The sequence below is a fragment of the Episyrphus balteatus genome, chromosome 1 (assembly GCF_945859705.1).
Source record: "Episyrphus balteatus chromosome 1, idEpiBalt1.1, whole genome shotgun sequence".
In the NCBI taxonomy this organism is placed as follows: domain Eukaryota; kingdom Metazoa; phylum Arthropoda; class Insecta; order Diptera; family Syrphidae; genus Episyrphus; species Episyrphus balteatus.
Genome location: NC_079134.1, coordinates 27,955,323 through 28,099,501, shown reverse-complemented (window position 1 = coordinate 28,099,501; position 144,179 = coordinate 27,955,323). Strand labels below are relative to the sequence as shown.

At 30.1% G+C, this 144,179-nt stretch overlaps 10 protein-coding genes and 1 long non-coding RNA gene across 15 annotated transcripts; 8 read left to right on the top strand and 3 right to left on the bottom strand.

Moving 5' to 3' along the window:
• The first annotated feature begins 17,049 nt into the window (after positions 1 to 17,049).
• Positions 17,050 to 17,955, top strand: LOC129910234 (uncharacterized). Its single transcript, XM_055987564.1, has one exon. It carries the CDS (start codon positions 17,050 to 17,052, stop codon positions 17,953 to 17,955), a length of 906 nt encoding a protein of 301 aa, XP_055843539.1.
• An 11,235-nt stretch (positions 17,956 to 29,190) lies between these two features.
• LOC129905375 (pyroglutamyl-peptidase 1) lies at positions 29,191 to 34,054 on the top strand. 2 transcript variants are annotated; one of them, XM_055980851.1, is made up of 3 exons: positions 29,191 to 29,304; positions 29,400 to 29,622; positions 33,221 to 34,054. In XM_055980851.1, exons 2-3 carry the CDS (start codon positions 29,419 to 29,421, stop codon positions 33,713 to 33,715), a joined length of 699 nt encoding a protein of 232 aa, XP_055836826.1. In that variant the 5' UTR covers positions 29,191 to 29,304; positions 29,400 to 29,418; the 3' UTR covers positions 33,716 to 34,054. The 2 variants fall into 2 exon arrangements, with proteins under 2 accessions (XP_055836826.1, XP_055836825.1); XM_055980850.1 differs by having other exon boundaries at positions 29,193 to 29,308.
• Positions 34,038 to 40,608, bottom strand: LOC129905372 (arp2/3 complex-activating protein rickA-like). The gene is made up of 4 exons (XM_055980845.1): positions 39,795 to 40,608; positions 39,451 to 39,733; positions 34,564 to 34,613; positions 34,038 to 34,497 (listed from the first exon to the last, which is right to left on the bottom strand). Exons 1-4 carry the CDS (start codon positions 40,453 to 40,455, stop codon positions 34,070 to 34,072), a joined length of 1,422 nt encoding a protein of 473 aa, XP_055836820.1. The 5' UTR covers positions 40,456 to 40,608; the 3' UTR covers positions 34,038 to 34,069.
• Positions 40,609 to 42,315: 1,707 nt separating this feature from the next.
• LOC129905379 (uncharacterized) lies at positions 42,316 to 42,670 on the top strand. Its single transcript, XR_008770608.1, has 2 exons — positions 42,316 to 42,376; positions 42,449 to 42,670. It is a non-coding gene; the product is annotated as an uncharacterized LOC129905379 (long non-coding RNA).
• A 722-nt stretch (positions 42,671 to 43,392) lies between these two features.
• On the top strand, positions 43,393 to 44,313 carry LOC129905378 (28S ribosomal protein S7, mitochondrial). The gene is made up of 2 exons (XM_055980853.1): positions 43,393 to 43,551; positions 43,607 to 44,313. Exons 1-2 carry the CDS (start codon positions 43,517 to 43,519, stop codon positions 44,244 to 44,246), a joined length of 675 nt encoding a protein of 224 aa, XP_055836828.1. The 5' UTR covers positions 43,393 to 43,516; the 3' UTR covers positions 44,247 to 44,313.
• LOC129905377 (transmembrane protein 186) lies at positions 44,304 to 45,049 on the bottom strand. Its single transcript, XM_055980852.1, has 2 exons — positions 44,669 to 45,049; positions 44,304 to 44,614 (listed from the first exon to the last, which is right to left on the bottom strand). The coding sequence occupies exons 1-2, from the start codon at positions 44,949 to 44,951 to the stop codon at positions 44,304 to 44,306; spliced, it is 594 nt and encodes a 197-aa protein (XP_055836827.1). The 5' UTR covers positions 44,952 to 45,049.
• Positions 45,050 to 46,364: 1,315 nt separating this feature from the next.
• LOC129905369 (transducin beta-like protein 3) lies at positions 46,365 to 48,981 on the top strand. The gene is made up of 2 exons (XM_055980840.1): positions 46,365 to 46,486; positions 46,544 to 48,981. The coding sequence occupies exons 1-2, from the start codon at positions 46,458 to 46,460 to the stop codon at positions 48,942 to 48,944; spliced, it is 2,430 nt and encodes an 809-aa protein (XP_055836815.1). The 5' UTR covers positions 46,365 to 46,457; the 3' UTR covers positions 48,945 to 48,981.
• Positions 48,982 to 52,808: 3,827 nt separating this feature from the next.
• LOC129905374 (cyclin-dependent kinase 1) lies at positions 52,809 to 54,162 on the bottom strand. Its single transcript, XM_055980849.1, has one exon. The coding sequence runs from the start codon at positions 54,015 to 54,017 to the stop codon at positions 53,121 to 53,123; it is 897 nt and encodes a 298-aa protein (XP_055836824.1). The 5' UTR covers positions 54,018 to 54,162; the 3' UTR covers positions 52,809 to 53,120.
• A 16,797-nt stretch (positions 54,163 to 70,959) lies between these two features.
• LOC129905370 (pH-sensitive chloride channel 2) lies at positions 70,960 to 97,272 on the top strand. Of its 2 annotated transcripts, none has more exons than XM_055980841.1 (7): positions 70,960 to 71,753; positions 91,127 to 91,236; positions 91,721 to 92,125; positions 92,181 to 92,339; positions 95,483 to 95,638; positions 95,767 to 96,113; positions 96,182 to 97,272. In XM_055980841.1, exons 1-7 carry the CDS (start codon positions 71,227 to 71,229, stop codon positions 96,470 to 96,472), a joined length of 1,995 nt encoding a protein of 664 aa, XP_055836816.1. In that variant the 5' UTR covers positions 70,960 to 71,226; the 3' UTR covers positions 96,473 to 97,272. The 2 variants fall into 2 exon arrangements, with proteins under 2 accessions (XP_055836816.1, XP_055836817.1); XM_055980842.1 differs by lacking the exon at positions 70,960 to 71,753 and adding an exon at positions 84,421 to 84,712.
• A 1,102-nt stretch (positions 97,273 to 98,374) lies between these two features.
• On the top strand, positions 98,375 to 104,565 carry LOC129905371 (fatty-acid amide hydrolase 2). The gene is made up of 6 exons (XM_055980844.1): positions 98,375 to 98,933; positions 99,024 to 99,720; positions 99,775 to 99,956; positions 100,025 to 100,167; positions 103,737 to 104,169; positions 104,237 to 104,565. The coding sequence occupies exons 1-6, from the start codon at positions 98,748 to 98,750 to the stop codon at positions 104,381 to 104,383; spliced, it is 1,788 nt and encodes a 595-aa protein (XP_055836819.1). The 5' UTR covers positions 98,375 to 98,747; the 3' UTR covers positions 104,384 to 104,565.
• Positions 104,566 to 106,899: 2,334 nt separating this feature from the next.
• On the top strand, positions 106,900 to 143,310 carry LOC129905373 (S-adenosylmethionine decarboxylase proenzyme). Of its 3 annotated transcripts, XM_055980847.1 has the most exons (9): positions 106,932 to 106,951; positions 107,289 to 107,744; positions 138,109 to 138,195; positions 138,870 to 139,038; positions 139,102 to 139,404; positions 141,001 to 141,093; positions 141,186 to 141,206; positions 141,350 to 141,505; positions 141,577 to 143,310. In XM_055980847.1, exons 2-9 carry the CDS (start codon positions 107,620 to 107,622, stop codon positions 141,712 to 141,714), a joined length of 1,092 nt encoding a protein of 363 aa, XP_055836822.1. In that variant the 5' UTR covers positions 106,932 to 106,951; positions 107,289 to 107,619; the 3' UTR covers positions 141,715 to 143,310. The 3 variants fall into 3 exon arrangements, with proteins under 3 accessions (XP_055836821.1, XP_055836823.1, XP_055836822.1); XM_055980846.1 differs by having other exon boundaries at positions 106,900 to 107,744; XM_055980848.1 differs by lacking the exon at positions 141,186 to 141,206 and having other exon boundaries at positions 106,900 to 107,744.
• Positions 143,311 to 144,179: the final 869 nt, after the last annotated feature.

The following is a 144,179-nucleotide window of genomic DNA, read 5'->3' as shown; positions in this document are numbered from 1 at the left end:
AAAATGCAACTTTTTTGAAATTTTTGACTGTTACATATGAGGTTGAGTCTTATTTTTGCGGAATCTCGAATAATAAGAAAAAGTGAATTGAGGTTTTCGCTTTTCATCTAAATCGGTTGCTTTAAATTTTTTTTTGATTTTGAAAGCTTAATTTTGAGCTAGCTTTAAAAAAAAAATTTGAATATATCTGGAAGTGTTGGAGATAAAAAAATTGGAGTTTCCATAAAAAAAAATTGTAATTTTAAAGCTTCAATTACTGACAAAAGACAAAAATTGAAAAAGTTATTTTTTATAAATGTCTCCGCTGGCATGGCGATGGCTGGCCTGATCAAACCGGAAGTGCACTTCTGCAACTTTAAGTTGAAATAAAAAATGACTGGGTTGAGCTTAAACATGTTGGGCGAATTAGAATTTAACTAGCCAATTAGCCAATTTTTAATAAAATGGAATAATTTTCCTATTTTTGTCCGCTAATTTCAATCATTTTTAGCGAAATTTTGAATAGAAAAAAAAATGTCGAGGCTATAAAAATCAAGTTGAATGAATTTGAATAGCATTTAAAAAGCTATAAATTGGAGGATACCCAAACCTATTACTTTTTCAGATTTTTTCCGCTAAACTTAGACTATTTTTCAATAGCTCAAAAATTTTGCGAGCTAAAAATTTTTGTTTTGTGCAACAAGTTTGTATTTAATTAGCTTCAATTAATGAGATTAACCCCCACAGTATACGCCAGAGTAAGGGAAGTCTTTAAAAAATCAAAGTAATTTTTTTTTACTGTAGGCATGTATATAATTTTTCTTTCACTATAGCACATATGGATCCATTTGTAAAGTGAAAGGAATAGAGCCAACACGAGGCCATTTAAGCAACACATAATTTCAATTGCAACCCTGAAGGGATTGTTGGTAAGGTTTTAGGCGCCAAAAGAATTCAGTAAACGATTTCAGTGGCACTTAGTGCTAGAAATATTGCTCATATTCTGAAAATTCCTGGGGTCGAATTACCGCACACGATTACGATCATTCGTTAACGTTTTGTTTATTGCTCTCTCTATTTATTTAGTAGAAGAAGATAGGGACACATAGCAACCATACGTTAACGAACTTATGCCGTAGTTCGACCCCTGACTTTCAGGCGTATTTCTAATACAAAAATGCACCTGGGAAACGATTTGGGTCAGGACTTTTTGTGAGGCCGAACGTCTCTTTGTTTCAGACCATATGAAGCAGTTCGTTTCGAATGCATGCTATCACTTGGAAATGGTCTTTTGACACCATGAAGTCCTCATTCGACATGAAGATCTTTATGTTTCATAAAATCGCATTTTTAATGCAACCTTTTTCCATTATTAGTCAGTCTTTTGAAACCATGAAGTAACATTTTTAATGAAGCCTTTCAACATCCTAAAGTCAGTCTTTTGACATTATGAATTCCTTATTTAACATGAAGACTTTTTGACTTCATAAAGTCGCATTTTTAACGAAACCTTTTAACATCATAAAATCAGTCTTTTGACACCATGCAGTCCTCATACGACATGAAGACTTTTTTGCTTCATAAAATTGCATTTTCAATAAAGCCTTTTAAATTCATAAAATCACTGCTAGAGCCATCTGTTGAGAAGATATGAATCTTATGTCGGCACCCAATGTTATAAACCTAGTCATAATTCGGTTGGATTTAAAAAAAAAAATTGCAGAAATTGAAAACGGCGTCAAAATTTTGACTTTAAAATTCTGATTTTCAAAATTATGCTTCTTGAATATTAATTTCACATTATTGTTTTTTTTTTTTAATTTAGAGTAGCAATTTGAAAAACATTTTCTGATTTTCAAAATTATGCTTCTTTCAACCTTCACTTAATACTTTTAAGAGCTCAACCTTTAAAAGATAGCAAATGAAGATTTTTCGACTATTTTGACCGTTCTTATTGTTTCTTAATTGCTAGTTTCTATTGTTCTCAATTTTTCTAAAAGAACTCCACTGTTCAATTCAACAAAAGTCCTAAAAATTTCTCCTGCTGAAAATTCAATTCCCTTCTATAGTCAAATACCTACAGTTGAAAATTTCAGACATGCGCTTAAAAATTTCGCTAAGTTCTCTCCATGAGAAAAACACTAAAATTTCCTTTTTTGTTGAACTAAAAAGCTTCTTCTCATTTTACTTTGCCGATTGTTGCGCGTCTTTTCTTAAACTTTTATACCCTAGGGTTCTGGTCCATAACTATACATTTATAATCCAGAGATTTTATTTTGATTCATTTTCAAATTTTATATTTTCTTAAATTTAATAAAAGTAAAAAAATAAATTCGAAATAGGATTTAGAAGAAATGTCCTTTTGTTAATTTTATTGATTTTTTGTATCCTTTCTAAATATCCTTCTTTTTTGTATTGTATTGAAAAAGTACTGAATCATCCAAGCATCACGTTTTCTTTTTCACTAAATATCTGTACCTAAACTCTTTTAACCAAAGAGGTGTGGTGGTGGTTTGCGAGCTTAAAAAATGGTAAAACGGACGAGCTTTATTACATGCGACAGGATATCAACAAGTCTTCCCCATTCATTTTGTTACTCTTTTCCTTTTCCTGGGTTCGTTTTCTTTTTTTTTTTTTGCTGCCTTTTATTGTTGCTGTTGCTGTAGGTATGTGTGTTACGTATATTCGTTATTTTTCGAGGTCCTTTTACCATTCTGTTGATCCTTAAGTAGCTTCTTTAGAAATTAGGGAAAAATGACGATACACTCGTTTCCTTTAAAAGGACCAACGAACTTATTCTCTCTCTCTCACTCTCACGCTCTCATTCTTTTTCTCTTCCTGTAAGGGTTGTTTATTTAAAATAAAAAAATTAAATGAAAAAAAAGGAGAGAATTCCTGCAGCCTAGTCGTCGAATTGCCTATGATTTTGGATGAGATGATGTTCCAAAGCAAGCCAGGGTTGAGTAAATAAAATCCAAATCCCTTTTTTTTTTTGTTATTCCTGTTGCAAATCAAAGAAGACACACACAAAAGTTGGGAAGAGCAAAAGGGTGTGAGCATTGTGCCGGTCTCTAAATATAGACGGGCAGAAATGTTTGACCTTTTTTTTTTGGTGATGTCTTGTTGTTGCGGGAGTAACATCATGGGACTCATACTAATATTCGCTCGGGTGTGTAAATTCAGGGCGCGCTTGCTTTTAAATGGTTTCCCGCGCCACAGTTAGCAGAGTACACCTACCCGCTACAACACACAAAGAGGAATTCAAAAGAAAAAAAAAATTATATTCCTCTTTTGAAAGAAAAAATTGGATGTCTACCTGGTTACTTTTAGTGTTCTTCTGGGAAACATTAACAAAACAGCACACAAAGAAAAAAAAGTATAGGGAAGCAACACAAAAAGAAAATCCAAAATCTGCGGGCGTTGTTGGATGTGGAGGCAACTTGGAGCCAAGTTGGAGATAGAGCGTTGGAAATTGATTTTTCAAAGGGATCCATCGCTCAGTTGTGTGTGTTTAGTTTGGTTTTGGTTTGGTTTTGGATTAAAGAGAGCAACGGCAAAGTTTTTTTTTTGTTGAGGCCAAGGATAAAAGCGGGAAATGGAAATGAAAATTACTCATAGATTTTTTAAGTTTCAGTATTTGTTATAGAGGGTAAATGAGTGGACTTTTTTCTTGCACATTATTTTTGTTGAGAATTGTAGCAGCACACAGGTGCAGGATTTATTATATGAAGAGTCTCGAAAAAGATCTGATAATATGACGGCGATGGCGGCAGGCTTATTACAAGGACTTTAATTGGTTCGAGAACAAATTGGATGCTTCGAAGTTTGAAGAAGATTGATGGACTGGTGAAAATGAGAAAACGAAACGTCGTCGTTGTATTTAATGAATTGCGTTCACTATGGCGTATACGTACTTTTTTCTTCATTTTTTTTTATTAATATAAATGCTTTTTACGGTTTCTTTTTTCTTTGTTTATTTTTCTTTCTCGAAAAGTGACAACTTGCGTTAATCATGATTCATCTAAAAAGAATTTTTAAAACCAAAAAAAAAAAAAAAAAACTGTTTAGTCACAAATGGGTTGTATTGAGACAGAGTTTTTGTGTGTACTTTTCCATTACTATTGGGTTGTATTCGGAATTGTTTGGAAATATATGTGTGAAGCAGAGTTGGATTTGTATGATAAATTTTCTTATAAACTTACATTTAAATGCTTGCCCTTTTTTTTAAGTGAAACTATTCAAAGGGTTGAAATTATTTTGTCGCAAATAGTCTTAAGCACTCTGTTGCACGATAAAAAATATTTTTAGTTTTTTAAACAATCTTTACCCCATTAAAAACAACCATCAATTTTGTAGTTGTCATGATACAGATGGTTATTTTTTACTAGCTTAACATTGTTTAAAAAATGCACACAAATTCCTAACAGAAAGGATTAAATAAAATGTGTTAAAAATAACGCAGTGAAAAACTACGCGATGCTAAGACCAACGAAATCACCTCGGTTAAATTAAATTGTTTAAAATTAACTTCATAGAGTATTATATTTTTCGATACAACTTTTTATTTTACCAGGAAAAAATAAAAAGTGACAAGGTTACAGAGACGACAGGACTACAACGCGACAATCCTTATATAGATTAGTGTTTGATATTTTTTTTTTTTTAAATATACATTATACATACATAGTTATTAAGTAATAGATTTATGTAAGTTTTCGTTAATTACACTGTAAGAAATAATAATTCAATTAGTAGAAATTCAACATGAATAGAGCTAAAATAGATCTTTCTTTCGTTGTCTCACTTGATGAATTTGAAGACAATTTTTCAAAAAGGATCTTTTTGGCAAGGAGTTAACCTTGATTTTTTCTCGAAATTCAAAAAAAAAAAATTATAATTTTGTTTACCTAAATTGATAGGCCTGGGAAGAGTTGATGGTTGAAAAATTTTTACTAAACTCATACACAGTTAAAAATTTTGGTGTACATTCTACGATCATTTGGGTTACATTTGAGGTAACACCAAAATTTTATTTATATGTTTAATTATTTGATTGTATTAAATTTTAAAGTCTTATACAAAATTTATTAGAATTTAAATTTTTTTGTATTAAAAATCCAAGTACGTTTTCCTGAATTTAAAGTTTCAGTTTATTATAATGATATTTCTTTCTTTTTTTACCGACTTCCAAAAAGGAGGAGGTATTCAACTCGTCTGTATTTTTTTTGTTTGTTTTTTTTTTTTATGTTTGTTACCTCATAACTTTGGACTAAGTTAACCATTTTTGATAATTCTTTTTTTATTGGAAAGCTAGTGCCTGCAGTGTGGTTAAATTTGTATTTCGTCCAGTTATTGCTATAGAAACTATTAAAAAACCATAAAACCCAGTTTTGATCCATGGAAGTCGGTGTTGTTTTTTGATAAAAATTATTATATTATTTTAAGTATTTTCTTTCTTACTTCTTTAAAATGAAACAAAACATTTCAGAAAGTGATTACTCATCATAAATATAATAATGGTGATATTAATATCTCTTTTTTTCACAAACAATGTGAAGTAAAATATTATTGCCGATCAAATTTTGTCAGTATTCATACATTTTACTTCGAACAAACACATAGCGCTTTCAAAATAGTGCAAATTCAGATTTATCAGAAAAAAGGTTACCAAATGCATTTTTCTGGACCAAAATGTTTTACATAAGTACTTTTTCAGGTAGCTATTACCCTAAATCCAGACACAAAAAATTTCTTTCTTTTTTAAAATGACTTCCATTTTCGTTTACGTTTTTAATACAGTTTGAATAAAATTTGATTTTCTTGTATTAAAATAAAAGAAGACGATTATTTAATTTCAACTCTTAACCAGATAAAGTTATAATTTAGGTAGAATATTACATTTTAATATTTTGAATTTGAAACTAAAACATTTTAATTTTTTTTTTTTTTTGAAATTAAAAAATAAAAACACTAAAAAACTGTGAAATGATTTTGTTTCACAGTTTTTTAGTGTTTTCTCATACCATGTATAAAATATTTATGCAGTTAAAAAAATGCAAAAAATTATCCATGTGCTGCAATGGTACCATTTAAAAAGTGTTCTTTCTCGCTAAAAAAACACCCTTTGACCTGAAATTTTTTGTGGACATATTTTATTATTTTTTTCTATGGTATATGAAACGTCCACACAAAATTTTGTGAACCTACCACTTTTTTATCATACTAATAAATATGTTTTATTACTTATACTATGATATGAAATAAAGCAAGTGCAACAGAGAAAAAGTCTTGTACACTGAGGGAAAAGCCACCATAAAACAACGTAAAATCAATGAAAACCACATTGATTTAATTATTATTCAGAATGATTTTGCGTTGAAGATGAACATTTTAAAATCAACGTGGAAAAAATGTTAAATTTTGATGGTTTCGTATCTTAAAGTCACATAAATCAAAGTAGTTCATCTTTGAAACAACGACGTTTCAACTTCAATTTATTTTTTCCCTCAGTGTATCTACCCTTCCGGATGGAATACAAGGTGGCCCAATATCTCAAAATAACTCTTATATTGAGTACTACCAACGATGTTAATTTCATGCTTTTATCACAAAGTACACGATTTTGTTGCTAAGCCGCCTCACTATTAAAACATTTTGTATTTATCGTTCCTGATACACAAACATCAAATATTTTACTTGAAGCAATAATTTACCCAAAGGAAGCAAATGGACTTAGTTTGTCAGTAATGTAAGTTTGCTTTTATCAATTAATTCTGAGCTCTTTTTTACCGACTTCCAAAAAGGAATATGTATTCAATTCGTCTGTATTTTGTATGTTTGTTACTTCATAACTTTGCACTGAGTGTACCAATTTTGATAATTATTTTTTATTGGAAAGCTGTTGCCTGCAGGTCCCATTTCAGAAAAATCATAAAACCCAGTTTCCAATCATGCAAGTCGGTTTTGTTTTTTTTGATAAAAATGATAATTCTTTCTATTCTTATTACTTGTTTCATTCAATAAATTTCATTTTTTATGAAATAATCAGCAAAAATCACTCAACACAATTTACTTTTCCACATGCCACATGATAAGCTTAATGAACTGCAACCTGCTTGTTCCAATGTGAGAATCTTACATTGATTTCTTGATGCTTCTTATAAAAAAATGAAAAATCGTTTCTCATGACCTTGGGTAATAATTCAAAATAAAGTAAAAGTCCACCAATACAACAACACAGACTTACAAGCTGAAATAGACGTATCGAAAATATAAATTGCACAACTCCCAAGCGTATAATGGTAAGTTCATTGAGACAAAGCTGATAGAACGTGTTCACTTACAAAAATTATATATTTCTTTCAAAGCATTTCCTACCCCAATACCTACTTGTTCCTCTGGATCCTTTTTCTCAGCTCAGCACAACATCAACAGAACATCCTTTTCTCTCTCTTCTATTAAGCCCACCCACTGTAAAGTCCTTGCATTCTGAATAAATCACAAAATATACATATACCTAACCTATACAAATGTAGTTATGTATATTTTCAACAACAGCTCACAGGAACGAAGAGAATACACAAACACACCTTGGCTAAATATTAAAGGTGTCCCTTTTGGTACTTTAGTATCGCGATAAAACGTCAAGAATCGAGTTCGACTCTAAAGAATCTCAAATTTATGTGACACAACCGTGTTCCCACCCAAAAACCCAAGTCTGCAGAGAGAGATGTGAATCACGGAAAGAGTAGGAGGGCCATTGTATGCTGCCCTGTTTGTCCTCACAAAAGCTAAAAGGATTCAATTTCAAAAACCCTTGGAACACGAAATGGTTAGAAAGATATTCGTATACTTATTTCGAGTCAAAAACAGCACCACTGGGAATTATAGTGGTGGTGTGCTACATTGTTAGTGATGGTTATTTTTTTTTTTTTACAATTTTTTTTTTTATTTTTCTTTTTAATACTTTTTCTCCTAAGAATTTAAAGGGTGCGAAAGAAAATATCAAGCGCCATTTTTCAGATTCAAGTATCTTTCTAAGGTATAGATAGATCCTATACTTTTTTTCACACAATCTGACATTGGTAAGGTGTATAGGGAAGATTTTCTAGCTTCGCTTAGCTACTGATTAATGAATTTGCTGCTCTTAGCACTTTTCGTAATTTAATTTCAAAATCTTAAGAACTAAAGGAATCTACCAAACACCATCTCTCTTTTTTAAAGATATTTATTGCAAAAGTTACCTTATGTTGCCAGGAGCGGTTTTTTGAAAAGAGAGGATTCTTTTCATCGGTTTTTTTTTTTTTTTGTAGGTATTAGTTCTAATTTCATTTGGAAAAGGAAGGACTTTAATTAAAGAATATTGATTGAAATCTGTGAAAAAAAATAAAAATAAAAAAATATATATATAAAAACAAAGAAAATGCACTTGATTGTGCAATAAGAATTTATCTCTTAAGGATTTTAAGGTTAATTGAGTTTCGATTGGGATATTTGTTTCAGTGACAAAATGCGGAATACTTGCAAAGGAGAGATAAAAAAAATTACAAAGAATATCTTTGATCTTATAACTTTAAAAGTAATGGAAGTAATCAACATGTTTTTTTTGAGATATTCAGTATGTAAACATGTTTTGATATGCGACATAAAGTGATAAAGTTTTTACATACTAATTTATATGATAACTTTTATGAAAAAGAGGTAGAAACTTTAAAGCTGGAAGTTTTTGACTTGCTTCTTGTTAGTAAGGTATAAGTACACATGTTTTTAAAGGGTAAGTTATATGAAGTTGTAGCTTACGAGTAAATTGCTAAAGTTAACTAGTGTCTAAAGAACCATGACACCGTTACTGGCACAATTGTTGTAAGTTAAGTGGGAGTTTTGTATTTTGCTTCTATTTAAGAATGTATCGAATGGTAGTGCAGGTGAATATTTACTTTACTGTACTTTGTATTCTTTCCTGTTTCATATTTTTAAATAATATACCTAAGAGCTGTTTGTTTCGTAAATTTTTGTCTTGAAAAACAAGGCAACAAGAAAATACTTTTGTTAGTTTTGAAAAAAAAATAAAAACTAAAAAAAAAGTGGAATAAAAATTTCCAAGTGTATATTTTTAAATTTTTATTCCACTTTTTTTTTAGTTTTTATTTTTTTTTTTTTTTTTCAAAACTAACAAAAGTATTTTCTTGCCAAAAAAATGTAGGGAAAAATTAGTTTTTTAGTGATTTTCGATAGACTATATCTCAGTGAAAAATTATTGTATGTTGTATAGTGACAAAACAAATGGCAAGCAATTTTCCAAATATTGTTTGTTTTTATTTTACTCTTAAGAAAGTGGGAAAAAAAAATTTTTTGGACACCAAGAGTGCCGTTATACTTTACATATAGATTCCAGAAAACTCGAAAATCTTATCTAATAAAATATTTATGGATAGGTTTTTGAGACATGATTTTTCAAAGTTTTTTGTCATTTTTTTCCAGCATACATACTTAGTATTCGGTCTATATCTTGAGTAATAAACGATTATTCTTAACAAAAAAAAAAAACCGGCACCTGAAAAATTATAAAAAGCAACAAACACTGGAATAACTTTTTTGGGTAGATAACTTCAGATGTTTATGTATTAAAACAATTTTTAAAAAATCGATTTTAAAGGAAATTTTTGCAAACAAAAAATGCAATGTATTAAAACATTTTAAAAAAAATCGATTTTTTAAGGAAATTTTTGCAAACAAAAAATTAATTACTGACAGAAAAAATGTAAATCTTTCGAATCCTCATGATTTTGTATTATTTTATATGTTTAGTACACTTTTTGGCAAAAATAAGAAGATAACTAGATAATTTTATTCGAAATCTATGGATAAATTATAAAGATATGATAATTTTTGTAACGATCAATATTTTCGACTCTTTTTGTTACTTTTTGTGTTTTTGTCTATAACTTCAAAAGGAAGCCGAATTTGAAAATTTTTATTCAATAATTTTTTGTAGATAATTGAATTTCCGATCTATATACATAAACATTTTTAAAATTCAAATATTGTAAAAAAAATTAAAAAAAAAAACTATTCAAAAAAGAGAAAAAAAATACATTTTTGATGTTTTTACTAAATAGTCTATTATTATCTTTTGAGCATTTATAAATATTGAACATGTAACGGAGAAAACTTTATCTTTCAACATATTGGTCACAAAAATTGAATGTGGCTAAAATTGGATAAAATATGGGCTATCAAAATCTACTGTTTTTGATCCTTTTAAGCCATTTTTCTGTTCAGAATGTTCGTTTATTACTCAAGATATAGATCGAACACTAAGTTTGGTGGGAAAAATAAACGACATAAAACTTTAAAAAACTATATCTCGAAAACGCATCCATCGTAATTTTTTTTAAAGTGATTTCCGAGTTCCTGAGGTCAAAGTCTCAAGTAGCACAAAAGTCTAAAATACACCAAAATATTTGGAGTATTTTTTGAACTTTCGTGATATACATTTTGAATATAAAAAATACACCATTTTCTCGTATATAAAAAACACCACTGGTTAAAAAATTACACCAATTTTGGTATATAAATAGCGCTAGTGGTATAAAAAATGATCTGGTTTTTGGTGATAATAATTCCTTTGAAATTGAAAAAATACACAATAAATCTATGGATAAAATACACCATTTAAATTATTCTGATTTATAATTTGAACCAAAGTTTATTTTTTACCCCAAACAGTTTGAAATGAAAATGAATTTTTATTCACCATCATAATAATAAGAAACTAATGATTAAATATGAATTTGAGTGCCTAATTTAAGAACGAAACACATTTTGTCTACTGATTTTAGATACTACCCCGTCTAAAAATCGAGCTCCTCAAAAATTTCAATGAATTAATGATTTTTTTTTTTCGATTTTAAAAATATGTTTTTCAAAAATTATAAATTTTTTGTCGTTTTTACATTTTTTTGAAGAGTTCTTTTATAATATAATATAAACGAATGAAAAAACTAAGAATGCGGGGTTATTAGGTCGATATTATATACTATTATAGTAAAATAATTAATCGCTGTCTTCATTTTTTAAATGGCGGCCATTGAAAAATATGGCGTGTCCCACTTATGCAGTCTGGTGATTTTTATGTCCACAGGGTGTACTTCCTACACCAAAGAGAGTGTAAAAAATATACCGTTTTCGTTGATTTTAGAATCGATTAATTTTATGCACCATTAATGGTATATTATAAAAACAACCGTGTATCAGTGTATTTTTTGCACTGAATCTTAAAAAAATGTTGAAATTTTGTGCAAAAAAACACAGTGGTATAATTTTTATACCACTTAATTTAACAAATACACCATATTTTTTCAATTTTCTCAATTTACACCAAAATTAATGAATTTACACCAATTTATACACCAGTGTGCTACTTGAGAGTACGTAAGAAAAAAAAATGGGATTGAGTGTCCATTTTGTCTGTAAACCAATGTTATTTATTAAACTTCATGTTTCTTTTTGTTTCATTCTTCTACGATTTTTGTTTAGACTTCAATATCACTCATCAAACCATATTTGACTTTGACTATCAATATCTAATTTTCTAAAAAGAAATTAGATTTTTAATGTAAAAAACAGTTTTTTACATTTAAGATCAATTTAGAAAAGTTATCAAAATAGGCCTTTTTACGGTTTTTTTTTAATTTACCGGTATTTTATAATTTATTGGCGATAAAATTAAAATGAGGCTTAACTATTATTGGAACTTAATATACTCGAAATAAATTAGCAAATTTACAGATTTATGCATCAAACAGTTTTTCTATTCTGAGAATTTGAACTTTTGTGATGAAATAAAACACCAAATTTTTGCAGCTGTAAGTGACTTACTTCTAATCATTTTTTTTTATGAACAAAATCGAATCCTTTTGAGTTTATTTGAGCATTTAATCAATAAATATTTAGATAAACGAAGGAAAATTCTTAAAAATTCAAGAATTAATTTTCAAATATCTTATTTTTTCTTGAACTATAAGAAAATTTATCAGATTTGTAAATGGCACGTTTCAGCCAAAAACAAATTTAAGTCAAATTTGTTCTATAGACTATTGGTTGATTGGCTGGGATGAGAATAACGACCAAATATTGGCTTTTGGTTAGTTAATTTTAATACAACTTTACTTATTTTAAAAGAATAACGAAGAACAAAATAACAAAAATATTAAAAAATTTATTAAAATTATTTTTTATTTTAAGTGGAGCGATTGAATATAATTCAAAGTTATAGCAGACAAATAAATTTGTCTGCTACAACTTTGTTTATTTTCCTTTTTTAACTTTTTTAATGATTGATAACACAGTCAAAAAAAAAAACAAAGTTCTGACCTGGTGGTGCGACTATAATGTTAATCACATGTTTTTTGAGTTGCTGAAACTTAATCCGAAGTCCATTTTGCCCTAACACGTCAGGTTTTCGAGATAACCTCAAAAAAGGTGTTTGAGTCAGTTTGTCTATTACCTCTTTTTGAGTTTATCTGGAAAACCTGACGTGATCGAGTAAATCGGTTTCAGATTCAGTTTCAGTGACCAATAAAAACATATTATAAACATAGTCGCATCCCCAGGTCAGCATTTTTTTATTTTTTTGGCTAGTCAGAAAAAAAAGTACTGCTTTAAATGCGAAATCTAAGCTATAGCTACCTGTTATGCCGACGCGTCCGTCCGTCCGTGCATCGGTGTGTCTATTCTTCCATCTGTACGATACCTTCAATTCAGCAAATCAAAAACATAGGTTTTATTTAAATATTTAATAAAGCAACACCAAAAACAAATAAAAATATAATAATAATAATAATTAAGATAATTAGATAATGCTATTAGTTTAATAAATTTTCACAAGACTTAGAACGTTTGTCATTTTTATGTAGTAAAAAATGATGGTCTCTTTTATGACATATCCGACAGCTAAATGGCTTCCAACATTTCGAAATAATATGATCTTGAGCAAGACAACGGACACAAATTGTTTTATCACTCACTAAACTAATTCTTGCATTAATGTTCAATAATTCAAATTCGTTACATTTCCACAAAGGATGATTTCGCTGGCAACAAATACAACGTAATTTGTGTTTGTCCTTATCAATACTGCTCATTTCATTTGAGAATCTTTTTCCAGTTCGCAGTTTCGAACTCAAAAAATTGACAAAATCAAAGATATTTTTTGATGTCGTAGAAGGCGACGAATTTATTTCGTTGTTCCATTCGTTCTTAGTTTCTTTGTCTAATTGTCCTATTAGCAAATGAATTAATAACATATCCCAATTTTTTGTATCAACATTCCAATACATTAGACCATTTAAACACTTTTTGATTGTTTCCAAAAGTTCAACAATACTTTCAGATGAGCCATTTGAAGAGGGTTGTTGAATAAGAGTTTGAAGTAATTCTTCGACATTGTTTCGTTTGCTAAATTTTTCCTCCAACAATTCCCAAGCATCTTCGTAGCCAATGTCGTCTCTGTAAATAAAAATATTTTTAATTGGTTCAAAAACTTCTTCTGGCACAAGAGATTTAAGAATTGAAAATTTCTGAGAATTGGTAATATTCAAATTGGAATGAACTAATGCACGGTATTCATTTCGAAAAACTGGCCAATCGGTTAGTTGACCGGAAAATTTTCGAACATCAATCTGGGGCAAATCTTTTGATGAATTTTTTGTAGTTTCTTCTTTGATTTCTTCATTCACAATTGGTTCTGGTGACTTTGTTGGATATGATTCGCTATATTCTTTAGTTGATTCTTTTGAAAGTTTCAGCTCAAAAAATAGATCAATTGAAGAGTCCATTGTGGAACTATCTCGTGACTCTATCTTTGTTGATTCGTCAATTGACTTAACTGTCCAAAGATCGTTCTTCATTTCCAAATAAAGCAGTTTACATTTCGCATCTAGATCTTCTCCAAAATACTCAATTTTGGATACTGATAGAATTTCATCAAATTTTCGACTCGTATCGCAGTAAAATTTGTAATAACTTTCAAGTTGTTCGATGCGTAAGGGTACATCAGCTTTTGGAACTGATAAATTATCTTTGAAACGTTTTTGAAGGTTCTTTAAATGATTGAAAATCTTATGTTTTTCTTCGTTTAAATGTTTTAGCAAAGCTTTATAATCCATGTTTTGTGAAAATGTATTTAATTTCAAATTCTTTGTTAAACATGTCTACATGACTATAACTGCCAATTACTACTAAAATGGAAATTGAATTTCTTCAACCACTTCAAATTCAGAAAATAAGTAATATTGATAAGAAAATAAGAAAAAGTAATGGGGCTCGATTTATTTATAGAAATGCATTTTATTATCTTATAAAAACTTGACATTGAAAATTAATGAAACTTGATAAATATTCCAACAAAGAAGAAATTACAAGTTAGCAAGTAATTGAAAATTAAAAAAAAAAGTTCTGTTCAACCCTTATCCGCTATAAACATTCATAATTAAAATAAAGAATAAAATACAAATCCACTTTATTTATTCCTTTCTTCATAGCAATATTTTATCTTAAAAGCTCACTAAAGGCTAACAATTTTCAAAAAAAATTAATGTATGTTTATATACAGTAATTTTTTTTTGTAAAATATTTACTTTATGAGATAATTTAAAAAATTATTTTGGTCATACTAATTCATGAGAATCAACAAGAACGAACATTTACTTTTAAAATTTAGATTCGATTAATAATCAAAAATGTGATAGTAAAAATATTCTTTTAATATTTTAATTATCATAAAACACATTTTATAGAGCATTTTTTGCTGATATTTAAAAAATGTTAATTTGATATTTACAAAATGTTAAATTGTTATTGGTTTTTTTTTTTCGATGTATATACAAAATAAAAATATTTTGTAAAACAAAAGAATCTGAATTTCAGTCCCTTTTTCGATAAAAAAAATTAAAAGTAGGTATGATATTTGACTAACTTTTTGTACTAATTAAGTAACAAGGCATTATTATCTTTCAATTAAGCCATCGAAACCTAAAATAATATTTAATGGAATATTTCTTACGAATTTTTAAATATATGTTACATGAGAGTAACGCTGGGTCCGAAAGGGTTAGCAAATTTTTATAAAATTGTTAAAAAAAAAATTAATTTTTCGAAGAGAAGAAAAATTATAGATTTTCAAAAAAAAATTGGTAGATTTTCAAAAGAGGCCAAAAAAGAAGATTTTGATAAAAAAAAGGTGCCCAAATAGAAAAATGTGAAATTAGAAGAAATTAAGTACACACAATACCTACCTTATTTGCGCCTCTCCCGAGCCGCAATACAAACCTTTTAACACAATTTCTTAATTAAAATTGTATGAACATAATAAGTTCATTGCAATATTTTATTGATCAGATAATTTGTTGTAATTTGTTGTTTATAAGAATAATATACAGGGTGTCCCAAAAGTAATGGATCAAACGAAATATGGGGATAGGCCTCCTTAAGGGCTCTCAGAATTTGGTAACTTGTTCATCCCAAATCCTTACGGTTTTCGATTTAATGCAATTCTTGTGAAATTTCGAAATATCCCTACTTGGCAACAGTATTTTGCTTCCTGCGCCCATTATTGATTTTTGTTTTCTAAAATTCTTTCACAAAAACATTGCCAAATAGTAAGGAACAATTAATTAATCAAAATATTTCTTATTCCATACGCCATTTCGCTGCAAATTAACTAACAGTTTCAAGTTTGATAAAAAATCAATTTTTAACTTTTATTTGAGAGCAACACGGCGACAAAAATTTCTACGGTGTGAGAATGGTTTATTATTTTAAAAAGTTGCCCTGCTATTGTAGTTTTCAAAAATGTATAAAAGTTTCTAAAGTTGCAGTTAGATCAGAAAATATTACAATTTGAATTCAACAAAACAGGGTTTTTCAGAACAAAAAACAACCAAAAATAAACACATTTCTCGAACTGTTATTTGTTTATTTTTCTTTGAACAAAAGCGTCTATTTTTGTTTGTCTTTTTGCTGTGAAAAACCCTGTTTTGTTGAATTCAAATTGTAATATTTTCTGATCTAACTGCAACTTTAGAAACTTTTATACATTTTTGAAAACTACAATAGCAGTGCAACTTTTTAAAATAATAAACCATTCTCACACCGTAGAAATTTTTGTCGCCGTGTTGCTCTCAAATAAAAGTTAAAAATTGATTTTTTATCAAACTTGAAACTGTTAGTTAATTTGCAGCGAAATGGCGTATGGAATAAAAAATATTTTGATTAATTAATTGTTCCTTATTATTTGGCAATGTTTTTGTAAAAGAATTTTAGAAAACAAAAATCAATAATGGGCGCAGGAAGCAAAATACTGTTGCCAAGTAGGGATTTTTCGAAATTTCACAAGAATTGCATTAAATCGAAAACCGTAAGGATTTGGGATGAACAAGTTACCAAATTCTGAGAGCCCTTAAGATCCCCTATCAGCATACTTCGTTTGATCCATTACTTACGGGACACCCTGTATATTATATTAACAAACTTCAATTTGCTGTTAAATTAGTCATATATAAAGCTTTCAATTACAAAGTTGTTTTTTCTTGGTTTATCGTTATCAATATGTTTTTTGTATTTATTAACAATGAATGCACTTAAAGATATAAGTTTATTTTTTTTTTTGCTGTTGATAAAATTTCAGAGTCTCAATCGACATTTCTATATTTTCAATTTCTGCAACGCCACAGTTGTGAATTGCAAGTGATCAATTACGTTACTACACAGGATTTGTGATTTTTTTTTCTATATTTTATGGAGTATAAATTAATAATGGAACGTTTATTGTTAGAACAATTTAAAACTTATGAACGATTGAAGAAACTCCAAAAGAACTTTAAAGAAAATCAATGCTCACTTAAAGGTGAAATATTAGCCCGAATGGAATTGATTTCAAAATATTATAAAGAATTTTGTTTAAAAGATAAAAGTATTGAGGAAATTTTTAAAAAACATAAAATTGACACACAAAATGAGGATTACTTTAAACAAGATTTGGCTTTTAAATGTGAATTGCTGTATCTTTCAATGAAAGGAGAACTTTTGGAATTGAAATCGACAGATATGTCAGTCCCAAAGGAAGACACTGCTGAAGAAGAGAAAGAAGTGGAAGAAAAGCCTTTAGCAGAAAATTTGCCAAAATTAAATGTACAAAAATTTTCTGGTGAACCAATTGATTGGCTTCAATTTCAAAGTCTATATTCTACAGAGGTCCATACCAAAGCTGATCTTACCAATTCCCAAAAGTTCAATGCATTAAAATCACTTTTGTCAGATGAGCTTTTCAAGCTAATCGAACATTTTTATTCTTCGAGCAGTGAAACTGCCTACGAAGAGGCATGGAAATTGTTGGAAAATAAATTCTGCAAAAAAACTCTTATTGATGCATATCTTGAAAAATTAATCCAACAACCTAATGTTAATGGTTTATCGTTAAGTATTTTTAAACTATTGGATGAAACTATTAAATATTTACATGGACTTCAAACATTGAATGTTGACACAAAAAACTGGGATATTTTGTTGGTTCATATATTGGTGCAGAAATTAACAGAAAAATTAAAAACCGAATGGAAGAAAACCCACACGTCTAATGAACTACCAACACTTTATGATTTCTTAAAATTTTTAAACTCAAAACATCAGAAAATTGATCTTAGTGATGAAATTGAAAAATTCAATTATACAGCTAATTTAAATGATTTTGGATGTTTGTATTGTAAAGGTAAGCATCCTTTATGGCGATGTGATAAATTTGAATCGATGAGCATTGATGAGAGGTTAATTTTTGTGAAGAATAAAAAAGCTTGTGTGCGTTGTCTTTCGTCGAAACATACTTTTTCGGAATGCGATAGGAAATACACCTGTCGAATTTGTCAAAGCAAACAACATCACTATATATTACACAAGAACAGTAAACGCAATCAGTCATAGAAAGTTTTTAAATTTTTAGTGGAAATTTATGTTTTTCATTTTCAAATTTATGTTAAAAAATATTTTTGAATATGTACCTAAATAAATAAATGTTTTTATTTTAAAAGGGGAAAAACAGTGTTTTTATTTTGATAAACTTTAAGATTTTTTCAGAATCCACCTTCTCTTCGATTTCTTCAGCTATAGATTCTTATTTTGAGTTAATATTTCCATAGTGGAAAAAAAACTAATTAGCTAATTTAAAAATCTGCACTTTTTCAAATGTTTTTGTTAGTTCTTGTTGATTTTCTCGAATACTAAGCTGTATGTAGAAATGCAGATGAGAATCCATTACATATTCAATGTCATGAAAAAGTGTAGCAAATGCAAATTAAATAGAAAATCCTATTTTAGGAAATTTTGTTAATACAACTTGTGTGCCAACAATCTATAGTTATAGCTACCCATAGATAAGCTTAGTTTTAATTTAATTTTATATAAAACTCAAACAAAAAATAAAAAAAAAACATTATACCTAGTAGAAGATCCCGCCTAGGGCGACTACCCAAGTAACAATTTTACTTGCATAAGGTCCATTTTCTTCGATTCGGCAAGCTATAGTTTGTATAGGTAAGTTTAGTTTAAGGCTTACTTACGCAAATCATCCCTTTTGGAGGTACGTGGGATCGATTTCTGGGGGGCCATTTGTGTAACAAAAAAAATGTGTTCTTTTTTAACTAAAATAAAATTCTTCCCATTTCAGAACGACAGGAAAAGCATTGACATGGCCAAAAAAGAAGAAAAAACAAAATAGAAAAAAATTAAAAGAAACAAAATCAATAAAATCTTTTTTTTTTATTCATAAATTCAACATCTTATAACAACCTCCATAAGGCCTTATTATAACATAAAATGCAAATGATAGTTTCCTTAGCGAAGCTATAGTTTCCCTTAAATGTTTCATTGTTTTGTAAAAAGGCCTGCATAAGGTCGTTTGCATAAGACTTGTCCTTCTTCTTAAACAAGTCAAAAAATAGCTTGCATTGACCCTTATGAAAGCTAAATTGTTAGTTGGGTAACCCTCAATTATTTATTATTTCTCAAACATCAAATTTCACGGTTTTGACTTTTAAACGTCCAAATCTCGAGTTGCAGATTTTTTTACAGTTTTTATTTGTATGTGTGACTTTTATATATTTAGAATATCTATCGATTCCAGTATCAATCTTTTTGCTACCACTTTTTGTTAAGGAAATAGCTTTTTGACCTTTTTCTAAAAACACCTCAGTCTACCCTACTATAAAATGTGAAATTTCTAAAAATCCTGAATATTTAAATTTTTAAATTTAATTTTCTCTGATATAATATTTTTTTAACACCTCTAAGACTTACGCTGTCGAAAAAACTCAAAAAATGATCTTTAAAGTGTGGCAACCCTATGCCATGACATAATTTTGCCAGGCAGTCCATGTGCAAACTGTTTCTTTGGATACTACCTTAAAAAAAATATAACTCACAACTGGTATAACGATGAGGGTAGGCCGTCCTAGGCGGGATCTTAGACTATTATCACTGGTCGGCAACAAAAATAGAGCATGAACCAAACGCTACTTTTCTAATGGATTTTTTTGTGCTGATTCCGAATCCGAAGTGACAATTTCACTGGCACTTCACATTTTTGATGTACTAGAATATTAAGAGGTCAAAAACGCTTTTTTTTGGGTACATTTGACGTCAAATTACATCATCGATAAGTAATTTTCTTGCAAAACTACTTATGAAATCTCAAAACACCATATTAAAACGTCCTTAAGGTAAAAATTATTTTTTTTTTCTCAACGATATTGGAAAAAGAAATTTATGATAAGTATCTCAAAATCTTGCTTGTTTTTTTTTCAAAGCTATGAATGGTTTTTTGAAATAAATTCCAGTTTGCGTATACTCACAACTGGTATAACGATGAGGGTAGGCCGTCTTAGGCGGGATCTTAGACTATTATCACTGGTCGGCAACAAAAATAGAGCATGAACCAAACGCTACTTTTCTAATGGATTTTTTTGTGCTGATTCCGAATCCGAAGTGATAATTTCACTGGCACTTCACATTTTTGATGTACTAGAATATTAAGACGTCAAAAACGCTTTTTTTTGGGTACATTTGACGTCAAATTACATCATCGATAAGTAATTTTCTTGCAAAACTACTTATGAAATCTCAAAACACCATATTAAAACGTCCTTAAGGTCGAAATTATTTTTTTTCTCAAAGATATTGGAAAAAGAAATTTATGATAAGTATCTCAAAATCTTGCTTGTTTTTTTTTCAAAGCTATTGTTAAAGTGTTCTAACTGTAAAGAATGCGAAACGACCGACTTCATTGAATGTTTGACAAAGACCAATCTTGTAGTGTCATTTTGGTGACCGCAAGCCCAAACATTCGCAGTGGATAATCGTCGGCACGTTAAAAGAGTCAGCACAATTCAACTATTGTATGATTGCACTTTGATTGACCCAAAACAATATCCGTAATATGATATCGAATTGGCAATCAAAGAGTACAACACAATTGAAGTGTGCTGAGTTCAACGCACGACGATTTCCTCTGGTAGGTATAGGAGGAGATACAACATCCCTCCCCACCCGGAGAAAGAACTCACGATCAACCGGATGACAATCGACAAGATTAAATTATTTTTATTGAACAATTTCTTAAAAATACTTAACAAATATAGTTTTATATTCTAGGAATTTTATTACATTACAATTTTTTTCATTATTTTTTTTTTTTATTTAGGAATGTTATTATCTTTTTATTTAAGAACATTATTATTAACAGCATTATATTTACAAATAGGTTCAATTTTGTTTTTGTTTTTAATTCATTCTAATATATTGTATTATAATTTTTCTTTTATATATATAAATAACCTTTTTTTTTTTTTTTTATGTAAGCAATTATTTACAAATAAGTTATTTACAAATAAGTTTTTTAAACTCGGGCAAACGTTACTCCTCGTATCGATTTCCTCGTTGCAGCTGTACGATCTGGCAGGGCATCCATCTCGACGGCATCTATCTTGACGGCATGGGATATTTCTGGGACAACGTTTGTTACATTTGTTGTTATATGACTCGGTATGTTGGCGGTGTTTTCAGACGAACTTCTTGAGAGGTACCATTTAAACAATACGAGTGCTAATATGAGAACACCGATGGACAAAAGAGAATATCCGCGATGGACGTCGACTTCCAATCGCTGACTGTTTACACGCTTTCCGTTTTCGACCTGATTTGCTTCCTCTTTTAGGTCTTCTAACGACTTCTTCCCCTCCTTCAAACTCGCAATCATATCGCTATGACTACCTAAGGATAGTGGTGGTGGTTTCGAAAAGGTCCTCACTGTAAGATTGGCATATCTTTCCCTTAGTAGTTCAATAAGATCCGAATGGTTCACTCTCGGTTGATGGATCTTAAGCTTTGAACTCCAAACCTGCTCGTATGGTATACGCAATTCCTTCGTATTTATTTCGCAAGGATATAGAATGTGCAGAATTCCGAATCCTTTGAGCTCTGGAGCGTACAGTTCCCCATCGCAATTAAAATTGAGAGCAATCGATTCTCTTACATTGAAAAGCCATTGGTTCTTCGTTGACATCTTCGTGATTACCCCCTTTGTAGTTGGTGAAACGACGTAGTTGCAGTTCGTTTTTGAGGTAGCAGAATGTTGCAACAGCTCTACTAGGCATTCGGAGCTTCCACTGGTATGTATAGGTTTTTGGTGTTGACATACCTTTATCGTTATTGACGAATTGAACGGGACCTCGGAACATTGCATCAACTCTGTACGCGACATGGTGACAAATAAGGTATGATCGTCTGCTTCTGCGATGTATTCAGTCTTAACGTCCAAAACCAAGTCCCAATGGTTATCGAGTTTTGTTCGCACTGGGTATACCTTGAACAAGGAAAACATGGTGGCTTCAGGTAGCGGAACAGTAATCTTTAAAACGATTGATTCTCCTTGTGGATAGGCCAACAGCCGAACAACTTGGAACAACGCGGCTGGATTAAGAACCATTCTTTCATACTTAGAATTCTTCAGCACTGATGATATATTGTTTGCATCCAAAATAAAAGGATGGAGCTTATTTTGGTACAAATCGTTAAAAATTGATAGCTCAGTTGTTTGGCGACTTTGGACTTCAAGTAGTTTAGAAGTAACTAATGAGATCATTTCGTTAATCTCCACTTTCAATTTCGTCGCAGCTAACTCTTTGATTGTAGCCGTCGCGAAATTTTCCATATCCGTGGTGAAGTTTTCGAAACTATTTCCAATTTTTTCCACCTCTTCTGCTAGTGTTTTAATAGGTTTACTGAGCCTATCAAAATTGGAATTTGCCACCGTTATCTGTTTCTTAATCAAATTTAGCGTTTCATTTTCGTTGGTATCCAAGTTGCTTAGATGGTCATAAATCTTATCGGAATCCTCCTTGTCCATAGTTCCAAAAGCCCAATGGAAGAAATGTCCAATTGTTTCTATAGCTCTCTTATTTCTTCGGTGAGAGACCATATGTTTTAGTCGCATGTTGTTTTGCCGAAGGTTGTAAATGATAGCTTCCAACTCGTTCGTTCTCATGTTGCAATTTATTTGAAATTTTGATTGTAGAGGAACGCACAGCTGTTTGATCTTAGCGTCACACTTGTTTACAAAATCGAGAACCTCAGAAAAATCCATGGGTTTTATTTTCGTGAATATGGTCCATTTGTTGTTAAAAAAGACAGCATTCCCAATGCCTTCAAATAGTGCCATAGTTAAAGTAATGTTTTCTATTTGATAAGGAGCTGATGTTGTTGTTGTGTGGGATGTTGAGACGTTCGGTATGTTTGCCACGAGAGAGATTAGTTTATACATTAAAGCAACATTTAAAAGTGTTTGTTTAATATTAAGTATTGAATACATTTTTCTTCTATCACTTTTTTTTTTTTTGTTTAACAGGAATAGTCTAACTTTTTGTTCTATTTGTTTTTTTTTCTTTGAATTTAGTGAACAAATTGAAATTTATAAATTTTATGTAAGAAAAAGATAATTTATATTTGATTAATAAAATAGAAATAAAAATTATTATTTTTACCAGTCAGTCCACAATCTAGAAAGAAAAAAAAAATAAAAGAAATCAAATTTAATCATTACAATAAGCCTTAAGTTGGTTGTTGTGTACCCTTTTGATTTTCCTACCTACTTGAATATTGGTATTTACAATATCATTTACAGACACCACCTCGTAGGGACCCAACCAAATAGGGGAGAACTTATTTTTCCTAGTTGGATTTTTAAGCATGACTTTTGCTCCAACTGCAAATGAAACAGGGTTGGTTTGACGGTCGTATTGCTGTTTCGATTTTTGCTTGGCCAGTTCGAGATTCTTTCTTGCAAGTTCATGAGTTTTCTGCAGTTGATGTTGATGTTGATGTTGATGTTTTTTTTTTATTATCTATACTTAATTTAGATTCGCGAGTTTACAAAAATAAACGAGATTCGCGGACCGGCTGCGCCAATGTTAAAGTGTTCTAACTGTAAAGAATGCGAAACGACCGACTTCATTGAATGTTTGACAAAGACCAATCTTGTCGTGTCATTTTGGTGACCGCAAGCCCAAACATTCGCAGTGGATAATCGTCGGCACGTTAAAAGAGTCAGCACAATTCAACTATTGTATGATTGCACTTTGATTGACCCAAAACAATATCCGTAATATGATATCGAATTGGCAATCAAAGAGTACAACACAATTGAAGTGTGCTGAGTTCAACGCACGACGATTTCCTCTGGTAGGTATAGGAGGAGATACAACACTATGAATGGTTTTTTGAAATAAATTCCAGTTTGCGTATATATTTTTGACTAAACATCAAAAAGAACTTAACTTGAAATTAGTTTTTGGGAGTTTACAGCGAAAATATTGATGCAGTGATGAAAATAGTAGTGCAGCTCAAAAACTAGACGTGATAGAACAAATCTGTAAACAGTTTTAAATTCAGCACAATAAAGTCAATGAAAATCACTTAACAAAGTTCTTGCTCCTGACTATTTTTTGGTTTTTGCCGACCAGTATTACCTACATATTTTTAAAACGTTTCTCGTTTGCAAGATTCACGACATAATATTGTTACTTTTATACATAACCAGATTGCTCAGTGATTAAAGGATGCGTTCACTGTAAACATTTAAATTTATCAAATTTCAATTGGAGAAGCCTTTTTTTTATTCAAAATTTGTTATAATATGTTTTCAACATTATAACATGTTAAATATTTTAAAAGTAAGTTTTGTCAATTTTTCTAAGAATGATACCGCTCTCATGATCCTATTTAAAGCCAGAAACTTTCAAGTTAACAAATATAGATGTTGCGTTATGCAATTTCCAGTAGCTACTTTTTAGTATTCTTATTTAGATTTTGTTTATACTCACCATAAATAGTGTCAAAATCTTTGTGTTTCTATGGTTTAAGGTCAGTGTTTATAAATTTATGAAAGAAAAGATTAAAACTTTTACGGGTTATTTATCTTTGAAGGGAAGTATTATGTACGTGTAAACTTATAAAACCTTTGTTGTTAGGAATGCATACTAAATTCAAAAACATACATAAAATGATTAAATATAGCCCATTATGATAAGCCTTTATTGCCTTATCTAATCTTTTTGGTACTTTCTTTTTATGATACTCGTATGTATGTTCCACAAAATGATTCACAGTTTACTCTCAAAGTGTTTCATCTTCCTAAACTATGTCAAGAATTTCCACCTCGAACTTAAGCATATCGTTCCATTTAGTAAAAAAAAAAATTACCAATTACCTCCCCAGAGTTTATTTTTTTTTCTTCCATCCTTGATACTAACTCCTTATTTGCCATTCATCCTTCCTCTGATTGTTCAATATTCTCCTACCTACCTTTGTTTACAGGTCTCCTCTTCTAAATTCCCCCCTTTTTCACATTCCGCAAGCTACAAAATGTAACTCGTTACATAAATCTATTTTGCAAACACACTAACCAACTAAAAGCACTTAACAAACACTTGCATACAAACGAACTAGAGGCCTAAAGGAGAGAACACCTTAACAAAGCTAAAGCACCTAATGAGCTGACATCCTGGCCCGTTCAAACTTGTGGGCCATTGAATAGGTTAGGTTAGGTTAGGTTGTCTGTTGTTGTTAGTGTTTTATCTTCTCTATATAGTCAACTATCTTTAGAATTTTATCGCAAAATTCAGGTTAACTCAGGCATTGTTAAAGGGTGTGTAGGTTTAAAGTAGTTATATGCTCAGTGTTTAACTACTGTATGTGTTGTTTTTTTTTGTATTGAGTTGAGTTGATGTAGTCCTGGGTTATGTGCAGAGGAAGATGATCCAATAAGGATTGTGTCTTGTGTGTCTTTATCTAGTCTATCAGCACGCGTTATGTGCCGGTACGCCAAAGTCGTTCTATCGAACATGTCAATCTTGACTCGTAGAGCATGACCAATCCAAACTTACAGGTGTGGATTTATGCCATTAAAAATTAAGGCCGAATCCGAGTTGAATTTTTAAAGAAAAAAAATTTAAAAAATCTTGACCGCCGCACCACAGCTGCACCACCGCCGTTTGGCGGAAAATGTCGGTGCACCACCGCCGCACCACGTCCGCACCATTTCATTTTGTATGAAAAATTCGCTGCACCATGGTAAATAATTTTGGATTATTGAAAAATAAAAAAGAACTACCGATTTTTCATTCAAAATGAAATGATGCGGACGTGGTGCAGTCGTGGTGCGGCGGTGGTGCACCGAATTTTTCATTCAAAATGAAATGGTGCAGACGTGGTGGTGCAGCGATTTTTTTTATATTTTTCATTTTTTCAAAATGAAATGGAGAGGACGTGGTGCAGCGGTGGTGCGGCGGAGTTCCATTTTTACTCGGGGAAGCTTAAAACTACTAACCGAGTCTAAATTTGAAACAGTTTGAAACTTGTCACATGTCTTACATGTAATCAATGCCGACGAGACGCCTTTGGTGCCTTGCTACACCTCTAAGCTTAATTGAGACATGAAGTAAATTGGGGCGCCTAATAGATTGAATATGGGCCTTGCCCATTTGGACAGTAAAGTCCAAAACCATAAGGATTTGACTTAGGTTACTTAAGTTTATAAAACAGTTTTCAAAGAATTCCTTTTGAGAAAATGATAGTTCCAACCAAATGCAGCCGTTAACTTTTCCTTAAACAGTGTATTTATAGGGGTCTAGTCACACCGACCGGTATAAAACCCGGTGGAAGGTTATTCAATCCTTATTTTTACGCGCCAAAAAACGAGACCAAGCCACAAAAGAAGGTCTTCAAAGGTGTGTCGAGTCGATGTCGATGGTGAAACAAAAATAAAAAAAAATAAAACCAAAATAAAAGTAGTCCAAGATAAAGCAAACTGGAAAGAAGGGTATAATCCGACACGGGTTTGCCTTTAATCGTGTCTATGTTCCAAAGGAGTAGCAGAGTGATTTGAATTTATTGCTGATGTTATCTTCAGGGAAAAGGTGAATTCACTCTATTTTGAGAGGGTAGTTTTTTATTTGTTGTTGTTGTTTTATTTGGGTGGGAGGTAATACTCGATAAACTTTTGGTCTTTGATAGAAAGAAAAGACGGGAGAAGGGTTTTTTTGTTTTTTTTTTTTTTGTTGGTAGGAGTGTGAAAAATAATAACTGTGAGTGATTTGTTTGATTGCTCGCGATTTTCCTTTTACCAGGTCAAGGAAAATGTTATTCGTTCTGATTAAGTGGTTAGAATTTGATACCTACTCAAGTAATGGAATAGATTTGTTTAAGTATTGAAATTTTCGTAAAATAGCTTGTTTGTATATATTTTTTGGCAGATTTTATTTATTCATCAAAAAATTACTGATTCTCAGTCATTAGAAAGGTGATTGAGGGAATTGGGAGTCAATTGCATATCTACTCTTAGCTATGGCAAACAAAATTCAATAGTATCAGGTGAATTGAACTTTAAAGGTTTTTTAAAATCTTTGAAAAGTTTTAGGTACATACTGCTGCGCTAGAAGTCATTCTTTGAATTGTAGAGTTATTTTTTGTTGGCTTAGTACTCTATTTCAAATATGCGCCGAGCTCGAATGCGAAGTCAGAAATTCAACCATATCAAGTTTTTAGAAAATCGAAAATGAAGTTTATTTAAAAGTCTTTGAGGTTTTATCCTTGCACTTGGTGATTTGTTTAAATTAAATTTATGACGGTTTCTAAAAGAACTAAATTTCAACTTTTGAAATCTGTTTAAATTTTTCAATAATTCTTTTCTTCTTCGAGAAATCTTAATTTGAAATCAACATGTTTGGTATATCATCTCATAACAGAAAAAAAAATTGTATGTGCATTTTACAAAAATCTTGTTCACCAATGTAATTTTAAGAATTTATAATTTCTTTGTTCTTGCTTCAAATAAAAACCCCTTGACGAATTTGATCTCAGAGAATCTGCGTATTATGTTTTAAGATCAGACATGATCATCTTTAAAAGGTTAGAATATTATCTTAAGATAGACTTTTTGGTAAGCAATAGAAATTTTATGTTACCTGTTAAGTTTTTCTATAGTGCAAAATGTTACACATACGTCACAGTGACCAGCAAATCAATCCCACATTGACAATTTGATTAACCACTTAAGGTGAATTTCTCAAAACATAGTTAAATATGAAATATATTTGAGAATCATTATGATTTAAAATACAATATACCACTTAATTCAATCAAGATTAAATACAAAAACGCTAAAAACAAATTTTTGGTCTATTGCAATTAAAAAATTTAAAATTTGTTTAAAACAAAAAAACCAAATACCTAATTTCAAGGAGGTAAGATTTTTCTATCTTAAAATTATGCTGGCACACAAAAAGGACTGAGATGTTAAAGTGCACTAAGTTCTAAAGTTTGGTTTTAAATTTTTATCAAGTAAATTTTTAAAGTTAGGTATTTGAAAAATTGCCAAGTACCTAAATCAAAATTTCATTTATACAAATTTAAAATTTGTGATTTAAGGCATAAGATTCTACCAAGGTACATATGTTAAAGATTCTATCAAAAGTGTTCTTTAATATTTGATGAAAATTAAGCGAAAATGGGCGGTTTCCACGCCCTGGCTAAAATTATCAATTCTAAAAAATTTTCCTTTGAATAACCTATCAGCTCTTCCATTGTACCAAATTTCAAATTTCTACAATAGCCAGAAGTGCTCAAAAATAATTGATGAAAACTCAGCGAAAATATGTCGTTACCACGCCCTCTGAACTGAAAATCCCAAATTTTCGATGTTTTCCTTTGTATGCATCACAAGACCATTCGCTGTGCGAAATTTCAAGTTCCTATGATAACTCCATAGTTCTGATGATCTGGCAGTGAGTGAGTCAATTAGTTACGGTTTTTGCGATTTTTGAGGGCATATATCTCTGAAACTCTTCATTGTCAGTAACTGAAATTTTGTGAGCAGTTTTGTATTTGATCTGCTCAACAAATAAAACGAGTTTCAAATTTCTGGCATATATCGTAAAGAAGTTAGAGGGAGTCCAAAATCCTGAGTTGTTTCCTGTAAGTAAGGGTTTAGTGCCAAAGTTGCTACAGAACTTGGCTGAGCACTTCCATGCCCCTTTTTTGTTTCACGGTCGGGTCGGGTCGCACGAACAAAAAACGATTTTTTAAAGATTTTCTCGATTTTTGGACCTCAAATTCTACTAAACGGTTAGATAATTAAAAAAAGTGTATTTAACCTTTTTTATAGAGCGTTCAATTTTCTACAAGAATATGTAAAAAAATTGGCTAAAAAGTCAATTAATAAAAAAATTATGGTAGAAGCTCGATGTAAAAATGGAAAATTGAAAAGCGGAGGACCTTCCCTTAAAGATAAAGAGCTCATATTTGGTGAGTATATTCTAGAGGTGTCTAGCAATCGAGTTTTCGAGGTACCAAATCAAAAAAACGAATTTCGATTTTTTTGGCCCACCCTTATGCATATAGTTATGTACATAAACAAATTTGTTTTCATCTCAAAACTAATTACCGACCAACTCTCTGAACACTACACATGAACATTCGAATCGGGAAAATTGCCCACTCCCTCTCTCACTCAACTCGAATTTGAGTGAAAAACAAAAAACCATCTGTCATTCGTTTCCGATTTCTTTCTGTCAGAAATTATTTATCGAGCGAACAAAAAAAAAATAACAAATTTGTTTTTATTTGTAGAGGTAGTGTAGCAACATCAACAACACTGTAGTTTATTTATATCATCTCTAATCACAATTTTTGTATTAAAATAAAATTTATCTCCATTCAGATAAAGTAAGTAAGTACCTATAAAATATTCTTCTGTGTGTACTTTAATTATAAATGTACGGAATAGAATAAAATTCTCTTTGTTTCCATTAAAATTTAAGGCGTTTCCAACCAACCATAATGAATCCATTGATTGTTGTCACAGGATTTGGACCATTTATTGGTCATGAAGAAGTCAATGCCAGTTGGGAAGCTGTTCGCTTATTGCCAGATTCTTTAGAATCTGATCAAAAAGTCGAATATAAAATTGAAAAGAAACTTGTGTCTGTCGAGTATGATGATGTCAACAAATCTATTGATGGAATTTGGGCAAAAAAACCAGCGGTATGTATTGCTTACCCAAAAAATAAAGTGAAAGTAAAACTTTTTTTATTTCGTTGTTACTTGCGATTGCGATATAAGGTACTTTAGGGCAAGTTTAGGATTAGTAAAAAAAAATCGAACTCCAAATAACAATCAGAAATGACATTACGATGAAAGAGAATACTAAATAAAATGCACGACTGGGTCGCGAGAACTTGCTCTTAGGGTTCAAGTTGCTAGAATGCAATTTCGTTTGTTTTATTAAGATACATTTTTAGAAAAAAAAAATTCAAAATCGTTAAAGCCTTTTTTTAAAAACTATTTTTTAATAAATATGTAATTTTTTGCAAAAAAAAAGTTTTGAAATAAAATTGGTTTGTCATTTTTAAGAAATCACTTAACAACTAAAACCAAAATTTCAAAAAAAATTCAATGTCCGGTTTTCGAAAATTTGATTTTTCAAAAAAAAATTCTCAATTTTTTTTTTTTTTAATCCAAAAATTATTTTTTTTTTAATTTTATTTCGGATTAATATTAAAATTACATATATAATTGCTTTTGTATAAAAAATGTCGTTGAAATACAATTGAATCGGTGATTGTTAAAACAACATACATAAGTAACATTTTTATTTTTTTTTTTCAGGAGAGACAAAAAACTTTGTATTTTTGACGACGCGGCCGCATTGACAATTTTACCTTTAAATTCGGTTTAGAGGCCTTCTTAGGAGTTGAAACTAACTAAAAGTTTTAAAAAAATATCTTTATCAAAGAAGATTTAACAAAAAATATTTTGTATATGTTGTTTTAACACCCAACGTTTTGTTGGTAGTCAAAACCACTTAATTACTTGGAAATAATGTTGTATTGACACTCATTTTACATCCAAAGTATTAGCAAATTTAATGGAAATGAATAAAAGACCATCATAATTCAGCAATTTTATTAATACATACATTAAAAAAACAAGAACATTAAACAAATAGGCGAAAGTGGACGTTTCACGGCCAGCAATGAATTTGTTATTTTTTGAGGTAGTTAAGTCTTACTAATATTGTGCAAAAGTTTTATCCTTGTGACGCAGGTACTTCAAAATAGTATAAAATGCATTTTTGCATTTAACACTTTTTATTGATTGTCTCATTGAATTTTAATGTTTATTTGAAGTGAAAAATATGATGGTTTGTAATTTTCCCTGAGTTTAAAGACCTTGATTTTGAATATCAAACCAATAGAACCCAAACTAGAAGCGAATTTTTTTTTTAGTTTGCATTTTCAATTCTTTGCTGGTATTAATAGCTTGAAAACTCTAGAACAAAATGTCGAAGTTAATGGCTCAGGGAAAATAAATTCAAAATAAAAATTAAATTCAACATGTCCTTCACACATTGCAAGATGCATTACTAATACTAATATTGCAATATCTTACATTCTTAATCCAAATGAAGAGAAAAATTCATAGTAAAACTTTTTCCTAAGATATAGTTTTTTTCATTTGGTACCAATTTAATTTATTAACAAGAACATTTTGAAAGATGCAATTGCATTCCAATGACCGCGAACAACTGACTGACACTAAATCATCGAAAACCTGTAAGAAACAACAGTTTACTTACTTCGTTTTTCCAGCGTTGAATGTAAAAAAACAAATTAATATGAAGTACTTAAGGTGTTTTAATACCCAATTTCAAAATTGGCAGAAAAGATATGTTGTTTTAGCACTAAATGCGTATTTTAAGCTCGAAATTTTTTATGCTCCAAACATCAAATCATGTTGGTTTTGCTCTCAACGCTAGTTCTACCCATAAGCAATGCAAAACAGTTATAAAAGTGGTTTCAAAAAATTTGTCACTTGTGTTGTTTTAACAATCACCGATTCAATTAGGAATTTGGTAGAAAATCAGATTTAAAAGAAACGGTTCTATGGCATGATAATGATTTTCAATAAAAAAAATGTATCAAAAGATACCTAGATTTTGTTTAAAAACTAACATTTGAATTTTTTAACAAAATCGTTTGAGTCGTTTTCGAGAAAATTAAACATTTTCGAAATTAGTATATGAAAGGTACCGTTATTTTTGGTCCAAAAAAATTAACTCCCAAAAACCCCTCTGTAGAGTCTCCAAAAAATGATACATACCAAGTTTGAAGTCAATCGGTCCATCCGTTTAGGATGTAGCTCCTTATACAGACAGACAGACTTCCACCATCTTCGCATTCTCTATTATCGTAAGTAATATCATCGAAAATTGTTATCAAAACTTTTTTTGTACGAATGCATAACTTGTTATATAGTACCTATATTGCAAGTAAAAAGTGTGTCCCGTAATTCTGTCTATCTGTTCGTCTGTCTCTATCTCGAGCTGCAGCCAGCGATGCCAAATTGAGGGATTTTCTCCGTTTTTTTGGGATTTTTTGACACAGGAAAAAGGGGAAAACGGAACAAAAACATTCAGCTTAAAACATTCAAGTCTTAATACCAAAACTTCTTTTTACAACATTTAAAATTCAAATTCATCATATTATAAAGTATTCAATAAAAAAGCACTTATTTGAGAAAACCCTTTAAAACAATTTCGAATGCCAAATGAAGTGATTACCTCTACGATTTGGCATTCGAAAATAATTTACCAAATTATCAACTTTTTACTGTATTGTTTAAATTTTAATTGTAGCAATTTACGAACAAAAGTACATGTGTTTTAAAAGGGAAGAAAGCGGGAAAAAAATAAAATCAAAAAAAGGAAAAAAAAATTGTTTTGCATGGAACAAAAGGGAATCGACATGGCAAAAGTCTGGAAACCAGCAGCCAGCAGACCAAACTTCTAATCCGATTTGCTTCAAACTTAGTAGTTAAAAGTTTTAACTAATTCCATAGAGGGAAAATTGAATTTTTTTTTACCACAATTTATGGTTCCTAATTGCCTTATGTCTAAAGTGGCAGAGGTTATTTTTCTCAAAAACGGCTAACGATTTTGAGTAAAGAAAATACATATACTGTGGTAACTAAAATCCTACTTTTGAAACAAAAACAAAATTTTTTTGAACAATTATTAACAGTACCTGCCATAGAACCGTTTTTTAGATTTTTGACTTTCTCATAAACGACTTGGACGATTCAGCGTATAGAAGCGCCTAAGTAGTCGAAATATTAAAATATTAAATATTAAATTTTCAGTTTTGGATTTTTTAATAAATTTAATTTTTTTTTTTTTTTGAAAAAACAACTTTTTGAAAACGGGTTGATTGTTTTTATGTGTTAAATAATATTTTCTTAAGATAAACATACCAAATTTTGTTTTGAAAATGTTGTTTGAAGTTTTTCATTGAGAAAAAACGGTTCCTTCAATTTTCGAAAAAAAAAACTTTCCAAATATTCTTTGTTATACAAGTAACTAAACTGGATACTCATTTTGAAAACTTTTCGTAGTTTTAAAATCAATTTTTAGTCCTTTTTTTCAGTTCTTATAAAATAAAAGATAAAATTGAATAGCCTAAATTTTTTGTTTTAAGCATAAGAGCAAGTTCGTCCGACCCAGTCGTACATTTAATTTTTGTTTTGTAAATTTGAATACAAAAAACACAATTTGGTTTGATTGAGTAATTTATTTTAATTTAAGCTTGTAATCCATTGTGGTGTTCATGGAGGTGCCAACTGTATTCGCGTTGAAGAACTTGCCTACAATCACAAATTCAATCGCAAAGATTACTCTGGCAAGAAACTGTCCGGTGGGAGTGCGTGTTTAGCGAACAATGGCACTGCTTGTAATCTAATCCGGACTAAACTCAATGTTAAGAAAATCGTCGAAAAGACTAGTCCACTTTGTGGTTGTGATGAACCAATGGTTTGCTCTGACGATGTTGGCAACTATTTGTGTGGTTACATTTACTTAAAGTCCTTGGACAAGAATAGTTCAAGGAGTTTGTTTGTTCATGTGCCTCCGATTGATAAGCCTTTTAGCAGCCAGGAAACAAGTGACATGGTTTATAAAATCATTGCAGAATGTATTCGTCAGATTGAGGCTATTGAAGAGAATGGAGAGGCTGAGGAGTATTGTGATGCTGAAGATGATGAATTCTGCGATATAGAACCATGCCATTGCGGGGACGAATAAAATAAGGTTTCATCCAAGTTACAAGAGGTTTCTATTTACAAAAAGTTAAAAATGCCTTAATAACAAAGGATCTGCCTGCCTAACTTCTATTGCAGTTATTTTAACATTCAGTAATAATTTTGTAGAAATAAAAAAAAATATATATACAAAGATCCTTCCAAAAAAATGCATTAACACAAAAACATTCACCAATCAGCGTCAACTATTTTAATTTTTATTTATTTATAAACTATTAATCTACTTATATTTTTTTCATATATGTATATGAATTCTTATTATAACACTTCGGTGCATTAAAAATAAATATTTAAACTATTTACAGTTACTGTTACAATTAAAGCCACTTATTTTATTTTATGTGTTTTCAAGAATTGCTTGCATTATTTTAACTTCAATCAAATTAACTCGATCTCTAGGAGCATTGCGAAGTTTATTGGCAATTAATTTGCCAAATAAATCAAATTCATCCATTTGTTCAGTGTTATTTGAAACAGGAGGTGTTTCAGGTTGTTGAGGAGGTGGTGGGGCTGTTTGAGGTGGAGCTGTTGCTGGAGTTGGTGGTGGCTTTGCTATAATGACGTCAGAGTTGTTGGGGTTCATTTCCATTGGGTAAATTGTAGTTGTGATTGTGGGTGGATTACTACTACTCACGATACAATTACTACTGGTTTCACTAACCACATCTTCAGTTGTGTAATTTTGATCATTTTGAACAAGATCATCAACACTGGTCAGTATGCTATCGGTTTGTTCAATTAGGAATGAAAAGTCTTCTGGGCGAGCTGAAATGATGAGAAATATTTAAATATTAAGATAAATTTAAGGAGTTTGAAAAAAAAAATAATTACGTTTCTTTTCTTCTGGTTGTTCTTCAAATTCCACATCTGAGAGCTGGCACCTGAAGGAAAAAGGATTTTAATAAAAGTTAACACATATTTTTTTGATAAAGACATGGTTGTGCCAGCACGTAATTTGGTACAATCTAGTTGACTCGATACAATCGATCAATGGCACTTTCTAATTTGGTTTAATCAAGCGTTTTTGATGGAGAACCTTCGATGGAACCACATAAATATTATTTTACCAATACTCAATTGTATCAAAGTACGTTTTGGGGATCAAACATAAAGTAGTGTCTTCGTCAGAGGATAATTACTTGTCGTTTGTCATTGTGTCATTAATAAAAGGAGATAGTAATAAGCCAAATATCGATAGGTATAACAGATTTTTCGAAATAACCGTGGGATGAGAGTCTACAGCCATATGAGAGTACAACAGTTAATTGCTGCTCTAAAAAATACAAGACCGCAAAGATCCAAAGGAAAATCATTTTTGTATGAATGGGAAAATTTTAGAGAGGCACAATATCATCGGAAAGATATACGGCCATTGAATAATTATATATAGAAGTGACACCGATAGTTTCTAGCGCCACACAATTTTATTTTTTTCGGCAATTAGATGTACTAAAAAATCCCCAGAGAGAATGGAGCTTGTCCTAGAATATTATGTTTCCAAAAATTTGTTTTTAAAAAAGGAAATTTCTCTAATACAAACCTAAGGAAACTAATATCAAATAAAAATAAATTGTATCGACACGTCGACATCCTATAATAGAAAAAAAAATAAGGAAATTTAATTACTCACACATAAAACATAAAACAAATATCAAACAAAAATAAATCGTATCGACACATCAACATCCTATAAATGAAAAAAAGAAAATAAGGAAATTTTACTCATACATACAAAATTACACAAATATCAAACAAAAATATTGAAAAGTTAGTTGACATTATAAAAATGTATCCATAGTAACTCAAAACTAAAAACAAGAATTTTTGTATTAACGACGAGAATTTCAACAAAATTAAATATTATTGTTGTATATCCTAGTATATTTCAATAGTCCTAATAGCGTAGGTGACAAGGTGATTGCTTTTTACTTTTGCTCTCTGAGTTCATTTCCCCACAGAGATTGCTATTTTTTTATATTATATTTTTTTGGCAATATTATGAAATGCGTAACAATCAGCGCCGATTTTTGCTGAATCGAAACTTAAACATTTAATTACAACATAAATCCTTATGTCACAGTTTACGCCGAAGAAAAAGTAGAGCATAAAAGTTTATGTTCAAAATAAATTATTTAAGGTTCGTTTCAGCAAATGGCCCTTAAAGAAAAAAAGAAAAGCGTTAAGAAAAACTCAACGTAATATTGAGAGGTAAGAGTTCAAACCAATAAGTCGATTTCGTTCAAACTTTTTGTTTAGGTATTGTTGATTTCAAGTAGGGGAAATTGAAATTTTTTGACAAAGATGGAAGTTTGCGCCAAAGAATTCTGAATAAGAAGTTTTATTCACCAAAACTTATCATTAGTAAATTTTATTTTCTACAAATTTAAGGCTGACTTAAATATTTATCTGAATTATACATATTTAACCCTACAAATAAACAATTTAATACTCAGGTACAAGGCTAACGCTCATAGTTGAGTTTCATAACCATAAAATTTAACCGAGCTTTTAACCTGAGTTGTTTTATACACTAGCCCAAAAAGTTAAAGGAACAAAGCAAAATTCGTGATAGCTCCAAAACAAGTACCTATTCGATTTGATTTCTTCTACTTAGATAGATTTTTAGAAAAAAAAAATTTCAAAATTCAAAAATAAAATTGGTATGCAATTTCGTAGAAATTACTAATCAACATTCAACTAAAATGTAAAAAAAAAAATTTAATGTCCCGTTTTCGAAAATCTGATTTTTCAAAAAAGTGTTCAATTTAATTTTTCTTTACCTAATCCAAAAACTATTATTTTTCCAAAGTTGAAATTGAATTGGTAGTTTGGCAGAAAATCAGATTTGAAAAAAAAGGTTCTACGGTAGGTTAATAATAATTTTTAAAAATTTCCATGATTGCCCAAATACTATTATATAATTTTTTTTTAAAACAAAATCACTGGTACCGTTTTCGAGAAAATTAAACATTTCCGAAATTGGTAAAGGTATGACATGTATCGTTATTTTTGTTAAAAAAAAATTAGTTCTAAAAACCCCTCTGGAGAGTCTCCAAAAAATGTATTCATATCAAGTTTGATGTTAATCGGTAGATCCGTTTAGCTGTAGATAGACAGACTGACAGATTAACCAAAAAATCTAATACTAGTAGACTACCACCTCCGATGGAACAGGGCTATAGTTATGCCATGTCTGATTGTTATCTCAACTTTTTGTTTTGTACAAATGCATAACTTGACTATATAGTATCATGACAAAATAAAAAGCATGTAAGAGCTACACTCTTTTAGTTTTAGGATATTAGAACCAAATATTTTATTTCAAATGGTAAAATAGGAAAATCATTGGAACTATCCAAAAACCACATTTTCTTACATTTGCGATCAAAATAGTTTTTTTTTTTCAAATAAACTCAAATTTTTGTGAGTTTATTTGAACATTTTATTAATAAATAACGTTTAAATTTTAGATAAAAAATTAAAAATAAAGAAAAGTATCCAAAAAAGGTACGAAAAGATTTTTTTCAAAATATAACATTTTATAAAAACTTTAAATTTTCATTTACAACTGCAAATTTGAACAAAGCCGTATATCCAAAGTTCTTGTTCGCACACATAAATCATTTCAAGCAAATAATCGAGGTAGTTTCGTATTGCATTAAAATACTTTGAAATATGTATTAAAATACTTTAAAATAATGTGTAATATGGCCATATTGTATGAACTTGATCCTTACCTAATCTTGCATTATACGGTTTAAGAAAATAGTAAGTATATGCCACAATGCATGTGATAGGTAGGTAGCATATGAACTACAACTTTGGCCTAGATGTTTTAACAAACAGCACCCTAATCAAAATTAAATAAACTCTCTATAATAAAAGAAAATCTTCTTGTCGTTAATAAAAACAGAAAAACAAAATCCTTTCAAATATACAAAAGAATCAAACATTCAAAAATAAATGTTTGATTCAAAATATTACAAAAATTAAAAATAAATTCAATTTGAATATTACAGAAACAAAAATAAACAAACACACTACTAACACAAAACAAAACTAATACAAATACAACAAATATAAATAATATTGTAGTTGTGGTTACTTAGTAACCAAAAGTCCTTTTCAGGAATTTTTCGGCCATCGAATACACAATCCTAAAACGATTGTGGCGCCACTCCTGTAACGATTGTGGCTCCACCCCTCAAACAAAGCGGATTTTTTTTCCGGTGTCACTTCTATATATAATTATTCAATGATACGGCCATATTGAAGTATAAGTATCTGTCGGAGCGTAAAAACTCTCCGATTCGAATGATTTTTTTAGTTGCATTTAATCAGAATCGGTTTCCCCCAAAAGAACCAGAGAACCAAATAGGACCTTAACAAAAACTTGCAAGAGCAGATAAAACCTTCGGGGTTGATTTTTAAGATTCTTCAGTTATTGTTCCGTTGTTCCATTCAGTGTGAATCGGTGAAATGTGCCCGAGAGAATTCAAAGACAAGCTCAACAGCTTGTCAAGAAGTTTAAAAAAATAAAATTAAACCAGTAAGCTAGAGACACATCTCGCCCTAGAGTCTTGTTTGTTGAGGCTGAGACCCAACCTGGACTGTGAGCGACACCTTAAGTAAGCTGTTCACTATTAAACGGTAACGATTCCATTTTGTTTTTGAATTTTTAAATTAAGAAAATATTGTTCAATTGATCCAATTCAACTCCAAAACAGGGTTCGAATCACGGCCGCCGTCAGATTATCTGAGGAACACTGTTTAATGAATTAATAGACACTTTAGGGTGTCCCAAAAGTAATGGATCAAACAAAATATGCTGATAGGCCAACTTAAGGGCTCTCAGAATTTGGTAACTTTTTTATCCCAAATACTAACGGTTTTCGATTAAATTCAGTTTTTGTGAAATTTCGAAAAATCGCTACTTTGCAAAAGTATTTTGCTTCCTCCGCCCTTAATTGATTTTTGTTTTTTATTATTTTTTCACTAAAAAATTGTCCAATAATAAGAAACAATTAATTGATCAAAATATTTTTAATTTCGTACGCCATTTTGCTGCAGATTAGTTAACAGTTCCAAGTTTTATAAAAACTCAATTTCTTACTTTTATTTCAGAGCAACAAGCTGAAAAAACTTTGTATGCTGTGACAATGGTTTATTATTTAAAAAAGTTGTCCCGGTATTGCAGTTTTCAAAAAGGTATAAAAGTTTCCAAAGTTGAAATTAGATTGAGAAATATTACATTTTGAATTCAACAAAACAAGGTTTTTAAGAGCAAAAAACATACCTACGGCAACAACTACAATTCGAGCCAAGCAATGCTCAAGGAGGCAGAAGAGAAGCTCATGGCGAAGAAATGAAAAACATATTTCTTATTTTAATAGGAACGTCCCACGTACAATATGTAGCCCAGTTTTGGGTTATATACAAAACACTATTTGGCAAAGAAGAAGAAAAGATCAATTTAACGAATCTAAAACTTAAACACATTAGAAGAGAAGAGTGAATGATTGCCATGATAAGTTCAAACGAGAACTCATCTTCGATATTGCGATCGCATTGATAGTATAATTATAATGGTCAGTTTTATCAATAATCAATGCCTTTTTGAGTTATCTGAATTCAAAGCAATAATCAAGTGTTACAAAAAATAGAAATTTAAAAATAACAAAACTGAATAAAATTAAAAAAAATGCATTATAAATTTACCCCAATTGTTCATCATCATCCAAAAAGCCCAAATGATCATAGTACTTATATTTGGCTATGCATTTCATTCCATCTCGTTCGATATTACGAATTTTCTTATATCGATCACGAATATTTTTCCAGATTTTCTGTATCCGTTCAATTGGAACAATTTGGCCCAAAGCATCATAAACTTCTTCCCACATAACTTTTTTCGTAGCTTTCACTGTGGAAAGTTTGCTCATTTGTACTTCATAGAGAATTGGTCTTTTAGCAACTTCTTCTATAATTGCTAATCCAATATCTAAAAAATATTAATCGAAAATGAGACAAGCTTGATAATGCTACAAAATTGTCTTAAATACCTTTTGTCATTCGTGAAGAAGAAATCTCATATCTCAGAATATTTTCTTCAATCATTTCATTTGACAAACTAGATTGTATATTCTGTTCATCCTCCTCCTCTTCAGTGTACTCTTCAATTCCGTCAAAATCATCAGCTTTAATCAGTACATCATTATTCTCTTCATCTAAAACTGGTAATTGGCAATCATTTGAACTATTTCCATCATCAATTTCTTCACTATTAAATTCGAAACGATCCAAACTGGATGTGCTCACAGCAAACATTCTCTCAGTGGGAATTTCAATGTCATGTTTTCGATTCAAATGTTTCCACAAATTTGACGAAGAGGTTTTACTTTTGTACACATGAACCCGACCTTTGTTATAGCAAAGCATACAAAGAACTCTGTCATCAGGTTCGTCCTTGAAATTATTGTCTCCAGTGGAAGTATCTTTAGTTGCAAGGGCAAAGTACTTCCATACTCCACTGGGATTTTTGTGACGATTCGATTGACGTGTTTCATTGTAAACGATTTTGTATTCACTGATTATTTTTTTCTTATTGGCATTGCCATTTATTGAATTATCATCGGTATCTGTGTCAGTGTGGATGATTTTGAAGGAACCAATTTCATCATTTCGTGTTCGTTTGAGGGAAACATTGGAGTTTGGGGTTTCCATTTGGGGTTTTTTTTCTGGGAATTGAAATCAAAACAAATGAATATTCAAAACAAATGGATAGCTAAAGATTTCTTAGCCGATTTAGAGCCGGGAATATGTTTTTTTTTTTTTGTTCACTTCGGCTAGAGAGGAGCTGCTAGATTTTAGCTGACAGGCAAGCGGCCATTTTTTTTTTTCAAAAAGATCTGTTTCATTTCATGATGGCATCAAATTTTAAATAATGTAAGGTAGAATACACACTAAACAATTAGGTACCACACACAGTACACATAATAAGGTAATATATTCCGAACGTTGTCAAAATTTGTTTTTCAAAAATGAGCACCAATATGTCAGGTCGGCCTTTAATTTGTATATTTCAATCGCAGTAAACAGGAAATTTGTTTTTGTTTTAATTTATAAAGTGTTACTTAAAAATATTATAAATTGAAAAATAACAAATTTTCTTCGTGTTTAATCGCGGAAAATGGTAAATAATTGTTTAAAAATTAGTGGTGTGCGTGGTTTATCGGTTTTTGTGCGTTTTTCGTCGGTATTTTAAACAATAAAGAATTCGGTAGCTGACATTGGTCGCCAAAGTGTCATGTTTTGACAATCTGGCGACCAATGTCAGTTCGGAATATATTACCTTTTTATGTGTACTGTGCAGTGGTACAAACGTTACTCAGCTTTGTTTTGTACAGTCGGATAAATAGGTATTAAACCATGGTTGAGCAGTTTTTCTTTTTACCCTTTGAAGTCAGCATAACATTTTTTTCTCATACATAACGCACCGAGAAAAGTATAACTTCAAAAACAATTTATATAAACGTTTAATTAAAAACAAACTGCGTGTATTTTGGTTGCCACTTTCAAACCCATCCATAAAATGTTAAGGCCAGTTGTACAAACGTGGTTCAACTTTGGATTTGGCTATTTTAACATAATATGGAACTGTAACCAGTGCTAACAGCACTATTCTGACTAACCAGAATAGGGCGTAAACCTCAGCTTTACCACGGATTTCAAAAGATAAATATTGCTGAACCACCGATTTAAATATTTATACAGCTGGCGTTTAAGCCTAGTACGAAGCTGAAGCGAAACGAAAAGTTTTGAAGTCTCCAACGTCAATAGCGGACATATTTAAGAAAAAATACCATCGGGTATTATAGAAAAGTAAATATAATAAAAATACAAATCAATTAATTCAAAAAAAAAAACATCAGAAAAAAAGTTTGGAAGCAAAAACAAAACAAATTTAATTTCGTTCAAGATTTCGTTACGAAAGTATGTAAGGAAAATTTCGTTTCGCTTCAGCTGCGTACTAGGCTTTAGAGTCAAACCGATTTATATCTTCAGTTCCCATACCAACAATTTTTTACATACAAAAAACAGTCACCTCAGTTTTCCACAACTCCATGCTCCAAAGTAACAATTTAACTTCATAAGCCTGGTACGCTGCTCGCGCTAAATTTTAGCTGAGATAAAATTCCCATACAAGTTATCGATAACTTGTATGGGATCCATTTTATCTCGGCTAAAAATTTTCGATAATTTGTATGGGAGCTAAAATTTAGCGCGAGCAGCGTACCAGGCTATAAGGTTCAATGCAAGCTATTTTTTGGCTTGTGTAATAGCCTTTTCACACCAAGCCAAAAACGCGGTTTTTGCGAAAAAACCCAAAAACCTATATCAAAAACACAAGTTTTTCCATACATTTTCCATAAACCACAAGTTTTCGTAAAACACAAGTTTTTGATTAAACTCGCCAAAAACCTGAAAATGAAAACATTCAACTCCAAACGAAATAACCAAACAAACCTTTTGAAGAATTCAGCACAAATTCAGCAGACAAAAAAAAAAAATGAGAGCAGACAAAAAAAAAAGAACTGACAGAATCAGCTGTTTTACAAATGCAGTTTGTTGATTTTTGCAACTGGTAAGAAATATTTTTGTATTCATTAACAAAATATTCTGTATAATTAATCAAATTTCTTTTCATTAATTGTAGAAAATGGCAGAGCAGAAAAAAAAAACAAAAAAAAAAGATGTCCAAACGATCTTCTTCATCAAAAATCTCTTCTCAACTTTACTAATTAAGCTATCTGGATGCTACTTCGAAGTCGTTTTTTTTCCTTGTATTTGGTGTCTCAAAGAGGAAGAAACTTTGCAAAACTTTTATATATTCCTCTGTTTTATGTTAATGAATTAAAATTATTTATTTAAATTGTCAGAGTTCCTTTTATTTGATTAATTTTGTGAGCTCAAGCTGATTTAAGCAATAAAAATTAAATCCCATCGAAAACTTGACATTTGGATGTCAAAATATTTTAAACGTCAAACAAAAACCTGTAAACTTGTAGTGTGAACGCTTTTCAGGTTTTTGAAAACTTTTTGCCATAAACCGCGTTTTTGGGTTTGGTGTGAAAAGGCTATAAAGGTATAACTACAACGGCCACTTTTTGCAAAAAGTGAAAATTTTCAAACTAATTTTGTGATTAACACAAAATTAAAAATAATGATGCAGAAAGCTTATTTTTTGATTTAAAAAAAAAAAACAATTTTTTTAAGTTTTTTTCCAAAAACTAATAGCGATAAAAAAAATAAAAAAAAATGTTTTACTCTTGTAAATTTCAGACTTTTTCACTTTTTAGGTAATTGTGGTTATGACTTAAGAAGAAGGACAGGTTTTTTCTACAAATCATTTTGGGCCACATTACCTAAATTCACCAAGGCCTTCCTTTTGGTGATGAACAGCGTAAAATTACCTTATGGAGATGTTTTTATTAAAGCTATGACTTTGGATGTTATAGTAATAACCTCATTTCGCTAGATAGACCTCAAATGAGATAATTGCCACAGAAATTACAGACAGAGAGAAACAAAATAAGTATTCAACCATCTGAACGAGCCTAGTACAAAAAAAGCAAAAATAGCTCACGAACAGCTCCATATCAATTTGACGTTAGCTGTCAAAAATCACAACTTTCCGTCTCCCGTGGTTTTTTCTATTTTTCCAAATGATATTGCTGGATTTATAATTTGTTTAAAGGAAAAATAACAAAAATTTCCCAACAAAATGTTACGAAGTATTACTTCCTTAGCCATTACCAGGTAAATTATACCCTTATATTTTGTTAAACATAATTTTTCATCCAAATCATCCCAGGCTACCGACAGTAATTGCCGTACAACACATGTCCGTCTATCCACCGACCTACATTGATCCTGTCTTCAAAAAGGAAAAACAATCATTCCTCCGTGAAACTGGAGAAACATTAAAATTGGCTCATATGCCAATCAAACCAGCTCGTAATAATGATACCTCGTCGGTGTTTCATGATGATATTTTGAGCAAATTTACAAATTACGTAATGCGCAAAGGAAAAAAGGTCCTGGCGCGTGATTTGATTGATAGGACTTTTGAGAATATCAAACGAATTCAATTGGAACGTTATAATCTGGCTGAAGATCCAGAAGAAAAGTCAAAGATTGAAACTAATCCATTGAAGATCTTGCATATGGGAATTGAGAATTGTCGTCCACTTTTACAGTTGACACCGATTAAAAGAGGTGGTGTCACTTATCAAGTCCCTGTGCCAGTTACCACCAAGAGATCTTACTTCCTTTCTATGAATTGGTTGATTGAGTCTGCTCAAGAGAAAGAGAAGAGTGTTCATTTTCCCGAGAAGTTGGCTTGGGAGTTGCTAGACGCTGCTTCCGGACAAGGTCGTGTGGTGAAGAAGAAGCAAGATCTTCATAAGCAAGCCGAGGCAAATCGTGCTTATGCTCATTATAGATGGAGTTAGATATTAAGTTTGTTTTTTTGTATTTCTACTTTATTGGCTTAGACAAATAAAAATTACTTAAGCATAACCATCTCCAAAAACTCTTATGAATCTTTCAGCATCACGAACTAATCCAAATCTTTGGAGTAGTTTAAATGACTGTGATTCATCCTCACGGTTTGTAACTGGTTGATAGAGATTGATTCTTCGTTCGGGTATTTCCCAGGGCGTTAAGATATCTTCAATATTTAAAACATGATGTTTCCTTCTGCCCCAAAAGTCGACATAACCCAGTTTGACTTTGTCATTATCTTCGTTCATATAAATAAATCCGATTAATTTATTAACTGGCAAACTGCATAAACTTAATGTTATTACTCCAGTTACTCCTACAAGACAAACTTATTACTTTTATTTTCAAGTTTCTTAGTTTCATTTTTTACCTAAAGTACCAAATACAAATCCAAAATTTGGAGCCAAGTGTCCCGCTTGTTCTAGAGCTAAGACAGCAGGTGTACCAGCAGCTGTTACAATAGCTTGATATATTTTCATTTTGTTAAAAGCTGAAGCTAGCCGGATCAAAGGTAATCGGTAGATTTCTGACCAGTTTTCTGTGTCAGTGTGTTGTAGTGATTTATCGGTGGTAGCATATCTGACAACTGATGAATTTAGTTTGGGTGTGTAGAGATTTTTAAATAGTTTAATTGTATTTATTCTTTGAATCATAATTATTATTAATTTTTTAAAGAAAAAATGCAAATTTTCAAGAAAGATAAATAAATATATAAATTTTTCAAAAGTGAGGTTATGTTTAATATTTATAGCTGTCATAATAAACAGTGCTGGCAACATAAAAAAGAAAAATAAGTCATGGTTAAGAGATCCCACTTTACTTATGTCGTTTTCAATTGGAAACACTCAAGGATTCACTCATTCTGAAATCCAATAAAACAGTTTAAATCGCTTCCACTCAATTCATTTTTTTTTGTGTTTGTGTATTTTTCTTTGAAATTTCAAATGTCAAATATTCATATTAATTTATTTTTCTTTCAAAAAAAAAAATCTTTAAAATTGTTCAAAAATGTTAATGCTGAAGAAATTAATGGTGAAGTTGGCTTCCAAAATATTTTAAGTAAATTTGAAAATTAATTAAAAAATGTATTTCGGAAAACAATAATTTATTTCAAAAAATAAAAAAAAAAACATTGATTGAGTGATTAATTTGACTTTCAAATATTCATGTGTTAGTGCTTTTTGAGTGAATTCCGATTTTAAATCGAGAAGAGAATTTCTCTTCTGAGAAGCATTTTGGCTGTCAAATTCGTGTGAATAAAACACTTTCAGAAGGCTTCTGAATGATTCCGGACGCTTCCGGAGAGCCAATCGAAAACGACATTAAATATAACAAGAAATCGAGGTAAAAAAAAAATTATTAAAAGTACCTTTGTATCAGGATTTCTCCAAAAACTGTGTTTTTTTTGTAAAGCCTGGTACGCTGCTCGCGCTAAATTTTAGCTGAGATATTCCCATACAAGTTATCGATAACTTGTATGAGATCCATTTTATCTCGGCTAAAAATGTTCGATAATTTGTATGGGAGCTAAAATTTAGCGCAAGCAGCGTACCAGGCTTTAAGGTATAACTACAACGGCCACTTTTTGCAAAAAGTCAAAAAGTGAAAATTTTCAAACTCATTTTGTGACAGTTTTTCCGACCACAAAATTAAAAATAAAAATGCAGAAAGCTTATTTTTCGGTTCAAAAAACAATTTTTGTAGTTTGTTCCAAAAATAAATAGCGCTAGAAAGAAATAAAAAAATTTTACTTTTGTAAATTTCCCACTTTTTCACTTTTTAGGTCATTGTAGTTATGACTTTAACATACAAATGTTCAAATTTGATTGCAATCTTGAAATCTTCATTTCTCTATTTCTTTCTTTTCAAAAGACAAGAAATGAATACGGTAATGTATGTCATATTTCTTGCAATAATTTATTTCAAGTGTATGCCTAGGGTAAGGAACGTGATTATGTATTAAAAAGTACTAACAAATTTCCAAGTAAAGTAGCAACCCTATTTCAATCAGTGTCGGTAATACAGTTTTGTTTATATCGAGAAATGTCATTTATATTTGACATCAAAACACAACACGTGCAGAATTATTTTTGTTTCCTCAAAAAAAGTTTATAAATTTAATATCTTTAATAAAAACTACAATTAAACTAAAAAAATAGATGGCAACTAATATTAAACTTAAAGAAGCGTAAATATTTTATCATATTTCTTTCAAATCATCTCAAATTAATACCAAATTCCATAGTTTCGAAGCTGAATCCCAATTTGGTGCATTCTATACTGGAGGAATCGTAGCTTGGACATCGAGTGGTGATGAATTCCTTTGTCAAGATGTTGGCAAAATCAATGTCATTAATATCGATAGTGGTAATATAGTTAATTCAATTGGCGAAGAAAAATCTGCTGATGTAGATGAAGATGTTGTTTATACATTCGCTTTGAGCGCCGATGACGAACATGTCCTAACCGCTCACAAAAGTGGTCTATTGAAAATGTGGGAAAAGAAAACTGGCACATTAGAGAAAATGTGGAAAAGTGCCCATAAAGGTCCAGTTGCTAGATTAGCATTTCGTAGTCGAGGAAATGTCGTTGCTTCTGGTGGATCAGATGCATCAATTCGAATCTGGGACTATGAACGAAAGACATGTTTGTGTGCTTTTCGTGATAGTCAAGGGGTGGTAGCTCTTGTGGTCTTCCATCCAGATATCGAGAATAATTTGGTATTTGGTTCGGGAGATGACAACAAAATTAACTGTTGGGATTACGCCACAAGAACCCACAAAGTCACTTTCACTGGTCATTATTCAAAAGTTACAGCTTTGTCTTTTGACACAGATTCAAAGATCATGGCTTCTGTTAGTAGAGATAAGGTTTTGATTCTATGGAACATTGAAACCGGGGCACAGATAAAGGTTCTTCCTTTATATGAAGGTCTTGAGGGAGTTTGTATTCTCCCCAAAACTCTGATACTTCCAAACGGATTCGATCTAGCTGCTGCAGAGAATAAAGACAAAACATTCGCTGCAGTAGCTGGAGAGAATGGTTATATCCGGGTTTGGAATTGTTCAGATGCTAAGAATATCTACACTCAGACCAATAGTTCGGTTTCCAAAGCTTCCGAAGATGGTGGTTTAGCTGTTACTCAACTTCTCCAATGCAACAAAACCAATCAATTGGCAATGGTAACTGCCGATCACAATATCATTGTCCACAACACCTCGACGTTTCACTGTGCCAAACAGTTGATTGGTTTCAGTGATGAAATACTTGATGTTTGCTTTGTGGGGAAGAACTCACGGTTCTTGGCTGTGGCAACAAACAGTTCAGATATTAAATTCTATGACACATCCAATATGAACTGTTCAATTTTGAAAGGACACTCAGATATTGTCCTGGCATTATCTTCACATAAAAACTTTTTACTATCCTCATCGAAAGACAACACAATCAGAATCTGGGAGATGGATTCTGGATCATTTACAGTTAAATGTGTTGCAAAGGGGACAAAGCACACGTCGAGTGTGGGATCAGTAGCGTTTGGTAAAATGTCGCATACAATTTGTGCTTCAGCAAGTCAAGATACTTGCCTCAAAGTTTGGGAAGTACCCAAGACATTCAGTAATAATTCCTCAGATGAAGTTGATTTGCATTCTTTGGTGTGCACAAACACAGCCATTGCCCATGAAAAAGACGTAAATTGCGTGGCCATTTCACCAAACGATTTAATTGTTGCCACAGCATCGCAGGATAAAACTGCAAAACTCTGGGACAGTAAAACCTTGTCGCTTTTGGGAGTTTTGCGTGGACATCGTCGAGGAGTTTGGTGTGTTCGTTTTTCACCAATCGATCAAATACTTCTGACCACTTCGGCTGATTGTAGTCTTCGGATGTGGTCACTCACCGATATGACTTGTTTGAAGACCATCGAAGGTCATGAGAGTTCAGTTTTGCGGGCGGAATTCATATCCAAAGGAATGCAATTGGTCTCGGCTGGTGGGGATGGTCTTATCAAATTGTGGAATATTAAAAATAGCGAGTGTACCTTGACTTTGGACAAACACGAAGCTCGGATATGGACATTGGCAGTGGCTCATGGTGAGACACATTTCTTTAGTGGAGGAGCTGATTCAAAGTTGATACGATGGAAAGATGTGACCGAGGAGAAGAAACTGGCTGAAATTCAAGAGCGTCAAGAAATGGCTGCTCAAGAGCAAGAACTGAACAATTTAATAGCCCAAAAGAAAATGTTGAAAGCTCTACGATTGGCTTTGAAGCTGGAGAAACCTTATTTGACATTGAAAATTATCAATACAGTTATTAAGAACGGAGAATCTGGTTTGCCGGATACCATCAAGAGTTTAAATGAACTTCATAAAGAGAGTTTAATGCGACATGCAGTATCGTGGAATACAAATAGTAGAAATTGTCGACCAGCACAACTTGTTTTGAATATATTGATTAATTTGGTTTTAGCTAACGAATTTAAGCCATCGGGAATGGGAAAGATGATTGAAGAGACATTACCTTATACGGAGAGGCATTTTAAGCGAATGACAGAGTATTTGAAAGATTTGAAATTTATTGAGTTTACACTTAAATGTATGCAGCCTCATGGTGGTATGGAAGTCGATGTTGTAGATAAATAAAATATTTTAAGATATAAAAAAGATTACATATTCTTCATTTTATTTTGTTTTTTTTTTTGCTTTTATATTATTTCTTTAAAAGCTGCACGTTTATGTAGTTGGAGTCCAAAAAAAGAATCTCTTTATTTGACGGTATATGTACAAATGTACATACATACATGCAAATTTGGATCAAAAATATATACCAGTGTTCAGCAGGTACCACCACAGATGAAAACCATGGTTTTTTGAAAAAAAAAGTCGAAGCAAAATAAAGTTCACGACTTGGTTCACGAGTTAAAATTTCTTAAATTTTTAAAACATTTTATATACAAAGGTAAATGTATATAAAAAAAAACATAAAATTGGTTGTTTATTTATTTTCTTTCATTAAACATTCAGTTTTATAAAAAAATTTTCAGAATTGTCAGAGCCGTTAAAAAGAACAAAAGATTTTTTTCAATAAAATGTGTTGTTTTTGAATAAAAATATATACTTTTCGAAAGCATCATAACACTCATTCGTTTTTTTTTTCTGAACTCGAATTAACCGGTTATTTAGGCCAAAAAAGGATGTTTCTATTCTGTTGGCCGACCTCTGACCATCAAATGACTCAAGAACTAATAAAAATGAAACCATTGACTTGGAGCTGTTATAAATTCAAAAAAATCACCTATTAAAAAACCCTTTAGAAAATATGACTCTTTTTAAACGTATTCAGTGCTACTCTTTAAATCATACAAAGCGTAATTTTAATAGTTATAACTCTTGATAAAACAATTGAATCGATAATTTCCAAATCAATTCAGTGCAGCAGTTAACGACTGGACATAAGTGGTTTTTGAAATGACCGATGCAATTGTAGAAAAGATGTTTTTTTTTTAAAGATGTGGCTTCTAGCACAAAATGAAAAGTCGTTATGAAAATAATTAAACCTTTAAAACTTGCGGATTTGTAAGTTTTTTTTTTAATTTAATAAAAAAAAAATAACAACAAAACGTATAGAGTCCCCAAAAATGTATATATGTATGAATATATGTACATATGCATTAGGGTGGGTCAAAAAAAAATCGAAATTTTTTTTTTTTTTTTTGATTTTGTGCTCCAAAAATTTGATAGCTAGACACCTCCAGAATATACACACCAAATATGAGCTCTTTATATTAATGGGAAGGTCCTACGCTTCGCAATTTTCTATTTTTAACTCAAGATTATACTAAAAAAAAATATTTTTTTTATTAATTGACTTTTTGCCAAATTTCTTTACATATTCTTGTAGGAAATTGAACGTTGTACAAAAAAGGCCTCGTACACTTTTTTCGTTTATCTAACCATTTAATAGATATTTGAGGTCCAAAAAAGGGTGTTTTCATAAACGTCTGCCTAACTTAGGCCTGCGTTAGTCGTGTTCATAAAGTCAGATCTGCGATCGGACTAACTTAGTCAGACTGCAGTTCTGCTGTTCATAAACGTCAGTATGTCGTCAACATCGGGCAGATTGCGCAGCCAAAATTTTATTGCTGCAGAACTCAAAAAGAAATTTATTTGACTCTTGATTCGATTTTTTTTTGTTAATAAATGTAAATATTGTTAAAAATAAATGAAAAGCAAACATATTAATTAGGGTGGTGCAAAAAATGTTTCTTTTTTCATTTTTCGAAAAATTTAAATTTTAATGACACAGAAAGTTTCGAAATCGTGTTTTTTGAGAAGAGGAGTTTATATTAATTTTTTTCTTATTAGGGTGGCTCTAAAAAATGTTATCTTCTACAGTTGCTTGAAGTATTCAAAAAAAAATCAACGTGGATATTGTTTGACCAAATTATCGAAGAAAAAAAAAAATTCCATTAGGGTGGTTCAAAATTTTTTTTTTAATTATTTACAAAAAAAATTATTTTTCACTGCAGAGAAAGTTTGTAAAACATGGTTTATGAAATATATTGTAAAATTGGGGTAGGTATTTTCGAATAAGGGGGCTCAGAAAAATGGTATATGTATTTAACATTTACGCTTGGAATTCAACCAAATTCAATTTAATTAATTTGACATGAATTTAATATTACTATAGCAAAAACGCACTTAACAAACTTTCTGTGCACTAAAAATCATTTTTTTTTTTCAAACGCATAAAAAAATTTTCTTGAACACCCTAATTAAAAATATTTTTTCCATAGATAATTTGTTTTATATGTGAACTACTCGGTGTTTTTATTATTTTTTTTTTTTAGAAGAAAGTATTTTTTTAGCCACCCATATGTAATACGGTTTACAAATTTTTCGTGTTATTAAAAACAATAATTTCGGGAACTGAAAAAGAAATATTTTTTTGCTTAAACAAAACTCATTCTATGGTAATTTTTTTATATTTTTTTGCTGACGTTTATGAACACTCAGTGACTGCTGAAAATTGTACAAACGCAGGCCTGCAAACATTCTGCAGAATTGGTGTGTTCATTAATGCAGCAAAGCAGAAAGACGATTGGACCGACGCAGATTTCCGACGTTTATGAAAACACCCAAACTTGTTTTTTGTTCTTATTTTTGTAAAAAATTAAAAAATTATTCACAAAAAAGGTCTTGTTAACTTTTTTCATTAATCTAATCATTCTAAAGATATTCGAGGTCAAAGTTAAAAAAAAATTATAAAAACATTTTTTACTTTAAAAAATGTTTCCAATTCACTGAAAATTCATTATTTTCAAATAAGCAAGATGTACTCTTGTAGGGGCTTAAACGTTCTACAAAAAATTCCTTGACATTAAATTGATTGCTTTAACCGTTTAGAAGATATTCGTATCAATAACAACGACTCAATTCTCAGAGCAAACAAATGTTTAAACTTTAAAAAATCAGACAATTTTGTATAAGCCAAGGAAGATGTATCTTTGTGACAATAATCACAATAAAAACATTACTGTTAAAAAAAGAGCCACGTTCTCCGTGTACCAAGTTAAAGTTGGTTTCAAATTTGTATCAAAAAAGTTTTGATTTTTCTCTTGACAATTTTTTTTAAATTACCAATTTTTAAAGTCATTTGAAAAATTGCCAAGTAAACAATCAAAATTTTATTGGTACAAATTTGAAACAAAACTTTAACTTGAGAAGCGGGAAGCGGGAAGTTCTTCATAATTTTGATGAGCTGTCAGTGAGTCAGTGAATCAGTTACGGTTTTCGCGATTTTTGAAGACCTGTAGATATCTCAGAAACTATTCATTGTAAGTTTTTCAGGATTTTGGTATTGACTAGCTCAACAAATGAAGCGAGTTTAAAATTTCTGGCACCTTTGGTATGGAAGTTAGAGAGGGGTCGAAAATGGCCTGAGTTGTTTCCTGTTAATAAGGATATATTGCCAAAGTTGCTAGAGAACTTGGCTGGTACTACCGTGCCCCTTGATTTGTGAATAATTTTTTTTTTTTAACAAACCCTGTGCGGGGCATATTGTGGGTACTAGGTCTTTAACTGTCTCTAAGCTTGCTTACCACACCAATGACCAAATCCAAGCGAATTTATTTTAAGTCAACAAAGAACCGAGTGTGTGCATTCATGCAAATAGCACTTGTGTGTTATACATACAAGCCCTTTTTTACTCTTAACGGAAGCGATTTTTAAGACTTCCAAAGGTATTAAGAAGAGATGCAAGTTTTAGACGGATCAACTTGCACTGCTTTAGAATTGTCTTTAATTACATATTTAAATTGCAATCAAATATTTCTTACCTTCAACTTTGTATGGATTCAAGAATTGTCCAAAACATCTTTATTTGAATTTCAATGGTCGCATTCCAGATAAGGTCGATTCTTCCATTAAACTTAATTAAATTATTTAAACAAAGAGAAATAAAATTAAAACAAACAACTTTTTTTTTTTTTGTTAAAAACATAAAAAAAAACTATTACGATTTAATATTTCTAAAAAAAAGGAAGCCTTTCGCTCTCTCTGTTTAACGTCAGCCATTGGTCCCTTGTTATCATTTTTACAGAGGTGACAAAAATACAAATTCATATTATATTCATTTTTTTGTTTAAATTATTTTGTACAGTTTTGTATTTTTTTTTTTTTATTTATTAAATTAGGCCAATATTACTGTTATTTAATTTTTAAATTTATCTTTTTAAAGCTAAAATTGAGTAAAATAATGTTGGGACTAAGTAGAAATACATATCTTTTTTATAAACTAAAATAATATTTTGTATTTTATTATTCAGTGGGTACTAATTTTTTATCAAAACCATCAAAATAGGGATGCTCCAAAACTGCTTTAGCTGAAATACGATGCACCGGATCATAGACAAGCATCTTTTTAATCAAATCCAAACCAACTGAATTCAGTTTTTTCACTTGATTGGCAAGCTGATTAGTCGACCAATATGGGAATGTGGTTTTATAATCTGGCAGGGAAGTAACTCCCGGCCAAATGTCTTCGGTAGGCGTACGGAGGATACGGAACATCCTAAATAACTGATCAATTTCGGAATCACCTTGGAATAGAGGCTTCCTTGTGGACATTTCGGCGAATATGCATCCAATTGACCAAATATCAACGGGACACGAGTATCTTGGCGAGCCTAATAGAACTTCTGGAGCTCTGTACCAAAGTGTAACAATTTCATGAGTGTAAATACGCACGGGAATACCAAATGATCGCCCCAGGCCAAAATCAGCCACTTTAATGACCCCATTATTGTTAATTAGCAAATTCTGTGGCTTCAAATCGCGATGCAATACACGACGACGATGACAAAACAATATAGCATTTGTGATTTGATACAAATACGATCTAACCAATTCGGGATCCATCATTTTGTCCATTGGCAATGAATCCATGTATTTTTTCAAATCCATTGAAAGAAATTCAAAAATTAAATACAAACGATTTTCTTCCATCAAAACATCCTCCAAACAAACAATATTTGGATGTTTTAATTCTTTGAGGAGGGAAATTTCTCTTATAGCTGTCGATGGAATTCCCTCGTCTTCGGATTCGAGGCGTATCTTTTTCATGGCGACAATTTGACCAGTCACTTTGTTGCGACCCTTGTAGACAACGCCGTAGGTACCTTCGCCAATTTTTTCAATCTTTTGGAAGTCGTCCATTGTGATAATTATTTGATTTTAGTCAAATTTGTATTTTTTTTAAGGATTTTGTGTAATATTTTAATTATTTTTTGGACATAAATCTACTTTTGGAGCCACGCTATGGAACGTTGGATTTTTTTTAAATTACAAAAAAAAATTGCGCTTGACAAGCAATTGCTGACAACTTGAGAATGTGAAATGAATACAAAATGGATGAAAGCGTTCAGCTAATTTTACCAAGGAAATAGTTTGAGGGTCAGTTTAAACTAGGATAAGTTTTTTGATGGTACTTGCGAAGTGGCAGTTTTCCAAAACTCGTTTATTTTTATAATTTATGATTGCACAATACTTTTTCGAATGAAAAAATATTTTTAATTCTTAGTTTTTTGAAACGCTGTCAGTGGTGGCTAATGGTGGATTTAAATCTGCATTTTCAAATGTGCAAGAAATATGGACACAACAGGCATTTCGGGAGTTAAATGAGATAATCACCCTTAAGGCTTGGCCACATCGGAGGGTATGCGGTAGCGGTACGGGTAGCGGTTACGATATTTGTATGAACAAAATTCCACATCTGAACGTTGATATGTCAGTTTGGATTTTTTTTTTATACAAGTACCGTTACCTCTACCCGTACCACTACCGCATACCCGCCTTAAGGCTTGGCCACACCGAAGGGTACATGCGGTAGCGGTACGGGTAATTGTATGAAAAAAAATTCCACATCTGAACGTTGATATGTCAGTTTGACATATATTTGGAGGGTATGCGGTAGCGGTACGGGTAGCGGTGAGGGTACTTGTAGGAACAAAATTCCAAACTGACACATCAACGTTCAGGTGTGGAATTTTTTTAGTACAAATATCGTTACCGCTATACCGCATACCCTCCGGTGTGGCCAAGCCTTTAAAGGCTTGACCACACTGGACATTATGCGGTAGCTGTATGGGTAGCTGTAATTGTACTTGTATTAAAAAATTCCACATCTGAACGTTGATGTGACAGTTTGGAATTTGAACGTTGATGTGAAAGTTTGGAATTTGTTTTTGTATCGCTACCGCCTTGATAGTGAGGTCTTTAATTTATGCCGACTTTTCACGAGTAGATAACCCTACCCAACAAAAGTAGAAGTACAGAAATAATCAAATAAAATAAGAAGTACTTCTTTTCCAGTGAAAAAAGATAGGCACTCGGGAAAAAACTCAGTTATTTAATTCTTGTATTCATAAAAATCATTGAATAAGAAGTACAGGAAGGGATGTTTATCACACCTACAGTCTACAGCCCGACAAACAATTTTGGTTCTATAAAGCTTTACAGATGCAATTGTTGCTCCTGTAAAGCATTATATAAGCAAAATTGTTAGTAGGGAGAGTTGATGAGTAAAGTCACATAAAATTAAAAAATAAAATTAAATTGTAGTTCATCTGTCAAAATTTTTACCTTATCTGTCAATTTACGAGCTAGTTTTCCAGAGGCGATCTCACTTTTATTGGTGATAAAAATAAGGCGATGCAATTGATCGCCAATGTTTCAGAAAACCATGATGACAATTTTGATTCTGTTTTTTGTTGAGAAAACAAAATAGTTTATAATTTGATTTTATAACTAAGCCTAGTACGCTGCTAATGCGAAACGAAAAATTTTCAAAGTCTCCAAAGTCGACAACGAAAATGCTAACGAAAAATATCATCGAGTATTCTGTCAAAGTCAAAACAAAATATTTGCGGGCACCCCTGCGGGTTAACCATCTATCTGCACTCCGACTCTTTACCAATACATTTGAATCTGTACACTCATCACACTCACACTAATAGAAAAGTAGCTTCACCGATTTCGAATAACTCGCATTCCTGTACTTCTTATTCAATGACAAGAATACGTGAAGCAACTATTCTTTCTACCATAAATTTCCCCGACATTAAAATGTACTGATATTATACTTCCAAAATGTATGAACGAAGTACTTCTTGGATGTACATTCAGCAGTACTTTCATGAAGTATTGCAGAAGTACTTCTGATGCGGATATTTTTCACTGGTTTGTATTCTTAATGGGGTTGTTTTTTTTTTTATTAATTTGCTGTTGATTGATGTTGATTTTAGAAGAGCTCACTAATTCCGAACTTGTTGTAAAGCAGATTTTACTCCCGAAAATTTATAGAAGGCTTTAACGTTTCTCTAAAAGGTTCGCGGGTTGACAGACAGACATCTGCAAATCTCTCCCCAAATCTGTCCCAAAAACATTTTATTCCATACCTTGAATTTAAGATCATTCCTGTCTCATTTGAGAAAATAAGCATAATACTAATATTACTAATTAGTAATATTAGTACTTTTCTGTAAAATAAATAGGATGTGCGTTTAATTTGAGCAGGAGTGTAGTAGATAATGTAATATGATAAATATTGAATTACAAGTACAAGGCTAAACACATTGAAATATGGTTGTTTTTTCATTTAATACATTACAATAGTAACATTTACTCAAAATTAAAACAAAAAATGTTATTGGTTTAAGAAATTTTTGTTTGGATTGTTCAATTTAAAACAATAAAAATATGTTAATTTATACCACACTTTAATCTCAAATTATAGCACTCAGAAAGATTTTGTTGAAAAAACTTATTAGCATCTTAAATTCAATCTGCATTTTTTCATATGTTGCTATTATCCATCTTATAGTCTTAACAAAATCGTGCAAAATATGAAAAAAAAAGTATTTGTATTCAAATATACTATTTGTTTAAGTTTAGTGCGTCAGTAAACCATTTTAATGATTTATATGCGAAAATTACATTTTGAATATTTTTTCAAACACACACTTAACCTTAACTAAAAAAAAGGTAGGTAGGTTTTATCTTGGTTAAAAATAAAGATTGGAATAATTTTGTTTTTATCGCCTTTGAACGTGATGCTACATTTTGTTCACTTATTATTAGATTTGTATAAGGTTAAAAGCATTTCCTTTGAATCGGAAAATGATTCATATTTACCTATCTTGGCTTTAAATATTTGTTAAACAATTGAGATCATGCCGTTTTTAGGAGGATCGGAAGTAAACAAAAGTTAAAATAGAATTCAAATGGGAATTCCTATTTATTTAAGCTAATTCTACATGATAAGATAAACTTAATTGAATTACTGTGGGCTTTTGCACATGCACGTGCAATTGAATTATAATTTCTAAAATCCATTTTTTCATAAGAAAAAGCGTAATAATCTGTCTATCTCATGCCATTTATGTAAATACAAACATATAGCAATTAACACTTTTTTTTAATTACTTCAGTTGATCAAAAAAATAAGGACGTCGATTATGTGGCATAACATTTTTTGTGAAAAGCACTCATTCGCCACACTGACCAACAAAAAATACAACTACTCATTTACGAAAGTAGGGTAGGCGGAGGACTTGTTACATTTTTGTGATAACGAAATGTTATGTACAAAAATAACTTCACCCCAAAGTCTGGATTGGGCAAAAACGTTTTTTTCGACCTTTAGCCATTGCTTGTTTGCAGAGTTTGAATATAGAATTTAAAAATAACATTTTAGGGAAAATATATGCCTAAAATCTATGTCAAAATAGAACAAATGTAGAAAAAAACAGTATTTTTGAAATTCTTCAATTTATTAAGTCTGTTTTTTTTTTATCAAAACTACAATTTAAGTACGTCGTTGTAAAGTATATCCTTCTAAATTGATAACGTTAGAATTTTTTGCAGTTTCTGAAGGTTGAAAAAAGCATTTTGACTTTAAATCCAAATTTAAGGGGTTTAATAAAATTTGTGCATAGCATATTTCCTTGTCATTGTGAAAAAAATGTTTTAAGTGTTATTAAGCCTTATCGTCAAAAACCGATTTGCATTATGTTTATCAGAGAAACCATAGAAAAAGACCCTGTGTGTTTATGTCGTGAAGCTATTATTTATAAATGATATATGTACTCGTATGTACCTGGTGGACTACTGATAATGACAAAAATTCCAAATGACCAAAATTCCAAATGACCAAAATTCTGTATCTGAATAAAAAATTCTGTATGAACATAATTCTGTACTCCGTTATTCTGCTTTTTTATTATTCTGTATTTCAAAATTCTGTAGGTAAATCCAAAATTCTGTTTTCAAAATTCTGCAAATCGATTATTATGCTTTTTGGAATTCTGTATATTCCAAACCTATACATTTTTATCAATTTGTTTTCAACTAACATATTGAGTATAACAGTGTTTAAGATCCATTCGGTAAAACGAAACTTAAGGATTTATGTTATACATAAAACCTTATGTGACAGTCTACGCAGAAGAAAAATTACGGAACAAGAATTTATGTTCTACATAAATATTTAACTTTTGATTCAGCAAATGGCCCTTAAAGACTTAACAAAAAAGACAAAAACAAATAAAGAAATAAACTTAAAAAAATTTTTTAATTCGTACCCATTTTTGACTAAAGCACAAAAAAACCCACTTTTTTTGGGGATTTTACCTGGTGCAGGTTTTCCCAAATATCATAAAATCTATCCTTTTTCTGGCAAACTTTTGAATAACATTTTTATTCATTATTGTTTTCTTCATAAGAATAAATTTATAAAACACTATATTTATAACACATTTATCGAAGAAAATCGGCCCCAAAGTCAAAAATTATAATGGGTAAGAAAAAAATAATTCCATTTAAAAATTAATATCTGAGCAATTAAAAAATATATTAACATTTTTTAAATGCAGGTACAAAGAATAGCATTTCTTCTAAAAATCAAGATATTAATGAAGTTTTATTATAAGTATTAACGGAGTTATTAACATTAACATGAGTAAAGGCATACCAAAGTAAGCGTTTTCTTAAACATCGCTAAAGGGTATCAACTTTGCAGATAGAGAGTTACTGTAAAACAATTTTTTTCTTAGAATATACCCAAGAATCATCCCTCAAAATCTTCTTATCTCATTCTGGCACACCCTGTATATCGCGAAAAAAGTTGAGTTGATTGATTCATGCATCATCATTCATCAAAACTAATTATCGTGTAACACTATAGCAAAATAAGCATTACTAAAAAAGAAGTTGCAAATTTCATGCAAAACAATCATGTTTACAGAATGAAAATAATTTCAAAAATATTCAGCTTACGAATTTGAGCCCATTTAAAATAAAGACTCTGAATCTAAAACCATATTATATCTTTTTTTTGGGAAACCCCCCTACTAACTATTTTGCTTCTATAATGCTTTACAGAAGCAACAATTGCATCTGTAAAGCTTTATAGAACCAAAATTGTTTGTCGGGCCTTGTCCAAAGGTTTCAAGTTTTGTTTATGTTTTCTTTCAGTCACGGAAATTTGTATACATTTTCATTTATGATAATATAATTTTTATTTATTCGCTATTATTTTCAGAATTTCATCAATGTTATGTACAATTTTTGCATTGTTATAACTATTTCTGATAAAAAATAAAAACAGAAAGAAATGTTATGTACAATTTTTGCATTTTTATAACTATTTCTGATAAAAAATAAAAACAGAAAGATTAAACCAAATCATAGAATTTATACAAACAAATTCGCCGAAAATATACCTATTGATGCCATGAATGGTACACGTTTTCATTTTTAAATTCGCAACCTTCACCAAAAAATATAAAATCAACATAATTTCTTCCTATTCCTAAATTAATAAATTAAAAAAAAAACATCTCTCTAAAGTCAACATTAATCACTTTGAAAATTATGATTTATTTCTGTATAATTAACCTACCTATATCACGTGCTTCTAGAAAAAAAAAATAATAATAACGAACAATGATAGCTTAATTAATAATTTTCGGAAAGAATGCACCAGTTTACTATAACAGAAGTGTTGCAAAAACAATAATAAAATGATGAATATGCGTCATGCATATTGCCTCTCTCTAGTCAACAAACTTTAAGAGGACGTTTATAAATTAAACAAGAAATTGAACAGCAGTTTGTAAATAAAAGCTTACATACACACATTTGTATAAATTATAAAACAATTCAAAACATAATAAAAGTTAATAAATTGGAATAGTATAATGACGAATTTATAGACTCAGGTAGTTATACTGGTTTTAAAGAAGACGCTCTTATAAATAATAAACATATTGATCTGACTTTGTAACAGAAGTTATTTAGAAATAATAGAAACAAAACTGTCATATCCATCATGGTTTGCACAGGTAAAAAATGCAATAAAATGTCAAATAAGCTGGTTTCTTTCTTCAAACTATTATGTTACGATCAAATATTATTCCTAATACGATAATGTAGTAAGTTATTATACCAGTAATTATAATTACAGCAGCGCGAAGCCAATTACCTTGAAGTGCCATAATATGTATTATAAAGTGAAGTTGAGGTTCAAGTGCAATGTGCTTTAGAAAATCTAATCATAATTAGTATGGTGAATTGACAAATAGTTTTTAATTGCCAAGCCTTATCAGTGCCTTCAGGTTCAGGCCGTTTACCTCAATTTTCAAGTATGAGAGAAAATTTTTATCACAAAATTATTCATTTTCAATGGAAAGTACATAATCGTATTTGAATAAGTTGTTATTAAAGTAGAATTTTATTTTTAAAACTTTTAATGCTCTCTCTAAAAAAATTTATGGGCAAAGTTAAAAATGTTACATTTGATTCATAAGGAACGTCAATATAAGATATAATGAAAAAAAAAAATTAACATATTGTAACTTGTACTGACTCAAAAGCAAAAGATTCTGTTCCCGACATTCAAAATAGTTTAAACTAGCTCTTCCTGACACTTTTGGAGGCCATGTCAATTCCTCGCAATAGATAGTAGGCAGTAGGTTTGTGTTCCTGATCAAACCTTAAAAATACGTTTAATCTTTTATAAAAAGAATAGCAAAAGCGTATTTTTTTTACAATTTCAGCTCATGGTGATCTTAGGAATTTTTTTGATGCTATCTCCGTACCTTAACCGAAGACAATCTCACTTCCCTGAATATAGTTAAGCATGAAAAAATCTTTATAATTGGAAATTAAGAATCTTCATACCAATTTCCAGGGCTAAATTTTTGAGAAAACAAAATTAAAATTTATCTACGATTGATGGCCTTTATATCAATATAGGTTTAGTTTTTGTTTATGTTTTTTACTTGCTTAATAGGGCAAGTATTGGTTTCGTGTCGAAAAAAAAATTTCAGGTTTTAATCAAAACCAACATTACGATGATGGAGAGTTACAAAAAAGTGGGTCTCGCAATTTCGTCCGTGCGTCTGTACGTCCATCTGTACACATTTGCACAGCCTAAACGCGTGGATGGTTTTTTTTCAAATTTGGTACAGATGATTTTTATGGAATTCTGAAAGTTGGGTTTTTTTTGGTTTTTTTATATCTCGCTTAGAAAGTGTACCTCCCATACAAATTTTTCAAATCAACCAAATAACTTGAAACGGCTCTAACGATTTTGATTAAACTTTGCAGACATAATATTCAAAGCTATTGCAATAAAACTGTTTTTTTATTTTTTCCATATAAAGTTAAATAAAAAAAAAAATTTTTTTTTCATATTAAAAAAATTTGCCCTAAATGTCGGCTCTTCCCCAACCTCAACAAAATTTCTTAAAAAGTTATATAGAGGCAGCTCGAAAAATCTACAAGTAAACTAACATAGAAGTGCTTTGAACTGCAAGAGCAAGTACGTGCGACCCCAGTCGTGCATTTTATTTCTTTTCCTTTTATTTATGAGTATTAACAGTTTTGTTTTTTTTATTTTGTGGCAACTTTCCAAATGCCACTTGCCACACACAACTTGCCACATGTATCTTGCCACATGCAACTTGCCACATGCAACTTGAGACATGCAACTTGCCACATGCAACTTGCCACATTCTACTTGCCACATACAACTTGCCACATTTTGCATACTGAATGCCACATGCTTCGTGCTACTTGCCACATGCCACATGCACTTGCACCATGTTTCATGCCACATGGTACTTGCCACATGCCACATGCAACTTGCGACATGAAACATGCAACTTCCCAAGTGTTTTGTGTTTTTTTTACCGTACTGCGTCGGACTGCATTTTTAAATACTAAAGTACTACCAACAAGTACATGGCGGTCATATTCGCTTTGACATTCTTGTCAAAAAAAAAAAAACAAATTTTCATACCCACCGTCCCATCAGCGTTACCGTTAAGCGACTTTAGTCGCTATTAGCGACCTTTTTGAAGCCTTAGCGACCAAGCGACGACTTTTTATTTAAAGCGACTTTGTCACTAATTTCATAATAGCGACTTTTTTTTTCTTTCTAAAAATAGTATTTCTTTTTTAATTTTGAACATTTAGAGCTTCAAATTTGTGTTTTTTTTTTTTCGTTCTGAACGTATTCTGAGCTAGTTCAGAGCACCATCGATGGACTCAGAATAAAATAACTGAGCAGACCGAGTTGAATGCTGAAGGCTGAACACAAGCATTTAGCAAGTGGAATTGAAAAAAATTTCAAACAAATAAAATAATGGCGCAAGAGTGCAGTAGTCGTTCTAGTTTTTTATTTTTATTCAACCCTTTTGGACCCAGCGTTACTCTCATGTAACATATTTTTAAAAATTCGTAAAAAATATTCCATTAAATATTTTTTTTAGGTTTCGATGGCTTAATTGAAAGATAATAATGCCTATTTATTTATTTAATATGTTAAATGGTTACATTAGAAATAAACTTAAATACTAACAATAGAATTATTAAACTACTGGATTATTACAAAAATTTAGTCAAATATCATACCTTTAATTTTTGTTAATCGAAAAAGGGACTGATATTCACATTTTTTTTCTTTTTTTTGCAAACATTTTTTTATATATGGTCATAGTTTTGAAAAAAGATATAGAAAATGTTAATGCAATGAAAAAAAAAATGTTAATTTTCAATGAAAAAATTTAGTGAGCACAGCATTTTGAAGGCAATTTAATCTTCTTTTTTTCTTTGGAGGCAATGTTTATGTCTATCTCAACCCAAAAAAAATGTATAACTAAAAAAACAAAAAACTCAAAAAATCGATTTTTTTGATATTTTTTTTATGATTGTTTCGACTACTGTGGTATGGAATTTTTTTCAATTTTCAATTTTTTCAATTTTTAAAAAACATTATTCCAATAGGAAATTTAATTCTCTATAAAAAAATTTATATGCAATATATCAAAATTTTGCTTGGTTGACGAGGTATGTTGAAAAAACCAAAAAGGGGGCTTTTGCACCCCTATCTTCAGTTTCCACCCTCTCATTTAATAACACTCCGCAATTTTATCTTCTTTTATAACCCATTCAACGATTCCTGCAATAAAAACCCGTGAACGTCTTAGTTCCTTTCTAAACTAAATAATCAATAGCCTATTAAGATCCTAAAATGAAGACTGTTTTTTTTTTAGTTTCTAATTTCGTTATTGTTAATGAAAACTTTGTTTCAAGACAACTTATGTTTACTTTTCTATGTAAAAACATATGAAAACGATTTAGCGACTTTTTTTTTTAAATAGCGACTTTTTCGACAAAAAAGCGACTTTTTTTCAATTTTTCAGGTTAGCGACCTTTTTTTTCTAAAAGCGACTTTTTTAGCGACCTTTCAAAAATTTTCAACGGTAACGCTGCGTCCCATAATTATAACTTAAAAAAAAAGATTACACATACGCCATAGTGACTCTATAATGTAAATCGCAAAAAATAAAATAAAATAAAGTTGGAGCTAAATAAAATAGTCTTTTGTTCGATATTTTTTGCAAATTCTGTTCTTAGACATTGGAAAATTGCTGTAGTTGGTAATATTCCAAGAGAAAATATGTTTTACACAAAGAAGAAGAAGAAGAAAGTGGAACTTCAATTTTAAAGTACCGAATTTTGAAACTCTTTGGAACTGATTAAGTTTATTTATTTAAATGCAATATTTTTTTCTTTTTAAGCTTCTAAAAAAATTAACATTAAATTCTCAAATTAAATTAGTACAAAAACATTACCTGAATATAAAAAAAGCTACATAAATGTGTAAAGGTATTAACTGGATCTTTAAAAGGTCTAATGCTTGAAGCTTAGATTCTTCTCCTAATGCCATTAATAGTCATTAAAAGACCATTATTACAGTACTTCCATAGACAGTAAAATAAAAAAAAAAAATTGGCAGTTAGTGTTCTAATTATGGATATGTCAGAAATGAATCCCCGGCTATATATTCAACCGAATTCGAACACGGCCTTAGTCGTAAATCATGAAACTCTTGATATCGAGTGTTAGGCGCCATTTAAAATAAAGTTAAGGATGATCAGCACTAGTTCATATTTCGTAGCTGAGTGAAATTTGTAGTCTGGGAGAAAACATCTCATGCAACTTTATTTTTGTGAATTTTTGAACAGAAACTTTGAGAAACACAAAAATAGCGTAATTTTTGAACTGCGTCAAATTTCACAATGCTGCTGAACTCTAATTTTTGTAATTATTTCGCTCTCCTCTCTTAAACATTTATACAAAGAAAAAGTGGATATACCTAAAATTTTCGAATGTTTTGAAAACTTAACTTAGTATAAAGTTTTAAAAATTTGCGCAAATTGTAGAAAATTACTTAAATAGCTAATTAATTTTAAAAACTTAGCTTGAGTTTTCAAAAATTACTTTAATAAGTTTTAAAAACAAACTCAGTTTTTAAAAAATTCTTCATTAAATTTTCAAAAAACTTAATTTACCAATTAATTTCCAAAATCCAGTTGCATTTTTTTTCTTTTAGAAAACAATATGTTTGAACCATTTTTAATAATACCGCTTTCTTGATTTCTTATTTTAAAAAGTTTTCAAAAATAAACACTTCGATTGATGATGTGTGTTTTTTTTTTAACTTTGTTTATGTGCTTATTAACAATATTTTAAGAACTGCTTACAATCATTATTTAAAATCTTACAATCTTCGAATTTTCAAAAAAAATCAAATCAAAAACGTCACTAAAAATAAAAAGTCACTATCAACATTGTTGATTACACCCTACCCTAACCAGTTTCTCCGATGTTTCATATGATTAAGGAACTTCGAAATACTACTTCGAAATATACAAATGCATGTACACATTTCTTTTTTAAGATCTTTTTTGTTTTTAATCGGATAAGTATTGTAGACTAGAAACATCCACAAAATAAGTTCCATAATTTCAATGTTATTAAGATTGGTAAGATAAATTTTAAACTATTCAACACTAACTACTCGAAAAGAATTTTATTTTGGTAAAAAAGTAAAAAACTTCTAAAAATCTTCACTTCCTGCAACCAGTCAACCAGTCAGTGTTCAGTGTTACATATTAAATAACTGCTCACTATCAGTCTACTTTTTTTTAACATACTTAAAAGCCTATTTTATTTCGCTATTTTGCGAGGTCTTTATCACTAAATAAGCTACCGCGTTCGTTCACACTTCCAACTCTTTTTTTTTTATTATCATTTATCAATCAATTGATTGCACTTAACGATTAAGTTAACATAAAAAATAACCAGTAAAAAGCTAAGTAGCTATTCCATTGAAATAATTTGCACCACCCTCAAGTTTTTTGTGTTTTACGAGCATGCGACAAAATCTCATTTCAAGCAGAGTGGCCTTCCGGTATCTGGTATTCTTTGTACATCCTCAATGCTTATCACGTAGCTGGTATATAAGCCCCAGAGTCGCACCCGTTCGCCGTGGTTGTATGGGCAAGTTCAAGTCTATTGATTCGCCAATTTACTCCCTTAATCAACAACAATGAATAAACAATTTATTGGCAAACTATTTGTTAAACTCGAATAATTATTATTATCTCTGTGCACTAAGTATTTTCTGTGAACCAAAAATAAAGTAAAACAGTAGCCCCAAATAGAAGAAGCAAACATTATTAATTGCAAAATCAAAATAAGAACAAAATAAAAAACAAACAAAAAAAAAAAATATAAACTTATTAATCGAGGCGAACATGAGATACGAAAATCACGAGGTAAACAATAATAAAATTGGCGACAACACTGCGTAGCTTATTATGGCGCGGTTCGGCGGCGGCGGTCGAATAGCGGTCCCTTTATTGTAACGCCATCTGTTTGCATTTGACTTAAACATTTTTACGTAATTTATACTGCTCTCGATTTTTGTTCTTTTATTTTTCATTTAAAAATGTAAATAATATTGTTTTTTGGAAAACAAAAACCTGTAGATTGTATCCGTGGGCATACATATGGACGTATACCTTGTGATTTGTATCTACATAATTTTCAAATTGTAATTAAAAAATTTTAAATTAAATTAAACAATTTTTGGGTAAATAGTCATGCCGCAACGAGTTGTAGGTCATTCGGGTTCCTTGAGATATTGCGGATATGTTCTTGAGCTATTTTATTTGTGGTGTGGTGAAGGTGAATTGTTTGGCATATCTACCTACTATTCTTTTAATTTAAGCAATTTTTAACGCATTAAAAATGCGTACTCATCTAGTGTCATATCTTTCCAAAATTAAATAATTGAAGTAGAAATGTCGAACGTATGTAATTAATGTAATGAAACTTTGTCAGGATTTATGTATGTATTGCAGTTAAGTACTTCGGTTTTCAAACTAAGCTTAGCACTGTTACTATTCAGATGCAAATCTTGAAGGATAACTATTCTTACAGAATGAAACATGTTGTAATTAGGCGTAGTTGTTTGGGCTCCCAGCATCTTATACCAAATACTTTTCAGTTCTTGTGAGTGCATTGAAGAACTGTTTTTTATAGAAGAAAAGTAGTTGAATACACTCAGAAATACTTAGCAGTATATGCCTGAGCCCAATCATCTCATCTCGTATTGTGAAATCTGCTTATTATCTTTGCAACAAGATTATTCTTTTTTGAAATTTAAACTTTGTATTGATTTTAATTGTTATTTTTTTTTTTTTCAATAAAATAAATAGATAGAACGAAAACCTACCGAACGCAATCTTGCCATTATGATTTTAAAGGCTTATTAACGGAAATAAACGGAGGGTAATATCAAAAAATGAACGAAACTTTTCTTTCCTTTAAACTTAATTAATTCCTCAAGAACAGAACAATAATTTTCATCAACCGTTCTGATTAAAAAAAAATTACGCATACGCCACAGTGACCCATTAATTTAAATCGCAAAAATTAAAAAAAAAAAAAACTGGTGGAGCTAAATAATACAGTTTTTAATTCGATATTAAAATGTAAATGCCAGTCTTAAGATAAACTTACAAATAAAATAGTGAATAGAATTAAAATTTTGAAGTCAATAAAATTAAAGAAAAGCCAAAATTTCTGTTTGGGTACTCTGAAATTATGTTTTCTACGTAAAAAAATGAGCACACGCGAGAGAACAAACAAGATCCCTTTCTCCAGCCCGAAAAATGTCTCCGGACAAAAATTTGAGAAAAGCAAATTAGAACAACAAAGTAGTAAAACAGTTGTCAAGGTGTTATTTGTTGGAAATTATTCATCCATTGTGTGTATTCAATTCTAATTTGATATGTTTTTTTCAAGTTTATTGATTTAAACTTTAAACGCATTACCTAAATATACAAGTGAAAACAAAAAATCAAATTTGTTTCGTGTATACCGAAGAAATAGCATATTTTGTTTTCAAAACGTTTGGGTACCTACTTTTTTATTTTTATTTTCCACTTTTTAAAATTTGACGGATTTTACAATTTATCCAAAACAAACCCAAACAGACCTAATATAGACAATACTTAAAAATTATTATGAATAACTTGCTATCTACAAGACATATTGTGATAAATTTCGTATTACTATCAAAGAAGACATCGAATTTTTGGCGATCTTGAAACGATTTTTTTTCTGGAAATCATATTCCTTCAAAAAAATCGATTCAAACGGAACAGAAATCGCTTTTTGAAATATTTGAATTTTCTCAACGTCAAGCTTAAAGCTTTCGTTGTGTTTTTTTTTATGTTTATAAGAATATCAACGCAACGGTTTCAAAAGTTATAAAATCCATACACGCAGAAGCAGACCTCAAAACAAGCAGATTTCTGCATGTTTTTTTGCCTAGATGATTTCCGTTGATTGGGAAAAAAAGCATGCCGAAATCCGCTTGTTTTTCAGCGGTCTTTTCTCCGTGTAACATTTTATTTAGCCTTTTTATGTAACGCCGCATAAATTGTTATTTATTTTAGCACTCACTACAGTAGGATTCTATTTTGTTTTATTTTTGTGTCAAATAAAGTGCCAATGAAAAATTTCGAATGTTATGAACAAAATCCAGCTGATTTGAAAGCTAGACTAAGGCCGTGTGTGAATTGCGTTAAATATGTAGTTAACACCGTGTAAAATTTTTGACACTTTTGAGGTTAATGAAAAAAATTTCAGCTGTATGGATTATTGTTCAAAATTTTTTCTGCCTTTTTTCTGCCATGATACCCCTTTTAATAAAAAAAAAAAAAAAACAAAACCATCTGCAAAAAAAATTTAACTCAAATTTTACCAGAGCCCAATAAATTTTTGACAGCTGAAAATTTTTTATTCACCTCAATAATGTCAAAAATTTTACACAGTGTTAACTATTTAACGCAATTCACACACGGCCTAAAACAAATAATATGACGTTTGTTATAACATAAATGAAGTTTTAATTCGTCCTTGTCCTTACTTTTTCTGCCATTTTACTGGAAATTGAGGAAAGAAATCCATTTTCGTTTTTGAAACTTTAAGTTGCAGAGAAAATCTGCAGATTTATAGTTTTCAAAAGTCTAATTAAAAATTTGGTGGAATTCCGAAAAAAGACTCATAAATCCCACTCCATAAAAAATATTGAATGAAAGTGACAATTTATGTATGCTCGTGCCATGACTCAAATCTAATTTCCACATTCCAATCATACTCCCAACTTAGTCTTCTTTCCAATAAATTAAAATGCCAACAAAACTAGTTATGGAAGGAAGGAAAACCCAATACTTTTCAATACCAGCCAACGACTCGGGGTAGCTTTTAATCTCTAAACTGATCGAGCAAACTAAGATAAATATCTAAGTGTAACATAGGGTAGAAAATAATTCCCCCCACTCTCATAGAATCAAGTCATTTTAACACGTACTACTTGCTCGTAGACTTGAACCATTCATACAAATAATAATGTAGCTGATAAGACTAAGCGCACGCCGCACTGTTGTCCAAAATGACTTATCTCGTTGCAAAAATCATAACTTTTGAACGGATTGAGGTAGCGGTACAGTTTTTTTTTTAATTTGAAGGAAATTTCCAGGGCTGTTACACCAATGAATTTCAAGAAAATTGTTTTACAGGGTGTTTAGGAATCATCGGCCGAAAACCGATTTTCTTAAAAAAAAAAATATTTAAATTAAAATTGGTATGCCATTTTGTAGAAATCACTAATTCACATCTAAAAAAAGTTCAGATTACACTTTTCCATGATATTACGATTATAGAGAATGCCAAAAAAGTTGGTCCCGGAAGTCCGTCTGTCTGTCTGTCTGTATAAGGATCTACATCCTAAACGGATGGACCGATTGACTTCAAATTTGGTATGTAGCATTTTTTGGAGACCCTCCAGAGGTGTTTTTGGAATTAATTTTTTTGGGCCAAAAATAACGGTACTTGTCATACACCAATTTCAGTAAAGCTGTAATTGCTCAAAAACGGCTCCAACGATTTTGTTTAAAAAATTCAAATGTAAGTTTGAAAACAAGGTCTATCTTCTAATGAAAAAAATTTTTTTGGAAAATCATTATTAACGGTACCTGCCATAGAACGGTTTTTTTTAAATCCGATATTCTCCGAAACGGCTTATTCGATTTCAACGAAACTTTTTTTGAAGAAGCACTTATATAACTCAAATATAAGCCAAAAATAAAATTTCAAAAAAAATAATTTTTGGATTTTTAAAAAAATTTTGAAATTTTTTTTTGAAAAATAAAATTTTCGAAAACGGGACATTGTATTTTTTTGAAATTTTGTTTTTAGATGTGGATTAGTGATTTCTACAAAATGGCATACCAATTTTAATTTAAACATTTTTTTTAAAGAAAATCTGTTCCTTCTGCCTTCATTTTTTTTCAAAGTACAAAATCTCGGCAGTGCGCAAGCATGCGCAGCTAAATATTTTTATTTTGAATCAACAATTGATTGGTACACATACCCTATTCGGCTTAATGAATGGAACCGAATGGATTTTTTACGGTACCTGCCATAAAACCGTTTTTTTTCAAATCCGATATTCTCCAAAACGGCTTATTCGATTTCAACGAAACTTTTTGTGAAGAAGCACTTATATAACTCAAATATAAGCCAAAAATAAAATTTCAAAAAAAATAATTTTTGGATTTTTAAAAAAAATTTGAAATTTTTTTTTGAAAAATAAAATTTTCGAAAACGGGACATTGTATTTTTTTGAAATTTTGTTTTTAAATGTGGATTAGTGATTTCTACAAAATGGCATACCAATTTTAATTTAAACTTTTTTTTTAAAGAAAATCTGTTTTTGGCCGATGATTCCGAAACACCCTGTGAAATAATTTTATTGAAATTCATTGGTATAACAGCCCTAGAAATGTCCTTCAAATAAAAAGAAAAATTGTACCGCTAACTCAATCCGTTCAAAAGTTATGATTTTTGCAACGAGATAAGTCATTTTGGACAACAGTGCGCCGCGCCATGCCACCGGCCGGTAGTTGTCATTAAAGATTTACATATCCATTTCTTGGGGTTTTTACACGCCCAATGTATGAAGTTTAAACATTATTTTACCGCGACTCGACTCTCTTGTCTTGTTTAACTATGTTTTTATTGCTGTATTATTAATTGTTTTTGTTGTTCTTTATTTTGCATGTATAGATATAGATACACAAACTCCCAAGTTCTCTTTCTCACAAGCGAAAAAATATACTAATGAAATTCTCTGGTTTTGGTGGTTTTTAAGTTTTCTACTTTACCTGAAGTTCATTCAGTTTCCACCTGTAGCTTGCACGATTTGAACGCAGTTTTTTCCGAGCTCCAATATAATTATTCATCTTCATTTAAGTGCACAATTATTTGAAGTTGTGAATAAGCTTTACTTTTTTTGAATTTTTCGCGGGAATTGACGAGCGTAAAGGCTTTTATATTAAAAGATCGGCTTAACGGCCGCTTTTAAGCGGGACAGAGGATCTTAAGTCGGGTTTGTTTGTTTTTATTATTTCGCGGTTTTTTGTGTTTGTTTTAAGAAACCATGGCGAATTTGAATCTTGTAACGGTTTTTATTGCCATTTTAATACAAATTGCTCCTATAATCGCAACAACGAAGCTTATAATAACACAGGAAGGTGAAGAAATTCAACCTCCAGTTCAACATTTCATACAAACCACAAACGGAACCGAGTTTCCTCTGCTCGTTACCGAAGATCCATTAGCTTCGACAACTTTAACGGAAGATCTAACTGAAGCTCCATTAAAATCTGAATCCATAGTTCTTGGGGGAACAAATGGTGGTAATTCTTTAGAGCCACCTGGTGGTAAAAATTCTAAGACCGATCGAAATAATGTCCCGGAAATAAGTTCTACAATGAGGACGATTCCAATGGAAACTTCCAATGATGGTCCAACAATTGTATTGAGCATATCGACCAATAATGGCAGTGAAGCTATAATAACGACATCAACTGACGAATATGAACAAGATGCACATGGACTTATACCAAGTGCTAAGGTTAATGCCAGCATTCATTTGTCCAAACCAACAGGAGAGATCATCTTCAGGTTAGTTGACATAATATTGTAGTAGATTTTATTGTTTACGTTTAAATAGCTGCTTCTATATCCCAGACAAAGTTAAACCTTGTTTATTTTTTCAAAAATGAAAAAATAAAAAAAAATATCGATCCGATTAAGGCCGACATCAGACATGTGACTTCTCACATGATGGGCTCATTACCGATTCTGTCGTCATAAATATTATATACTAGGCGGCGTAGTTAAGTATTTTCTTGTGCTATTACACACTTATTTGACTTTCTATATTCTTAAAAGTCCTTGAATTATTGTGTTTGTTTATAATTTTCTTTTAATTAATTCACACGCTTTTTTTTATTGCGTTGTGTCGTCAAGCCGTTATAGAAATTCCTCATTATGTTAGAAATATGCATAAAATTAAAAAAAAAGCATTCTTGAAATATAATTATTTTATTTTTACTACAAAAACAACATTGCAATTCAAAACAAGATCTCATAATCCGGTTTTATATTTGCTTGAAAGTTTTTGAAACTTAATTTCTATATTTTCTATTAAAATATATTTAAATCACAGTTTTTACAACTTTTTAACATCCAAAAGCCTTTTAAGCTACGTTTGCACAGGATGTTAACTTTAGATAGTTTTATGCTGGACGCATTAATCTAATTAAATCAAAACCAATAAAAAATGTTAAAACACAAAAGGCTAATAAATTAATTAAATCGAGATTTCGGGAAAAACTGTAAGAATTTTTCAAGAAACAAATTAAGTACATTCATACAATGAACTTAATTTTTTTTTTAAGATATTTAATGCACATTGCACAAGTATTTAAAAATTGACTCAGCAGTTTTAAACTTCTGAAATTGACGGTATATATGAGGTTAAAATCTATTTAAAGGTTGAAGAATGTTAAAATAAACAATCAGAGGGTAAAACAAAGTTAAACCACTGAAAATCCACTTAAGTCGGTGAGATTTAAATTAAAACCAAAGCCGAACCACAATTTTAAAACCACCTTGCTCTGATAATTATCATAATTATAATTATTTATTATAATTATAATTATTAAGAATTAGAAGAATTTTTGGATTTTGAGTTTAGTCCTTGAAATCTAAAATAAATTTTTTTAAATGTTAACAAAATATATACATATGTGCCCTTAATTATGAAAATGGACCAAGTCACTCCTAAAAATACGACTAAATCTAGCCTAAAAATAATTATTATATAAGGGGTAAACTTTATTTGATAGCGAAATTGCAGTAAATATACTTCTTTATTGCTCCTTCGGTGATTTCATAAAAGAAATACAATTAAATCGTTATAAGAAAATTATTATGTACGTTTTTATTTAAACAATGCAAAAAGTGACTTAGTCCAATTTCATAATCATGGACACATATATAATATATATATGTATATTCTTAACAATGATTTCAAGATTTCGCAAAAAATGGAAACATTTTCCAAGAAACAATCATTCTGCAATCCAAAATATTTTTAAGTGCTTACAAACTAAGGCCAAATTTATTTATTCTCCATTATACTTAAAGTCTCCATTAAAAATCTGTCAAATCGCATACGAATTTTAGAATATCCCATTTTAAATGTTGACTTTAAATTTAATGGAGTGTGAATAAATTAATCCTTAAATGATATTTAAATTTCCGTTGGACCTTTTAAGAAGATTAAGATGAGATTTGTAAATCTTCATGATTTGTATGCGACTCAAATCAAATCTAGTAATAAAGAAAAGATTCTGCGTGAATTCTCTTAAATCTAAATTTAGGTGCCGGTGGAAATGTATCATAAGACCGGTATTCTTCCATGTTCTCTAAATATTTTTCTGTTTTATCGATTATAACTTAAGATTGGTCTAGACATTTCGTAGATTTTATGAGCGTTCATGTTCACTTCTATTGCTTCCTGAATAGATATACCAGCCACTTAAGTAGTTAGGATCTTTGGTAGAACAAAGAACACCGACCTTAAGGGGGGAAATCCCTCCAGACGACACCTTTTTCACTATTTTTTTATGAAAAAAAGAAAGCACTTTATTGAAATTTGGAAAAAGACAAGATATTACTGACATTATCAAGAATTGAAAAAAATTTTTTTGAAATGAAAAAATAACAAAATGGCGGCTCTGGAGCCTTTCAAAGTTGACGCCTCTAGTTTGCGCCGTGCAATGTACAGGTCCAGGAAATCATCTTAAATCAAAAAGGAAATTTTTTTCCGTTGGATGATATTAGTACGCATTGCATGAACCTAAATTTATTTTTTTTTAATGAAAAATAAAAATTAGAAATCAAAAAAACGAAAAAAAACATGTTTTTTTTACAAAGAAGTAGTTAGAAAAAATATTTACTGTACAAATTTTATTCAACTTTTAGGTTCATGTTGTGGCCAATGATTTAAGGAGTAATTTGCTTCAAATTTCAAGTCGATAGCTTCATTAGTTTTTGAGTAACATTGCACGGCGCGGAAAAAAACTAGTTTCGAAAAAAATGCGTTTAAAGTTTTCGTTTTCGTACTATGGTAGGTTCGGAGCGCATTGGTTTCGGGACTATCTAGACACTTTTGAGGCTTTATTTAAGGCTAAGACCACTGAAAATAGTTTCTTCGGTTGATAAATAAATTTACTACGCAAAAAAAAATAATGCAAAAATAAAAAATTCCGGAGGGATTTCCCCCCTTAAAGCACCTACTTCAGATCTTTTAATAACTTCTGAATGCAATTAAATACAACATGAAGTACTTTGGAAAGATCTAAAGGAGTGAGAATACTTTTTGTGTTGTTAGTGTTTTGAAATACTTTTAACTACTCTTCTATAGTTGTATTTTCAATATGTACTTTCCCAAAATAAAATAGAAAAATATTTGCCGAAAATAAACAAAACTGAAATGATAATTCAAAAGAGATCACTTAAGTATAGTCACTGAGTAGAGGAGAAACAAGAAACGTTACGATGTGAAGATAGAATTAAAAACAACCCTTTTTAACAACTCACACAGTACATAACGAAACGAGAACAAAATTGACCACAATTTGCAGAAAATTTAAGGATTTATACATTTAATTTGTTTCCACCAAAATTAAATATAGCGATTTTTGTTTTGAACGCGTCGTTTTTGAATTTGATAAACAGTCAACTATCACCCTAGCCGATTTCACTCCAGTTCGGATTTTTCGGTACTCTTTTGAATTTTTTGAGCTTTCCTCCGAAAATTTCAAGAATCAACAGTAAGTAATTCCTTTCATATATTTTATAAAATAAACGCCTATCCTATAGATATATATGTGTAGCAATAGTTGAATGCAATTAATTTAACAGAAAAAAACAGTGATTTCTTGGTAACTTCTTTATTAACGATTATGCCTTTATGATTGATTTTTGCTCATTAATTGTCGTCATTAACTTCTATTTTCATATTGTCTAGCCTATGTTGATTAAACATTCATTAAAAACAAATGTCCTTTATAAAAAAAAAACCTCTTAATAGGCGCAATCAATCAATTAAAAAGACAAATTCAAACTGACTTAAAAGCAGTTAAGCGAACAACAAAAAAGAAATATTAACGATCATTGAAAACGAATTAAAATAACAGATGTATATTTGATTTCAATTTAAATGAATAATGATTTTATTGAACTACTGTTGAATATCTTTTATAATTTCTAAATACTATTAAATTACTTCTGAATAAATTAATGAAAGTTATAAGTTATAACTATGCCTATTTTTTCAAAGGTTAGACACAAAGTTACACACATTAAAAATGTTTAACTTCTGGTAATTAATCGAATTGCAACTAAGAGTTAAATAAAGATTCTCTTTGAAAATAATTTTTCTCCAATTTATATAAAAGTATCTCTCCATTCTCCACAAGCTTCAAAACAATATAATTTTTTTTAAAAAAGTACTTATTTTTCTTGAATTACTTACTTAATTGAATGTGTTTTTTTTTTTAATTTTCGATGAGACAATGTAAACTAATTTTAATTCAATATTAATTTTTTTTTAAATTTCTTCTGTGTGTGAACTACATCTGTATTCTTACTTTGTTATCGTAACCTGCAATTGAAGTTTTCTCAATTCTCAAACCTTTTAAAACTAACACCGTCAACAGAGATATATTTATTTAACTGTAACCAGACATCAATAAAGAACATAAACAACTTTGAAACAGGTGTTTTTTTTTAAAGAAAACTAATTAAAATCAATAAATGAAAAACGTAATTAGAGTAACTTAAGAGTATTTGATTATATATTAATTTATTAACCTTGATTTTTCTTGTTCAATTAAATGCTTAGGAAAAATAAATTTTCATTTGAAATAATTTATTTTTTCTTTATAAATTATAACCTTTAAATTAACATATGGTATACAAAAACTGGGTTATGCTTAAATACTTTGGACTTCCCTTATTAGTCTATTGAATAGACCCTTTTGGATGGAACAAATTCGTTCAAGAGTTTTTATTGGCGATTATGATTCCTTGGCATACAAGAATACTCCAGCCAAAAGTGCTACTAAATCCATTGGTGCATTTCTGAGAAAACGGCAACACTGGTCGGTTTTCAGTTTTTTTGATTTAACTCGAAAACCAAGCCTGACTTTGAAATGGTTCAAAGACACTTTTCATAGCAAATTAAATTTTCTGTCAAGTTAAGATGGTTAAAAAATTTTAAAAATTATTTTTGTCTAAAATTCTAACCTAAAATCAAAGAAAAAAAAGTTAAAAAATTGACAATTTTATTTTTTTTTACTAAATCAAGCGGCATTTTGTGTATGTAGCCGGGACGTCCAAACTTTGTACTAATGAAATAAAGTAGAGGTAAAATCCTTTGATAATATGCAATTTTTAATTTTTTTTGTCAAGAAACAACTTAAATGTACCTATTCAAAAATTAGCACTTTTTCTAAATTTTTGACTTTTTTAGTTAAAAGCAAGTTTTTAAAACTCGATAAAATCGTATTAATTGGTAACTTTTAGACTTTTAAAGTAAACATACTTCGAGGGATTGATTTAATATAAACTAAATATGACAAACAAAAAAATTTATTTGCATCCTTATGGCCTTTTGTGCAATTTTGTGTATGTGCATTTTTATAAATTCGGGTCGAATGGATGGACGGAGAGCCATTAGCTTTGGTCTATTGCATAGAAGAACATTTAATACCAACTCTTTTACTGTTTTCAATGGCCTGAAAAACAATTCTTGTAAAATCCGCGACCAACGAAAAGTTTCTCTTGAAAAACGAAAAAAATACTCTAATGAGTTTGAAACAAAATAGCTCAGGGAAATTAGTAAATCAAATTGCACTTTTCGCGGGACAAATTTTTTTCATGGAACGTATTTAGGTGAATGTCCTTATCGTAAAAGTGAATTTTTTGGGATGATAAGATATCGGGAACAGCCGCCATCTTGGAAAAGAGGTCGGTGCCGTTTTTATTTTATAACTCCATTTTTACTCATTTAAACCAAAAATGTCCGAGGGTAGACTTATTATCAATTAAATTATCTAAAAAATGATATACAAATGAATTCCGTGAGTTAGTTAAATTCAATTTTATAGTCGGTCAAAGTCCGGGTTCTTCTCGCAAGGTTAAGACAATATGACATTTTTTCAAATATCTGAAGAACTTTTGATTTGTTTGGGATTTTCTTAAAGAATGAATTATAGCACTTTTAATTATCTATGAAATGAAACCTTTATTGTTTTTGTAACCATCACATTGTAGAGGCAACCAAACGTCGAAGTCATGATATACGATTTTTTAACTGAACATATTTGGGATTTCAATAGATCAAATAAACAATCAAAAATTAAACACAATAGTCTCGAAAACATAACAGCTTACACACCTCATATCTTGAGTTATACTTATCGTAATGCTGAGATTGAGGTGTTCATGTTTAGGAAAAATGACAGGGCATCAGTTCTTATATTTAGAATTTTAAATAGTGTCACTTGAGCTTATTCACATTAATTGGAAAATTCACTTCATTTAAAACCTCGAAAACCATATAAAGGTTAACATTAAAGATTTCAAACTTTGAATTCAATATTTAGACGAATATAGTTAAAAAACTGTTTACTTATATTTTGGTTATACCTCCACTTCAAAAATTTGCTCGGTCTAATAGAAGAAAACTTGTTATTTTCTCACTTTTGGATAGTAGAATGTGAACTTCGACGTTAGATGGCTTATACATTATGTTGGTTACAGTAACGATAAAGGGCAAATTTCATAGATAATTCAAAGTGCTATAATTCATACTTTAAGAAAATCCCCAACAAATCAAAAGTTCTTCAGATATTTGAAAAAATGTCATATTGTCTTAACCTTGCGAGAAGAACCCGGACTTTGACCGACTATAAAATTGAATTGAACTAACTCACGGAATTCATTTGTATATCATTTTTTAGATAATTTAATTGATAATAAGTCTACCCTCGGACATTTTTGGTTTAAATGAGTAAAAATGGAGTTATAAAATAAAAACGGCACTGAACTCTTTTCCAAGATGGCGGCTGTTCCCGATATCTTATCATCCCAAAAAATTCACTTTTACGATAAGGACATTCACCTATATACGTTCCATGAAAAAAATTTGTCCCGCGAAAAGTGCAATTTGATTTACTAATTTCCCTGACCTATTTTGTTTCAAACTCATTAGACAATTTTTTTCGTTTTTCAAGAGAAACTTTTCGTTGGTCGCGGATTTTACAAGAATTGTTTTTCAGGCCATTGAAAACAGTAAAAGAGTTGGTATTAAATGTTCTTCTATGCAATAGACCAAAGCTAATGGCTCTCCGTCCATCCATTCGACCCGAATTTATAAAAATGCACATACACAAAATTGCACAAAAGGCCATAAGGATGCAAATAAATTTTTTTGTTTGTCATATTTAGTTTATATTAAATCAATCCCTCGAAGTATGTTTACTTTAAAAGTCTAAAAGTTACCAATTAATACGATTTTATCGAGTTTTAAAAACTTGCTTTTAACTAAAAAAGTCAAAAATTTAGAAAAAGTGCTAATTTTTGAATAGGTACATTTAAGTTGTTTCTTGACAAAAAAAATTAAAAATTGCATATTATCAAAGGATTTTACCTCTACTTTATTTCATTAGTACAAAGTTTGGACGTCCCGGCTACATACACAAAATGCCACTTGATTTAGTAAAAAAAAATAAAATTGTCAATTTTTTAACTTTTTTTTCTTTGATTTTAGGTTAGAATTTTAGACAAAAATAATTTTTAAAATTTTTTAACCATCTTAACTTGACAGAAAATTTAATTTGCTATGAAAAGTGTCTTTGAACCATTTCAAAGTCAGGCTTGGTTTTCGAGTTAAATCAAAAAAACTGAAAACCGACCAGTGTTGCCGTTTTCTCAGAAATGCACCAATGGATTTAGTAGCACTTTTGGCTGGAGTATTCTTGTATGCCAAGGAATCATAATCGCCAATAAAAAGTCTTGAACGAATTTGTTCTATTTTTGCTCTGGAGCTCGGGTCTATTAAATAGACTATATCCAACATTATGTTGTTTTAAACCAATAACAAAATATTTGCTTGTTTGAAAAAATGACAGGTTGAAGTAATTAAAACAAATTGTATGTCAAATAAAGCTGACCACATTAGGTACTATGTAAAGTGACAAGAACCCAAATCCCCGGAAATCTGACATAATAGAAAAAAGTTCTGTTCTATAAGGAAATAGTGAGATCAGTGCAGGATAACACAGAACAGTATTGGGAGAAACTTCAAAACAGAAAACAACAACAAAAACTGTTCCAGACTGCAGCGTCAAGGAACAGCAAACTATAACAGCTCAGAACAGAAATACTTCATTGAACAGCAAAAAGCTCTACCTACTAGAGCTGTAGCAAATCGTATGTATTCGTTACTAAAATGCGGGTATTTGCTTCAGTAACGAGTAACGAAACGTTACTTTCTAAACAGTATCGTTACTCGTATGTTTCGTTACTGGGTACTGAAGTAACGAAACATACGCGATACGAAACACACGAGTAACGACACCATTTTAATTTCAATACTAAATCATCCGATATTATGAGATAAGAAACGAAGTGATACACTCAATTTGTCGCATTTAGCATCTCGTATCGAAATCGTAACCGTAGTCGGAATGCTAACTCCAGATAATTATCTGGAGTTTACTTTTGTCTCGTTAAGAACAGTAGTGCCAAGGTATCTTTGTATTATCGATAATACATAATTTATACAGAAACATCTTAAGAGACGTTTTTGGTATTTTCTCTATGTGGCCGAAATATACCCATGCCGCTCCGCAACTAATGTGATTATGACGTTTTTGTTAATGGTTTTGAAATGTAGCTTAAGGATGTACAAAAGTTTTTTGTTTTTCAAAAAATTTGTTTATTTTCAGTGCAAAATTTTCAAAGCTCTACCTACTAGAGCTGTAGCAAATCGTATGTATTCGTTACTAAAATGCGGGTATTTGCTTCAGTAACGAGTAACGAAACGTTACTTTCTAAACAGTATCGTTACTCGTATGTTTCGTTACTGGGTACTGAAGTAACGAAACATACGCGATACGAAACACACGAGTAACGACACCATTTTAATTTCAATACTAAATCATCCGATATTATGAGATAAGAAACGAAGTGATACACTCAATTTGTCGCATTTAGCATCTCGTATCGAAATCGTAACCGTAGTCGGAATGCTAACTCCAGATAATTATCTGGAGTTTACTTTTGTCTCGTTAAGAACAGTAGTGCCAAGGTATCTTTGTATTATCGATAATACATAATTTATACAGAAACATCTTAAGAGACGTTTTTGGTATTTTCTCTATGTGGCCGAAATATACCCATGCCGCTCCGCAACTAATGTGATTATGACGTTTTTGTTAATGGTTTTGAAATGTAGCTTAAGGATGTACAAAAGTTTTTTGTTTTTCAAAAAATTTGTTTATTTTCAGTGCAAAATTTTCAACTAAAAAAAAAAGCAAAGAAAACGAGGTTTGAAAATCACTCTCAATAGAAAAAAAAATGAAAAATTGTTCGACATGGTTGTATTGAAGTGTTAATATTCCGAGATCTGCGCGAAGTACTTTTGAAATAAGGGTCTCTAAAGAATTGTGATAAGATTACGGAACGAATATAAACAAAAAATTTCCAAAGTTTTGTCGAAAATTAAGAAAAAAAATCAAAAAGAGTTTTCACGTTTGATTAAAAAAAATCGAAAAAAAAATCAGTATAGCTACCTTCAAACGCTTATAACATGAGAACGAAGCAACTTAAACTAATGTTTACGGCCTTAAAATGAAGCTTAGATTATACAAATTGTTTTTGGTTTTTTCAAAAAAAAAAAAATCTTACACACTTATACCAACGTTCGAAACATACTTAAAATACCAAACATAAGAAACGTATCAAATACATGAAATATACGAAACGTACGAAGCATGCGAAAGTAACGAAACATGCGAAACACACGAAACATACGAAATATACGAAAAATGCGAAACATACGAAAGTAACGAGTAACGATATTATTGATGCGGGTACTAGTATCAAAAGTAACGTATACATGCGGGTACTCGTTTTGTCGTTACTTTTACAGCCCCACTACCTACTTTTATGTACGGAGCAGAAACGTCATTCATCACACTTATAAGAGTATTCAAAATGCATTTGCACCTGATTCATTTACGTTTTAGTACTCTAGGATCCCACCCCTCTGTATATTTTTTTTCCTCTTGAAACTCATCCAAACTATTAATCAATAATATTAAGATCAGGCGCTAACGATAGGTGTTCATATTAGCATTTTTCCTTCGTTGTTAATAAAGTAACACTAGTACTATATTAGCGATTTTCAAGGGACCAACTTTTAACGAAATCAAACCAAATCCCATCTACTCGGACAGAACAACATAAAGACAATTCCATGGTAACTCACGTTATATTCAGAAAATTTTCCAATGCTTAAATGAATTTTTTGTTTGTCAATTTTAATATAAATTGATACGAAAGTACTGTCTTTTTTTATGAATGCATCATAACTATTACTTTCATGATTAAGTAAAACATTTTTTTTTTATTTTTGGCATTTGCTTGGAAAAAATAAAAGTTTGTTACGAAAATCGGACACGAGTTTTAAGAGCCCGACAGTATGAAGTTTTCTGTGAAATTAAGAATCTTATTTTGTTTATAATGAAGATTCCATACATAAAAAATTACAAGCTTTTAAAATTAATGACACAACCAAACATTTGTTCAATTTTTCGAGGAAAAATTTGAAAATATTTTGGTAACTCACGTTAAATAAATTTAGTAACTCATGTTAACTGCCATCTACTGTTACAAAAATAAAAAATAGATGCCTTTTTCATTAAAGTAATTTTAAAATCGAATATTGTTTAACGAAGCTTGCTTAAATGTTGATTGATTTTAGCAATCACAAGAGGATATTGTCATCATCACAATTAGATTCATCTTGTTTTCTGTGGGCTTGTTTTATTGTCACGTTAATATGAAATTCTTCAGTAGTTGGCAAGCTTATGCTTTAAAAATACTCCCTGAAATTTATTTCTAGACTTAAGAATATATAATAAAGAATCTTTTTTTATAACTTGCATAAAGAGTTGCCGTTCGTAACTTGTCATTTGCTTTTTAAGAGTAAAAACTAGAGATGCCGCGAACATTTATTTGGCCGAATACCGAATATTCGGCCACGCTCCTCGGCCGAATACCGAATATTCGGCCGCCGAATATTCGGCCAAGGATAATCAGAAAAAAAACGTTGGTAATATCAAAAATTTTATACTTAGTCTCAAGAATAGATGTGGCTTAAAAAATTCCCAACAACTTCGTATTGTAACGATGAATAACTGAACTACTTTTAAAATAAATGTCTGAACAGACTACCTACTACTGCAAAGGTAGACCTGAAATCGAATTACATATGAGATGAGGACTATTCGCCAAGAACGAACAGCGGACCCATACAAGTGGTGGTCTACACATACCTACTACAAAATTTCCAATTTTGACAACATTTGCTAAAGTCTACCTTTCCTCTCCTGGGACAAGTGTTTACAGTAAAAGACTTATTTTCGAAGCATTTACGAAGATAAACGTAAACGTTTACTACACAACAAATGCGGAACAAATAGTTTTCATTCACCACAACTTGCCTATAGTAGATTATAAGTACTAAAATTACAATTTTTTAATAAAACACACATTTTGGTATAATAATTTATGTCTTTTTCTTCTCCATTTGGTATTCGGTATTCGGCCGAATAGTTTAACTATTCTGCCGAATACCGAATACCAGAAAAATAGGCCGAATACCGAATAGTGGCCGAATAGTTCGCGGCATCTCTAGTAAAAACCTACATATTTTCTTGGAGGTGGTCAACTCTTCATGCGTAGATGATCTAGTACATTTAAATGTCAATTGCATTTATTTCGTTGAAAGTGCGCTTGATTAAAAATCGTTAGCAAAGCACTCATGAGTATTTTACCACCACAAAAAGAACGTGTCTTATGAAAGAATTATTTTTAATTTTCTTGAGGTCTTGAAACAAATTTAAAATAATTTAAGAGGCGTGTTAAAAGAAAATGTCGTCGCTAATCTTTCAGATGATAATTACCTCTAGTACGAAGAAACCCTTTCATGAGTCGTGGGGTCGCATTTGGCATGGCAACGAAGCTAGTTTAAGAATATCTAAAAAAAATTGTAGTTTCTGCTTAGATCATAGCCATAGAGGAAGGAATACAAACTTTACTTAATTAGTTTAACAAACACCTAAAATCAGAGAAATACCTTAAAAGAGAATTTTTTTCCTGATGTGAGTTTAATAATCTTTAATTTTGTGGACCAAAAAAAAAATTTCAAAAAATTAACAAAATACCAAAATTGGGGTACCTTCACCAACCTCTCCTGCTTGCAGCGCTGGTTTCGGGATTTAGGGTATCTTATTCCTGGTAGGGGTGACCCTACCAAAAAGCACTAACTCATATTACAGGATTATTATGCATTTACATTTCATTCGTTTAACAAAGTGTGTTGTACTTAAATAAAAAGTATTTTCCTAAAGGAAAAGCTCCTTTAAGAATCAACAACGAAAACTTGCTTTTAAATTATTTACATTAGGCATGTACATAACTTCATTGGTCTAAAAATAATTAATAAATCTACAGATTAATATCCCTCAAACAACAACTTTTCCATGTTTAGTTTTTTGTATTCTTAAATGTATGTGCAGTTTTCCAATCTCTCTTAATTGTTATTTTCTCTTGAAACTGAGACCGAGATCAAATTGAATTATCATTTCAAAGTAATACAAGATGTCAACTCTTATCAATGTTTCAATGAATTATATTTTCTTTTGGTAAAAAATACTTTTCGTTAAAATTCTCATATCTCTTAATTACCAAACACAAACAAAAATTGCATACCTACATACTACATACATTGTGTATAAAATGTAGGGATATTGATGATTGGTGAATTCTAAAATTCATTCCTATAAAAATAACAGTCTTAATTATATAAATGTATGTATTAACATAGGTACAATTACAATTGCACACGTAAGTCGTAGCAATTTAGTACCTTCTGCTTTACTGTTTCATATTAAAGAGCTCTCTTTTGTTTTTAAAGACAAAATTTAGTACAAATGCCTTTTTAGCTTGCTTTGCTACAGAAGTGTCATGCTAAGTCTGTGCTTTCCTCATATAAGTGGGTTCCTGAGGACCAATTAAATTGTGAAACCGATTTCTTTTATAATTTTAAGTTGTGACTTTTTTTTATTCGGTACAGTAAAAGTTAATAAATTTTAACTAGGAATTTATTAAAATCAAATTAAAACTAAGATGGTGAATTTAATAAATGAAACCATTAAAAAATTCTTTATCGGAATTGTGTTATACTTGACAGCAACACAAATAGCACTTGTCGTGTAAGTTTATTTTTAATTTTTTTTCTAGTTTATTGGTAATAAATACAATTGTCATTATTGGAAAATGAGAATGACATACATTGTTTTTTTTTTTTTTTTTTTTAATAATTTAATAAGGAGTGGTTAACAACTATTTTTTTTAGATAAAAAAAAATAGAACAAAATCTGAAAGTGAGAACGATATGGTTCAAAGAACCTACAGTTATTTGATGAGAGTCAAAAAGCTGGTATCAGAGAGGATTTTACAGTTTAAAAAGCGTTTAATCTACTAAGTCAATGCTAAATCATGTGTTCAATTGAGATAGTTTTTTTACACAAAGAAAAAAAGCAAAATTAAAAACAGAATCTTGCAACTTGGTTCTTAGTTAGAGTGCATATAAGGTTCAAATATCAAAGAAGGTTTAAGACTTTAGAGTATCATGTTAATATGACAAACTTTTTTAAAAAGATTGTTCTTATAGCCGTGTTTTATTTGTACTCAGTATTTTACTGAGATAACATTTTCATTTCATATTTCATGCTGCAGAAAACAATAAACGATTACCTACATTTATTTATTTTTAATAATCCTTTATTGTTGAAGGTTAAAAAATATATATGTTTAGAAAAAAAATTTCTCTGTAAACCAACAAATAAAAACTTTTTATTTATCCTTAGCAATCATTTGTTGTTGTTTACCGTGCAAAATTTTACTGAACTAAGTACTGAGTTACCAAAACAACACAGCTTATAACAACAAGAAATTCTTATATTTCACTATGTACTTGGTAGTAAATCAAAATCAAAATTTTGGTTCTGTGTTAACATGTACACTTACCACGCAAGTGGTAAATGAGAAAATCCTATCAAGGACCTATCCTCAAATCGAAAATACATTAGTTACAAGTTTTTCGGATTTTTACTCCCTTTTTGGAGTCAGACACATAATTTGGGGTGGCCAAAAATTGACTAATTCTCAAATTCCACCAGAAGCTATAGTGCCGCATTGTGTTGCGATGTACCTAAACATGAAAAAAAATAATAATCCGCTATTTTACAATTTGTATTTTTATAACATAACGAAATTTAACAATTTAATTTCTACACAAAACTATATGTGACAGTTTACGCAGAGGAAAATGTAGAGATAAAATTGTATGTTCAGCTTAAAGATTTATGGTTTTTTCGTTGTATATTTGTATATTTGCATCTTTTTTTTTTCAAAAACAAACTTGGCTTGAAAAAAAAATATATTTTTCTCTTTTTCAAAATCAGGATTTTAATCAGTTTTTTTAAAAACAAATTTGAAATACAAATAAATTAATTAGCTTTACGCGTAAACATCGTTATAAAGCAATTTCAATATTTTGCAATTCAGTTTTTTTTATAAACTGTTGTTCAATTGCCTTGAGCTAAAAAATAGAAAAAAAAAAGAAACAACGGATATTAGATTTATTGATAAGTAATTAAATTTCAATTGATTTTATGAAATGTCGCATCCATTTTAAAACCTATTGTCTCTTTGATTAGTCACCCTCCAATTACGTTATCTCTTTAATTAACAATTTATTTAAAGGGATGAATAATATTGTTTAAATATAATAAAACAAAAAATATTATTAAAATTCAACAAAAAAAAATTTTTGTACTAAACAAAAAAAGATACCAATCTATTCATATTCTATTCGTATCTTCTTTGTATTGTCTTTTCTTTTACTGAAACAGAGATTTCCGCAACAAATTCCATTCCAAATTCTGTACATTGTTACTTTTTAATTGAATAAAGCGATAAAATTTTATAGATAACAATTTGTTTGGTGTCATCAAAAGCAATCGATTAACTTACTATGTACAGTACATGAGTACATATTTATATTTACATAGAGTATTGCTAATATTTTGATACTTTTTTCAACTTTTTATCGCTAGCCCATCAATATTTTGTGTGGTAAGGAATAAGATTGATCTGTTTACATGAAAGATAATAAAATTAAACATTTCGTGTGGTTTCCTGATTTCTTAATTTTATAATTTCAAAACATTATAAAATCAGAAAAGAATATTAATTTAAATGATTAATTGCATCATATTACTTAATAATGTGTAAAGTGCATTGTTGACAAGTTTTTATTTTTGCAAACATAATTTGTCACTTAATTATTTATTTGTCTATTAATAAGGTTGTCATTTAAGTACTTAAATTAAAATATACAATATATATATATGAATTAAAAGTAAGCTTTAATGAAACTACTTATTGGTTTCCAGGTAAAATTAACGTTAATAAAGTCGCTTCAGATCATCTCTCAAATCATAGGGAAAATAATACTTCCTCTATGCCTCAAACTATGAATATGAAAACTGGTAAAATTTAATACTACTGTATGCTTTAAATATCATTTTTTGTCTTCACTATCATCTGTCAACAAAAACAAGGTTAAGATTATTCTGATTATATCCCAGATAAACCTCTAAAACCAAGAATTGTATCTCTACAGAAACGAAATAATGTCAAAATTTGTATGGGAAATTTTTGTTTTGCAACCCTAATAAATTTGTATCAGGATTTTGATGAAGAAATGGACAGATAAACCTGATAAACTTACGAAATATTATTTTTTACGAGTATGTTCCCAGCTCCATTTTATTTTAAAAGAGGGTTGAAAAAACCCGGCTAAAAACAAAAAAAAAAGTTGTTCTGGAAAAGTGTGTGGCGTCGGCGTGGCAGCATTAGATACCGAGAGTAGCATATATTTTTGAACAGTGCATATTTGATTTTAGTCAAAAATTTGTTAAACTTTGTTTTATTTTATTATAAATTTGATAAATAAGAAAAAAGTTCCTTTGCGGGTAAAATCACTCAGTCCTTTTGTGGGTAAGAGCGCGCACTTCTCCCCATATTAAACTTTTCTTTTTTTGATCTGATTTAGAGTACAGAGAATTTTTAAACTTGAATCTTGAGAAACGAAGGCTGTTATTCATGAATTCCAAAAAAGAAATGCTCTGATTTAATTAGAAACATTTTTTGTTTGTTTTGTTTTATAAATAAAGGTTTTGTATTTGAACTTAATTTGTTTTTTCTTTAATATTTTCATTCATTTTAGTGAAAACTTAGAACTTTTGAAAGAACGTTTTGTTTAACTTAGTATTACATTAAGTTTTTAGAAATTTAGTAGCCGTAAACTGTCATGATTTCTATTAAAATTATGTGCGCGTCTTACCCAAGAGTTTGCGCGATCTTATCCTGACTTAGGCGCAAGAGTGCGCACTTTGACTTCATATGGATTTTGTTTTGAATCATATGAAATATTTAAACTAAAAAACTTTTTTTTTGTGTTTTCTTGTTCCCAAAATATAGGTTTATCAAATGTAAAAAACTTTGTGCTGATATCTCTTACAGAATCTTCACAATTTCGCCTTAAATTGAAAAGTGCGCGCACTTACCCCAATTGACTCTACTACTGAATTAAATTATTTTGTATTAAATTATTTATTTGGTATCTTGGAAAGAAAATCTATCTTGTTGGTAACCATTTTTTGAGTACTTTTTATCACTTTTCGAACTGCAAACTGTAATTGCGGTTTAATTTTGGAATGTCCCATTTAGCGATTGCAATACTTTTACACAGGACAGGTTCACATAATTTAAAGACCTTTCCAAAAATACCAATCATTAGTTTTACTATTAGGTACTCACACTCGGTCTACAATTTTTGTTTTTCTTTTTTTTTTCATATTTAATTTCTCATTTTTTCTTATTAAAAAAAAAAAAAAAAAAGTTACTTTTATAACAATCAATATGAAGTAAATGTATTTTTAATGAAAATTCTTTTTGTACAAATTATAGGTATTATGTTTAGATAAATTTTTTCCTTAGTTTATTATTTGAATAATATTTTCAATTATTATTATTTTTTTTTTTCTATTAAATTTACTGTGCTTAATTTATTGAATTTCAATGCATCTTATAATTGGTTTTTATTAAACTGTTAGTTGCATATTATTATAAAAATAAAAAATAAAAATAAAATAAAAGTATGTTTTATTACTATTAATTTCTAAAATAGAGTTTTGCAAAATTCGGGTCTATTACTAAGGGCTATAATTGTCATTCGGGTTAGCCAGCAGCAATTACACACAACACACGCCAAAAATTACCAACTATTTTTAGAAACACTTCGATTTTAAAATTTGTACTCATCTTATTTATTTTCAAAATTTTTATTTTTAACATCTTAAGCAAATATTGACCAGTCACAAAAGCTCCAGACTGAATTGTAAAGAACAATAAAATTAAAGAAAATATTTGACCAAAAATTTGTAAATTGATTGCTAATCAAAATTCAAAATTGAAAAAAAAAAAAAAATCAAACACTTAAAACCCTACATCAAGTGGAATTCCTTTTAATTGTGTTATTGATGTTAATTCTATATAATTATTCCAACAAATAAAAATAACAAGTAGTATTTTTTAACACCACCAAATTAATAAATACGTCTCTTGAACTTGAAGGCGTATCCACCAAAATCAATTTGTAGTAATAACATCAAACAACTGATACCGGTGGTACATTTTCATTCAGGTGATTATTTATTTTTAAAAATTGCAGTATAAAAAACCCAACAAAAAAACTAGCTCTATCTTCCTAAGTCTTTATCGTGTTTAAATCTTTTATAGAAATTATACCTTCGTTTGCCATAAATAAACAATCTTTAAAAATAATTGGCAATAAATTTCCTTTATCCACGCGTCTTTTTATTGATTCATTCAATGAGAATTATAATTATACTTGGTGACAAGCAGAGTACTCCTGACAATACTTTACTAAAAATATCGTGACAGTACCTAGACTTCTATCACTCAAATTGAAGCACATCAAGATTGTTCATTTTGTTTTTGTATTTCAAATATTTACTTGACAGTTATGACATTTGATCAGACAGCAGTAGTACTATCTTTATTGATTGACTGAAAATCTACCACAATAAATCAGCCAGCATGGGGGTTATTTACTTATATAATTTTAATTTGCATTCTGCTTTAACAAAACTGGAATTTTATCATTTATAAATAAATAAATATTATTTAAAAAAAAAATACTTTAATCAAGATATTAACTTGTAGGTGTAAGTATTTTTTTTTTTTGAAAAATTACACAATCTGTCAGGAAACAATGAGATCACCTCAATAATGAATGACGCTTTTATATCGAAGTTTTGTTTGTTTGTTTAACAATATTGTTAAAATACAATTGTTCAAACACGTGCAAGTGATCTTAATTATATATTATATATAAAGCGAAAACCAAACAATTGTACTACAAAATGTAAAAGAGTTAATTAAAATATTGCTATAAGTAAGAGAAACGGTGGGATATTTACTGTCTTATCAGTAGTAAACGTGCAAAAATGAAGATGAGATAACTAAACCGATTTATGTATGTTAAAATTCTTTTTTTTCAAGTATTATAGATTGAAGATTTTTAAGATATGGTTCAAAGTTTTACCACTTGTTCGAGTTTATAGTAGTTTTATACCGTGATCTGGCGACTGGCTTACATATTTAAGAAATTATGGCTTCTTATCTAGCTGTTGCCTTTATAACAAAGCCACATCCAAATAGACGCTGTATACACTCTAGTACTTTCCATAAACAAATAGCACAAGTTTCATCCTACGCATTTTCTTCTTTCACAACTTACTGCAGATCCTTATTTAAAAACCATTTTCCGGTTTAATAAAGTGACAATGTTCTTATGTCAGATAAAGTAACAAAAAGAGTAATCTATTACAAATTCTTTAACAAATTAGGTGACTTTTCTTATATTTAAAATTAATTTTTTATTGTAGGCTTAAGCCTACAATAAACAATTTATTTTAATCTATTACATTTAGATGTCAATATATAAGTAACCTTTAAACGCGTTCAGCTGGAATTGCATTAATTAAAACAATTAATGGATTTCATTCATAACATTTTGCAACATTGCTTTCGGCCATTCAACTTGCCATAACTCAATACATGAGACATGACTTGAATTACTGATATACCTACTAATGCAATAATCACTTGACTGTAAACATAATCTTACACCAAGTTAAATAATACTATGGTAAAAAATGACACATTCATTATTTCTTGCAGCTAATTAACATTTGTAAAAGTTCTGTAACAACAATGTTAACACTTAATAGCTCCGTTCCATTGGAGGTGGTAGTTTACTCATGAGTAGATCTAATACTATAGTTAAAACATGATATTCTACTCGAGGAGATAGGAATGTGTAGTTTTTCTACTCACGAGTAAACTACCACCTCCAATGGAACATTGCTAATGAATCAAAAAACTGTAAAATATAAAGCATTAATTGCATTAACTATGAACAAATGACAGATGATACGGTTATTTTGACATTTGACATTATTTTCTTTCAGATCGGACGAAGAATGTCCAACATTAATCGATGCTGACAGTTTGTCACAAACACAACTGATTCAACGGCTGACGGCCCCTTGCCGTTATGATCGCCTCGAAAGGCCAATAAGTAAGTTATTAAAATTTACTGCCTATAATTAAATAATTGAATAAATAACTTGACATTGCGCTATTCAGTAAATATGACAGAAGTTAGAAAAAAAAATTAAAGATGCAGCAATAAATTCAATATTTACTTCATTGACATTTGTTTAATTGTCATTAAGAATGTGTGTATATAAATGATGATGTAGTATTTGTATATGATTTGTTTTAAATATTGTTAAATCACTGTTTTCAATTAGTCAATGATTCGGAATATAATAAATTTTCCTTGTTTCCTTAATTATTCAGTGAAAAAATCTACATAAATGTAATAATCTTTGAAACACATCATACAACATGTCATCATCATCACGTTCTGTTTGATTCAAAATTATATACTGCATGTTTTTCTTATGAAAAATGTATAGAACAAAACCGTTTATAAACTGTAGTAGTTTTATAAAGATGTTATAACTATTTATTTTTTTCGTTTTTATTTTTGCTTCCAGCCTTCAATGAAAAAGGTGAACGCCTACCCGTCGACGTACACACTCGTGCCTATGTTTATTTTATGCAAAATTTAGAAGCTCACGATTTGCAATTTAAAATGCATGCATTGTTACAATTGCGTTTTGTTGATCCCCGATTGGTATTCAAAGAAGTTGCCCCGAAACGTAAACAACCAATATTGGGCGAAAAATCTTTGAGAGATACACTTTGGGTGCCACATATTTTCTTTGCCAACGAACGAGATTCAAGTATTTTAGGTACAGCCGAAAAAGATATTCTTACATCGATCTCACCAGATGGCACTGTGATCATTTCGACAAGAATTCAGGCAACATTGTATTGTTGGATGAATTTACAAAAGTTTCCCTTCGATGAACAATCTTGTTCAACGGTTTTAGAGAGCTGTAAGATTGGTATAGATTAATATGATTGTAGATGTTACAATTTTTTTTATTACAGGGATGTATAATACATCAGAGTTGGTTCTTCATTGGGAAACAAAATCTCCGGTTACTTTTGATCCTGATCTACATTTAACTGAATATGTTTTGCTAAGTTCGTGGTCTAATGAAACTGTAGTTAATGCTGATTTGAATGATTTACGGCATGGAGCTTTTGGTAAGTTTTCTTTCTTATATTGTTTATATTTATTTTTTCTTTTCAATCAATTTTTAACAGATTAACAGAAAAAAATCTAGCCTAGTCAAAAATGAGTCCCAAGCAAATAGTCTTAGAATACACACGTAGTTGATGCTTTACCCTTCCCTTTCCTTGGCTAGTAAAAGTTACACAAAAAAAGAAGACTTGTTAACTTTGCAGCTTTTAACAACAACATTATTTCTTTTGAATGGCGAAATTTTTCTGTTCTTTCTTTTTATAAAGAGTCAGAATAAAATTCGGACTAAAATTATCTCACTATCCAGTGCTTTTCAGGGATCGGTGTTGGTAACCAGCTATGTGTTACCCGTGTTTTAGGTTTAAGATAGCCCTGTTACATTGAAAATGGTTATTTACTCGTGAGTAAAAATCTAGTACAACAACTACACATTCCTATCCCCTCGAATAGAAGATCATGTGTTAATTTTAGTACTAGATCTACTCATGAGTAAACTACCAACTCCAATGGAACGGGGCTAATACAATGGTGTTAGATGCACTCATTTAAGTAAATGAAATGCATACAGTAGTAAATTAACTGTCAAAATGTGTAAGTCTGCTTCTACACAGCTCTGTACTCTGTTCGTTTGTACTTTGGAGGTGGTAGACTACTCATGAGTAGAAATCTAGTACTCGGCCATTCCAAAGTAACGGAGAAGACATATTGACCTTGTTTCCAGTTTATCTCTTTGAAGAAGCAATCTTTTTTCTTGAAACTTGGTAGGTCTTAAGGGCTCATTATAGAAGACCCATACAAGTCTTCTAAAAATGCAAATGGAATGGCAGTACTACTATTATACATTCCTATTTACTCGAGCAAAAAATCATGTGTAGATTGTAGTAGAAACTCGATCTTCTTATGAAAAGTCTGCTAGCTCCAAAAGTTTTTATTACGTTTAACATGTTATCGTTTACGATATTGTTTTTTTAAGAAGTGCCCATAAAACTTTTATTGTACATTTAACGAGTTTAGTTGTAATCAAGTTGGGTCTCACTTTAATTGTATATAAGTAGTTACCTCTTACCTATTCTTATTTACATACGCATAATTAAGAGGATAATATTATTACTACTTTTTTTCAAACGTTGAAATAATAATTAATATAAGTCACATTTTTAAAAAAAAAATTTATTCAGATATGGACAGTAAGCCCTGAAAAATTACAGGTCATAAATGTGAACCCCAGTAGTTTTTATAAACAACCGCGATGCATTTGTAACATTCTTACTAGATTTTATTCAAATGAACAAGAATTTTAAGTATTTTTCAATACTAAATTTACATGAACAATCTAGCATACCTAATGTAAGACTTTTCACGAAGTTCCGGAAACCTATAGTGCCTCATAATGCATCACCCACACCAAATGTTTATCCTATCTTTATCTTTTATGTTAGATTGACAAATTCTTTGTCAACAACTTATTCACTTTTAATATGTATAATTATATACAAATACAATATTTTAAATACCGTGCATAAATGAACATAGTATCGTTTTTAAGACCCTAAATTCTTTGACGTCTCTATCCATTGTTTTATATTTGTATTTTATTGCATTCGAAATAAATAATAACGCAAAACAGTCAATTGTTTTGAAATTATCTTTTGAAAAAAAAAAAACTCTTAACATAGAAAATAAAATGCACGACTGGGTCGCACGAACTTGCTCTTAGAGTTAAAGTTGCTTAAATTTTTAAGACTTTTTATATAGAAATTTGGAAAAAAAAAACAAAATTCGTTTTTTTAAAAAATAAAATAAAATCTGAAATTAAATTGCCCTCCAAAACAAGTATGCAGTTTTGATTGATATATTAACATGCATTTTTAGAAAAAAAATTTTCAAAATCGTTAGAGCCGTTTTTTTAAAAACTAATTTTTTATAAATATTTTTTTGGAAAAAAAGTTTTAAAATAAAATTGGTATGTCATTTGGTAGAAATCACTAATCAACATCTAAAAACAAAATTTCAAAAAAGTTCAATGTCCCGTTTTCGAAAATTTGATTTTTCAAAAAAAAATTTTCAAATTTTTTTTAAAAATCCAAAAATTATTTTTTTCAAAATTTTATTTTTGGCTTATATTTAAATTATATAAATGCTTCTCCACAAAAAGTTTCGTTGAAATCGAATAAGCAGTTTCGGAGATAATCGGATTTGAAAAAAACGGTTCTATGGCAGGTACCGTTAATAATGATTTTCAAAAAAAAATTTTTTCATTGAAAGATAGACCTTAGCTTAAAACTAACATTTGAATTTTTTAAACAAAATCGTTAGAGCCGTTTTCGAGATATTTCAATTTTGCTAAAATCGGTATATGACAAGTACCGTTATTTTTGGTCCAAAAAAATTAATTCCAAAAACCCCTCTGGAGAGTCGCAGAATAACGCTACATACCAAGTTTGACATTAATCGGTCCATCCGTTTAGGCTGTAGCTCCTTATACAGACAGACAGACAGACTGACAGACAGACTGACAGACTGACAGACAGACAGACAGACAGACGGACTTCCGGGACCCACTTTTTTGGCATTGTCTACCATCGTAATGTCATGGAAAAATGTTATCTCAACTTTTTTTTTTTGTACGAATGCATAACTTGATATATAGTACCTATATCGCAAGTAAAAATCGAATGGAGGCATTCAAGAACTTGAAATCACATTAGGTTTAAACTTATTTACTTAAAAAATTAATTTTGTGTTTCAGTTACTCTTCGCTAAGAAGAAAGCCATTTGGGGAAGCACTCTTATAGCAACTTGTTGTACCTAAATTACAGACAATTAGTAATAAATGACTTCGCACTTTACATAACGCTTCAACATTAAGCCCTCAATTTAACTAAATATAGATAAATTCAAAGAACTGAATTAATATGTTTAAATTGTCACTATCTTGATTCCTACAGTAAGATTGATTGTCGAATAGAAAAGAAACAAAAGTATGATAAAGTTTACTTTATTCGTCATTTTTATTCACGAGTTCTTCTTTATTGTTTTATATTTGTGTACTCTTGGAATACCTTTATTTTAAAATATCTTTTAGAATAATGGTTTAAATTTAGGCAATGGCGCACTTACATTATTGATCATTTTTTATTTTTAGCTGGAAACTACAGTTCACTAAGTTTCACAGTACATCTGACCCGAGAAGTTGGATACTATCTTATGGATTACTTCTTGCCTTCGATGATGATTGTTGCTATTTCATGGGTATCATTTTGGTTGCAGGCCGATCAATCAGCGCCAAGAATTATGTTAGGTAAGCTTTTATTTTTCAAAATAATCAATTCAAATCAAATAAATGAAAAATAAAAAATAAAAGTTACTCATACACCATGTATACCGAAATTGTTAAATCGCATGTTTATGATTGTTTTTGTCTTTTAGGAACAAGTACTATGTTGACGTTTATCACTCTTGCATCAGCACAAGGAAAAACATTACCTAAAGTCAGTTATATTAAGGTTTCAGAAGTTTGGTTCTTGGGATGCACATTGTTCATCTTTGGAAGTTTGGTCGAATTTGCTTTCGTAAACACAATTTGGCGACGAAAGAAGAATGTCGAATTGAAAAAGATCAACAGTAAATATATTTTAAAGTCTACACTTACACCACGATTAGCTCGAAAAGATATGGGAATGCAAAAGTCAAGATCATGTTCCAGCTTAAACGATGGACAATCAGAGCATAGTAATAGAGAATCACAGAATTACAACAATTATTTAACTGTTCACGTAAGAAAAGTTTAAACAAAATTTTAAATTTGGTTCTTTATTTTGGATGTTTTTTTTGTAATTTCTAGACTCTTCCCATTATCACAACTCAGTGTGAAGAAGACTTCTCTGGCAATGGCAATTTAACACGGGATGTTGAAAAGGGCTCAAACAATAACATGTCCAAATGTGCCTCAATCAGTATAGATGATAACTTTGTTGGAGGAAACAAGAACAATGGCAACTCCAATCGCAGTGGTTGGACAACAATGACGCCTCAAGAAATCTCCATTTGGATTGACAGAAGGGCAAGGTTTATATTCCCTCTGTCATTTATTTGTTTCAATGCAATTTTCTGGACTTTTGTTTATTGCTTGTAAAAAAAAACATTGTTATCAAAAGACCTCAAAGCAGGTCTTCAGGTTTTAAAATTTTCTCGCTTTAAATAGCTACGCCAACGTTTGCACAATCTCTTTTTTATGGAACTGATGAGCCAATGAATTCAAATTTAAAATTGTTTAAAATTTGAATTTAAACTTAATATTTTACCATTGTATATGTAACTTTATTGTTTTATGTATTTATTTATATTTAATAGTCAACATTTGTTATTATTATTTAGTGAAGAAAAGAAACAAAATAATTTTGTGTGTTTTGTGCAAAGTGTTCCTAAAAATTTCCTTTCTTATTCTGAGGATTTTTTCTATTGTTCTTAATTTTTTTACTAACTTGGTTTTCAAATTAAGGTTTTTCTTTAAGCAGCAAAATTTAAAAAGGCTGCTAAAACTTAATGTGATTAAACTGAAAACAGTGTATTATTATGCATAAGATTCCACAAAAAAAAATATGTCAGAATAAAATATCAGACACAAAACCAAATGTTTAATTTTTATTTTCTTATAGTTATGTCATTATTTTTTTTTTTTTTTTTTTTGTTTAAGTATTATACCATAATGTATTTTTTAAAACTTTCACTTTGTTTATAATTTTAATCTCCATATACCTAATATATACATACATACTACATACATCGATTAAAAAATAATATTGCAATTTATTAATAAATGCAAGTTTTATATTTATAACCTTTTATAAAAAAGAAAAATGAATACATTATTTGATTTTATGTTATTAACGTTACTGAATGTGAATAAATAAATGTGTACATAATTGTAAAATATTTTTGTGTTTTTTATTTGACTTAAATTTTACCTTTTAATAACTTGGGTTTTTACCTTACCTTTTAATAACTTGGGTTATAGCTTATAGGGTTAGTGCCATATATTTACATTCACGGCGGATTATTTTTAGAGGTAGGTATTACCTTTTATAAAGAACTTGACAAGCCTTCAACGCATTATCATTGACTAGCGCTGTGACAGTAACGGCAAAATGAGTACTCGCATCAATGATATCGTTACAAATTCCGATTCGTATATATTTCGTATGTTTGGTATTTTAAGTATTTTTCGTACATACGTTAAGTATTGGTATGATACGATATAAGTTTGGTACTTAAAATATTTTAGTTAATTTCTTTACTTTCGAATAGTTACCCTAGAATCGGAATACAACGGAAACTGAAAAACATTCCGAGTTTCTTAAAAATGTAAAATAACGAATATATCTAATTGATAAGTACTAGCCAACGTAAATAGAGAAATAATTAGTGAAATATGTATGAACTTGCGGATATAGAAAACGAATGGGGGCCTAACCTGAAAAATGCGTTTGAAAATGTTCACTTTTTCACTTTTTGAGCCAATGTAGTTAAGGCTTAATTGTGTACGAAATCTGTGTGTATAAAAATTGTTTTTTAAATAAAACAACAACAAATGTTCAGGCAAATGTCAAACAGAGGAGTGTGTGTGAAAGTGCGTGTGCTTGTATGCGTGAATCTTGATAAAAATCCAGATTCAGATTTTTGAATCTCAGATTCATTTTTTTGAATTTCAAGACGAAAAATAGATCATGAAATCTGAGATTTTTCCGCTATTTCCTCTCTTCACCCCCCCCCCCCCCCCACCCCCTTTCAGCTGTCAGATTCACATATCATTCTGAATCTCGTCAATAGAAAATAGAAAACGACATTAATTAAACTTATTTACGACAACCAGATGTCGCCACCACATCAGCGAAGCAAGATACCGCACTGAATGCTGCCATTTTATTGTTTTTGTTTATCTGTCAAAATTTTGTTTACGGAAAAACACAAAACAAAAATAAATAAAACAACTTTCTCCACGAAGAGGAAATGAAAAACTAGTGGGGCTTACAAAAACAAAATAAATTAATTTATTTATACCTGTTCCGACCACAGAGTAGTGTCTTCCATTTCTATCCATAATCTTCTCTACTATATAGTGTTATTGCCTGTCACTATGCTAAACTTGATTTCAAAAAATCCAACTCACTGAATTTAAATGAGCTAATAAAATAAGCTCGATCAAAAATCGAATCCAAAGTTCGATCATATCAGCGTTTTTTATTTTTTCTATTCATTGTGAAACACAAAAAGAAAAAAAAAAACTAAAACGTAGCTAAAATTGCAATTTTTTGTTTTGGCATTTTTGTTGATTTATATCAAATTTCTTACAAAGATAAGCATTTTATTTTATTATTTTTGTGTTTAAACAAAAGACGATAAAAGTCATAATGAGCGTAATTGAAGACAGTAACACTCAAGAATCTGAAGGCGAACGTAGTGGTGGTGGTCATCATCGCGGACATAAGCACCATCGTCGTACACATCGTGAACGCACCAGCAAACGAGGAGAACACAAAAGTCACAGAGGAGAACGTGGTGGTACATCAGACACAGATCAAAGTTCTAGTCGAAGGGTAAGTAAAGGTTCTCTTCAAATCCATAGGAATTCTTAATCAAATTTTTAAAAAAAAATTGCATAATCATATAAATTGCACTTTGCACAGAGACATCGTCGCAGTAGAAAACCCTCAAAAATGGGTTCATTTTGGGCAAACCTTTTAGCAAGTTTGCTGATATTTGTCCACATTGCCATCGACACCGTCCTTGAATTCGGTTTAGGATGGTATTTGGGTGATAAGAAACGGTCGCCAGCGATAAGCTCTGACGATCAAAAGCTTTGCACAAAAAGTGCAGTCGAATTGGCAAAGTTAATTAGGGAAAGGAAACTCAAAGCTCACGATGTTGTCAAGGCTTACATTGACCGCATGAAGGAGGTGAATGTATCATTAAATGCAGTTGTAGATGGTCCCTTTATGGAAGCCCTTGATGAAGCCAAGGAAATCGATGAAAAAATTGCCAGTGGGCAGTTGACTGAGGTTGATTTTACTAAAAAGCCATTCCTTGGAGTACCCTTTACCACAAAAGATAGTACCTCAGTGAAGGGGAAACTCCACACACTTGGACTGATATCTAGGAAGAATGAGAAATCACTTGTTGATGCCGAGTGTGTAAGATTAATGAAGGAAGCAGGCGCAATCATTATTGCGACCTCTAACGTTCCCGAAGTTAATAAATGGAGTGAGAGTCGGAACTCATTAATTGGACAGACTAACAATCCGTATGACACTAGAAGAAGTGCTGGTGGTTCATCGGGAGGGGAAGCTGCTCTCATTGCAGCTTGTGCAACTGGATTTGGATTGGGTAAGACTGTCTTAATTGAATTTTAAGAATTTTTTTAATGTTGAAAATCTTTAGGAACCGACATTGGAGGATCAATTCGTATTCCAGCATTTAATTGTGGTATATTTGGTCATAAGCCAACAGTTGGAGCAATTAATACAAAAGGTTGTACATTCCGGACTGGAAAAGAGAAAGAAACAATGGTAGTTGCGGGACCTATGTGCCGACATGCAACTGATTTGATGCCTATTTTTAAGGTTTATAGTTTGTATTTGTTGAAAATTTAGCAAAAATTATATATAAACATTTTATTGCTCATGCGTAGGTTCTTGTGGATCCAGAAATGTCGACAGACTTAAAGTTAAACGAAGAAGTTGATGTAACAAAATTGCGTTACTTTTATATTCCTAGCAATGATATGCCTGCTTGCAATCCAGTGAATCGTGAAGCGCAATCATTGATGTTCAAGTGAGTGATTATGTTTTGATTTTTTTTTTCGTATTTTTTTGGAGTTGATTCCAAATTTGTTATGTTAGCGTAGCTAAAAGGTTGTTATGAAGGTTTATCATACAAAATAAGTTATTTGTCATGTCTTGAAGTGGATTTTTTTTTTTTTTGTAAATTTTTTGAACATGATGCAACGCTAAAATTTAATAATAACATAGAGTTCATTATTTCGTATATTGATTTTTTTTTTTTATTTTAACTCTGACTCGTAATCAATAAATACTTTGATAGTACAGGAAAGTTAGTAAAAAACAGGCATTTTGTAGCAGTTATAGATATATAACAATTGTTACTAACTAACCCTTAAGACGTTAAAACATTTTTTTTTAAATATTAGTCCTGAAGAAAAGTAACCTGAAACGTCGACTGATACAAGTATGAAAATAAGATAAGAAAAGATCTATAGCCAACAAATAGTAGAATTTATAGTTTTTAAAGTAATTAAAAATTAGATAACACTCTGTGACTTATTTATCTTAATAATAATAACTATTCTTAAAATTCAGGTACATTTATTAAATGGTATTAAAAAATAAAGATTAATCATATAAGTTGTTGTCATGTGTGGTGGATTTTTTTTATAAATTGTTTGGGCATGATGCAACGTATACTATACAATAACATTTATATTGTTTATCATTGGATGCATCTACGCGAATAACTTTTATCTGTTATCAATACAAGTGCTAATGTTCAAAACTAATCTACAAAATATTTTTTGTACTTGACAAATCCAGATAAATATTTTAAGTTAATCAACCCTATCTTCAATTCATAATATACGCGGTAAAGATACTCTTAAAGCGAATTTAGAAAATTGTCAAAAGTGTAAATTTAAATTAGTGCGTTCGTATTCCATCATGTTGCCGCAATCAAGCGAAATTTGAACATACTTTTTTTTTATTTTTGGAAAGAAATTGTAAACAAACCAGTCTACTTATGGTTGTCTTTATTAAAAAATAATCGACAAGTAAATAATATAAATTATGACATTAAAATTAACGAGCCAAAAATATAAGGTATAATTTAATAATTACATTATATAATAAACATTGCAATTGCTAGAGAATCAGGTATTTTTTTTTTTTTTTCAATATTCCTAGGTTTGAAAATATAAAACGACGCACGGTTAAACTTCATAACCTTGTAAATCATTTTGCCTGTTTTTAGAAATCGAAAAAAACATCTTAAAACAATTTTAAAAAAATGAAAGAAATACAAAAATAATTTATTTAATAATTCCAATCAACTATTTTTTACTTCTTTAATTTTTTTGTTACGTTTTAGAGGTTTTTTCGATTTCTAAAAAACAGGCAAAAAAGAATTAAAGACTTACGAGGTTATGAAGTTTAACACTCGAAAAAATAATATTAACAAATACTAAAACGGGGATAGCACAGGCATACGTATCGCACTAGTATTACAAGACTGTAGTAACTAAAAAAAAAAATTCTCGCTGAATCAGAGAAAAAATGTTTATTTACAAACTGTTACAAATTATAAAAAAAATAATTTTTTTTATCAAGTTCCTTCATAAAAATAATGCAATTATTTAAAATATTAGATATATAAATATAAAGTTATTGTGTAAAATATGATGTCACCTCAAGCCAAAAAAAATTTTGAGTTACAACAGTCTTGTGCGGTATGTATTTGAGACTTTAAAAAAATTGACTTATATACATTTTTCTTCTTCCATTTTGAAACCCTATTATGATAGATTTCGAGGATATCATAACACCCCCACGTTCATGAGTATCTGCTTGCCACTTGTGATCCGCCTGTCAGGTTCGCCGGATTGACCTCAGAAAGCGAAAAACCAATGTCTAAACCACTGAAAATTTTTACTATTGTGCAGGAAAAGTGAAATGCCCTTACAATTTTTTGACAAGTCCCAACTATCACAGCCTCCAAAAGTTCAAAACATAAGTTCGGATGGGCTGCGCTCTTTCCACATTTTACCGTCTCAGTTTTTCAAATTGATTTATTAATTTATGACATAAAATTTTAAAAAATTCATATCAACATTTTGAACACATTATGTCATAGTTTCTCTGTTAACCAACAAATAAAAAACTTTTGTTTCCCGTGCAAAATTTTACTGAGTTAAGTACTGAGTTACCAAAAAAAGCACGGCTAATGAGTCAAGCCCACTTCTCTACAAGTTGGATGTTTTAAGGTCATAAAAATTAACTGTTTCATTTTATGCTAGATTAAATGAAAAGAATTCTGGAGAAATACATTTGCGAAACATTTTTTACCGACTTCCAAAAAAGAGGAGGTATTACCTCATAACTTTGGACTGATTGAACCAATTTTGATAATTCTTTATGTATTGGAAAGCTGGTGCCTGAAGTGTGGTCTTATTTCAATTTCGTTTAGTTCTGGCCATATAAACTATTAGAAAAACCATAAAACCCAGTTTTGATCCATGGAAGTCGGTTTTGTTTTTAATAAAAATGATTATTATTCAAAAATTCTTTTAGAACATGAGAAAAACTTTTCAAAGTTCTGTATAATGAATAAAATTTAAAATGGACTTGACCCATTATTATTGCCTCATGCCGAGAGTGAAAGTGTGTAGGTAACAAATATTCAGCTTAAAATATGAAGCATTTTTAACGGATATTCCCAAACTTCTCAATATTGAATCTTCACATGAATTAATTTGGCGCACCTCTCCAAGACGTGCACCTCCTGTGGAGGTGGCCAATTACGAAATTACGTTGTTGTTTGAAAATTAAATGTGTATAAAGTTTCAATTGATTTCAAAAAAGGGTGCATTAGATCGCAAATGAGCATAAATTCCAAATTGGCAACTTTTTAAAGCTATTACTCCGAGCCAAACTTTACAGACATTTTTAAGCTAACATCTGTTTTTTGCTGCGTTGTTTCTGATTATTGCCCTATGAACATTCTAAGTTTTGAGGTGTCGAAAGCAACATTGTTTAAAATGCAATGTATCACGTCCTTCAAGCCAATTAAATTTTCTGTAATAGGAGTTCGCTTGAACTTGGGTTAAAAATTATAGTTTTTTTTTCCAATTTATTCACTCTCCATTAAATTTAAAATCTCAATTGAAAACTAAAAAACTGTTAAATGGCAACTTTAAAATTAATTGAAAGTGAATTAAAAATTAAATTTAATAAAATGTAAATAAATAGGGCCTAAATAAATAAATCTATGGCGATAGCCTTGTTCTTGTTATTTTACATGAAAAACAATTTCTTAAGCATGCTAAAAAAATAAAAAAATATAGGTATTTCTTAATATTAAAATAATTGTATTTGTTATGTGTTTATAATTATTAAAATAAATGTATTCGATTTGACAAAATTGAAGCAATATTTTAAAAACCATTAAACCTACGGAGACGTTGTTAGGTATGATAGAAAATATTTTGTGCTGAAATGCCGTGATAGATCGCTTCAACGGTCACTTTGGTGTATGAGTAACATTTTTTTCATATATAAATTTTTAATGATGATTATGACTAAAACTTTCCGTTGCCTTTTTATGTATTGTTCCAGATTAACACGTTACTTCTCAGACCTCACTGGCGAAGAAGTAAAACAAGCATCATTGCCAGGAACTGAAATTAGTGGCAAACTATGGCGTTACTGGATGACTCGTGAACCGGCCGATTTTAATAAATTACTTGGCAATGGAGCCAATTTGAATCCCTTTGTAGAGCTTTTCAAGAAAATCATGGGAAAAAGTGAATTCACTATGGCTGCTATATATTCACTCATCGATGGATTGCTCCCTGCTGAAAAGGCTCCTCTAATGGAAGAAGCAACAACAAAATGCAGTGAAGCATTAGCTGAGATGCTGGGTGATGATGGAGTCTTATTCTTCCACAGTTCACCACGAACTGCACCATTCCATTACTATCCACTTGTTAAGATGATGGATTTCGCTTATTTTAGTATTTTCAATGTTTTACGTGTACCAGCTACCCAGGTAAGAATATAATTTTTATAAAATAACCAACAGTTTTGAGATGCATATGTTTGTTTGTATTTGAAAGGTACCCATGGGATTGGACTCGAAAGGCATGCCTCTTGGTATTCAAGTTGTGGCTGCCAAAAATTGTGATAGACTTTGTCTGGCTGTAGCTGAAGAACTGGAAAAAGAATTTGGTGGATGGGTTGCACCTTTCGAAAATAGAAATTAGTACATTCTTTTTTAGGACTTAAGGTTTTTTGTAAATTGGTGAAAGGCATTGTTAAGTTTTTGTTTTCTTATATATGTGTACATATCTAACAATAAGAATAACATAAAGTGAAATTATAATAAATGTTAATAAATTACCTTAATTAAAAAAAATACTAAATAACTAAACATATAATAACCTCAGGCACTTTCACGCTTTTTAAAGGTTTCAATGCTTATTTAATAAAATTAAGTTAAGGTATATCCGACTCGTTCTCTGAATAAGTGAATGTGGCATCGATTGGCTTATACCACAACCTCCAATGAGACCACGCCTTAAGTACTTATTTTTGCAATTTTTAATATTTAGAATTCAACTTCAAAAAGTACGAATAAAAAAATGTTTGGGAATTTGAATAGCTATTGTGAGGTTCCCCAAAGGGGAATTTACATTTTCCGCAAAACTAGTTTCTTGTTCGCCAGCAAAATTTTAGTTAGAAAAAAGCTGGCAAGTACGTCGCATATTACCTGAGTTCAAGTTCAAAATACGGTGAGTTTCCGAACGTGAACAACTTTTCGACCGGATTTCATAATAGGAGAAAAGTGCAATTCCATTTTTCCGGGTGGAATCTTGTTCACGTGAAACATACGATAGGGCTGAATAGTTCTTGAAAATGAGATTGCCTTTTAGCGTTTTGGTGAAAAAAATTCCTTTACTTTGCAACAACAACAAAGCGAGAATGTTGTTGTTCTCGTGTTATTATTCCTGTAAAGGCTTGGCCACACCGGAGGGTATGCGGTAGCGGTACGGGTAGCGGTAACGATATTTGTATGAAAAAAAAAATTCCACATCTGATCTGACGTTGATGTCAGTTTGAAATTTTGTTCATACAAGTACCGTTACCTCTACCCATACCGCTACCGCATATCCTCCGGTGTGGCCAAGCCTTAAAGCAGTGCGAAGAGCGAGCTTAATTTTAGCTCATGGTATAAAAAGACAAGGTATGATCATTAGAGTCGCCATTTTACAAAATGGAGTAATAAGTTTTTGACGTTTAATTTGGCAAAGTCAAAATTTTGACACAATTGCACAGTTGTGCGCAGATTCAGCTAGAAAATCACACATTAGGTGCGTCCCACAACACAAAGGGAGATCTCTGAGGGCTCAGAGATTTTTTAAGTGAAACAAAAAATCTCAGCTGAAGCCTGGTACGCTGTTCGCGCTAAATTTTAGCTGAGATAAAATTCCTATACACCTTTTTTTCGGAATTTTTGGATTTATTTCTCAGTTTTCTTTCTCTTTCTTTAATTTTTTTTCTTATTGTTTTGACGTTTGTTTATTGAAAATTTGAAGAAAATGTTATTATTTTGAGCTTGCTTCACAAAATTATTTATTTTGAAATAATTTTTATCAAAATTGAACAGTTAAAGAAAAGTTGCAGTTGTGTGAAGTGTTGTATTTGAAAAAAATTGGATTTATCATTCATTCCTACAAAATTATTTTGCTCTCTTTCAAAATGACACTGAGCCATTAGATTTTTTTTCTTGTTGAGATGCGCCTATTGGTTATTCGTTATATACGTACATTTTTTATCGTAGAACAGAATGTCAGTTAGCGCGATCTCTGTACTAGCATTGAATATTTACAAATAAAAGTAGATACCCTGCAAATCGGCCGCTATTTATGCCGTTGGCGTAAGTATCTGTAAGGACTTTTTAGAGAAGATTAAAAAAAAAAATGATTTGTTGGTGCCTGGCTACACAGTGTTGTGCCCAATCACGTTCCAATTCACATTTTCTAGGAACAAACGTCAAAATGACGAAAATCCTCACCCCTCTTGCCTACAAGCTGACTGGTTAGGCGATTGAAAATTCACCGTGTAGCCCGGCACTTGAGGAGCAAACCCTTTAATGTAGTTCATTTGTACATACAATTTTAGTACTATCATGAAGAAAAACAGCGAAACCAAATCAAACGAACTAAAATATATGTCAACTTTGGAGCAGAAATGCATATCTTATCCCATTACTGAAAACGATCTAAGCGCCCTCTCAACCACTCAGCTAACGAATATACTAAAAAAAATCTCATTATAGATTCTGTTACAAGGTACTAGGTTTAAGCAAGAAAGAAAAAAAGACGAACTATTGCCTAAAAAGACTAATCAAGCCATACACTGCTAAATTCTTTCACTACTCTCCTGTTCTTCGGTAACTAGATTTTCTCATTTTCTTCTTAATGTTCTTATAATCGGTATTTATCAAAAAGTCTGCATTTTCATCTACTCTCTCTATCCAATAACTTTGATTTGAAAATGTAGTGTCATTTTTGAACAAATACCTTAAAATGTACAAAAAAGTACTATACTATCAACATAATAACAAGTTAACACCCCTGCCCATCTCAACTGTCAAACATTTCAATTTCCTACTCTACCGGCAAATAGCAAAACAAATAATTTTCTTCTCATGCGCCGGCCCGGTTACAATTTTCTTCGAGTATCGAAAAGTAAAAGTACCCCTTTATAAAAATTTTCTACCAGTTTTCGTTGGGCGATCACTTGAAACGGTTGTTTCCAGTATTTTTTGTGTGTGTAAATTTGACGTTTTGTGTCTGAGAAAAAATATAAAAAATTGAATGAAAAAATTTCCTCTCTCTCGCGGCCAATATATTGCATAAATACATTTTGTGTTTTGATTTATACTTTTTTGTTATCATTTCTATTTTCTCTTTTTACAATAAAACAAATTGATCCACATTGCAGTACTGCAACAAAAGTGCAAAAGCAAAAATAAATATATGTAACTTTAAAATAGCGTGACATTCCCTGGGCAAAGCAACAACAACAAAAATAGCTGAGAAATAAAAAGAACCTTTTTTTTCCTTTTTTTTGTACTTATTTTTTGTTTCTTTATATTTTCTTTAGTTTTGTTTTAAACTTTTCTTCGTATAAAATCGAACGAGGGTGGCAGTAAATTAAAGTCACTTACCGACCGACCGACGACCGTTGTCACCACACTTTTCTATTATATTTCCAAGAAATTAGTTTGCCCCTCTTCCTTCACCAGTTTGTTTAAAGTGCAATCATTTCATCGAAATTTAATTGATAATCAATTTTTAATTCAGTCTTCAATGTGATATCATTTCAAAAGAAAAGTTTACTGTAGTTTTTTTTTCTCTGAAAATATAACAAAAAAAAAAAACGTGATCTTTTTGTAAAAACTTGATTTAATCTCTACTCGAAAAGAGCTAACATTATGGCGGCGAATGAAGTAATAAATAATAATTCCCTGCACTATTTTGAGGGGGTGGAGAAATTGCTAGAAATTTGGTTTGCACCAAATCCACAAAATAATAATGCTGATTTGAGGAAAATTCGAAGGTAAGTAGTAGACCAATCTTTTGATGGTCTTTTCCTTCCATCTCGAGGAAGTCTTGAAAATCCTATTGATTTTCCAAAGAAAAATAAATTCTGTATTGGTTTCTGCGCCAGCCAATTGCCGGCTTCTTTGCAGCACCAACAACAAAAAAAAACCGGACTGGTGGAGGTCTCTCTTCCGGTTTTGGTTTTTTTAGTTCTTTATTTTTTGTATATTTTATTGTGTTTTTGAACTTTTTTTTTGTTGACAAAAATTATAAACCGGTTTTTTTTTTGTCTGTCTTACATAAAATTGATTTATGGTTTTTGTTAAAATCGTGATTCGTGAGTTGCATGTTAAAAAGATGATGATAAAGAATAAATTGTAGGGTTATGTGTCATGTGCAAGCCCGCATGTCTGGAAATAGTTTTTTTTTTTTTTGCTTTTTTTTGTTTTGTTTTTAAAATAGATTTAAATTCTAGGAGCTGATGGAAAGGTACCTAGAAGAATGCATTTCTGATGATTTTGTTAAATTAATAATAATAATTGTCATCTGTTAAATTGTCTAGGGTTTTAATAATATTCGATCTACATACTTATAACTTGAATTTCTTACAAAGGTGTGTCTGTTTATGTATGTAATCTTTAGTTCGAAGGTCGTTTTGAAACGTGGTCTTCAATAGGAGAAACTTGAATAAATTTGTTTTCACTTTTCTATCATCATTTGTTTCCAATTGCGACATATCGTCGGCGTAAAGCAAAATTGTCGCAAAGAACAAATTTTACAGGGAACGATTTTTAAGTTTCAAATTGGTTTAAAGCGACATTTTTCTGGTCGTTCGCCATTCAAGTTATGTTTTTTTATAAAGTTTGTTCTTTTCTCTTGAATAAACCATACAAGTTTACCTCATTAGTAGGTGCATATTGTTTTGAAATAATTTTTAAAACTAAAAACCCAAAATTGGACATATGTAGAACAATTCCTATACAAGTACGTTTTTTCAATAAAAAGTTGACTTAGAACAAAATATGATAGGACTTAGAATACTCGGGCTCATTTTCAAAAGGCTACTTCCCTGCTTTTATTGTTCTATGTCCCATTAAATTATATTATCTGCGGAGTGAAATTTTTATTTGACAAAAACGGTTTTCAAATTCGGAAAGAGCACCCTCGAATTAGTAAAACTGCATCATTAACTCATTTTCGGTAAAAAGTGGATTTAGAACAATTTTGCTTTACGCCGACGTTGGTTGCGTCTACATAAAATGCACAACAATTCTATAGGAAATCGGATAATAGGAGTTGTCTATTTGCCCCACTATAGTTGGAAGGGTGATAAGAAGAGAACGATACAAATAGGCAGTATTGCCGCTGAAAAAAAAAAACATAAAATTTCAAAAAGCAAAAAATAAGAACGAATGGGTCGCACGAACTTGCTCTTGCAGATCAAAGTATCTTTATCTTAGTTAACCAACAACCATTCAACTTTATTATTATACAAAACGACCATACATACATTTTAAACAAAATTAGTTTTATCATTAACATCAGAGATTAAAAAACAACGGAAAAATTAACCATATTTTCATTAACAGTATTTTCTGAGAAAAACTAAAAACATAGTTTTGCTAAAATTACTAACAGCATTATGTTATAGGGCTGTAAAAGTAACGACAAAATGAGTACCCGCATGTATACGTTACTCGTTACTTTCGTATGTTTCGCATTTTTCGTATATCTCGTACATTTCGTATGTTTCGTGTGTTTCGCATGTTTCGTTACTTTCGCATGCTTCGCATGTTTCGTACATTTCGTATACTTCATGTATTTGATACGTTTCGTATATTTGGTATTTTAAGTATTTTTCGTACGTTGGTAGGTATAAGGGTGTACATTTTTTTTTTTTTTTTGAAAAAAACCAAAAACAATTTGTATAATCTAAGCTACATTTTAAGGCCATAAACATTAATTTAAGTTGCGGCGTTCTCATGTTATAAGAGTTTGAAGGTAGCTATACCCATTTTTTTTTTTAGATTTTTTTAATCAAACGTGGAAACTTTTTTTATTTTTTTTCCTAATTTTTCGACAAAACTTTGGTAATTTTTTGTTTATATTCGTTAAGTAATCTTATCACAATTTTTTAGAGACCTTTACCACAAACATGTGGAACAATTTTTCATTTTTTTTCTATTGAGAGTGATTTTCAAACCTCGTTTTCTCTGCTTTTTTTTTTAGTTGAAAATTTTGCAGTGAAAATAAACAAATTTTTTGAAAAACCAAAACACACATTGGTTGCGGCGTGGGTATATTTCGGCCACATAGAGAAAATACCAATACGTCTCTTTTGATATTTCTGTATAAATTATTATCGATAACACAACGATACCTTAGCACTACTGTCTTTATTGAGATAAAAGTGAACTCAAGATAATTATCTGGAGTTAGCATTCCGACTACTCTAACGATGTCGATAGAAGTGATGCTAAATGCGACAAATTGAGTGTATCACTTCGTTTCGTATCTCATTTATCGGATGATTTAGTATTGAAATTGGAATGGGGTCGTTACTCTTACATATGTTTCGTATCTCGTATGTTTCGTTACTTCAATACACAGTAACGAAACATACGAGTAACGATACTAGCTGTGTTTTATTTTCCTAGTGATCCAGATCAGATCATTGATTTATTTGGGAAACAATAACAAAAGAAAATCCTGCTTTTGTTGTAAAGCTAATAAAAACAATGATCTGATCCGGATCACGAGAAAAATAAAACACAGCTACTGTTTAGAAACGATCAAAATCGTTAAAACCATTTTCGAGAAAATTGCAATAACTCAAAAATTTTGTATTGGAGGTAGGTACCTATACTTTTTAATTAAAGAACAAAAAAAAAAAAAAAACAACCTTGGAAACTACGAACAAATTATCTGCACCAAATTTCAAGAAAATCCCTTCAACCGTTTAGGCTGCAGTTTCATGTACAGATGAACCCACAGACGTACCGAAGCACAGACCTACGGACACGTCATGAAAATCACTTGTGGACAGTAAAAAAAAAAAAAAAATAAAATAGAACATTTCTTGACAAAATATATGCATATTATGCATTAACATATTATTTAAAAAAAATATACTTTCGATATTTATATAAATACTCTTTCAGCCTTAGAGGATATAATATATGGAGTGCTTGTGCTGTTAGTTCCGTGAAGCTTTTATAGAGGGCTCTAGTTTCTTTAAGTTTTTCGATGAGTGCATGCCTCCATTTTATTTTCATTAGATGGCTGTCATCAACAAGCGTGTTTATTTACAGCTGCTGAACCGGACTCGCACTGAAAAACGAAGGCAGCGACCCCTATCCATGTATATGGCGTTACAATGTATTAGGTATAGGAACAAGCACTCCATATATTATATCCTCTAAGCTTTCAGCTAAGGCACTTCTATGACGTGGTATAAAAAGACTTTTTATACCATGCTGCTATGAGGACATGAGATTTTTCTAGGATTTTGATGTATTTGACTACTAATGTATTATGATCCTCTAAGCGGGATCTAGCTTCTAGGTCTGTCTTAGTGTTGTAATATATGTATTACGTCGACGTTACGGGCGTGATTACACCCTTCTTCAAGGCTCTATAGTAAAAAAAATTATTATTTTAAAAATACTAAGGAAAAATTAAAGGAGATGGCACATTTTTCTATGGAGCTTGGGCCCAGTGTGTTCACTAACGAAATTGGTATCAAATGAAAGGTGACGGTAAGAACATTACGTGGGTAAAATATTTTCAAATTCGTTAGTGGGGTTTTGGAGATATTTGAGTTTGAAGTTTCGGATTTCACAATCAAGATTTCAGCTAATTTTTCGAACAATTAATCGTAGAATGCGTAATAATGGGTGTACAGAAATAATATTGGTATCAAATGAAAGGTATTTCTCTTGTCTATAAATCTGTATCAAAAGTTTTTTTCTTTATTAAAAAAAATAATACATATTAGGTATTTACTTCTCAAAAGGTGATTTTTTTTAAGCGAGGCATTTGGCACATCGAAATATCAAAATATTCAGTGGTGACATCCACTTTTTTTTTGCAATTTTTCGATAGCTAAATGTGTTACCTTTAATTCTATATATAAAATAGTTCTTTAAAACATACAAAAACCTTATAATAAGCAAAATACACAAAAACGCGCTGAAATATGCCTATTAAATAATAAGAATAGAAACTATAGTTCAGTCAATGGGGAAAAATCTGGAAAAAGCTATGATTGAATGCAGTATTGAAGAGGGGTTTATCCCAAGTACAAATCTCAGATTGCGTATTGTTTGGTCTTGTGGGGCGACCGCCATTTTGAAAAACGCATATGTCTCAATATCTCGAGAACGACTGGTCGGACAGAAAACTAGAAAGGACTTTTTAGATTGGAAATTAGTTAATCTTTCTTTTTCTAGTACATCATTTTTCTCTAGGAGTTATTATTTCAGAGTAACACTACCGAAAATTGTGTGTTTTTTGATATTTTAAATATTTTAAACAACCCTTAGAGTTAAGTGCTGAATTACTGAGAAAGAGATACTTTGCGGTTCTGTTACTCTGAAAGTATAACTCCTATATAAAAATGATGTACTAGAAAAAGAAAGATTAACTAATTTCCAATATAAAAAGTCCTTTCTACACATTCTACGATTAATTGTTCAAAAAAATAGCTGAAATCTTGATTTTGAAATCCGAAACTTCAAACTCAAATATCTCCAAAATCCCACTACCGAATTTGAAAATATTTTACCCACGTAATGTGCTTACCGTCACCTTTTATTTGATACCCATTTCGTTAGTGAACACACTGGGCCCAAAAATGTGCCATCTCCTTTATATCTATTATGTATTGATAGCTTGTTTTCACTACAGCCCAAATTGAGATAATTCCAGCTCAAATTTGATTTTTTTTTTCTATGCGATTTGACATTCGAAATGAAATAATTTGCGTAATTATCTCATTTGGGCTGTAGTAAAAACAGGCTATTATAATACATAAAAATAATTAATTTTCAGTCAGTTTGTTTATAGAAATATTTAAAGCTAAATTTTATATTTTAAAGGTAAATTTTTCATCAAATGTGAAATTTAAATTTCATTATTTTAAAATTTCGATTAAGGGTACATTTTTCAATAGTCATTTAGACAGTCAGTTAGTGCTAATTTCCCAGATAGAGAAAAAAATCAATTTTTCAACAGTCGGATATAGCTTATTCCTTTATAAATATATAATAAAACATTTAATAGAGGAATAAAACTATCTGCTTCTTTCAGAAACGAATAAAAATTATTCTAAGGAATAATCCAAACAAAAGTAGGTATTGTGTCAGTTGTCAAAGCTGTTTTGAAGAAACTATCGATAAAAAATACAGCGGAATACAAGGAAACAAAAACAATAAAAATGACGTTTAATTTTGAATATTTTAGAATTGGACATTTTTTTTTGTTATTCTGTAGAATAGTGTTTTCTTGATTGAAAAATTCAATGTTGTTATCTGATTGCTCATGAGCCTAATAACTTTATTAGTCGAACAGTTAACTGATTGATTATTAGAAGATTGAAAACGGCTCTAAATGAAAAGTCTTTTTCAAGACTTATGTCGTTTTCGATTGGAAACACTCAAGGATTCACTCATTCTGAAATCCAATAAAACAGTTTAAATCGCTTCCACTCAATTTTTGTGTTTGTGTGTTTTTCTTTGAAATTTCAAATGTCAAATATTCATATTAATTTATTTTTCTTTCAAAAAAAATCTTTAAAATTGTTCAAAAACGTTAATGCTCAAGAATTTAATGGTGAAGTTGGCTTCCAAAATATTTTAAGTAAATTTTAAAATTAATTAAAAAATTTATTTCGGAAAACAATAATTTATTTCAAAAAATAAAAAAAAAAATTGATTGAGTGATTAATTTGACTTTCAAATATTCATGTGTTAGTGCTTTTTGAGTGAATTCCGATTTTACATCGAGAAGAGAATTTCTCTTCTGAGAAGCGTTTTGGCTGTCATATTCGTGTGAATAAAACACTTTCAGAAGGCTTCTGAATAATTCCGGACGCTTCCGGAGAGCCAATCGAAAACGACATTAATTGTTTGAATTTTGAAATATTTAAAAATAAAAAGTTATAAGCATAAGACAGATAAGAACAAAATTTTAAGAAGCATATTAAAATTAATTATTTTAATATATTGTAAGTATAGATTTACATTTATTTTTTCCTTAGTGCTTTTAGAATAATACAATTTTTTAATATAAAGTCCTGAAAAAGGGTGTAATCACACCCGAAACGTCGACACGTAATATATTACAATACCAAGAAAAACCTAGAGCCCGCTTAGAGGATCCAATTTTGATTCAAAAAGTTCACGGAAATCGAATTAATTGTACTAATGTATTTTTAACAAATTAGAATTTAAACAAAGTTCAACATTGACGATCAATAATCTAGTGAGCTTTTATCTATATAGGTTAAAGTATTTATAGCACATATATTATAGATAACTTGTTTCTTATCCTATTGAAGAATGCTTTTTTATATTTTTTTTTTATATGTAATTTCATATAATGAAACTTCAATTTGCTTCTTTTTACTTGTTCTGAATTGAACATACATATAAAATCGACTTGTAGATTTCAAACACACTCTTCACAAAGATATGTTAAGGTTTCTACAAATATCTCCTCATTTGTTTTCAAAAACTCATGTTGTTTAAATATATGTACAAGAAAAAAGAATGCCTTAAACTTAAATATGTACAATCCAAAACCAATAAAATAATGGTGTCAAGACAATTAGTACCAACTCTATGCGAGCTTATTAAACATGATTTGATATGACCACGAAGTAAACTAATGTTACTAAAAGTCCAGCCGCTCAAATTTTTTTTTTTTCGTTTAAAGAAAACTTTAATTTAACATTACAAACCAAGGGTAATATCCAATCGTAATCATCATCTTTTGCAAAGATCTTCATTCTGATACCTCGTCTAGTTTTTACTCGAGGTTAGAAAATGTCGCCGTATTTCAAACATTTCCTTTTTTGTTTAGTGCCAATGTTCTCAATGTGCGATTTGATAAAATCAATAAGGTACTAAATTCTGTTTGGTGGTGAGCGGTTAGTTTTTATTAGAGGCCAGTACAGCTTTTGGTAGAAAACAGCCGCTATTAGCTGTTTAAAAATCTTGAGCACCAGTCTCGGTGACGGTTGTTTAACAAATTTTTTTTGAAAATAAAGAGTTAATTTATTGAACTTTTGCTCAATTTATGTTTTAAAATGCGATGGCACATTTTTTTAAAATATGACCAGTATTGTATTTTTGCAATCTACAACCATATCTAAAATAATTTATGAAAAAAGTAATATAACTCAATTTTTTTTTAAATACATGTTTAATAAAATGAATGCATGAGCAGAGCTCTAAGGCAATTTTTTCAGTGCTTAACTTCGCACTGAAAAACTGGTCCTATGACATTCAATTTTTAATTTTTGAAACCGATCTGGTTATTATTATTTAATCAAGTATATGAAAATATTAATAGAGTAGGTACTCACTCTAATTTTAGGTAACTTAACTAGGAAGTACCTTTCATTACTTAAAAATACATATATTTTCAAAAACTCATATTTCTAATCTTTCTCTGCTAATTTGACACACATCAAAGATGTTGTAAACATTATCTCACAAAATATAAACACAAGTCGAAATAAAAGTAAAAATTAGAAATTGATTTTCAATCAAAAATTCAGAACAAAAAATAAATGATTACAGAAATTATTTTAAAGGTTTATAAAAACAAAATTAAAGTTGTCGATATGCACAATTTGTTAATAATAGTGTGAATTATTAGGTAAATAAAATTATCAATATTTTTAAAGCAATAGGTAGACGGTTCAGGTACATCTTATACCTATGTATAAATATTTCAAAATAAGAAATGTTTAAATAGATTGCTTCTTCATCAGACCTATAAATGTGTACCTAGGTAAGGTATGTATGGCATGAATGTACATCATGTACTTTTGAATTATATTAGTTTTTTTTTTTTTTTGTCTGTTAACACAGTTGCAGAACACACAAGACGAATTGTTAGCCTAAATAAATATACATAGGTTTGGGGTACTTATTTTGGGAAATCGGAAAAATTATAATTAAATATCAAATAAAATGTTTAAAAGGGGCATATTCATAGCTAATCCTGCAAATGTAGCTATGCAAATCCTGTGTTTAACCTTTTTCAGATACTTATCAAGAAAAAACGAGATTGAAGTTGTTTCGAAGTTTAAAAAGGAATACGGGAAAAATGAACAGCGAAAACCTGTTATTACAAAAAATCACAAGTATAGATTTCTAAAAATTGAGTTTTTAACCTGACCAAATTTCCAACAAAATTCTTCATATGAAAATACAAAAAATTACATATTTACCTATAACTAAAATAGAAACAAACTTCTCGCTATACTCAATTGTGTAGTATATGTATTTGCCTCACAAATCATTTATCATTTAAGTGTTATGCAACACGAACTTTGTATTTCTCAGAAGTTTCTCATATTTTGCTTTTTTGTTTTCATTTAAAAAAAAAAGTATGTCTCACTTGCAAGTCCCATCATCAACAGATTTAAAGAAAAAAAAAAATAATTTCTTTTCGTGCGGCCAGCCACCTTGACATTGAACCCCCTTGCCGCTGCCATCAAGCACGAGTCACGAATAGAAAAAAAAAAAAAAAAATAAACAACAATAATAGTTTTCTCAGTGGGTGTGGGAAATAAACGTACACTCATATTGTATTTAGTTTTTTAAATCTCTTTTTTTTTTTTCTTCGTAAGAACTCTCCGTTTTATAGTGTTTTGTGTTAATGTTCATTTATAATTTTCCAACATTTTTTTCTGTTTGTTCTTATTTTAAAAGGAACCTGCTTAACAATAGAAATTAAAAAAAAAATAAATAAAATACTTTTTATAATGAATGCAAATACTCGTACGGTCGTACGTTACATGAAACAAAAAAATAGATGCCATAGTCAGTGAGCAAAACTATTTTATAATATTTGTTTGGGGGCAAATATAAAGTTTTTTTTGTTGCTAAAATTGCTTTAAATAAGATTTGATGCAGAATGGCAGCGGAATGTACAATATATTATGCACATTATGTGTGTAATGCAGTAGTTTGTAGGGTTGGTGAGAAAAGGATCGTCGAAAAGGACCATTAATACACTGCAACTCTTGTGATTAGGTCTGTATTTGTTTTTAACCTCTTTTTTTTTAGCAGGTATATTGAAAAAAAAACACATGTTAGTAAGTCTTTAGACGAGAGGGTCAATTTTATAATTTTAAATTGATTACTATACCAGTGCCGACGCCTTTAAAAAACATTAAAAAGTACAAAAAAATCATAGCAGGATGAAACCCATTGGAAAAGGAGGTGAATATGATAAAAATGAAAGGAAAAATAAATTATGGGCGAACCAAGTTCGGGAAGTGGGTGGGTTGAGTTTTTAATGGTAAAAAATGGTATATCTCGATTTCCGGCAAAACTACAAATCCTGTAGAAAAAAGTTGTATAGCAAAGTTGTAGGTAATAAAAAGATCTACAACTTTTGTATCAACAATTTTTTCACATATTATGTCCCAAATACACTATAATTTTTTTGATTTAAAATATTAATTTGTTCACCTTATTTTGACTTAATACTAAAAAAAACACCCTAATTTTCAATCGAAAATTCACGTGTCAAAATATCAGCTTTTTTCAAAAAGTCGGTGGGCATTTCGTTCGTTAAAATGTCTATTTTCTGATGGTGTAAAAAAAATTTACAATTGTATACTATATAGAACATGTTCTAGTAAAATTAAAAAAATGAAAAAAGCTTGAATTCGAAAAAAAATTTGTTCATTGTTTACAATTTTGGCCAAATGATCTAAATTTTTTTCAAATTCAAGCTTTTTTCATTTTTTGAATTTTACTAGAACATGTTCTGAAGTATACTAATGTAAATTTTTTTTTACACCATCAGAAAATAGACATTTTAACGAACGAAATGCAAACCGACTTTTTGAAAAAGCTGATATTTTGACACGTGAATTTTCGATTGAAAATTAGGGTGTTTTTTTGGTATTAAGTCAAAATAAGGTGAACAAATTAATATTTTAAATCAAATAAATTATAGTGTATTTGGGACATAATATGTGAAAAAATTGTTGATGCAAAAGTTGTAGATCTTTTTATTACCTACAACTTTGCCATACAACTTTTTTCTATAGGATTTGTAGTTTTGCTGGAAATCGAGATATACCATTTTTTACCATTAAAAACTCAACCCACCCACTTCCCGAACTCGGGAAATTTGAAATTGAAATTTGCCAAACAATCAAATGAGATAATTTCCATCTTATTTGTTACCTATTAGCTCCGAAATGAATCAAATTGCTTCAAACATACCCTTTACTCAAGTGTGATTAGGTCACAGAGTTCTTCACTACAAGAGACAAGAGAAAAATACATCAACCATGATTCATACTGCGATTTGTTGTTGAAAAAAAGAGTTACATTAGTAGAGAAAACAAAAATATAATTAAATTATTTGGAAATAAAACGCCTAATTTTGTGAAATTATCTCATTTGGGGCTCTAAGTCTAAAAGGATTATTACATACTGTATGTAAAGTTATTGCATGTTATGATTAATCCTCAATGAGATAATTTTGAAAATTACGCAAAAAGTCTTTTTGTTGCAAATTATCTCATTTTAGTTATTGGTCATTATTTAAAATTTTTTACATGCTCATAGCGCAAGTAATGGTTTTTTTCTTAAAAAAAATCGAGGTTTTAATCAAAATCAACACAATGATGACGGAGACGTTAAAAACTCGGTTTGTCGGTCTCATTTTTGCGTTCATTTTTACAACGAGCCTAAATGGATTGATGGAATTTCTTGAAACTTGGTAAAGATGATTTTGCATTACTTGAAATACTTGTTTTTAACACAAGTAATAGGGAAAGTTTAGGATTCGTTAAAAAGTCGAACTCGAAATGACAATAATGCCTGACATTACAATGAACGAGGATGCGGAAAAAGGAAATCCCTCAATTCTGTCTATCCGTATGTCTGTCTATTAGTCTCGAGCTAACTACAGCAGTAGTTAAGAGTTTTTGGGTGATTCCGTAAAGGAGAAATTTATTTTTGATCCGAATTAACGATACTTGCCATATGACAAAAATTTAAAAGCTTGCTAACACTAAAGAATTTGATTAAAATAAAAAAACTACTTGTACAGTGGCACATATGGTCCTACTTTTTAAATAAAATAAATATTTTTTAAACCGTTATTAAAGAGACCTATCACAGAACCGTTTTCTTAATATTTTAAAATTTATTACCTAATGTATTAAATAAAAATAAATATTAAAGAAACATGACAAAGTAAGCAAGTAATTAAATAAGAAGTACATTTTAACCAAAAACAATGTTGAGAGAATGATTTTACAAAATTCTGTAAAAATAATAAAAATCTTAAAATAATTTTAAAAAGCGCGTTTTTTTTTTTTTTTGTAAAACAAAATTATATAAAAAGCAGAATTTTGATCCCGGAAGAATTTTAATCCTAATATGAAAATGTTTATATTCAAAGAATTGTTTTTTTTTTTGTTTTTAATGACTCCAATATTTAAAAAAAAATTCAAACATTTTTTATTTTACAAAAAATTAAATTGCAAACTTCGTTGGGAGAAAACTTTTATTTTATTTTTTAATATCAGATTTATAACAGATGCGGGGTGCATAAAACATTTTCAAGGTATTACGATTTTCTCAAAAACGACTCTTAAATGATTACGATTAAAAATGCGATTTAAGTTTTTCTCAAAAAATTATATTCAAATGACGGAAATAAAGCGTAAAGAAAAAAATATCGAATTTAAATATGTAACAATCGAACATGAAATTAATAGCGTTTTGGTTTATTTATTCTAAAACTATGCGGAATAAAAAAAAAAAACAAATTTAAACACTTTTTTTTTTTTTAATTTGGATGTTTTTGATAGAAAAAAAAACATCATGTTCGTGACTAACTTTTCCAGTTAGTATGGATTAGAAGAAAATTGTTGAACTACAATTAAACTTTTTTTATCATCGATTTCAACTTTTAATTCTTTATTACACTTCATCAAGCTAAAAGTTTTTTACTCCACTTATTAAAAAACAATATTAAGCTAGGACTACCCGGTCAACGCGTTGAACATATTGGACATAATATCCCTTAACCCACCCAAGTTATAAAAATTACAGTCCAAAAAAGTCCGAAGGTATACCAACAAAATTTGGTATAAGAAGTAAGATCAGCAGTTTACTTCTTAGCTTTAATATCAGTAAATTCACTTGTTTACTTAACATTTTGACATAGAAAGTTGATTTGCCCTCTCATTTATTTCTGTCTGGTAAAATGAACACAGAAAATATTTTGAGATTTTAAAAGAAGATCTTTTAATTATGCATGAAACCGCCTTTTTACTTTATTAATTTTATTTAAGATTTTAAAGAAAAAGTTTGTTTAACTACTTCAAAAAAAATTATACTTTGCAAATGAACAAGAGTGTGTTTGCCTAATGCATATACAAGATTCTTCAAAGCGAAAATTAAACCCCTCCTCACAAGTAGTGTGCTTTGGTGGTTATGGAGTGATGTTAACAATCTTTTTAATAGTAGTGCATGCAAACATCTATACCAGATTTTATGCATATGTTTTAAATATGTAATATGTATAGTTTTGCCTCCTTGCGCGATGTTGTTAATTATTTAGATGTGCTCTTGAGTTGTGTGTAAAATATAGAAAATGTTACCAGTCTTACATTCCTATATCACTACCACTAATGATACCAAAAAAAAAACTATTGAAAGGGAGAGAAAAATGTGGTGTAGATATATGTAGAGATTAAATTAAGAACAAGTTGTGTATATTTGCAGAAACATCAATCTTTTTAATGCTATCAAAAGAAAAAAGGATATAAACAAAATATCTTCAAAAGTAAAAAAAAGATACGACAGCAAAGAAAAAATAATTAAAATTTGTGTCTGCATTCCTTTTCAATGGATAGAGTACATATTAAAGAATATTTTTAATAATAAGACGTCAGTTCCATATACGAGAATATTATGTTTTATGTACCTACCTTTAAAATAATTAAAAACAAAAATTGTATATCAAAGTCGGAATGAATCTGAAGTATACTTTGAACTTTTTATATAAAGTGCGCTTTTTAAAGGAAACAAATTCCAGATATAATTCATGCCTGGTAACCAAACAAATTTGACCATTTATAGACAAGCAATCTTGTTATCTTGAGCAGACCTCCCCTTTTTTATAAATGTGTTTTGTAAATTCTGGTTTGTTATGAAACAAAACAGCAAGGATGGAAAATTAAGTTACATTTCACATATTAATGCCATTTGTAGCTATTTTAAGATAAAGGAACAACGAAGAGCTTACAAAAAATATGTCATTTTTTAATTTCAGAACATAACTAAACTGCGGTACAAAATTAAAGAAATTTTAAGTTTTGCTTTTATTTTTGTTTAATCCCGCGAAAAAAAAACTGATTTTATGATTTTTTAACGCTTTTTTTATTGAAGCCATCAGTTTCATACAAGTGACATATTTAACGATTTGTGGGTCACTGTGGCGTCTTCTTCTTCCTTTTTCTCGGCGCTGTTATGATCTCGATGTCGAGGGGATCATAACCTTCCCACACTAGTGATCCGCCTGTGGGGTTCGCCGGGTTGACCTCAGAAATCGGCGGCAAGCCTCCCGGTTTTGTATTGTTCCGTTTCTGAGGCCAACTGAATGCTGGTGTTTTTGCATTTGCTTGTACCAGGAGTTTTTAGGCCTACCTTTCTTTTTATTTCGTGGGTGTGTGTGGTGTGGGTCACTGTGGCGTATACGTAACATTTTATTTTAGGTATAGAAAAAACTATAGAAGTTGAAATATGAAATTTATATCGCTGCTTAAAAATAGCCCTGTTCTATTGCAGGTGGTAGTCTACTACTAGTTGATGTTTTGGTTAATCTAGTACTATCATCTACTCATGCTCTTCTCCCAAGTAGATACGATTTGTATTGAATTCGTTGAAAGTGCGTTCCATTTGAAATCGCTAGTAAACTACTAATAGTACTTAGCCATCTCCCAAAGGAACAGGGCTAATATAATCTAATCAATTTATTTCACATTATAACTTTTTCAACCTTTTAATAATGTACTAAAGTGTACTAGTACTATTAAAATCTACTAATTGTGCTTGTGAAATGTATTACTTAGTTCATAGAGGAAGGAATACCTAGAGAGCCGACTCGTACCCCCCTTGCCTAAAACACCCGCAAATTTAATTTCAGATAATTGGTATACATCTCTCTTATTTTTCTCTTGTTTTCCTATCTGTGAATACGTGTGAAAGCTATAATGTTCCTTTCACCAGTAGATGTCCTCACAAATTTTGAATTTAAACATGATTTTGGTTTGTACATGAACTTGAATAGCTCAAATAGCTCACTCCAGACACCCACCTTTCAATAAATATGTACAGAAATAAAAAAAAAAGGTTCGTGTTTTGAATTTATTATATTATTTTTTTATGAATTTATTTCCTACTGAGCACTTAAATTGTTTTTAATTGTTTTGAGCTCAACTCCACAGTTGAATGTGTTGGTGCCATTTAAAATGCACGGGAAAACTACCACATATAAGCACTGTGGAGTTTTTCCTCTCATTGCAGCTTGTAGGGTGGAAGAGAAAAACCAACCGAAGTCGCGTCTCTAGGTATTCCTTCCTCTATGACTTAGTTCGAGTGAAAATTAAATATTTATACAAAATCGTTTGCGTTAAAATTTTAGCATTTAATACCATATCTTCTATTCTTAGTCGAAGTTGTTTGTTTAGCAAATTTAAAATTATTCAATACTACATGCCTTTTTGTTACTATTTCTATTCAATTTTCGCAAAAAACTGCAACGCCATATTTCCGCTATCAAAACTAAAAATGAAGTTTTGTTAGATTTTGACTATAGTAATGTTGGTTTTGATTCAAAGCGACATTTTTTACTTGCTCTGTTAAGGCAAGTATTGATTTCGTGTTAAAAAAATCTAATTTTTAATCAAATTCCGAAAAACTGGGTCTCATATTTCTGTTCGTCGCACAGTGGTTCCTCCCATAGGCCAAAAGTCAAAATTTTAAATTTTTCGTGTTTTTCTAAATAAGTAAAACAGCAAATGCCGATAAATGCCGGATATAATAATTACATAAAAATTTAGAGCTATTTTTCTTCATTCATAATGTATGGTTTTATTGAGCGCAGATTGGCGCAAACCTTTGACTCGAAGTAAAACACTGCTTTTCAATTTTTTTTTTAAATTGATCAAGCGAATTGATATTTTTCATTTTTGTCATTCGTTGAAAATCAGTCGAAGAAGATTTAAGATAAAAAAATAAGTAGATGAGAATAATTCGTAAAACATTCCATATTGCCTACAAGCCTATTTACCAATTAGGCTTTTTCGTTTCAGAAAAAGTACTATACGAAAAAATCTTGTGTGTAATAAAGAACAAAAAACGTTGTTAAGAGAAGATTACATTATCTACCAGTTTTTAAAAAACAAAAGATAGGACTCATCGTTTAAGAGTAATAGGCAAAAAACCATTATTTTCGACATTTGACACATTTTAAAATCAAGATATCTTCTAAATGATGTCTCATTACTTTTTTATAGCTTCTCCCGTTTCAAAGATGGAAAACCTACATTTTCGACATCAAAACTTGAATATTTTTTATGTAAACACATTTAAATGCTCTGTATCAATTTTTAGCTTTATGCGAATTCTGGGTTTGCCCTTTTTTATGTCTATTTTATCTGGACTATTTTTGCAATTTTCTCAAAAACAGCCTAAACGATTTTGATTAAATTTTAAAAACGTAATTTTCAATACAATTGGAATATATCTTCTTTTTTGGTTTTTCTCAAAAAAAGTCAAAGAACAAAAAAAAAATGTATCCTCTATGTCGGCTCTTCCCGTATAACAACCAAATGTCCTTAAAACCAATACAAGTAAACATATTAAAGTGCTTTTGAGCTGCAAGAGCGAGTACGTGCAACCCAGCCGTGCATTTTATTTGTCACCAATACTTGCCTTATAGAGAAAATACAAAATGAATACAAACATTTAATAATTATAATTTCACATGCAATTTTCCTTTTATAGTCTATAAGTATTGATTATTTAACAATTTATTAATATTAAATCGATACTTTCCAATGTCAAGATAATCTTTTAATAAAACTCAGACATTTCCTTGTTGTCAGGGTTCAATGGTCTACTACTTGCATTCTTATCAAAATTCTTATGTAAACATTAAACACTCATAAATAAAAAGTATTGAATGCTTGACGACAAAAACTTGTATAAAATTAGTTTATTTTCTTAACAAATATAGATTTGAGATTTTGCTGTGTTATGCTTGAACATAACTTGTTTGCGCCTATCTATCGAGCGATCACACAGTTCGAAGTTGAAAATGTGTAAGTTTCTAGAACCTATATAAACAAAACGATCAATAATAATCTGTTGGTGACTAATAGGTATATGTACGTCTGGTATTATTTAGATGTTTGTTTTTTTAAACTTTTCTTCTCTTCTGATAAAAAATAATTATTTGTTTGTTTAAACTATTATCACGAAATCTCAAAATTTATGGACATAAACATTGTGATAAAATGTATTCAAGGCCTTAACTCTTTTAAAATATCACGTTTTTATAGCTTAAAATAATTATACAACTTTGACATGCTTCTAGTCGCGTCTTATCGATCGTTTACAATATTTAAATGAAATCTATATTACTCAGCTAAAATTGAGTTTTTTTTTTTTCAAGCGGAAATGTGCAACAAAGTTTAAAAGTGATATTGTTTTTCGTTTGATATTTTCAATGCATTGAGCACGACAATCGAATATTTTCACTTGAAATCTGCGGTCTGCGTATATATGTATTTCTCAGAAAAGATCTGCAAAAGTGTAAACCGATAAAATCTCAAAACATCACGTTTCTTGGCAGCAATTACAATTATTAGCTTTGCTTGAAAATATGCATTTAAATTGTTATAAAACAAATGTAGTTAGTCATGTGTATAGGTACTTACATTTATATCAAGCCGGCCGGCCGGCAACTGTGTATAACAATTTATTGCTGTTTTTACCTATATACTTCTGTTCTTTTGATATCTGATGTCATTTAGCAAATAACTTTCATTGCTCACCCGACAATATTTAATCTAAACGTTGAGTAACTTTTAGTTATTTATGTAATATTCACTAGTGCGAGACTTGGTAATTACTTTTAATCTGATAAATGTGTTGTATTTAACTTGATTCATTAAAAATATCATAGATATTAAAAAAATTTATTTGAGTTATTTTTTTTTTATTTTAATTCTATTGATCCCATCGGCAGTCTTAGGGGAAGTTGCAGTAGTTTTGAAGTTATGAGGAGCACCGGCGTTGAAAACATTAGTTGTGGGGATAACGATTTAAAGTTTTGAACTCTGGACTAAAAGACTAAAACGTTCCTAAGGGAAGTATTAAAATACTCATAACTTGGTCAATTTGGCTCCAAGAGACCCACAATTTGAACACAATATTCTTGAGGTATAAAACAATTTAACCCCTTGTAGCCCCATGTGACATTTCTGTAACAAACCGAAAAAGATTGCATAAAAGCTCTACAAACTATTTTTTTTTTTTCTTTTGAAGCTTCTAATATTATAATCTTTAAGTATTGCTTTATCGAAATAGTACTTCAAATTTCTAATAAATAGCACCAATAGTTTTTAATTGACAGTTAATGTTGAAAGTTGGGCTTTTTTGAAAATAAGCAAATTTGTGTAAAAACTACGAAATTCAGAAAAAAAATAGTTTTTGTTAGTAAACCCCACGGGGTTTTATTTTTGGATTTTAGGAAAGTGCCTAAAAATTAATATTAGATAGTTTTTTGCTTGAATTTTTGCATTTTTATATAAAAATAAATTATTTGAACTTTTTTTTTACTCGCAAAATATCGAAATAACTAAGTAAATAATGACTTTATTGAATTTTTAAAAAATACGTGTTTTATTAAAGATAAAGGCCAATCGATTGACTTATTAATTTTTAAATTAACGACCTTGGGTTACAAAAGGTTAATGCAAATTTAAAAAAACAAAACTGGGTTTCCCGGCAAAAAAGTATGATTCAGTTTTTTTGTTATTCTGAGGAACTTTTATATTTATTAGAATGAAGTCTTTAGTATTTGACTAAAAACTACTAGGTCATTAATTATGTCCATAATATTGCAAAATTTTATACAAAATCAATTAAAAAACGTAAACATTTTTTTTTTTCAAAATTTCATCTTTAAAACTTAATTTCTCAAAAACTATTTGGTGAAACAACTTAAGTCAAAAAATTAAATAAAGAATAGATTACTAACTTTAATATAGCACAGAATTGTACGTGCATTTTCTGATTTTTTATATTTTTTTTCTTCCGGCTAATCCAGGAGAGGGTTAGCACTTAAGTGGCTTTTACTGTAACAAGAAAATGAAAATTTTTCCTTCCGAATAACTTTTTGATCATTTGGTACCTATTTTATGTGGGAAATGTGCCTAAATATTTTTGGCCAGGTTTTAGACCACTGTGGGTCGTTAAAATTTTCTGCTTGTTAGTCAGTCGTATGGTACTTCACTTTATTTCTAACTGTTATTGCTGTTTTTTTTTGCCAATCCGTCCCAATCCTTTTCAGCAGAGGCAATCGCCTTTGCTCTTTTTAGGGCGGAACCACTGGCTTCAATCCACTGCTCGACTGTTGTTTTTTTTTTTTTTTTGTGTATTCTGTGAAAATAATTTTATTACATTATAATAGCAATAGCTCAGGGGATTTAGTCAAAATATGGGCATGAAATCGCATTTTTCGCGGGACAAAATTTTTTTCATGAAAAGTGTTCGGGTGGTTGTCCTTATCATAAAAGTCAATTTGTTGGGATAATTGGAGGTTGGGAACAGCCGCCATCTTGGAAAAGAGATTGGTATCGTTTTTATTGAATAGCTCCATTTTGTATTCATTTTAACAAAAAATGTTAAAGGTAAGACTTATTTACAATAAAATTATCTAAGAAATGATATACAAAACAATTCCGTGAGTTGATTAAATAAAATTTTATAGTTGGTCAAAGTGCGGGTTTGTATCGCAAGGTTGGGACAAAATGACATTTTTTCATATATCTTAGGAACTTTTGATTTGTTTGGATAATTCTTCATGAATGAATTGTAGTACTTATAATTACCTATAAAATGAGCCCACAATCGTTATTGTCACCATGGTATTGTAGAAGTAATCTAACTCCGAAACTCTCCATGTACTAGTCAAAAGTAAGAAAAAAGCTGTTTTTTTGCTAGTAGGCCGAGAAAATTTTGGGAGTAGAGGTATATCCAAAATATAAGTACGCAGTTTTGCAGCCATACGCGTGTTAATGTCGATTTCGAAGGTCTGACAACTCTAATTTTGTGCTTTATACGGTTTTTGGGGGGTTAAATAACGTAAGTTTTCCAGTTAATGTGAATGGGCTAAATTTATACTATTTGAAATTATAAATATACAAGCTGATGCTCTATTATTTTTCCTAAATCTGGACACCTAAATCTTGGCTATGAGGTTAATAGAACTCACGATATAAGCTTTTTTAACTAACCATATCAGGCTTTTCAATTCAAATAAACAAACAAAAATCTAAACAAAAAAAGCTTCTAAAACATAATCGTATAAACGGCTTATATATAGTTCTATTGGTCACATCCTCAAGATTGGGGTGTTCAGATTTAGGAAAAATAATAGAGCATCAGCTTGTATATTTATAATTTCAAATAGTATAAATTTAGCCCATTCACATTAACTGGAAAACTTACGTTATTTACCCCCCCAAAAACCGTATAAAGCACAAAATTAGAGTTGTCAGACCTTTGAAATCGACATTAACACGCATATGGCTGCAAAACTGCGTACTTATATTTTGGTTATACCTCTACTCCCAAAATTTTCTTTTTTCTTACTTTTGACTAGTACATGGAGAGATTCGGAGTTAGATTACTTCTACAATACGATGGCGACAATAACGATTGTGGGCTCATTTTATAGGTAATTATAAGTACTACAATTCATTCATGAAGAATTATCCAAACAAATCAAAAGTTCGTCAGATATATGAAAAAATGTCATTTTGTCCCAACCTTGCGATACAAACCCGCACTTTGACCAACTATAAAATTTTATTTAATCAACTCACGGAATTGTTTTGTATATCATTTCTTAGATAATTTTATTGTAAATAAGTCTTACCTTTGTCATTTTTTGTTAAAATGAATAACAATGGAGCTATTCAATAAAAACGATACCAATCTCTTTTCCAAGATGGCGGCTGTTCCCAACCTCCAATTATCCCAACAAATTGACTTTTATGATAAGGACAACCACCCGAACACATTCCATGAAAAAAATTTTGTCCCGCGAAAAATGCGATTTAAATTACTAATTTCCCTGGGCTACAAAGTATTTATTAATGATAGTTTTTTGATATTATGTTACATAAAGAAATAATTTGTAGCAAATTTGAAAAAAAAATTCACTCTATTTATTGGGTCTTAAAATAAAACATATCGATTTTCATCATTTCCGTCGATTTTCGTCAAATTACGGAAATGATTTCAATGCTTTTTATCATAATACATTTATTTATTTATTTATTTATTCATTTATTCTACGATACAAAATCAACAGATTTGAAAATATAAATTCTAAGTTCTTGAATTACAAATTCTTAAAAACATTTCTGTTTAAACTTATATCTAGATTATAGTAAGCTTCATTAAAAAACTTTATGTCGTCTGCGAATAAGAGACATTTGCAGAATTTTAGAATGTTAGACACATCATTTATATATAAAAGATAGATAGGAGGACCCAGATGGCTTCCTTCAGGAACACCAGAGGTAACTTGAATCCTATTGGAACAGATGTCGTCAATGACTACAAATTGGTTACGACCATATAAATATGAACCGAACCAACTCAGCAATGACCCATTAATTCCATTGGACTCAAGTTTTCTTATGAACACTTTTAAGTTGACCCTGCTGAATGCCTTTGTAAAATCCGTGTAAACTGTATGAATTTGTTTATTTTCTTCTAAAGAGTTAATACAGAAGTTCGTAAATTCAACTTAATTTGAGACAGTAGATCTGCCCTTCCAAAACCCATGTTGGGAACTACACACAAGACCATATATAAGATTGATAAATATTAGTGATGGGAACTATCGAATAAAAACTATCAAACTATCGATAGTTGTAAAATATTCATTCATTCGATAGTTTTTAATCATTTATTTATTTAGTTACTATTTTCATTCGAATAGTTTTTTTCATTCGATAGTTTAGTTACTATTTTCATTCGAATAGTTTTTTTATACGATAGTTTTGTCATTAAAATAGTTTTTTTTTTTATTTGATAGTATTTTCTTTTGAACAATATTCTTATTCGATAGTTTTCTCATTCGAATAGATTTTTTTTGTACGATAGTTTTTTCATTCAAATAGTTTAGTCACTATTTTCATTCGAATAGTTTTTCATTCGATAGTTTTTTCATTCAAATAGTTTTCTAAACGTTAGTTTTTTCATTCAAATAATTTTCTAAAACGAAAGTTTTTTTCATTTGAATAGTTTTCTTAAACGATAGTTTTTTCATTTGAATAGTTATCTTAAACGATAGTTTTTTCATTTGAATAGTTTTTTATACGATAGTTTTTATTCGATAGTTTATTCGATAGTCTGTTCAATAGTTTTTATTCGATAGTTTTATTCGATAGTTTTTATTCGAATGAATAAATGAATGAATGAACTATTCGATAGTCCAAATCATTCAGTTACTAACTATCGATAGTTCAAATCATTTGATAGTTCCCATCACTAATAAATATATCTTTGACAAGACAATCTAACATCTTTGGAACGATAGAAAGTTTAGAAATTGGCCTATAATTTTTTACCTCATCTTTTTTCCCAGATTTATACACAGGCGTTATTACCGATATTTTCCACTCTTCTAAGAAAATTCCAGAAGACAACGATTGGTTGAATAGCTCAGTTAATGGAACACAAAGTAGGTATATCAGCACATTGACGTAAAACTATGGGATAAAATCCTAAAATATCAGGCTTATGACTGGGTTCTAATTCTTTAAGCAGTTTTAGCACATCAGCTAGATCAATTTTTAAGGCTGAATGTTCAATTATAGATGGAATAGATTTAAGATAGTCATCATTTACCTCACCAGTACACGTAGAATTATATATACCTTGAAAGTAATAAGCAAACATATTAGCGATTTCATTAGGATCACTTGAAAATCTCTGATTAAAATGCATTGTCGCAGGAAAACCTACACTTTTGCGCTTTGAGTTAATAAAATTCCAGAACTGTTTTGGATTAGATTTAAGATAAGATTCAATTGATTGAACATAATTGCAATACAGGAACTTATAAAGGAATACAAACTCTTTCCTTAAACGACAGAAATTCATTAAAATTCTTTAAAGATCACTCGCCGAACAATTAAATATCACGTGAATAAAATTTATCATTTCCGTGCAAAGTCTATAAATACAAGACCAAATTCGTAACAGTCGCGATTTTTAATAATCAATTTATTAATTTATTTACATAAACAATTGAATGTACAACAGTTTTTTTAGAGAGGAACTTAAATTTCTTCTTAATTCCGAAATTAATTAAAATAATTATTTATTCTACTTTCGTCTAATAGGCTATTGATTATGTAGTTTAGAAAGGAACTAAGACGTTCACGGGTTTTTATTGCAGGAATCGTTCAATGGGTTATAAAAGAAGATAAAACTGCGGAGTGCTATTAAATGAGAGGGTGGAAACTGAAGATAGGGGTGCAAAAGCCCCCTTTTTGGTTTTTTCAATATACCTCGTAAACCAAGCAAAATTTTGATATATTGTACATACAACTTTTTGTAGAGAATTAAATTTCCAATTGGAATAATGTTTTTTAAAAATTGAAAAAAAAATTTCCATACCAAAATAGTCGAAACAATCATAAAAAAAATATCAAAAAAATCGGTTTTTTGAGTTTTTTTGCTTTTTTAGTTGTACATTTTTTTTGGGTTAAGATAGACATACACATTGCTCCAAAGAAAAAAAGAAGATTAAATTTCCTTCAAAATGCTGTACTCACTAAATTTTTTCATTGAAAATTGACCGAAGTATGGCCATTTTAATCTATCTTTTTTTCGCATTTTTAGTTTTACTTAAGTAAAACAGAAACATTTGAGGGGAAAGTACGATTACTTAAGCACCAAGAACTGATAATGAGATTTTGTAGAGGGGTTAAATACAATCATTATTTACTATGGGAGGGAGGGTCAATGTCCCCCCGTTTTGGAAAGAGGGGCAATTTTCTAAAAAAAATACTTAAAATTAAAAAAAATTATTAAAAAACAACGGCAACACTTACAGTTTTGATTGATACTTTTTTCAAAAGCTAGAATTATAAACTTAATTTTTATTTTAAAATGAAGTTATTTTAATCAATTCTTTTTGAAATACCCGACTTCAAAGTCAAAACTTGTAAAAAAAATGTTTAAAAAGCACATTGAGTACAATTTTCACAAAGACTGTGAACTTCAATAGGACAAAGTAAACTGCCTTAATTGATTTCTTATCAAATCATGAAAATCATAATGTTCCTATGCCTTCTACTTTTTGAGAAAATTGAAAAATAGACAAAATACTTTCTTTATCGGAATCACTCGTTTATTTCAAAAAGAATTGATTAAAATAACTTAATTTTATAATTAATATTAAGATTATAATTCTAGCTTTTGAAAAAAGTATCAATCAAAACTGTAAGTGTTGCCGTTGTTTTTTAAAATTTTTTTTAATTTTAAGTATTTTTTTTAGAAAATTGCCCCTCCCTCCAAAACGGGGGGACATTGACCCTCCCTCCCATAGTAAACAATGATTGTATTTAACCCCTCTACAAAATCTCATTATCAGTTCTTCGTGCTTAAGTAATCGTACTTTCCCCTCAAATGTTTCTGTTTTACTTAAGTAAAACTAAAAATGCGAAAAAAAAGATAGATTAAAATGGCCATACTTCGGTCAATTTTCAATGAAAAAATTTAGTGAGTACAGCATTTTGAAGGAAATTTAATCTTCTTTTTTTCTTTGGAGCAATGTGTATGTCTATCTCAACCCAAAAAAAATGTACAACTAAAAAAGCAAAAAAACTCAAAAAACCGATTTTTTTGATATTTTTTTTATGATTGTTTCGACTATTTTGGTATGGAAATTTTTTTTTCAATTTTTAAAAAACATTATTCCAATTGGAAATTTAATTCTCTACAAAAAGTTGTATGTACAATATATCAAAATTTTGCTTGGTTTACGAGGTATATTGAAAAAACCAAAAAGGGGGCTTTTGCACCCCTATCTTCAGTTTCCACCCTCTCATTTAATAGCACTCCGCGGTTTTATCTTCTTTTATAACCCATTGAACGATTCCTGCAATAAAAACCCGTGAACGTCTTAGTTCCTTATTACCCTGTTTTTTTCGACATAATCAATAGCCTATATAGTCCAGTAATTTTAGGTTTTATCTGCGGAAAAATTCCTACTGGGCTGAATTTTGGTATACAGCTTAATGAAGGCTTTGTTATGAAGATGTGAAAAATCGACATTGATATCGTGTCCGCGTTAAGAGTTATAGGGGTCAAAAGGTCACAAAAACTGGTTTTTCACGATTTTCAGCAAACCGGTAAGTCTTATCAAAAAACTTTCAATGCAAGAATTGTAGACCAGATTATTATATATAAAAAGTGTCATGACACTTTTTTTCCTAAGACCCACCGTTTCTTAGGTATAACGATTCAAAAATTTTGAAGTTTAGTTGTAATCGTCATAATCCTATTCCTGAAAAAAAAACTCCTAACTGAAAAGTTCCTGAAATTTCATTATTTTTTTAGCTTGAATTTCGTTCCTCAACTGTTAAGAATATGGGGAAACCAAACAAAAATGGAAATTTTCGCCATTTTTCCGATTGGGGCCCTTCTCCCGAAACCATTTCCCTGGGAATTTTTGTTTAGAATATGTCTGAAAATATACAGGGTGTGCAATAGAGAATGGACAACCCTAAAACGGCTTATAGCTACACTTATGATTGTTCTAAAAACAGATAGAAAAAAGTTCTATCGCAACCAGTTCATAAAATATGGACTTTTTTTCGTTCAGTGTATTTTAAATTTTATCATCTTATGTTTTCGTTCACTACAACCACGAATGAATGAATTTTATTTATTTCTTTTTTTTATAATTTTCTACAATAATTGGATGAGTACATAAACACTTTAAAAATTTCATAGCTATTGCACATTTTCGTAAAAAAAAATTTGAAATCTGTTTTTTGATGCAAAATGTAAAAAAAGTATTTTATGAAAAATTTTAAACACCTGTGTTATAAAATAAATGTATAGAAACCTAGGTGGCCAACTTTCTTAAAAATATTCTGGTATAAGGAGAATATTTTTAAGAAAGATGGCCACCTAGGTTTCTATAGATTTATTTTAAAACACAGGTGTTTAAAATTTTTCATAAAATACTTTTTTTACATTTTGCATCAAAAAACAGATTTCAAAATTTTTTTTTACAAAAATGTGCAATAGCTGTGCAGTTTTTAAAGCGTTTATGTACTCATAAAATTATTGTAGAAAATTATAAAAAAAAGAAATAAATAAAATTCATTCATTCGTGGTTGTAGTGAACGAAAACATAAGATGATAAAATTTTAAATACACTGAACGAAAAAAAGCCAATATTTTATGAACTGGTTGCGATAGAACTTTTTTCTATCTGTTTTTAGAACAGTCATAAGTGTAGCTATCAGCCGTTTTAGGGTTGTCCATTCTTTATCGGACACCCTGTATATATTCAGACCTATTCTAAACAAAAATTCTCAAGGAAATGGTTTCGGGAGAAGGGCCCCTATCGGAAAAATGGTGAAAATTTCCATTTTTTTTTTGCTTTCCCTATATTCTTAACCATTGAAGAACGAAATCCAAGCTAAAAAATAATTAAATTTCAGGAACTTTTCAGTTAGGAGTTTTTTTTTCAGGAATAGGATTATGACGATTACAACTAAACTTCAACTTTTTGAATCGTTATACCTAAGAAACGGTGGGTCTTAGGAAAAAAAGTGTCATGACACTTTTTATATATAATAATCTGGTCTACAATTCTTGCATTGAAATTTTTTTGATAAGACTTACCGTTTTGCTGAAAATCATGAAAAACCAGTTTTTGTGACCTTTTGACCCCTATAACTCTTAACGCGGACACGATATCAATGTCGATTTTTCACATCTTCATAACAAAGCCGTCATTAAGCTGTATACCAAAATTCAGCCCAGTAGGAATTTTTCCGCAGATTGGGCTTAAAAATGACTAAAATGACTGGGCTAATAAGAGAAATCTATTGTTATAAAATTCATGAATACAAAAAAAAACAGAATATTTTTTTCCATAAGAGATTTGGCGTTTGTAGGTGTTAATTCATGTTTGCATTTTGTAGACACATTGCACCACAATACAAAAAAAAAAGTTTTTTAGGATATGCAGAATTTGTAGAGTATTATGTTTGTATGTAGGTACGGTACATCTATCTAGATTTTATCCACTGGTTGAACATTTGATTGTATGCAAATGTTTCATTTCCGCACAAATTGGTTTTTGCTTGTACATATGCGTCAACTAAAAATAAACATAACAACAACAAAAACAACAACAAAAAACAAAGTCAAAAATCGATAAAACATAAAATATTTGTATGTATGTATTTTGTAGTTATGGACATGGAGGTTGGTATGTTTCCTCTACATAAATCTGGTTTCTTGAATTGAATGAAAAAGGAGATAAATGTAGGTACCTGCATATTATAATGTGTGGGTGTAGTAAGTGTAGGTGTTTCATCTTAATTTTCCATATCCTTCTCTTAAAGAGAATATAATATTGTGTGTGTATTTTCAATATTTATAAAGGTAAAATGTTTGAAAATAATATAAAAAGGAATAAATTACCTACCTAGGTTGAAAAATGTAAATTCATGTTATGATTTATTTATACAGCATTTTAAATACTGATTCTTTTCCATTTAAACCATTTGAAATTTAAGATAAATATTTAATTCTTTACTTAACATTACTTCCCCTTCCAATTTTTTAACATCTTTTTTGACATTATTTTAGCTCAATTTGTGATTTAAATCTGTCCTTCCTTTTGTACAATATAAAATATTGTAAAAGATTTCAGCATAAAGATTATTTTTTTAACGTTAAACGTTTTCCTAATCAGTACGATTATTTATATATTACATCAAATTTACAGTGTTATAGGAGTCTAATAGGAGCGTTATTCTACTATCATAATCTCTCATATCATTTGCATGTGCCTTTCCCATAAACACGACACGCGAATTTAAAACTAAAACAAGAAAAAAGAAAAAAGTGTGAGAAAATAACAAGAACAACTAACACCAGAGATACCCAAAGGAGATGGGAAACTTTCGTACGTTTTACCCCCCAAAACCCATTTGTTTATTTCGTGTTGTTGTAATCTCTCTTGTATTCGTGAATAAATGTGAAAAACACACATAGTGTAGCCACGGTGTTTTTACGCACACCTAAGCAAAAATGTACGATTTTTCACGCATACTTAGCCAAAAATGTCTATTTTTTCACGCATACTTATCCAAAAATGTCTAAAGCAGCTTGTAGGCAAACCCGTATGACGTCAGAAGTTTCTCATCTCTTTTGGGTATCTCTGACTAACACCTTTCAATTATTGCAGTGTCAGATTAGCAAAGGCCACTGAGTAAAAACTTTTATGCAAACAAAAACTCATTCGTTTTATTGAAATTTGATGAAAGAAAATGACATTAAAATGCATTCATCGTGAAATCGCAAAAATTGATTTGTCTGCACTCTCCACAATGGCTTCTATATATTTTTTTGTTTATATTTATATTTTTACTCATAAAAGAAATCAAACACCAGCCGCAGGTATGTCAAGTATGATGGGAAAGGAAATAAAATAAATTAAAAAAAGAGGCTCGTTTTGCATTTACGTAAAATCGAGACCAATTATTATAAACACGCTTAACTCACAATACTTTTAAGTACATTCTTTGTAGACTCGTATTACATAATATAGATTATTTTATGTGTAACAACAGCACGTGTTGATTCAATACTTTTTGTCTTTATAAAAAAAAAAGCTAGAAGAGATTATTATTTTGTTTGCATGTAAAAGGTTAGATAGAAATTGTTGACTAATCTAGAGAACCAGTGCACTGGGTTGATACCATTACAGTTTTACCCCTTCTATGGGTTCTATATAAAAAAAAAAATAAAAGTTTGAAAGTCCGTCAACACTCCCTTGAGGTGTGTCTTTTTTTGATACCTCAATATTTGTTAACACTAGGTCAAAATAGTTACTTGTTATACTTTAAAAAAAGTGTAACCCCAAGAGTTCTGAATTTATTCCATTCTCCAAACATGACCGAGGTTAACATTCTTAACTACATACCTTTTATTTTGTTGTTTTCATTTCAAAACCAGAATTTTGAAGTCAGAATTTTTACCCCCTCCCATTAAGTAGAATTAGCCAGTTTTCACTCTAAAGTGGCTATTTGATTGTTGAGAATGACACGTTTTTGTTCGAGTTGGAGTAAAATATTCGCATTGATACAATTTTTTTTTTTTTGAAATTTGAACCTTTATTATTAAAATCCTAAACATTAAAAATTGCATTACATTTACTAAAAAATCTACTCATGCCCTTCTGCCCTAATAGATGGGAATTGCATTGATTTCGTTGCAAATGCGTTCCATTGAAAATCACTCTAAAACTACTAGTTTCACCTTCAAAAAGATGGAGCTAGTTTATATGAAACACAAAAGATATTTATTTATCACAAATAATTTATTTACCTAATCCAAATAATTTTTTAACCCTCTGTCGGCACACGAGTGCGAATTTGGCACGACAAAAATGAAAAAATTACAATTTTTCAAAAAAGTGGGTGCAAAAAAGTCTCTTTATAATGGTGTAAATACATTTTTTTTTTAATTGTGAAAACAATATTCGAATTCCTCGGAAAATTCTACATCAATTTCATATAAGTTTTCTCTATAAAATATGAGACATAAAAAAGTTCTAGCGACTAATGAAAAGTAGAAGCCAAATTCGCACATGTCACAAAAAAGAGGTGTGCCTACAGAGGGTTAACGCTATATTTTTGGTCGCTGAGAGGAAACCTACTAAGAAAATATGAACACATTTAATGAGAAATCATAAATGTGAGAATCAATTTCAATTGGGGTTACTGTACAAAAATTATTTTATCTCAAAGTCCAAACCCGAAACGAAAAAAAAAATTTGCCCATGCCTTAATTTTGAGGTTTGAAAACAAAAAACTCACAGGATTTTTTTTTATTTTCACACCTCAAACTTTTGTCTCAAAATTTTTTCGAGATTTTTATTTGATTTAAGTTGACGTACAGTTTTACTTAAATTATTATTTTATAACAAAAATTTGGAGAGTAGTTAAAAAGCAGAATTTTAACCCGTGCACTACCTATATCCTCAGAACCAATTAAGACTTTCCTAAACGAGAATTTTCTTTATTTTTCAAAAAATTTTGAATCCAAAAAAACCTAGAAACTGTAATAATATTAACGATATAATAAATAAACTTGACAATGTAAAACCGTATGTTCATTACATATATTTCTATTTATATAACATTCAAAATATTACTTCAATAGCTTAATAATAGTAATTGCAAGAAACTTTGCTTATCAATGGAATTGATCCCAATAATAAATCTCAACACTTCAAAGGCAACATTATTTCACATTAAGCGAAAAATCAAATTTAGGTTATCTAAGTAAATGACTAACAACCTTCATTAATATATTGAATTATATGCTATTTTGTACACTTTAGATAAAGGTTCTATCACAAATTTCATAGTAATGAAAACATTTCTACGATTCTCACTAAGAACAGATAATAATTTTCGTGATTAGACAGTTTCCGATTATATTTTTATAGAATCAGTTATTAAATTTTATCATATTTTTTTTTTCAACAAAAAAATTATTTTTCTTTTTAATAAACAAATTTATATTTTCTCTTTTCAGACCAATGTGGGATGCCCTCTTAAAATCGGTTCGTTGTGAAATAATTAGCTTCTCGCGCAATGATCAAATTGATGCTTATGTTTTAAGGTAAATTAATCATCTACTCAACAATTTATTTTGTCAAATTGTAGGCTATGTATCATTGTACTATTATAAACCCAATGTGTCTGTCTATTACACATTAGCGAGATACATATAAAATATCTCATCTTAAACTAAGCAAATTTATCTAAGCTATTTTTAAATAAAACTGACGGATGTTAATATGATGACCTTTTCGATAATTTAAAATGTGTATATATAGGGTTTATATTTAAATTTCTATCTTCACTCTTGTTGTACGAAGAGAAACGCATCTTCTTCCGATCCGATGCCAAAATTTTACAGACTTTATTTTTTTTTTTTTTTGTCATCAAAAACATTTAAGTGCGTCAGGTATATACAAAGTTGTTTGCCAAAATCTTATGTTTTGCTATGATTTTAAAAATATAAAAAAAAAACATAAATTTAGCAAAAGTTTATTTTTTGTTTGCTACGGTCGAAGACCGGGGAAGTGAAATTAAATTATATGTTATTTGCCATTGACATCATCCTTTTGCAAAGAGAAAAAAGAAAACAAATAAATTTTCTTAGAAAAGTTTGTTTTTCGCGAAATTGTTTGAATAAGTTTTTTTGTTTATTTTAAAAACCTCAGGTCATTTTTCAACTTTTTTTTTAAATAGATTCACTTTCACTAAAAAATCAACTCATACTCATTTTAGCGAGAGCAGCATGTTTGTTTCCAAACGTCGTTGGATATTGAAGACTTGTGGCAATACAACTCCATTGCAATGTCTTGAACCACTTTTAGAGATGGCCGAAGAAATTGGTTATACTGATGTGGAAGATCTTTTTTACTCGAGAAAGAATTTCAAACGTCCTGAATTGCAGGTAAGTCTTAAATTTGTTTCCTTTTTTTCTTCTCTTTAATGTATTTTACTTATTTTTCTTAAGATTTCTCCCCATCGTGGTTTCGACGAAGAAGTAGCACTCTTGGATTCAATTTTTGACGATGGTAGAGCCTATTGTTTGGGTTCGGTTAATCGTGAATGTTGGTATTTATACACATTGAGCCGTGGCCGTGGGGGAGGAGGAGGAGGAGGAGTAGGTGACAACAGAATTTCCAGATGCATTCAAGATTCACATAATATGCCCGATCCAGATCAAACTATTGAAATATTAATGACCGAATTAGATCCACAAGTAATGGCAATATTTTCTAAGGACGAATGCTCAAGTGGAATTGAAGCCACTGAAGTGAGTCATACAATTAATTACATATTTTTTATAATCATTAGGTACAGTTTTTCCTCTAAGTATTTGTGTACAAGAAGGTATAAAGAGTTTAAAGTATCTACCATCTACAATCTACATCCATTTCAATTTATAGTGGAAACTAGAGTTTCTCCAATTAAGTTCATTAATCTTGTTTTAAATGGGAAACCATTTGATGAACGCACAACAGGGAAGGTGAATGTTAAGCAATGAAATTAACACAGTAACCTTTATAAATAGTAAAGGTCAAGAAAAAATGTATCACACTTATTTGAACACTTTGAAGAATGGGATGTATTAAAGTTCAAATTATGTAAGCAAATTACTATAAGAGAATTAAGTAATGAATACTTGTTCTTGATTTAACCCTCTATAAAAACTGGAACTGAAACTTTCGATTTTGTAGGTACATACATATATATATATCGAAAACATTTATTTCAATGATGCATATCAAATATTCGATATTCTAAAATAACCTACCAATTAATGCTTTTTTCAATAATTCAGTTCTATACCTCTTCTAAATATTCAATGACAACATTAATTTGTGCCCTAACCCTGAAACAGGAAGGGTTGTAGTGTTATAATTTTTGTTAAAGTACAAGTTAAGCTAACAAAGTAATTTTGGGGTTTCCATAACCAGGAAATAATTGTATGTATTTTTGGAAACTTAGGTCAAACGAATTGCTCTTGCTTACAACAAGATCACGTGTAAAGGTGATATTCGAGATAAACAAAAATAATTGAAAAAAAAAACGCTATCAACTTTTTCTATTAAATACAGGGACAAATTTCAAGTTATGTTAGTGAAAAATAACAATTTGACTTCATTAGTTACAAACGGCGACACTTTATGCAAGTACCAAGAAAAGATTCCTTATTATATGCCCTTATCGCTAGAAACTTAATTTTAGTTTTTTTGCAATAGAAAATATGAATCCAATATTAAAAACCCAAAAATTGTAAAATATATAATAAAATCTTGTGTAATTGGGCTTAGAGAGAGACTTTTTCATTGAACCTCGAAGAAACGTTCCACCCGCATTTTTTTTAGTTTAAGCTTGGAAACTTCAGAAGAATTCCACATGAGCATGAAAGAAAAATAAATCCACAATAATCAAAATGGTGCTAAGATAAGCAATGACAACATTCACTTATGATTGCTTAAAAAATGTAACCTTTGATGAAAGCTGAGCGAAAATATTTCGAAAGGAAAAAAATAATAATGTTTATGTTGAATCGGGCTTTTTTGGTCACTTCCTATTGTGTACATGCAGATAAAAATTTTTATTTCATACTTTTTCCCTACGTTTCGTGGTACATCCGAGCTTACCTCCAGCTGAAAAAAAAATAATATTTTGGTTTCTAACCGTACACTTTTAATATCAATTAGCAAGTGTTGTCCGACGCCTGTTTTCTATGCCTTACCCAACATACCTAACCTAGCCTTAAAACGTATGTAGAAAAAATATAGAGGCTATGAAATCCTTTTTTCGTTTTCCCAATCACTTTAACTCCCATACTATCTTTTTAGTCTGAAAAGTTATTAAGATTTTATTTTTGTTTTTCTTTCAGCGAGCCGGAATACATAAACTCATTCCAGGAATGGTAATTGACGATTATCTCTTTGATCCGTGTGGTTATTCCATGAATGGTATAGCCAAAAATGTAAGATACATTTATTTTCATTTTAAACAAAATTGTAAATACATAAATTATTTTCTTTCTATCTTTGATTTGCGTAAAATAAACATAAAAAGATTTCCGGAAATTATCCTCAAGTAAGTGGAGTTGTAAAAAAACTATTTGGCTTTTTTTTTATTTTTTTGAATTTGCGCGAGTTTTTTTTATTTAATTTTTTTGAATATTTGTAAGTTAAAAAATAATATTTAATTAGTTTCTTGTTTTTTTTTTCTTATTCAAGGGTTGCTACATGACAATTCATATAACACCAGAGCCAGACTTCTCATACGTTAGCTTTGAAAGTAACGTTGCATCATCTAATTACTCTGATTTGATCTCTCGTGTTATAAATACATTCCAGCCTGGAAAATTTGTTGTGACTATTTTTGCTAATAAGGTAAGAATGCTTCATTAACTTTTCAATTAAAAGTTTTTATTTATTATTTTTTTTTTTTTTTCTTGTTGCAGTCTTCTCCAGCATATACAGCTTTTCGTGAAATTGATAACGCTTCGCATTTGGCCGAATGGAAACGTCGTGACATTCAATATTGCCGTTTCCCAACTTACGATTTGACCTATGCACACTACTGCAAATTCCCCAGCTGAGGGTTACAGGTTAAACCTTGCCTAGTTGGCGGGGTTAAAACCAACCATCATTCTCCCCCATCGTCGCCATTAACTTCTACAATTAAAACAACAACAACTCCAACTCCAATTTCCACTTCATCAGTATTCTCTACACCATTCTCCACTCCAAAACACTGTGCAATTCCCCACAAATTCAGCAATTTGATCTTCAGCTCATCCATTGCCGATGAAAGCACAAAATTAAAACTGCAACAACATCAGCATTCATGCAATGCTCTATCAGTTGCTCTTGTTGCAACATCAACAACATCTAAAACATCATCAAAATTGAGAAAATCTCCACCACCACCATCAAATAATCATCGGATTGATTCATTAAAACGTATCGACAGCCTACTTATTGGAACTCTCTTGCTACTACAAATATACTCTTGGATATTCTACATAGATTTGGATGAATACTCTCCGTTGGTTCTATTCTCGTGGTGGCGCAATAAGATCTCTTGAAATTGCCTAAGGCAATTACAACGTTTGATCATCATTTAATAATTATTGAGTATTTTAATTGCATTGCAAATGAAGTACTGCAGCACCACAAAAACAAACAAATACAACAACAACAACAAAATATACAACAACATCATCAGTTTCGTCTCTTACTCTTACTATTATAAAATATTTACTCTTAATATAAAAACCAAAACAACAACAACAAAAACAAATTTTAACTTAAATTTGAAAAAACTAATTTTCAAAAATAGTATTAATTGTTTTTTATTAAAATTAAATTTTGTTGCATCTCAATTGGATTCGAATTTAAAAAAATATATGAAAAGAAGATTCATAATTTTGTGGAATTTAGTTAAAAATTATATAATTTTGACAAATTTAATTTATAACGGTAAGAGAATGAGATAGCGAAAGTCTCCTTGCGCCCGTTAAATGCGTTTTATTTATAGAATTTTTTTTTTGTTTACTTTTCTTATTATTTTTTCAATTTTTTTTTTTTTATTAATTTTTGTTATATTTCCTAGTGGTTGGAAATATAAGCATGTAAAATTATGTGAAGTTAATTTTGTATGAATTCTTATTTTTTTGTCAAACTTATTATATAAAAAAAAAAAACAAAATAATGTATACAAAACACAAATACAAAAAAAATTGTAAACTATTGTATTTTTTTTTTTTTGTTCTCTTAATAAAATATTGATTTTTTTGATAGAATTGTTAATCTATCTACACAAACTTTCTTGTTTTTTTTTATTTTTGTTTTTCCTTTTTTATTTTCCCAGGGCGCAAGGGATATTGAAAAAATATATAAATGTAAAAATGGAATGTAAGTCAATAGATTAGAAAAAAAAAAAAAAGAATTTATTTAAAACTTTATTTTTTTTGTGCGTACAGAAAGTTAGAAATGTGTTTAACACACTTACATAGATAATACAAAAAAGTAAACAAAAAAAAAAAAATCTATTGATGTAAGTTATTTAAATGAGTGAAGTATTGTTTAAAATTAAGATTTATTTAAATGGCAAACATCTATTCAGCTGGCAGATTGAATACACACATGCATCCTTGAGTAGAATTTAGGAAATATTTACAATTTAAAAGCACTTTGGAGATTTTTATTGTTTTGAGGGTATTCAAGACTTACAAATGTTTTCGAAGGCCTCTTTCTGTAACCCAAGCACCAAACTTTAAAGTCAACTTGCACTGATTAATGAAACGAAAATATAAAAAATTCAATCCAATATTAAAAATAAAGAGAAAATAAAATCGTTTTTATCATTTACTAGCTGAACCGGCAGATGTCCTGTTTTCTTGTTAGATGGCTAATGACCATGATTTAAATGAATAGTAGAATTGCCAAATATAAATTGAAAATGCATTTTATGACAGCATTTTTTTAGATAAGCTTCCCCGATCTGTTATTTACAGAAATATAAAATTTTCTGAGAGCACAATTATAAAAAGAACAGTATATCTACTCAAAAGTTGGTACTACCCAGGGTTGCCTACATTTAAGATATCTAGTTTCCAGGAAGTGTAGAAATGGACTAAAAGTTGACCCTATGCAGGCTAAGCAACCCTATCCTGTTCAACAGGGAATCAAATACACTTTTATCTGAGAAAAGAACAAATTAAATAATGGATGCATGGAGTATATTTTCCACAATTTCTGGATATTGAAATTCTTAAAAGTAGGCAACCCTGTATAGACAGAAAAAAAGTCATAGCAGTTATTACGTTTTCAAGATATTATTAAAATTCGCAATCTATTTTTTGGAAGTCAGGATGTTAAAAGTTAGTGTCTAATAGCCTAATCGGAGCATACAAATACGATAAAACGGAAATGTTTTGACGATTCCTGTCTCTTTCTCGGCCCTATCAAGATATCCTAGGAAAATTCTCCGATTTCATATGAATCATTCTTTGAGGTTTGCTTTCGACAGGTAAAAACTTTCCGATTCGTATGATATCAG

Excerpts from the sequence above, each read along its gene's own strand:
- LOC129905374 (XM_055980849.1), bottom strand. The coding sequence starts at position 54,017 with ATGGACGACTTCCAAAAGATTGAAAAAATTGGCGAAGGTACCTACGGC.
- LOC129905373 (XM_055980846.1), top strand. The coding sequence starts at position 107,620 with ATGGCGGCGAATGAAGTAATAAATAATAATTCCCTGCACTATTTTGAG. Across the intron at positions 138,196-138,869 it reads ATTGATGCTTATGTTTTAAG|CGAGAGCAGCATGTTTGTTT; the intron begins GTAAATTAATCA and ends TACTCATTTTAG. Across the intron at positions 139,039-139,101 it reads TCAAACGTCCTGAATTGCAG|ATTTCTCCCCATCGTGGTTT; the intron begins GTAAGTCTTAAA and ends ATTTTTCTTAAG.
- LOC129905377 (XM_055980852.1), bottom strand. The coding sequence starts at position 44,951 with ATGATTCAAAGAATAAATACAATTAAACTATTTAAAAATCTCTACACA. Across the intron at positions 44,615-44,668 it reads ATTTGTATTTGGTACTTTAG|GAGTAACTGGAGTAATAACA; the intron begins GTAAAAAATGAA and ends TTTGTCTTGTAG.
- LOC129905370 (XM_055980841.1), top strand. The coding sequence starts at position 71,227 with ATGGCGAATTTGAATCTTGTAACGGTTTTTATTGCCATTTTAATACAA. Across the intron at positions 71,754-91,126 it reads ACAGGAGAGATCATCTTCAG|ATCGGACGAAGAATGTCCAA; the intron begins GTTAGTTGACAT and ends ATTTTCTTTCAG. Across the intron at positions 92,340-95,482 it reads TTTACGGCATGGAGCTTTTG|CTGGAAACTACAGTTCACTA; the intron begins GTAAGTTTTCTT and ends TTTTATTTTTAG.
- LOC129905369 (XM_055980840.1), top strand. The coding sequence starts at position 46,458 with ATGGCAACTAATATTAAACTTAAAGAAGC. Across the intron at positions 46,487-46,543 it reads AATATTAAACTTAAAGAAGC|TTTCGAAGCTGAATCCCAAT; the intron begins GTAAATATTTTA and ends CAAATTCCATAG.
- LOC129910234 (XM_055987564.1), top strand. The coding sequence starts at position 17,050 with ATGAAAGGAGAACTTTTGGAATTGAAATCGACAGATATGTCAGTCCCA.
- LOC129905378 (XM_055980853.1), top strand. The coding sequence starts at position 43,517 with ATGTTACGAAGTATTACTTCCTTAGCCATTACCAG. Across the intron at positions 43,552-43,606 it reads ACTTCCTTAGCCATTACCAG|GCTACCGACAGTAATTGCCG; the intron begins GTAAATTATACC and ends AAATCATCCCAG.
- LOC129905375 (XM_055980851.1), top strand. The coding sequence starts at position 29,419 with ATGAATCCATTGATTGTTGTCACAGGATTTGGACCATTTATTGGTCAT. Across the intron at positions 29,623-33,220 it reads TTTGGGCAAAAAAACCAGCG|CTTGTAATCCATTGTGGTGT; the intron begins GTATGTATTGCT and ends TTTTAATTTAAG.
- LOC129905371 (XM_055980844.1), top strand. The coding sequence starts at position 98,748 with ATGAGCGTAATTGAAGACAGTAACACTCAAGAATCTGAAGGCGAACGT. Across the intron at positions 98,934-99,023 it reads ATCAAAGTTCTAGTCGAAGG|AGACATCGTCGCAGTAGAAA; the intron begins GTAAGTAAAGGT and ends CACTTTGCACAG. Across the intron at positions 99,957-100,024 it reads ATTTGATGCCTATTTTTAAG|GTTCTTGTGGATCCAGAAAT; the intron begins GTTTATAGTTTG and ends GCTCATGCGTAG.
- LOC129905372 (XM_055980845.1), bottom strand. The coding sequence starts at position 40,455 with ATGGAAACCCCAAACTCCAATGTTTCCCTCAAACGAACACGAAATGAT. Across the intron at positions 39,734-39,794 it reads TTCTTCACGAATGACAAAAG|ATATTGGATTAGCAATTATA; the intron begins GTATTTAAGACA and ends AATATTTTTTAG. Across the intron at positions 34,614-39,450 it reads GATGATGATGAACAATTGGG|GTGCCAGCTCTCAGATGTGG; the intron begins GTAAATTTATAA and ends TTTTTCCTTCAG.